The sequence below is a fragment of the Betta splendens genome, chromosome 16 (assembly GCF_900634795.4).
Source record: "Betta splendens chromosome 16, fBetSpl5.4, whole genome shotgun sequence".
Lineage (NCBI taxonomy): Eukaryota > Metazoa > Chordata > Actinopteri > Anabantiformes > Osphronemidae > Betta > Betta splendens.
Window position 1 is genome coordinate 8,133,317 of NC_040896.2, and position 143,222 is coordinate 8,276,538.

Sequence of the window (143,222 nt, forward strand, 5' to 3'; positions counted from 1 at the left end):
TTCCTGTTGACCACGAGCGCCCTGTTCAGCCTGCGCTTTCATGGAGTGCAGTCAGACTGCGTTCAATCTCTCCCACTCAACTTAAATCAGCCAGCGACACGACACGTTGGAGAATGTTCCTTCAGACCCGACACAGAGAAGTTGCTCTGGTGCAGGCGCCAAAAAAGAGCGTGTCCCAGCGTGTCATGTCGCTATTTTAAGAGAACTCATTCACTTTGGCACACGGTAATTGAAAGATGACGGCAGACTGCGTTCCCTGAGAAAATGATAATTCACAAGTGGATTCAATGGGAGGAAGTGTCGAGGAACAAAAGACATTTTCATGACTTCAGTGCGGTGGTGTTGTGGGATCTGAATGCTGTGAAAACTGGCCCAGAGGTCAGGCCTGAAAGCGCTCGGCTCAAGAAAAGCTGCAGAACACCACAGAAAAAACCTGCGGAGGCTCGAAGCCAGACGCAACTTTGAAGCCGTTGTTTCCTTTCAATTAAAAGATTTAAGTGCGAATGAAAGAGGCCATTTAAATCTAGAAGAATCACATGGTTGCCTGCAGCCGTGCGGGGGTCAGTCTGGACTTAAAGGTCCCACCCTCCACCTCACAGCAGCAGGTGATGCATGACAGGAAACGCTGCCAGGGTGGAAATTACAAATTAATATAAAAATAGAAGTCACAGAAACTAAAAATCACAATCACACAAATGCAGGACATGAACTAATTAATAGAACTCTAACTACACATAAAGCAAAGCCAACTAAAAGTCACGGCAGGCTGAACCTAAACAAACGACTAGACAGACAGGTACGGAACACAGGACCAGTTCAACCATCATCATCATCATCATCAGCAGCACCAGTAACGTCCACAAACCAACAAGAACTGAATGAAACCGGGAGCTTAAACACAAGCACCCACAGAAACAAGGGTCCGGGAGCTGACAGGAAGTGACATCACACAACAAATAAGACGGGACACACAACACGAAGGCGGAGGATGGAACTGCAGCCGCCTGTAAACAGAGGAGGTCTCACGGATGCAGGTCCGAGGGCTCAGCTCCAGTCTTTGTGAGGAGAGGAGGCATTGGGGTTTTACAGCATCGGCCTTTTACTCAGCACAGTCCTCGTGGTTCAGAGTTAGAAGACAACGTACTGAGACACGGAGAACGCCATTCATCACCAAAGTGGAGGTAGATGCTCATTTCTGCATTGTAACAGCTAAAACAGGTTCGGTACCAAAGGATTTAACTTCCTTTCCCCTGGAATCAACCATTAATTAGCAATAAACAATGCCTCCTCACTATCTAATTGGCATCACATTTGTCAAGATACAGTTAAAGAGACTGCTTAATTAATTAAACATGAAATAGCACCTTTTGTGAGTGTTTGAGAATACAGATGTAAGTGCGGAGCCCCCCCCCACTCGCCAACACCTTCACTCCACCCTTTAAAACATCCAGCAGCAGATTTGATAAGATTTGTTCTCTTTATCACTTTAATTAGCACCTCCCTCCTGTCCCCTTTGCAAATGAGCGCTAGGTGAGGGGTTCGGGATTTGATGACTTAAAATGCACACAGCTAACAAATTATTCATACCCTGCACAGCTGTCAAGGCAATTTAACTGCTCCTTCCCCATTCTGCCTCCTCTCTCCTGATGCTCACAGTACTTGTTGAGGTGGGAAGGTGGCGAGAGGCCTCACAATTGCCCTGTCAAGCCTGCGCCATCCTTCACCCGTAACAGGGAGGATTTACAGCCGCCCGCAGCTCAAACTTGCGCCTGTCTCACAACTTATGGCCATGTTTATGCAGCTCCGTCGTCACTGTGAGGAAGAAAGGCGCGCGCGGTGTCCACAAACCCACCTAGCTGCTTTAAAGCTGTTTGTGTTTAGAGGTATGAGCACATTTCTATGCACGCTGTACACTTGCACGCTCCACCGTTGCCCATCTGTCACTGTGCAATTATCATCAGCGGAAAGAAGTGCCTGAATGAAGTATCCGCACCTCAGCTCCCATGCAGATTGCTGATCAGGACGAGTCAACTTCTCCTGGATCAGCATCCCATGATTGGAAGATCACATCTCACATCCACAAACACTGACACAGATGCAAGCATGCTTTAGCTAAATCCACTGAATTAAGTTCAATAAGGTTCAAATATTGCAAAGGTTCTATGCGGTTTAAGGACACTTATGAACATCAGAGCCAGAGACTCCACCGGATCCCTCTGCTTGTATGGGACTTTTATTGAAAATATGTCTAAATGCTTATAAAAGCATCTTGGGACAGGATTGTGAAAAAGTCAAAAACTGCCGAATTGTGTGAAAACGCTTATACCTTCAATCCATCACTTTATTTGCTGAGATGCTCTTAGCTCTGGTTGGAAAAACAGCCTCAATATGAATATATTAAACACAATTCAGGCTGATAAGTGGCTCAGCTATGTGAGGCTCCAGTGGCCTGAAAAAAAAAAGCTGTGATGCAACTTTCACTGTTGAGTCTGTTTTGGTCAATGCATAAGTGGAACCATTGTGACGAGTGGCGTCCGCTGAGTGGTGTTGTTCATCGATGAGTTATTGCTTTAAAATGAAAATGGTAAGACAGGTTTAGAAAAGGAAAATGGGTTCAATCAGTGCTTCAACTAACAAGAGGCCACTTCAGCTAAATTCCTGGAAAAAAATGAACAACAGGCTGCAGACTCAATAAATAGAGCCGAGTTTATTCATCCGGCGGTTTTTTATATCCTTCCTGCCACTGCAGAAAAACTGACATGTATTAACGTTTTACCTTTTTGTTGCTTTTCCCAAATTACCCTGACTTTCCTGTAATAAAACGCACCGTCCGATGACGCTTCCTGTGGCTTTAAACGCAGTCGGAGTGACGGGACTGAAGGCTCTGGCACAAACTTCAACAATAACTGGATTCTTTGGAATCTCGCTGGATCCATCTGTCCATTTCACAACATTATGCCTGAGACGCTTGAGTCGTAAACAGAGGTGGAGGGTCTGAGAGCTGCGGAGCCGTGGCCGCGTTGTTGTGTCTGCGCTCGAGCGCTCGACAAAAGCTGTTATGTCTGAGGCAGAGGAGCGATGTCAGCGTCGGGCGGAGGAGGGGGTGCCACGCACAATGTTTGAGTCTGAGGCGAGTCAGTGCACGGCCGCGGGGGTCAAAGGTCAGACTGCATCCACAAACAGGTCCAGGGTTGTTACAGCTACAGAACATGACCATATTATGATCAAACATACTGCATGTGGCTCATCATTAGGATGTGGGAATAATCGGAATAAACCACTTTTTCCATCAGCATAAATATTGAAGATGAAGATGTGGCTGAGTTAATGTGATTAGAGGGATGATTACAGTCCCATGCGACTTGCTTCATGTAGAAAACTGGAAGCCAAAGGGACATTTAAAGCAACTCACTGATTAATCGTATTAATTTCCACACCTCTAACCTTCTGTTTCCGCTTCCTCACGTTTGCAGGTTTGGAAAACACGTTCCTTTTTTCTTGGAAATGCTCAGTGCACGATAGAAAAGTTTGCGTCGGAGCGACTCCATGGAGAACGATGTCATCAGAATAACTTCATTAGCTTCTGCTGCGTTTCCTCTGATTGGCCGCACGGTCCCGAGGGCTCATGGGACGGCGCGAGGAGCCGTGCGTGCGGGGCAGCAACCAACGTCCCTGTTAACGTGGAGTCAGGCCTCAGCGCAGCTGAGGGGAAAGCGTGTGTGGTCCAGAACCAGCAGCAGCTCCGCTACGATCAGGCGCCGAAGCTCCGCGCGCGACGAAGAGACTCTTCTCCAGGAACATCTGGAAAAATACCAGCTTCGAGGAACATTTCCAGCAGCTGTTTCTGTAAGAAGCGAAACCATACCGTCCAACTACGTTTACAAATATAGAGGAAATCATTACCTTCACCTTCACCTAGTGGTGCTTGTGTTGAGCAGTAGGTTCTCTCTTCCTAATGAGCCAAATATTAGCATCACACCACTGTGACGTCTGTCAGTTCAGCTCCTGATGAAAAAGGCCGAGCTGCAGCCTGGACGGTTTGGCCTTTGACTGATGTAACATTCATTTAATGCACTATTCTGCTCCCGGATGCAGCGTGCTGGAGTCTTACGTGTGTGTGCTCAGGTTTAGAGACCGATGTTGGATGACACAGTGTTTGTTCCTATTGATGAGCACGTGTTCCTGCTTCCTTGGAGTTTGTAACGCTGCTCATGGTTTATTTTGCATTTCTACAAAACTGTAGTTGTTGTATTTAACAACTTAATGTTCAGTTCGTCGTCTGCTGCCATTGATATAATTCCAGGTCCTCATCGTGCTGCAAAATAGTCCAGATTTGCTTTTTAACTAATTGGTGAACGCTGTATATTAAGCTGACGAGTGCTGACACCGGCTTAAGTATCACATGTCATGGATTATATAACAGCACAGCAAGAGGGACTGAGCCAAGTCATGAGCTGCTCCTCTCATGGTGAGACACTTCACAGGCTGCCAGAGCTGCAGACCATCGGATGGAAAAGCGAAAAGAGCAACGATGCACCTTCAAAACAGCGCTGGTAAAAACCTGCTGCCTTCAAACCGTCGGTGGAGGTGCGTCGTGCACCGTTGATTGACAGCTTCCACGGCTGCATGAGAGCGTTTGCTCAGCGGCGCGTGTCCATGAACCTTATTTAAATGCGTCCATCCAGATGTGCATCCAGCAACAAAGAGAGACGAGCAACGAACCCACAGCAGCTACAAGTCAAAACAAGTTCCATGAGTTTGATGGGTTGTTTCCAGCAGCTCATATGTGTGTTGTTGAGTTATTATCTGACTCAGTCCCAGTGTAAAGTAGTGAAGGCTTTTCTCTCATGGCACCTCCTCCACCAAACACTTTAAAAATACATATCTGTGAAAGTCAGAGCGTTAAAATTAACTTTATTTGTAAATCTGACCTCAGTCGCGCCACGCAGACCTCGGCTCCACCCAAGCCTCTACATAGACGCTGTTTATTTGCTCTGACATTTCATGCATAAAAACATATCTGCGCTGCCTATTTTTCCCCAAATGCGGCGTAACCGAACCGCGGCGCCATCATCTATACTATGAAGGATTTCTCTGAAACTTATCCTGTGTCGCCTGCTAATTTTTTAAAAATAAGCAACAGCATGAGGAGCCTGGGGTAACGGAGTCGGTGATTCATCAGTCTCCATTCTTGTCGTAATTATGATTTCTATTTTGACATCTGGGGAAGTCTTTGAAGTGTGTTTGATGCCGTGGAGAGCCAGCGAACAGCCTAATGGAGGCCCTCTTGTGCGCTCGCTAGTCTCCTCCACGCAATCACCCGTGATCCCCACCCGCGGCGAAACACCAGCCATCGCACAACCGGAGCCGCCGCCAGGAAACACACGCACTGAAACAAAGCCCGTTGTAACGTTATGGATGCGGACGAGGACTAGCGTTGGAGGAGGAAGCAGTGAGGCAAATACGTCCTGATGAAGCAGAGATAATGAGGTCCTGCTCGTCGTCGGAGCAGGTCGTCATGGGAGCCTGAACGGTTAAGAGAAGGACAAAAGTGACGCTGCTGTGATTTCCCTTCACTCTGAACACACACACTGTTGCACTCTGACTTTTTATTCATGAAAACAAAAACAAAAAAACTAAAGGTAATAAGGAAATGCCAGGCAGGCTGGCACACACCTCACCCGGGTTCACAGCGAGGTCAGGACACCTGCGCTGCTTTACACCCCAGGTCCCTGCAGAGGGCTTCGTTATTACACATGTTCACACCTAACATTTATTTATTTCAGATTTCAGAGGTGCTTCAGATACACTCAGCAGTAGAAGTGAAAATGCAGTAAAGGAGCCCAGGTACAGTCGGTTCGAGAGGAAGAGGCACAACAGAACGTGGATTTCAATTTGTATGGTGAACTTTTGCACAACTTCAAATGTATTTACAATAATAAACAACCAGTCATTCATAAGATGTGATATTTACAGTTATTACAAATAAGAGTGGATGCAGCTAAACGATCCAGTAAGTGGAGCTGATATCTCTTAGCAGTAGTCTTTAAAACAATTTACATAGTTTCTTCTTTTGTTTCCAGAGGAGGAAAAAATACCTCTGGTATCAAAAGAGTCTCGTCAAGTTAATGCCAAGAAATCTGTGGTACAATACAAACAGTTTAATTGTGTAATTAACAATCAATAACCACTTCTAGTTAGAACATTTCTGCTGAAAGGAACCGAGAAACACTTATAAAACAGTCAGTCGTAACAAAATAACTGTTGTTCTCATTGAAATAAAAAAGAAACACTTTTATACAGAATATTTATACAGGAATAGCTTTTTGAATTGGATTGTTAACCAAAGGAAGACACATCGCAGACATCGATTTTCACACAGATTGCATATGTTTTCTCTCTAAGGTGTTCTATAGGTTAGTCGTTTTACCTAAGCTTATTTGCATGATAGTAAAAATTGCATACAACATTAATCGTGAAGCTTGTAGCATGAGTTGCTCGACATACAGCACTTTTTATAGGCAACCTTAAAGCACATTTCTCCATTTAAAACGTTTAAGACACTTTTTGTTTTTACTGCCCATCGAAATCACATTTATAAATAGAAAAAAGGTTGGTGGGATTTTCTTTTTTTTAAAAAGCGCTACGTAACATAAACGGCTTGAAACCAAAACGTTATTACATCAGAAACACTGCATGAATTGCAAATAAATAAATGTCAGACAAGATAAACGTGGTGTAATTCACATTTCTAACTGTGTGGCAATTCAGAAAGTTACAGTGACAAAGGTTTTGCAAAATAATCTAACATCGGCAGTGCCGTATAGTACAAGGCATTTGTTGGCATAGTTTCTTAAGACTGTATTTTTACAGTTACAATATATGTCTGTATATTTTTATATATATATTTATATTTATATATATTTATATTTCCTCCCTAAGAAATAATACGTAAAGACTGAGCTGTTCTCGAAGATGCACCTGGGCCGGGTGATCGCGTTCCAGAGTTTAGAGTGATCCATAATCACATTATGCGCTTTTAAAAACAATAACTAATCTGCCAGCAGGCTCCAGACTTAATACCTCATGATTAAGGCCTTGTCAACCACTTGGTCCTTGATTTCATTTGCTATTTTTTTTAAAAATCCAGTTAAACATTACATACGTAAACACCTATGAAAATCCTAGCAAACTCCAGGGGGACTTTTTTTCTCTTTTTAAATAGTATCAGTAGCTCAAAAAAGATAAAGGAAGTCAGTGTAAAACAACGGACATAGAGTGCAGTCAGCAAATATCCACGGCAACATACTTAGAATCATTTTTTGTGCAGGTTATTTAAACGATGCGTCAGTCTTTACAGTGAATAATACAAGTTTTACAAAATCCAAAAAGTTGTCTGAGTCTGAAGCGGCCTCTCCAGTGTGTGACTCTGACTTCACAGCCTGTCCGTCTGCAGGGGTGTATTAATAAACACTCCTCACACAGTCCAGAGGCTGTACTGATTAAAAACACTATTTGTCTTTATTTGCAGTGCGGTGGTTCTGTGTGGCCAAAGCGTCACATTTAGCACAGTCATCAGTCTGTGTGTGCACAAGGAAACGTGTTTTACAGGGCGAGAGTCCTAGTCCTTGGCCTCGTGCTCCGACTCCGACTGCGTCTCGGCGCCTCTGCCCAGCTGCTCCTCGATCTTGATGGAGAAGATGGTGTTGTTGGTCTGCGTGCTCTCGTCCAGCTCCTTCAGCAGCTCCCCGCTCTCCCTGAAGTCCGTCAGCTCCTCCTCGAAGACCGGGCTGCTGCTGCTGCTGCTGCTGGTGTTGGTGGCGACTATGGCGCTGCTGCAGCTGTTGCTGTTGTTGTTGTTGCCGGGGTCCTTGGGCGCCTTGGCTGGATGGTTGATGTAGAAGCGCTGGTTCTGGAAGAACTTGATGATGGTGAGCTTGGGCAGGTCCAGCTGGGCCGACAGGGTGTGGATGGCCTCCTCGTCGGGGTACAGGCCCACGTCCTGGATGAAGCTCTGCAGGATCCCCAGAGCCTCCAGGGAGATCTTGCCTCCGCCCGTGCGCGACTTGATGCTGCCGCCGCGGCCGCCCTCGTCCTCGGCCTCGGCCGGGGAGGCGGTGGAGGGCTGGCGGGGCGGCAACCGGGGGCCGGTGGTGGGCTGCTGCTGCTGCAAGGGCTGCTGGGACAAAAGGGGCTGTGAGGGGTGCTGGAGGGACAGGGAGGGCTGGTGCTGCTGCGACTGGGCTGTCTGAGCCTGCGGTGGGAGAAAAACGGGCAGAGAAAGGAGACAGGGATGTTATCAGCGAATACTTATCGGCGCCTTAATAGGGCCTTTCATTAAAATCAATTGAGTCGTGAGGAAAAATGGGCCCGCTGTGCAGAGAACAGGCACTTGGTTGAAGGAATGTTCCATGTAATATCGCACTGAATGTAATCAGTTTTGCAGATATGACTTTTTCCCTTTTTTGGTAGTGGGAGATTGTGTCTCTCATTGTGCGGCCGAGGCAACAGAAACACACGAGTGGAGGTCCTCGAATGACACAATCCGAGCTACGCACTGGGAATTCACAGGGAAGACCGGCCTCTCTATTATAGCTTCTGCTGCTTATCAGGCTCTATTGCCTGCCAGTGATAAACAAGCTCCCGGTGCACAATTCATGTTGTGATGGTGTGGCTGATTCGCCGCTATCGATGGCTTTCACTCGGCCGTCAGAGTCCCCTCAGTGTAAACACATGACACATTACTCGTAAAATGTCTCATTGTGTGGTTGGAGAGGTAGCGAGTGGGCAACTCGTGGTCCCCATTGACCCTGCGAAATGGGTGCTCTTTTATTTTCATTTCTGAGTCAGACGCTGCAGAATAGGTGTTTCATAATGAAGTTTGAGCGAGTGTGTTTGCCAGCTGCGTAAATGCACCCAAAGAAGTGATTTTACAGTACCAATACACTGAGCCATGATAGTTCTTGTTGAGCTAATGTGAGCTAATTTGGCTAATGTGTCGTGTTATTGAAGTACCCGCACAAAACAGTTCCAGTCTCTTATGGACAATGTAAAACTGCAATATTAAATCAGAAATAATCCTATTTTATCAGGCTACATCCGTTTGTGCTTGAATGCAAAGTATTTCCCTCATTCCATATCTGCTGCAGAAATTGATTCGTAAAAATTCTATTACCTTATTTAGATTCCGTAAATGGCAACCTTTGTGAAACACCGGCCACGTCTCCAAGTAACCAAATAACTAATCAAGCACTCAGCTGTGTCTCAGACTTTTAATAGAAGTATTATTGTACTTCATTAAGATATTTCAACTGTTAACCGAGACCGTGTGTTATTTTCTATTTATCTGCCAGATGTCTCTCATAAAGCGGCTCTGTTAACTAAGTTCAGGCTAATGATAGCTTTGAAAATGGCTTTCACTGAAGAGTAGGAACTTTTAAGTGCTGCTGTGTTTCTAATTAACAACAGTTAACTCCTAAGTGTTGTTTATTACAAATTCCTAGAAAATTTGTTGAGACGAAATAAAAAGGGGGGAAAAGATGTGTTTCACTTTTTTTGATAAAGCACAAAGAGGTAAATATGCACAAATACCTGGAGTATTTATATATATATATATATATACACTGTATGTATATAAATAGTTTACATAGAGACTCTGCGGCCTGCAATTAATAAATGTTTTAATTCCACATTAAACTGTCTGCATCTTCAGGACGAATCAAAGTGGTGCTCACCTGGTCGGAGGACACGTGCAGCAGGTGCGACGGCCGCTCGTTGTGGTGCTGCTGCCCGGCGCTGCTCTCCTGCTCGTAGATGGCGTCGCGTTCCACCTGGGAGAGGCTCAGGAAGCGGCGGATCATGGACAGGTTCTCCCAGAGCGTCCGATTCTCTGGCGTGGGATCCTCCTTCCAACGCAGCAGCTCACAGAGCCAGCCCTGACAAAGGGATTAGCGGAGGGGGGGGGGGGGGGGGGGGGGGGGGGGGGGACGAAAGAGCGAGTCAGCAACGCGGGGCCTGTGTGTGGGCAGATTCCAGGTACAGGCCAGAGTACACAGCCTGCAGAAGCCTCTCCTTTATTACTACACCGAAGACAAACACAAAATGTGAGAGGTAAAAATGTGTTCCACGACATACAGCCCTAAAGAAACATGCACACAAAGTCAACACGCTGGGGGTTCAGAGCCGCACCAGCGGTTCATGGTGTCTTCACGGTGCCGACGCAAATTAGCCGAGGTCAAGAAACGCAGCGGGAAGGAGCCCGAGGAGGAAGGCGCTCGCGTGTGCAGCGGCCCCTTGGGAGGGAGCGAGCGACTCCCATGTTTGCAACACTCCAGCAGAGGGCCATGAAAGACAGACTGAGCAGGAGCAGGGCTGCAACACAGCACGGCGAGTCCCACACGTCCACATAATGAGCCCATGCACCAGCAACCACGCACGACCTGCACGGAAGCAGAGCTTCCTAATACAGCAGGAAAAAATAGCTTCTAATGCTGAAAAATCATCTTTTGATTTATTATTGATAAAAATTAGCTGAGATTGAAAAAAGTGTCTCATTCTATTTTCAGGTCGCAAAAATGTAACTGTTAATTACTATTATTTTATAGAAAATTGCATATACTGTATAAAATGATTAATCTGGAAAAACACACTATTTTAAGATTAGATTGAATTTTACACGACACGTCATTAGACAAACAGAAGTAAACTGACGGTTGTATGAATCCAAATCATTCGGTTGTATTTGTTCATAGAGCTGAGGGACAAACTCAGACTGTAAAAAAAATGAGGAGTTTACACGAGCGCGGTCACTCAGACGTGACCTAAGACCATGACTGAGTGTGTGTTAGTGAGTGAGTAAGTGTGAAGGGAGCCGACGCCGCAGAGCTGTGTGGGAGCGAGGAGAGCAGCGGTGGGTGGGATGGAGCTGCAGCGAAGCCATAACATGGCTGTGTGGGGACAGCAGAGAGGAGCAGCGAGGTGTGTGTGTGTGTGTGTGTGTGTGTGTGTGTGTGTGTGTGTGTGTGTGTGTGTGTGTGTGTTACAGGGCCACTCGCTCCTGGCAGCCTGACAGCGCGGCGCTGTAATCTCCCGGCCAGTGCGCGGCAGCACCTTTCATTTCCACAGGATTACAGCGCGTTGTTGGTCCGCACGCACACACGCACGCACGCACGCACGCACACACGCACGCACACAGGGCAGAGCCACGCCGCCACGCTGCACGCAGGAGATAACTCAGCAGTTTGGTCGTCCCCTGATCCAACTCCTCCCATAAGCCACATCAAACCCAGGAGGGGTTTTAGGAGGAAGCCGAGAGGGGGAGGACGAGCGAGAGACATGAAGAGAGGGGAGAGAGAGGCGAGTGGGTAGAGGGGCCGTAAAGCCTGCGTGCCCACCTTGTTCCTTTGCCACGTTTATTGTTGCGTTTTTAATTTGCATGCAGAGGGATTTGGACAGTGCTCCAGTTGGGCTGTCTGTGGTTTCAGCTGATTCGGTAGTGAGGGAGCACACACACACACACACACACACACACACACACACACACACACACACACACACACACACACACACACACACACACACACACACACACACACACACACACACACACACACACACACACACACACACACACACACACACACACACACACACACACAAACAACCCACCACACACCATCTTGTCAAAGCCAGAGAAACAGTACCCTGGCCCAACGATGGAGTAATCCAACTCAAACACTCCCCAAACCAGCAGGATTAAACCCAGAGTAGCAGAGCCAATCAAACAAAGGCACGACGTGAACTCCATTTCAATGCCAGGAAGTCCATTTGATGAAATAAAGTACAGAGAGTTTATTAGTTCACAAGTGTGAATGCTCATTTGTGTGTTTTCCTGAGTTTGCTGCCTGCGTGTGATATTTTCCGCTGTTTCTGGGCTGACATTTAGCTCCTGCAGGAGGAGGAATCACAACGGCGGACATTTGCTGGGCGATTCTCCGTGCGCTGCGCGTCTGACGGCAGCGAGGCCGCTCCCGGCCAGCGCCGTGGACAGTGGACAGTCAGCGTTTTCCATGGCAGCTTCAAGGGCTTTGTTTGTGTTTGTCTAATTGCATTGCTTCCACAGAGCAGGCAGAGGCAGAGGGCGAGCGAGCGACGGGGAGAGAGAGGGGCCACGCAGGCAAACTCAGGTTGCTGCAAATGAAGTCGCGTCCAGCTGGTGTTTCCTTCCAACATGTCTGACGTTCATGTTGGGCTTCGCTGTGCTGCGATATTACCCATACTGTTGCAAATCTGTTTTCCCCTCTTTATTGTTTAATGTAATTTGCCGAGCCTCTCCACCGCAGCTGACAAGCACCCACCGCTCTTGATTGGATCATGGAACTTGCTGCCCCTGCCACTAAAGTGTTCCAACACGGTCCAGAAAACAAAAATCTAGGGCTCTTCAACGCGGCGTGCTCGGTGTTTTGTTGAAGATCATTAAGGGCTCTCTATAAATAAATAGAACAGGTAGTTCGGAGCGGGCCCAGTTAGCAGCCGGCTCGGCATAAAGGAGCCACTCACTGCGTTTCACAACAGCTCCTGTTCAGTGAAGACATTTTCCCAGGTTGCAGTTTGAGCATCGCGGCCAGAAAACAAGGCCGGGTTCGTGTCTACGTGGATAATTATGACTTGGAGCGGAGCTGCACTCCTATTAGAAGCAGCACCAGCAGCTACAGGAGGGGTTTTTACATAACGATGCCACTTAGACTGTGTGGCGGGGTCTCACACCTCTTATCAGGCCTCTCTACACGAAGCCGCAGGCGGCCACTTCAAACAGACAAAGTCAGACAAGCCCGGTTCAAGCAAACTGCCCAGCGCCAAACAGCAGCTGGAGCCACTGAGGGCGAGAAGTCAGCGAGCGGTGGAGCTGCATCAGTCCGGACCTTTAATAAGGTCCCACTGAACTAGATGCAGCCAATTAAATGACTGTCTATTAAGTAATGGGACGTTTTATGGTGAAAATGACCAACTGATGCTGAGAATGAAACACAAACCTAACATTTTCCCAACCAGCATTCACCATAAAGCTACAGAGCAGTTTAACCATTCCAGCCCGATTTTATAACCGGCTGCAAACAAAATCTCAGATGAGGATTAACAGCCTGTGAAAGTGAGCTGACAAATTCATCTAAGCTGCCTGTCATGACGGAGTTAGCACCACTAGGATTTGCAGAACTACACAACAAGGACACTGAGCTCTGGACCTGCTCAACTAGAACCGTGTGAAGCGGACGGACCGGTGCTAACTGGATCTCAGTTCAACTCCCAGATGCTTCAAACAGCTTCGTCAAAGCAACAACAGGCACAGGATTATCAGGCCACGTAGACACACACCTGCAACAATATTGCAAAATAATCCGCAACCTCTAGGTCACCATTTCTTAATTATTAATTACTTCTGACTAGCGGAGCCAGCGTTGAGCAGCCAAACAGCCTTTTCTTGCTTTACAGCAGCAGTAGTGCACCACATCTGACCAGAAGCTTGTGCCGCTCTGGGGTCATAAGGTGCCAAATTAAAAGGGTAATAAACTCTTCAGCGGGCCATTGTACGGTCCTGGTATAAATAGCAGCCTGGTGTTCTGATAAAAATATTTTCCCCACAACACAATAGTTGAATTCATGCGCGAGATTCACCCAGCTATGCAATGCGGTACACCGTGTATGTGAGCGCTGCAGTCACAAGCTGCCAATGAGAGCATAGGCCTGCTCTGTGCGGGAACAGCATGGTATTCACCGTCCAACACACCCGCCCCATTCACCGGCAAACTACCGCTGAGAGCACCCCCAAACACGGGAACGCAGAGGCAGGCAGGCAGACAGGCAGGCAGACAGACAGGGAGACAGACAGACAGACAGACAGGGAGACAGACAGGGAGACAGACAGACAGACAGACAGACAGGCAGTGAGACTGACAGACAGGCAGGCAGGCAGGCAGACAGGGAGACAGACAGACAGACAGACAGACAGACAGACAGGCAGACAGACAGACTGACAGGGAGACAGACAGACAGACAGGCAGGCAGACAGACAGACAGACAGGCAGTGAGACTGACAGGCAGACAGACAGACAGGCAGGCAGGCAGGCAGACAGACAGGCAGACAGGGAGACAGGGAGACAGACAGACAGACAGACAGACAGACAGACAGACAGACAGACAGACAGACAGACAGACAGACAGGGAGACAGGGAGACAGACAGGGAGACAGGGAGACAGACAGACAGGCAGTGAGACTGACAGACAGGCAGGCAGGCAGGCAGACAGACAGACAGACAGGCAGACAGACAGACTGACAGGGAGACAGACAGACAGACAGGCAGACAGACAGACAGACAGACAGACAGACAGGCAGTGAGACTGACAGGCAGACAGACAGACAGGCAGGCAGGCAGGCAGGCAGACAGACAGACAGACAGACAGACAGACAGACAGACAGGGAGACAGGGAGACAGGGAGACAGGGAGACAGACAGGGAGACAGGGAGACAGACAGACAGGCAGTGAGACTGACAGACAGGCAGGCAGGCAGGCAGACAGACAGACAGACAGGCAGACAGACAGACTGACAGGGAGACAGACAGACAGACAGGCAGACAGACAGACAGACAGACAGACAGACAGACAGACAGGCAGTGAGACTGACAGGCAGACAGACAGACAGGCAGGCAGGCAGGCAGACAGACAGACAGACAGACAGACAGACAGACAGACAGGCAGGCAGGCAGGCAGGCAGGCAGGCAGGCAGGCAGGCAGGCAGACAGACAGACAGACAGACAGACAGACAGGCCAGTCCAGCCAACACCTTCTCTCTAATCTCATTTGCTTGGTATCAGCCCCATCAGACTGACCTCGGCCACCACAAAAATAAATAATTAAAACCAGCCAACAGATGTCCATCAAATTGAGTTGTTTTCCCGCCGTACGTCAGATTGTTCAGGGACCCAAAATAATACTTCACTTTCAACACTGCGATTATCCTGAGTATCATTTGAACAAACGAGCCGGGATGACGCGCGAGGAAATAGCACAGATGAAGAAAGGATTGTGTCCATTGTTGTGGCTGATGGTTGGAGGACGCGAAGGTGTCAGCGGCAGCCAGACAAACCTCTCCTGTGTCTGAACGCAGCCTGGGACTAAAAGAAATGGGAAGACAATGCGTCATTGTTCCTCGGCCTCCTTGAACCTGGACGAGGTCCAGCACTGGCAGGAACCGCGCGCAGATAAATGCAGCCGATAACGCGCTACGTTCAAACCTGTTTCTCCTCCCGGTCCCAGTCAAACCAGTGGCTGCACGTGCGCGTCCACCCAGCACGCAGAGCGTGCCGTGGTTTTAAATAACTTACGCCATGGTGGACGCCCATCTGCTGACGACGGCTCTCTGGCATATGCGAATCTCCCGCAACAATAAGCAATAATTGACTGCACAATTCTGGGCCAGATTTTTTTGGGGGGTGGGGGGTTAGAGACAGAATAAGTCTTTATATGGAAACAGAAGAGCTCTGTGATTGTACAAATTGTCTTCGGCGTACTGTGCAGAAGACGGGGCAGAGGAAATGGGTTCAGTGGCATTTAATGAGCAGCAATGTTAACAAAAGTTAGACACATGTCGTCATGTTTACATTCGTTCACCTCCTATGTGACGAGGTTTGCATGAGGAATGACTAGCTAACATCCAAATGCGCCTTCGACGGGAAGATGAAAGAGATGCACATTCATTACATGCCCGACGTGAAATCGGGTTTGCTTCTGTTCTGCACTGAGCAGAGTCGGAGGAAGGGTTGAGATGGAAACACTGCGATTTTACAGGCGATATGAACATTTTTTGAGTTGGTGAATTGGGTTGAAGTAGACTCTACAGGTGTATCTAATAAGTCAGTGAATGTACTGTATGCAAGGTGCCGTCTCTACATAGTCTTCTGGATTATACTTTAGCTACTATGAAGTGAATCTTACCTACGACAAGCGAATATAAAGTGTAATAACTGGACATCAGAACAGAGCAAGTTGCAGCATTACACATTTTTAATGATTGCAGAGAGAATAAGAATTTACAGCTAAGGGAAATTAACATTTTTTACATCTAAAAATATCCCACTTTGTTTACACTGTGTCTAAAGGCTGTTCACCATATGGTGATGAAAGAGTTGAATTTATTGTTAAGCTACATTTTTATTTTCCTCTGCATTGCTTTCCTCTCACCGAGCCATCTGATTCCCATTCACACAGTGGTCCTAAGCATCCAGAAGGAGGTAGACTACAAAACGCTCGGATCAAACAGGCGTCTTTTTGAAATGACAGATAGGCCCTAAGGACGCTTGGATTCGCTACCAGAGAAAACCATGATGCAATTCCTAGTTCTCATATGTACAAATCATTGCGCTCCTTTTCTCTTAAGAGAATCTTCTGAGGATTAAAAACTGAGTCATCTAAATCCCTTGAAAGTTGCCTTTAAAAAAATATTTTTTTTATTATTAAATCATATTGATTTGACTCTGATGTCTTGTCAGAGTGGATGCTTTCCAGATTGTGGTTGCCAGATTGTGTCACTATCCTCTTTTGTGAGGATGTCAGTGGCTGAGCTTTAGGAGTGAAATTTGCCAGTCTGCGTCATACATGCCAAATAATTCATCTCTATTCGAGCTGTGACACGGAGAAGTCTTCGCCAAACAGCGAATATTTTCTGAAGAGGGGTCGCGACCTCTGCAGATACAATAACCGAGTCGACAACAATAACAGACTGACGACTAACACGACACATTGTGAAGGCGAGGCATGACTGTGCAGGAAATGGCCCTCTTTGTGTCAGCGCTCGCTCCCAGAAACAATCCCGAACAGTTCTGTGTGGCGCTTCACGTCACAGCTACCGAACCAATAAAGTGTGCAGGGAATTTTCGAGCAACCAAATAGAGGCAGATGGAGCATAAAGAATAACCAAAGGCAAATGACCAGTCCGTCTAAAATGGAGCACATTAAACATCTGTGTGGGTGCAGACTTTCTGAAGCGCTCGGTTTGTTCTGTTTCTTCACACACAATTATACAGAACATACTAACAATACTTTTATCAGAATCTTAATCTGGTGAATCTAGTGAAATATGAGAGAACCTCTAATTTGCATTTTTACAAATTAGATCATAATCTTGTTCAGTATCTGCCAAAACACTTGCAACATGTTTTATCTCATGACAAGGTTAAAATTCACTTTGAAATTCCATAGTAGGCCGAGTGTTGTGTTGTTTGTCGCAGTGAAGTGCTTCGAATTGTTTATGGACACAAAACGGCTGCAAATTGAGTCACGGTTGATTGTACACTACATGTGCCTCTACCAAATATTAGTATTGCAGAAATTGCAGCATAATCTAGTTTAGGTTGGTGGTGGGCTGATATTTGGGTACCAGCACTGAACGTTCAAACACTGTTCCCCCATCGCAAATTTACCTGTTTATAATCGCTTCTGTTCGATACCGCTGAGGCAGATGGAGGATGAATGAATGCACAGTAGACAACAAACAAAGACGCCGTCGCTGTTTATCACGACATTACCCAGAAAGCACCTACATGGAGCCTTATTTCATAAATTATAAGACTTTCATTGAAACTTAATTGAAAGCTGGGGTTTAATTGCTAATATCAAAGCATAATTAAGCTGATAAATCATGACCGATCTTATTGAATTAGGGATTGAAACAGCAGAGAACCTGCAAATTGTCTGTGTCAGCTAAATAAGTGCTCTTAATTGGCCTACAAGTTTGCATCAGATACTAATCAAACTGAACAAGTTTCTCTAGAAATAGCGCTCAGTCTTCACATGCATGAGTTTAGTCTGGACTAGAGAGTTGGAAACTAGAAAGCCACAAAATGAAATGTCTGAAATTGTATTCTCTTTAGATGGCGTCTTTAGGCGCAGGTTATGTGCTATATTGTACAAACAGAACGTGAAGATTATGATGCAGTGATGTGGAAGAATGTGATGTAGTCAGAGATAAGGACAGAGAGATTAGCTTTCGAAAGACGCAGACAGGGAGAGCAAATAATGCTTAGCAAAACCAAGTGTGCACAAGCACCAGCATGAACACTTGGATAGGTCCTAATATCTCCCCATGCAATTCCCCCTCACTCTCACTGACTCACACACACACACACACGCACACGCACGCACGCACGCACGCACGCACACACACACACACACACTTTTTCTCCCTCAGACTGCATCTGCTGGAGCTACTGGCTGTAGTTAAATTGAAATATTTCCCGGCGTGTGTCAGAAGCATGCAGAATGGTAATTATGACAGATCTGATTAGGTGGGCCGAGTCGGGCGGCTCCGGGCTGCAGGTGCGACCTTGTGCATTCCTGCGTGTGTAAATAAAATTAATTACAAGCGTAGGGGGCGCGCAGCGCGTGACATCAGCGCACACAGGGGGGACTCCCACGGGGGGCACCCTAATGGAATATTTTCCCCGAGTCTAATAATACAGTTGGTATTGACTTGAGGTAATTAGGGGGATCATTAAAGCGCTTTTCCCGGCGTATTTGCCTGCCTGATCAGATTAGCGAGAATAGGCCTCAGAACAAGCCCTGTGTGGTCTGTCAGGAGAAGTGGAGACAGTGGAAGATGGGTTAGCCGGCTGTAGGAAAGAGAGAGCGAGCTAAATGCAGTGCCTGCCACTTGGGCAAGGGTGGCTCGCTAACACGCTAGCGCTGTGTAAGGGCTCGTAGAGTCAGGCCCACGGCTGCTCGAGACGACGGGGAGCCTGTAGCCCTAGCAAACAGGCTAACCCTGCTCCTGGTCCTATAATAATGACAAACAGTCAGCCTGGAGTTCTGACGGTTGGGGCACATTCCAGGTTTGGCCTGCAGGGTAGGAGGTAGGCGAGCAGGAAGGAGCGCCTTGTGCAATGGGAGACAGATGGGGTGAGAGGTGGCATGTAAGGCGTAAGTGAGAGAGATGGCAGGAGAGACAGAAAGTGCTCCGGGCATGCTCAGTGAGACCCCGCGCTCCCGCCAGGAGGAGGAGGAGGCTGCAGGGAAACAGGCAGTGCCGAGAAAACAGGCTGGTGGGAATTCCACTGTCCATTAAACAATAAGAGAAAGGCTCGTTTCGGAGGGAGGGGAAGACTTACCATTTGCAAGATAATTCATTCGCTAAATTAATTATTCAGACAGCTGGGTCTCCAGTTCAAGAAATTGTGTCTTTAATAATAGAGGGGATCTGGCTTAGCCTGTTTCCCATGGCAACCTAATAACCAAGCAGGCACAGGAGATAAATAAATAAATCAATTAATAAACAGTCACGGCCCTTTCAGATCCCCGGGGGCTGTGATGTGCTCGCTCTGAAATGCCTAATATGAGGCGGAGGGGTGTGGAGTCCGCAAACAGCAATGAAGATATCCATGCCTGGCCCTGTCACGGCACAGAAAGTTAAACTCAGAGAGGAGGTGCAGCTGAACACATCGCCCCAAGGCACCATCGAACCCCGGAACAGGCCGGGATTACAAAGCATCTGATGACATCGTCCCCGTCTCACCAGGCCCGATTGTCATGTCACCCAATTTGTACACAGCTCCTCATGCAAAACACGACTTCTAAGTGGCTCCTTAGTAACAGACCACGCTCTGAATGGTCTCAGCCTACAGACAGACGCCCAAAAGGTCAGCCATCTGCCCCTCTCGTTAGGCACATACTGGATGGAGCGGCGTGACACAGGCCGCGTGCGTGTTGTTGGTTCGCGGTGGCTGGATGTGTCATGAAGACGTGAGATTAAACCTCAAGACAAAGGTGTTCAAGCCACAAGTCCACGCGTGTGAGGAAACCAGTGCTTTTCCAAACATGAAGGAAGCAGCCAGTTATCCTGTCCTCCTCACATCAGCGTCCCCACCCGCCCCCCTCCACCCTCCCCCCCACCTCTCCAGACCAACGAGGCACTCACTCCCCTCCCCGTCACCACCCCCTACCCCCCCACTCCGGGGACTGCCGTGCCAGGCGGGTGCAGGGTGACAGATGGCATACACCAATCTCCCCACATACACCCCCCCCCACTGCACCAGCTCCCCCCGCTCGGCCCCCCCGGTGGCGCAGCGGCGGACCAGATCAGTGCCATTCTGTCTCATTAGAGCCTGGCTAATTAGCGTAGCCTCTTCCAGGGAGAACGAGCGAGAGAGGGAGAGAAAGGGAGATGGTGAGGGAGAGTGCTGTCGGCGGCAGCGGCTCCGTTCTGTACTCAAATGGTCATTGAGGAGTCGGAGGGCTTTGAGCCCCGTGGTGCGCAGGGCTCCCAGGGTGCTTGTTTTGTGACAGCAGGGACTCTGATTCTGTCTGTTGGACGATTCCTCTCAGGAAGCGTCGCGGATGTTAGGACATAAAGTTGAGTCAGAAGAATGCCCCCGAACGGCTGCGCCCTCAGCAAACCCCCCCCAGCCGAGCGCCAGCCGCCCCCTCCGCCGGGCCGTGGGACGCAGGACCTCCCGGGCAACGTGACTGAAAGCAGAGCACGCTAGCTCGCTACGCGGCTCCGGTAGCGAGCCAGTTAATAACACCGGCGCGGTCTCGGGCCGACCCGGATCGCAGCCCGCGCGTCTGCGGGCTAAGCTCAAACACCGCTTGGCGAATGCACCTACTTCTGGCAGAGCCGTCGCTGGATTCGAACCAGCAGCGTGCACTTGTTTTCTCCAAGTCTGACACCTCCTGGAGCTAAATGGAGATGGAGCATTCTTGGAGAATTCGGTCAGCCTGAATCACGGAGGAGCAGATCGTGAATAATGACTCAGATTTTATCAAAGACTGAACGTAATATGTGCCCTAATAAATCACCATCACTGCACAAAGTTAAAAAGACTGTATGCTCAGACTTGAAAACAATGGCTACCATTAATCTGAGTAATATGGCTTGGGTTAGATTCACTGTTATATGGTTACTACTCTGAATATATGGCAATAAAAGAGTGATTGAAATGCAACACTGAATATATGAGGAAGGGGGGGGGGTGCAGTAAAGGGCTGGCAGGGGCCTGCTGTGGTTACGAGACATAAGAGAGTACAGGATGGCTGCATTCCAGGAACCCAACAGAACACACACGCACACACTCCAACAGACATTTACACACATATACACACACCTGACACACACAAACGCACACTCGTCAGTTTATACACAGTATATACACAGGAGTAAACTCCTGTTTGCTGCCTTCTACCCTTGGTTTCATCACTCGTCTCCTTCTCGGCCGCAAACAAACCAAATATGCTACGCCCAAATGCTAAACACACGAAGAAATGCTACAAGATGCACAAACGCCCACGCACATATGGGATCAATAGCAGCGTATCCAGGTCACCTGATCATGTGCTTGCATAAGCATGCTGGGAAACTGTAAGCCAGGCTGAAGGCACCGAGGCTGAGGCTGACAGAATAGTGCCAGGCTCTGTGATGAGGCCTCTTCCCCCACTCCTTCCCCCCACGATTATTTTCCTGGACCCCACATGGGCACCGCGCCAGCACGGCCCATCCTCCATCCTCATCGCCAACCACATCCATACTGCACTCCCATCTCCGCACCAGCAGTCGCTGCTGGCATGGCGCTCTACCCAAGGCTTGAATGTTCTGCAAAGCTCTCTGAACCTAAGCTTCTGTAACAATGTTAAACCTTTCATTTAAATACACAGATTGCTGTTCTGATTCATCCAAAGCACACAATGCTCACTGATGTCCTCCGATCCGCGCACGGAACAGGATTCCTAGCGAAAATATTGTGGTTTTCATTCAGCAGTGGCGACAATGGTGTTTAGAAGTAAAGAGAAATAAGCAGCTAAGGAGTCTGTGTGAACAGAAGCTGGAGTCTGCTTACACATAAAATTAAAAAAACAGCATCCCTTCACCAATCCTTGTCCACTTAACCATGCAGGAAATTTAGCATTTCTCTTTGTTTTTGACTGGGCAAGTTCAGGAAGACTGATCCAGTAAGTGAGGCAAAACGTCTGCAAAAAAGGCCACGGGATCATCCTTTTTGGGGGAACCTAACTGATAACTCTGAGCCGGTCTCTGGTTTTTAGGGGTTCAAGGGTCCTGAAGGGGAGGAGCAGCCGCTGGCCTGGCGCTGCTGGTAGCTGTGTCAATGCCGGCTGGGTAGTGAGGGGGGAGACCAGCTGCCCAGGGAGCGCCCATTACGAGATGGAGCCAGAGATAAGTGCTCTCCCAGGCCCCCTTTCACAAGCATAATTAGCACACTTCTTATCTGCTGCTCAATTCACATTCACACCCGCCTGCCATGAATGGAACGTGAAAGAGAGGCAGAAATCAGGGGGAACGAGAGAGGTAGAGGGGCAGGACAGAAAGATAGGAGGGAGGTGCAGGAGGCACGGTGGAAACCTGTTCCCAGACAAGCGCGAGTTAATACTGCCGCTGCCTTTCTCTTTCTCCATCCTTCCAAGAAGTCTTTGAACTCCTTAACAAAAACAGTGGTTTGGGCATCAAACTGCAATTTGGTAAAACAAAGCTATCTGAGGGTATAATCATCCTAATCAGCAAGAAAAAAATAAAGCCTTCGCAGATATTTCTAGATTATTCCGCCCTTGGTGATCTATTTCTCCCTCGTTTTCTTCATCAGGCACAATTGTGGAAATCTTCCCAACTCAGCCTCTGACGGGCACGTGAAAACCTTTAATAATGACTCCTCGGCGCTACGGCGAAATTGCTTTTAATAAAGAGTTCAACTGATGGTGTGTGTCTGTTTCCAGCACACACAAGCTCGTATTGTGTGCGTTCCCGGCTCTCTGGGAGGAGATAACAAAGGGCCCCCATCGCTACCGAGCGCAGCAAATATAAACAGGTTTGTTTGGTGTTGAAACAGTGTCGACTGCAAAACGCCAAACCCACAATAAAGAAGACGTGTCATCGGGTATAAATCACCACAGTGATGGGCCGCAGCGAAGTTTATTACTCGCTGCAGAGATTTCTTTAAACTAAATACATGTGCCTTTACTTTTAAATGTTTTAGAGTCTTTTTCATTTTTCTGTGAGTGTGTTCAAACTCATTAAATCATCAGGTCAAAGAATATTATTTACACATTGAGGGATCTTTACCTTTTTTCTTTACACTATATTCTTAAAAATAAAATAAAAACCCAGTTTTTAGGCTTAAATGCGATCAAAGAAAACACCTTCATATACTGGAGCCCATCAGGACGCCGGCGCTGGCCGTGCTGCGTGTGTGTTGAAGTACCTGGCTCTTGGAGGCAGCCACCTTAGCGAACAGAGCCTGGGACACCTTGGCCCTCTTCATCTCCTGCTGAATCTCGTCATAGATGGTGGAGTTGATGTTGAGAATGCAGCTCTCCGTTTTTCCGTTCCACTCGCTTGGCAGAGGTGACGGTTTCACCTATAAAGATGAGTTTGATCATTATTAAAATCATGTGCAAATACTAAAATATTTCAATGTGTTTTACAACAAGAACAAGATTTCACAAAATGGATGTGGACTTGATACTAAATTAAATTTACCATATGTATAAAAGCTCAGTAGATTTTTCAGCTCTGTAGTTATATAAACTACTGTTACTACTGTGTGTGTGTGTGTGTGTGTGTGTGTGTGTGTGTGTGTGTGTGTGTGTGTGTGTGTGTGTGTGTGTGTGTGTGTGTGTGTGTGTGTGTGTGTGTGAGTGTGTGTGTGTGTGTACTGAATGTAGTGCATTGTGGCGGCGGAGGAGTTTTGGAGTCATTCACTCACAGGGGAAATGCCCACAGGGATCCGGGGATTCCAGTCTTCGGGCCTCACGCTGTTGCAGTCTTCCCTCCGGGGCTGCAGTGTCAGGAACACAATTTGTTCAGTGTCACACTGGCTACACACGAACAGTCACCTTACTCACACACGCACGCACACGCACGCACGCACACGCACGCACGCACACACACGCACACACACACTCTCTCACACACTCTGCTCCAAAACACTCAGATGCGTTGTATGAAATGTTATCATTTTTTATGTTAAGCTGGTGATTAAAAAATAAATGCAAGTGAAGTGAAATCAAATCATCTTCATTCAGCGGCTTGTTGCATCTTGACAAAAATCCTTTGACAAGGTAACAAGTACCCTAATAAAAGCATTACCCGAGAACCATTAGCATATGAATCATTCCATACGCGGCCTTTTGAGAGGCTGCGGCGGCGGCGGCAGGGTTGGGTGCAAGTGCACGGCATTCACGTGAACCATAATAACAGCGACTCATCATACAGCCTGAAAACATATATATTCAAGTATTTGTCTAGACGCCGACTCGCTCGCCGGGTTAAAACAATCACATGATGCCGAAGTCTGTGGTGAAACTGGAATTTCAGAGCAGCTCTGGGCCTTTCATCCTCAGTGTAGGTAGGTTATCATGTCGGGCTAATTGTTAAGGCTGGGACGTGCGCTAACTAGCTCAGGGAGGAGTCGAGCAGACCCATCAGCACATGCGAGAGAAACATACCTCTGCATCTGTTTTTATGAGGCCAATAAAAAAGCCTCCTCTGTCTCGGGCTCAATTGCCACCCTGGCTGATTTATGTGCTCAAATTCACACCGCATTGCTCCATAGGAGAGGCTGGCAGATGGCCAAGGCTATGAATGTGTGCGTGTGAGGGCTGCGCAGGAACAGGTCTACGCGATAAATATCAATGAGTTTAAAGTCGAACGGGTGACGTTTGTCAAGGCCGGAGACAACGAACCGATGAGCCAGCGGCGTCACGGGAAAAGAAATCTTCGCTTTGAGCTTCGACACGTGTTTAGGGCACGTTTTGTAGCCGCGTAATAGTTGAACTGTCTCGGTGCTGTCAGATTCTGTAGTCAGGTCGGGTGCAAACGGACACTCTGACACAACCTCTGATTGTACAGACGAGCTGCGAAGCGCTCAAGTTCGGCGCCGCTGCTTCAGAATGGAGCGCTTTCATTTGAGCTGTGCAAAGACACTGACTGCAAGCATGCTGAGCAACTTAGGAGGGGGGGGGGGTCACTCTGTTTGGGAGCTGGGTGGGCCGGCGCTGTCTTTCTTCCCACCTCACCTCAAAAACAGACAAATCTTCACAGAGGTCCGGACAGAGGGGGCCTTTGTCTGCCCCCTCACCTCCCGGACGCAGCTGACCGCACTTCAGATGGGCTTAAGTGGTAGAAAGTTGCCACATGCCTTTCAAAGAGGCTACAAAGTTGTGCTGTAGTTGATTTTGAAAGAAGGACCGACTAAATGATGTTTGATCTTTCACGGCGCTTCACTGAGCCAGCTTTATTTTTGCAATGGGAGGGCTGTTAATGCCGCCTAATGCACAGCAAAAGGTCAAAATTAGCACAAAAAATTATCCATCATTTGTGCACCGTTCTCACCTGTGTGGTGAGGGCGGGGAAGATGCAGAGCTCATTTACATGCAGGGAGAATGTAAAGTATGTTCTGGGGGAAAAGCAGCAGGGTTTATTTACTGCGTGTTGCTGTAGCAGGCGTGTTGCAGCCTGATGCGATCATGGGAAATGTGGGGAGTCTAAGGCAACGCTGTGCTCCAAGCCTGCCGTGAACAAGTGGTTTATTTAAAACAAGAGCCAGCTCCATGAGCCTAAAAGTAACTGAACCCGGTCTGTTTGGAGTGAAAGCTCCCAGTCAGGCCACAACATGGCGTCCAGAGCGTGACCTGGTCGTGAAGGGCCCTCGTACCTGCACGGGGCGGCTGGCTGGAGTGCTGATGAGCGGGGTGGAGCCCATGGCGGAGGCGGCCGTCAGGCTGCGCTCCCGCTCCTCCTGGTAGATGCGGTCGCGCTCGGCCTCCGGCAGCTGCAGGAAGTTCTGCATGGCGCGCAGGTTGACCAGCAGCGACTGGGACGCGGTCTTGGGGTCCTCCTCTTTGCGGAGGATCTCGGAGAGTAAGCCCTGGAAGACAGGCGAGAGGAGAAACACAGGTGGTCAGACGGACAGGACGCCCTCACATCCCATAAACAACATCACTGTGGTCTCAGATCTCTCCCGGTTCCTCTTCCCTCCACTCTCAGCATCAGTCGTGGGAAGTGGTCTCAGAACCTCCTCGCTCTTCTTCCACAGAGCTCCTGTTTAGCAAGTTAAACACATTGTTCTGTTGTGCTGGTTCACAGCACTTCATCAGTGATATTCTTGTGCATGACAAAACTACTTCAGTCAAACTTGCGTGGCCTTTGAACTCGCTCCACTTGCCTGCGTGTAATTGCAGTTGCAGATCTTGGACATATTCTCGGTGCCGCGTGTTGCTGCGGATAAGAGCCGCAGCTCCTCATGTGAAACGTGGAAGTCTTGTGCGGCGGGCAATCAGTGTATCCTCTGTTTGCCTTTCAATAGCGCTCAATTCCATCATTATGAGACGGCAATGACTCCATTATCAGAGACGTGTGATTGGGCCTTTTCATCAGCTCTTGGCCACACACTGAGCAAAATATCGCTCTGCTTCTCTCACTATCAATAGGTGTGATTTCATAATAAAACAAGGTGATGGGGAAAACATGCTCGTGCTTTTATTTTTTATTTATACGCGTTTTGAGAATGACTGCAGCCACAAATATGTGTCTGTCTACCAAAATATATGCAGCGACAGTGCGTGCGTCATGTTTAAATAGGTGTGTGGTATTCAGGCAAGTGTGGACAGACGCTGGCACGAAGTCAGTGACTGGGGCATTTTCACGTGGAGGAGGAAGGTGCACTGGATGCACACGTACGCGAGCGGCGGCGCGGCCGCTTGACGTCTGCATTCCTGTGAGTGCGTGCGTGCTTATCTGCCCTCACCATCGCCCATCGCTGTCTATCGCGCTGGTCAATCAGCCTCCTCTCCCCAAATAGACCTCAGACGTTGGCCGCCGCCTCCTCTCGCTCCCCCCTGCGCCGACCCCCACGTCTTAATAACAGCAAACACGCACGCCTAATAAATAATCCCCAAAGGCGAACCCTCCAACGGCACATCGAGCTAATTCCTCATATCAGGCACAGATAAGACTCTGTTTGTTTGGGAGCTTCACAATCTCCACAAAAACACCAGTGTCTGACTCCATCATATACGCTGAGGCCCAGTTGCTGAACGTTATAATTCTAATAGATCTTTATCACAATGCGCTGCTTCTTTTTCCCCCCACAAACTTCAGAGTGAATGGAGTCATAATGAGGTTTGCTGTCACCTCCTTCCACTCCCCTCTCTAGTACAGACAGTACATCTTAAGACATTATCACTGTCTTTCGCATGTGTGTGTGTGCGCGCATGTGTGTGTGAGGCCTCTGACTACGAAGCGAAACCACATGTTTGTCGGAGAGATAAAGCGTGCCATGGCCGACCCTGGCTCTTTCATTTGGCAGCCTGCCAGCTGTCTTCAAGTACAGCAGAGGTGCCAGATTACCGACGTGTACGATAAATACTGGATGTATGAAACACCAACTAAATCAAACTGCAGGACGCTTCTCATTTCTTGATAAACTGGACCCAGTCAGTGGTTTTATTACTTCCCTGATGTTGACTTCTGAACCGTGAGCAACTGAAAAAAATGCTAAATTGTTTTGCTTTTATTTTGTGTATTCGTGCATGTTTACATTTTTTAGGCGTTTCCAGGACGTTAACATTTTAATGGCATTTCTTTAAGGAACAGTGTGTTCACATTTTATTGCCATGACGATGTCTGCTTCAAACCAGAGGGGAAAATTTGTAATAAACTTTTAAAAATTGGGCTAAAATATTACACTGTAAAATAAAATTTAACTAATTAAGTTTAAAATGATCGAAAAATAAAATAAAATCAGATTACTGATGCTTTTCATAAATATTCAATTTCATCACCAGCATCCATAAAATGCACGTCTACATTTAAGAGGCAATTTTTTTTTTTTAATAAAATTACCAAGAGTAATAAAAGTAAATATCCACTGACCTACATTATCATTGAATTATCATTATCATGTGAATTAATTGTGTTGCATTAAAGTGTTGGACCCGTCCCGTTTCCTCACCTGGGTTCTGTTGAAGGCCACGCGGGCAAACACGGCCTGTGAGATCCCGGCCCGCTTCAGCTCGTCCCTCACCCACTGGTAGATCTCAGAGGACACCTCTGTGTTGGACGCCACCTGCGGCTCCAGGGGCTTGTTGTGGGAGCTGCGGTTCACAGGGGGGTGGTTGAGGTACTGCTGCGACAGGGACTGCTGCGCCAGCAGCCGGTTCACGGCGTACTGCTGGTTGAGGATCTGCGCCATCACGAGCTGCTGGTTGACCAGCTGGGGGCTGATGGGCGTGGACACCAGGCCCGGGTGGTGCAGGCCGGGGAGCTGCGGCTGCCGCCCCCCCGCCTGGCCGCCGTGCGGCGGCGGAGCGTGGGGAAGGGGCGGCACGGGCGAGGAGGGCGTCTGCTCCGCCGTGCTGCCGGGGATGGGCTGCTGCTGCTGCTGGGAGAAGCCCAGGTGGTTGTGGCTGTGATTGGAGCCAGGTGGGGAGAGGTCAGAGAGGCCGTCCATCTCTGCCGGAGGAGCAAGCGGAAAGAAGAAGTCATCATTTGCAGATTTATGCACAGAAAAATAAATGTACATGGTACAAAAAGTTCAGTGTCTTGTAACCGGAGGCCTCAGCCACAGCTGATCTGGCAAAAACTGGCAAAAAGATGGAGATGAAGATAAAAGAGCTTCATTGTGTGTGACCTATGTGTTTTAAAACCCATGCAGTTGAAATTAAATTCAGGACATCCGGGCCTCATCATGTGGAGGAAAAAAAAAAAACCTTGGGCAGACAGTGGAGTGTGTGTGTTTCCAGAACGTAGAGGCAATGCTGACGAATCTGATTCTGCTTTACAACTTTGATTCTAAACGAAGGAGCAGAAGCAGCTAATGTGACATTTTTAGGGAACAGTGGTCTAAATATAAATGCCGGGAGCAATAAATGAGACAGAAGGAGTGCGCTGGTGTGTGCGGCGTGTAACCTGAGCGTCTCCTTCCAACGCGCTAAAAATGACTGAACTTGAAAAATGTGTAATAACTCCATTGTATGTGCCCTCATTTAATGGCGTTTTGGAGATTTTCGCGGCTTCTCCTGCTTTGGGAATCTTTAAGTCTGTAATGGCTGCTGGGGAATATTTTAAGAGGTGTTTAAATTATGTGCTTAGAGGAGGAAAACAATGATTTAACATTCAAAGTACTACCCACAGTGATGGGAATGAGCATTAGGAGCAGAGCAGGCGAATGTTTTTCAGCTTCCACCTCGCCTTAAAGAATCCACATATGCCGAGCGAGTGTGGGGGCAGCGTTTAACAATGCATTCGTACGGCGACGCCAGCACCTTGGACGCACGCGTGCTGCGGCCTCCACAGCTCTCAGAAAGGCATAGTACGCGATTGTGAAAACTGTAAATAGCTGTAAATGGTGGTGGAGAGGGGGTGGGGGTGCAGATGAAAGATTAGGTGCATGGACGTTTTCCAAAAATACCCACAATAATCGTGTGTGTCTCAACTGTCACCAGGCACAAAATGCGAAGCCAAGACGGGTCCATTGAGTGTTTGGAAAACACACGATGTGGGGGAATAAAACACAAGCAAAAAAAATCTTGGTAATAATCACATCTCCTGCCATAATCCCTGGCATTCCCTGCCTCTGATGGTATGGTGCCTATTCACCCCGCGCGCGCGCATGTGTGTGTGTGTGTGTGTGTGTGTGTGTGTTACTCGCACAGACTGCTGCGGGGCATGCTCACAAACACACAAACACACAAGCGCGCGGAGGCATTTCCATGCAAATTGAAAAGAGAAGGGGTGACAGAAGAGCATGGCAGGCCCTGGGAGAAAAAGGCTGCCACAGAAGCGGGAGTCCTCGTGTGGAATCCTGCCACAAAAGAGCCCCGGATTAAACACACAATGGGAATGGGATGTGGGCTGAGGCGAGGGGGGAGTGTGTGTGTGTGTGTGTGTGTGTGTGTGTGTGTGTGTGTGTGTGTGTGTGTGTGTGTGTGTGTGTGTGAGGGGGGGTGAGGCGGGGTGAGGCAGAGGTGCATGCACAGTGACCCAACTCCCGCTCCCGCGTTGGCTTCTCGGCGACGACTTGTGTCGCGGCCTCAGGAGAAGCGGCACCGCGTCGGCTTCAGCTGCCACAACAAAGGAGCGAACCGGGCCCCAGAACGGGGCCCCAGAACCGGGCCCCAGAACCGGGCGCTCCTTCCCCCGACTACAGGCTCAAACCACAGCGCGCTGAAGTCAGAGCGGAGTCATGCGCTGCGTGACACCTGTGCCAGCAGCACAGAGGGAGCGGCGGCGCTCGCCTCCAGGACGCACGGCGGCCGCGCTTCCGAGGCACAGGCACCGTCAGAGGCACAGGTGGGGGACACCTTCTGTGTCGGGGCTTTGGCTGGTGTCACGCCGAGCGGTGGAGTTTGTGTAAAACACAACTCTGATACTATCACTGGGCCAGTGTGTGTATACATGTGTGGTTTCTGGTCTTATCAGGACCTGACGTCCTCAAAACCAGAAAAAAAATGAAAGTGAGCAGTTGAGCAGTTGAGCAGCTCGCGTTGCTTTAAAGTCAAGAGGAAACAGCATTTAGATGAGTTGGACGTGAAGGGATGTTCCAGCCGGGGTGGGACCGGCTCACAGATGAACATTGTCATTTGCGTGAGATAAGGACGATGAAAGAGAGACTCGCTCTAAATTCTAGCAACAAAAGCACATTTTTAATTCCGATGCAACTTTAAATTGTGATATTTGACTTCAGGATTAACATTAACAATGTAATTGAGATTGATCGCAGGCAAACCAGGCATTTAACATTAGGTGCTCATTTGAGGCATTAAGCAAAGAATGTGGCTCCTGACGACCGGTCTGTGCTCACATGTTATGGCAACTCTGAGCCAAACGCTGTTATTCGTCATAAGCCACTGATTAATGGTGAAGTCGCTGGTTTAGGTTAAGTCTCCCAGGCAATAACTGATCTCAATCGCAAGTCGTCTGAAGTTGGAGCTAATGACTGAGAGTGTGTGTTTGTGTGTGTAGCCACGTACCTAGCGCGTTGGCGCGCGGGCTCTCACGGAGGACACACGTCCCTAGGTAGCCCTCCAGCTGTGAGGGCTGGCGCATGCCTGCAGACACACACACACACACACACACACACACACACACACACACACACACACACACACACACACACACACACACACACACACACACACACACACACACACACACACACACACACACACAGGGAAAAACACAGGTTAAAGCACTCCTCTCCCACTCCAGCTAAGCCACAACTGTGAGCAGCGAAGGCCACGCCGGCAGCTGCAGTCGTGCCACTTTTGAGGAACGGCAGTAAAACAATTGTGACAAAGAACGTGTAGGAGTGCGCAAGAGAACGGCACAGCAAATAAATAATGTTCCAAGCGTATGTTGGACTTTAACAGGAGAAGAAGAAAAACATCAGATAAGATGTGATCACAACACGCGATTTGCATGGAGGCTGTGAAAACATTCTGATATAATATCTCATCTGTGGTGGCGGCGAGCAATAGCATCGAAAAAGAAAAAAAGATCGTTCAACAGATTGTTAAAGCTAATATCGCAGCATTACTGCGCCTCACGACAGCGGGGATCTGCTTAATCAACACACAAAAATATATCGGAACCTCATCTCCAGGAAGGTTGCTGCTGGTGTTATATAACCTCATTTCCTGGCGGGTCAAAGGGGATTTTATTTAAGATAATATAAGGCATACGTCGATAAGGAAGTCTAATTGAATTTCAGATGAGGCCTCGCTGAAGTCGCCGCAGCCTTTTGCTGATGGAAAACGACCGCGTGGCGCTCGTGTTCGCTCGCGAACAGGAAGCTAAGGCGTCCAGTGGCCTCGGTTCGCTGGAGGCGTGAGGTTCAGGCCGAGCAGCCGCGGATAAATCAACGGTTACAGCGCGGCGCGCGTGCAGTACACTTGAATGATTAGATAACAAGATAAGAATGGATTCCAGCAGGAAGACAAAGAAACGCTTGGTTCCAGAACATATTGTAATGGTGACTGTTGTGTGAATGTGTGTGTGCACAAGAGACAAAAGTGTGAGCGCCATAGTTTGCGCCCCTCCGTTTTTGCTTACCCATCATATCTTTTGTCTTCTTGAAATGTTTATACCAGCGCCCAAATTCCTGACACTTCGCCGCCGACACATTTGCATAGTAAGTGCTGTTCACAATGGAGGAAATCATACTCTGAAAGAGAGAGATTGATTGAGAGAGAGAGAGAGAGAGAGAGAGAGAGAGAGAGAGAGAGAGAGAGAGAACGAGAGAGAGAGAGAGACTTTAGATTGTGGAAAATGCATACATAATATTAAAGCTTGTGAAACATGCAGTAACGCTGTAGCTTGTCAAAACAAATAAAAGATAAAACCCAGCAGGGGATAAAAAAAAAAAGCCAAATGAGAAATATATATCGGACATGCAGGCGTTGTTGCACCTCGTCCTGTAAAAAGGTGAAGCAAATGAAGTCAACCCAAGATTAATTTGTTCACTTTTATCAAATGCCGTTGAGTTTGTTTGAACGCGCTTTTGTTCAGAGTGGGGGAAATTAGAAGGTCGCCACGATCCTGCGTCTGCGACATCAGGAGCAGGCGGCAGGAAAGTTATTTAGTGGAAAACGCTACGACGGGCGATTATCGAGCATCAGCATCTGTGGCGTCGGGCGATGCGAACAGACAACACGCCTTTATTCCTCGGCTGCTTATTTATACAATCTGTTAGAGACAACAATCTGTTAAAGACAACAACTTGAAGCAGTTCGAGGGTCGCACTGAGCATGTCGCTCCCCGGCGCACGCCTGCTCCCGTCCCCCCTTCACAGCCGACTCCTCGCCCTCTCCGCATGTACTTCAACCGACCGCCTTCGCCAGAGAAAACAAAGAGCCCATAGTTTTTTCTGCTTTCGGTTTCATTAAAATGAATGTTTTAACACCTTGCTGGCCTGCGGGCGAATAGCAGGGCTGGTGCAGGAGATATTGTTTTTGATTGTTATAAATATTCAAACGAGGCAAACCATCTGTTTTCAAATTACAGGTATGCCGTCTTTATCATTTTCTATAAAATATGCGCTCGGAGGAGCCTTCTGGCGCAGCGGCGGTGGAGCTGTGCGGGAAAACGGAGGCTCCATGAAGGTGCAAACGGCGGCGCGACCTCTGACCTCTCTATTAAAGCTCTGAGCAGCCACTCGGCAACGCAGCCGGGCTCACGGGAGGATCTGAAGTGACCTTAACCGGCCTCATGTGACAGCTCCACACAAGACAGAGCTGGAGATCACGGCCACGAACTGCCAGCTGCTGCAAAACTAATAGAATACAACTAAACGGATTCACTGTTGAGGAAGAGTTCACCGGCTACAGCCGCGCCGTCGGCCACGTGACTCGAGCGACGTAAACGCGGCTGTTTGAGTGACGCCAGAGCCACGCAGGCGGCGGCAGCTGGGTGTGAACTAGCGCCAACTGTGCCGCGGTGCATCATGCTGCCGTGATTTAAAACAGGAGGGTGAAATAGTCTGCATTTAGATTTGCAGCGTTTCACAAAGCGGCCCTTTATAAATGCATTGAAAAGCCGTCATTCACGGAGAAGCCTGATCGGGTTCAAGGCGGGGTCAGGAAGTCCGAACGGGCCTTTTAAGGGTGCACACGTCCACATCAGCGGCTGCTGCTCCCAGATTTATGCATCGTATTAAGAAATAACAACGGCAACTTCAACCTTCTATGGTCTTAAAACCATGAACTTCTGTGTTCCTGCAAAAGCCAACACACATCAGAATGAATTGTTCTGTTTTTTATTTAACAGCCCTGGAAAAAAAAGTGAATATTTTCAGATGATAATTAGCGGAGCAGCAAACCACGCATTCCAGGTTTATTCCGACTGCGAGCAACCCTCCAAGACAAACATTTAAGGCCACGGATCCATCTGAAACCGTGTCTTTAAAGCAGAGGATTCCTCGTTTAAGTCAGGAGCGTAATGAACTCCTCTCCTCCAGCTTGCCATGTTTTATTTACAGTATATCTGGGCTGAGGCAGCTCCAGGCAACAAACAAGAGGCCTGCAGAAGATGCTGCGCCTCTCTCTCTTCCCATCTTCCTCCCCATCTCCCCTGCTTCCTCTTTCTCCGCCATCTTCCACACAGATGTTCTAATAAACGCTCCTCATTAATCAGCCCTCTCCCTCAATACATCACTCTACCTCTCACAGGGGGCCCCGCGTGCGCGCGTGAACCAAACAATACACACACACCTATTCTGTGCCGCCGTCTCCCCGCCGCTCTGTCACACACACACGCATCCGCACTAAGTGAAATCAAGCAGATAACCAGAGGCTCTGCTGCCGTTGCGGTGCCAGCGGGGGAGCTGAGCTCGGGCTCGTCAACAGGTAGCGCGGCTGCACGCTCGCGCCTCGCTGCCGAGCGTGCACCGCCGTGCGTGGACCCTTTAAGTGATAGCCATCTGCAGCACAGAGAGCTTATCAGCACGACCAGGAAGTGGCACTGGGCTGCTATCGGTCCCCAACATCTACTCCACTCCCCATCATGGGAGACAGGAAGAGAGAGGGGGGGGGGGGGGGCGAGCGAGGGAGTGTTTGTGTGTAACAGCATCGCGGTGCAGAAGGCAGGTATTGTAGGCGCCCAGCTGCCAGCGTGACACACACACACACACACACACAGAGCTCAACCCCCGCAGACACACACACACAACGCAGCGACACGCACATGGACGCACGCGTGCACTCTCCAACTTAGCCTGATGTCTTGAATCAGCTGGGGGAGAAGCACATCCCATTTGCAACACCGTGCCTCGTCTCTCGCCAACATGGAGCTCAGCTCAATTATGGCACACATCCACCTCAACTGGGATGACCCCCCCCCCCCCCCCCAACCCTGCAACAAACACACACACATACATTCACACACACACACACACACACTGGCAACCAAGCCGTGCCTATGGCAGTGGAGGTGGAAGGCCTGCAAAGATGGCATTTTGATGATCTGCTGCTACGCGACGCAGCAGCTGGTGCATCGGGGGCCGCCCAGCGAGAGCGAGCGGGGGGCGGGCAAGGCGAGGGGCTGGTGGCGGCGGCTGCTGGGGGGGGCTCGTTTGTTGCCATAGTTTCTGTGCACATGAGCAAGGGGGCTGCTGAGCTCGGCGGCAAAGACGCGCCCGCCTGACAGGCAGAATCAGGTGAAGTTGGGCTTTGGAGGCGCTGGCGTGGGGGCGCGTCGGGTTCAGAGTCTCTGCTCGTGTCGTTTGTAGGCCAGACGCAGAGAAGGACTCCCCGCCACAAAAGGAATCAAACCCAATGTTTGACAAGGCCCCTGACAAAAGCAGCATTTCACAGAGTACCCCCCAGCGCCCTCCTCTCCCCTCCCCTCCACACGGCCCTGTTCAGAGGTGGGCTAATTCTCTTTGACGCGCTCGCTGTGGTTCTCTCATCTGTTAACCTCTCTTTCTGGTCTGGGATTACCGCGCAGGATATCAAGGGAGCACTAATCCTAAAAATGTGCCAATCTTGTTCTCTCCTGCGACGCCCCTTCCCCTCCCTCTCCTTTCACTTTCCTCGCTCAGCTCGGCGGCTCGGAGGTCGGGCCGCGTCCTGGCTCCTCGCCTCCCGGTCAGGCCGCACGCGGCCGCGTATCAGAGCGTCAGAGGCCGCGCGTTCAGCGCAACGCAGCAACGCAGCAACGCAGCAGACGCGAAGCCCAGTCCACAGAAACAAACAGTGTGTGGGCGGAGGCCGCACGAAGGCCCACGGAGCAGCAGATGTCACGCGGCAGCCATGTTTGGACGCGGACGTCATCGAGGAGCAGCGCTCATCAATAACTGGATTCGCTTTCAAACACAAATGGACAAATGTGTGAATGTCGTATAAAAGTGGCATTTGGCGGAAATGATTCTGATGCTAAAATGTCTGAAACAATTCCATTTTGACGAGTGTGGATCAAAGTGACTGTAAAGAAGACGCGTGCGTCTGAGACAGGCATTCAGGCGAAGACGCTTCCAGGACCATCTTTCATCCGCAGTGGAAGCTAAAACAGCCTTTAGTTTAATTTGAGACCAGTGTGTGTGTTAGATCCTCCGAGCTGCTGTGTGCTCTCTTCTGAGCCGTCTTCACATATGGACCGTAAACAGGGTGATTACCAGACCGGGCTGGGCTCCGACTTAACGCCACCCAGGGACTCTTTACATCATCAGCACACTGCTCATGCCCGGCTAAACACACAAACACGCGTACGCTCCGAGAGCAGCCGCTCACACGCGCACAGGCGCAAATGAGGGTCTCCAGGTGACCATACGGCGGCCTGGGAGGAGAGCTGGCTGCGGCGGAGGCACCTACGCACCGGCCTGGGTCCAAACACACACACACACACGCACAACGCAAATAACTCTTATGCATAATCGTCCCGGAGGTTCATCTACATTTCACATACTCAACATATTGAAGGAAATGCGGCACACACACACACACACACACACACACACACCCCTGTGAGAGATATACTGTCGTTTCATTCCACTCAGTCCAGAGCTGCCTCTGTGATATACCGACTACACTCCCTGTTAATACAATATCCACACCAGCGTTTTCTATCCAGCCTCGCAGTCGACAAAGGGAACACAACCCGTCACGTAGCATGTGAACGTACATGCTTCACGGCTCGCCGCGATGAAATGTTGAGAATGAGAACAGGAACAATCCAGACTGTTCAGGGCCCGAGCCGAGTTTATCTGACAATAACCGTACATTCAGCAACACCTCTGCTGTGTGACTGCTGGTGTGTTAGAGTGTGTGTGTGTGTGTGTGTGTGTGTGTGTGTGTGTGTGTGTGTGTGTGTGTGTGTGTGTGTGTGTGTGTGTGTGTGGAATAAGACAGATTAATAATAAATCAATTAAACCACAAGCTGTCAATTTTTTTTCAAACTCAGGGCATTTGATAAGTCAAGGATAAAAGACGGTGATGGAGACAGGGGTGTTTGTTTTGTTGTGTGGTATGGTAGCGAGGGGTGGGGTTGGGCTTGTTTCTTTTTTTGTTTTTTAATAAGCAGACTGGGCGTCAGCACCTGTGATAAGGGACATTCTTTAGCCAGAGAGCTCTGATTCATGTCTTTGAGTAACTCCTTGAGGGCGTTTCTTACTGTAGAGTGGCTCCATTGCTCGGGCGGCAGGTCCTCCAGCTTAGGACAACTGTGGAGAGACAGGGAGACATGCAGGGTGCGGTTTGGGGGGGGCAGGGAGAATGAGGATGGGAGGAAAGGGGGAGAGGTGATGGGGAGGGACAGATAGGGGAGCAGAGGGAGAGAGGACAGCATGAGAAACAGCTCAGACGTAGAGAGAATAAAATGAAACCAGCACTTCTGACGGTTTGTTAAAACAAATCATCAAATTGAGCCTGACTTCACTGGATTTTAGCAGAAGAGCTGCTCTGATGAGTAACGTTATCTGTAAATATGTCTTTACATACTGTGTAGTCACTGCAGGCCAACATGTAAAATCCCAAAGGTCACTAAAAAACGGCTCCCAGAGCCTGTCGATTTCTGGCACCTTCGTGATGAATGAATTCAGCAAACTATTGAATATTAAAACCATTGAACCAACTTGGCGCCAGTCAACTGCTCAAATCGTGGCCGCTAAACTCTGGCGGCGAGTGGAACCTCGTCTGCGGCGTTTATCGGTGAATTGGCCAAATCACTGGAACAATCAGACAGACAGAAACGCAGGAGAAAACCAGAGACTACAGAGACGAACACGCACGGGCCCCGCTCGTCTCCTCCTGCTGCAAGCGCCCCTCCAAGACAGACAGATTTCATTTGGCGCATCAAGCAGATGCATCTGGAGATTGCTCTCTCTCTCTCTCTCTCTCTCTCTCTCCCCGCCTGCCTCCCTCCCTCTTTCATATTCTCGCTCTCTCTCCCTTTCTCTCTCTCCTGATTGTTCTGATTAGTTAATTACTTTATACAACACATCTGCTGGATTGATGCATGAATTATACATCAGCTGCATGTGGCGACTATTATTTCGTGTTACTTCTACCTTCCTGGCTTGTTGTGCTCGGCGAAACAATTTAAGGTGTTACCGGCTAGATTTCTGCAGCAGTTGATGGGATGGCGGCAGAGAAAGGAGAGGAAAACAAATACAAAACCTTAACAATATTGAAAACAATATGGCGTGGCATCAAAATAGATTTATATATCAAATATACTGGCTGTGCTAGTAGGTGGAGCGTGAGTTGAGAGCCGCAGGGATTCGGTTCTACCTCACAATACGACATTTACATTCTTGTTGTAAATCAGCGCTTTGCGTGGCACTGCACCCTACAGCTGAAGTCCTTAAACCTGCCTTGAGGGGGGGGGGGGGGGGGGGGGGGGTGTGTGTGTGCAGGAGCGCGGGGCGGAGGAGGATGCGTGCGGCGGCCGAGGCTAACAGCTGCTTGGTGGAAAACACAAAGCCTCGTGCACAATGGATCCTCCAGAACACCTTAAAGCGCTCCAGCAGCGAGGAAGCCCCCGGGGGGTGGGGGGTGAGGAAGAGGAGGGAAGGAGGGGAGAGATGCATAGCAGAGGCTGGCATCCATGCATTCAGGGCGACAGCAGCGGAAACACACACGCTGGACGCGTCCACGTCGGCGTGCGTGACGGGGGAGTGGAGGAGGTGAAGCGAGGAAGAGGAGGAGGAGGAAGCAGAACACCGGGTTCGTGTCCACGCCGGTGCCACTCGCCGCCCGCGTGTATAAATACGACTTCACAGCTCCGTACAGCACGGTGAGCGGCAGACGGCGACGCGACGCACTGAACGAGGCCTTTCGCCTGTCAGACGTTCACACAGTGGAATTCTATGTGCTGCAAATAGCCGCTGCAGCCGGGTTATTCCTGGACCCATTTCAGGTGAACAACCTTGTGTTCGTGCGCTGCCGTCATTTTTAGCCGCGCAGCCTCCAGTCGCCCGCCGCACTCGTTTCCGGTGCTCGGTTCGAATCCTGGCACTTTTATTATCACGTTTTCTGTCAGGAGCGTGTGAGTAATAACGTTATTCTGAGTATCGGCCGTGCAGAGGGCGTCAGCGGACTCGTGTGTGAGAGATTACGCTGCACTTCTGTGGGTGGTTCGCAGGCGGAACAGCGGCGTGCGGACGTCCCCGCTGGTCCTGCGCTAACGCAGCATCAGCAGCAGCAGCAGCAGCAGCAGCATCCGCGTGTGTGGCTCTCACCTGTGCAGCTGGATCTTAAGCGTGACCACGTGGTAGACGTCCTGCAGCATGTCGGCCACGGTGGCGTCCGGTGCGTCTGTCACGTATGACAACGGGACGGGGTTCCACTTCCCCACCTGAATCATGCCTGCGTGAGGCAACAACACACACACACACACACACACACACACCAAAGCACAGGCTTATTTAAAGTATTGAATTAAGCCACACGTATCCACGAGAATCATTTTGGTGCCAGAAACAGAGCAGGAAGTGAGACGTGAGCTGGGATGCGAGCGTGTGTGTGTGTGTGTGTGTGTGTGTGTGTGTGTGTGTGTGTGTGTGTGTGTGAGCAGGGCCAGGTGATGGACGGGCTATAATAAGAGCACGTTAAGAGGCACCTTGAAACAGCCACCCTCGGCCTGCGTGTGCTCAAGTGCAATTAGCAGACCCTTGGCTGCACCTGCCCCTCCCACCCTCTGACTCACTGGATGTACGCGTATATAAATACATACAGCCGAGTGCGTGCGTGTGCATGTAAACATTTTAAGCACAGGCTTAAGACCCGTGTGTGTGTGTGTGGGTGTGTGTGTGGGTGTGTGTGTGTGTGTGTGTGTGTGTGTGTGTGTGCGTGCGTGCGTGCGTGCGTGCGTGCGTGCGTGCGTGCGTGCGTGCGTGCGTGCGTGCGTGCGTGCGTGCGTGTGTGTGTGACCCCTGGGAGACTTGAACATGTCCCGTCTGGGATCAGTGTCAGGATGTGTTGCTGTGGCTTCAGATCTGCTGCTGGTTTGCTATTAAGGTCGCTGTAAAGACGCGTGATGCCAGCGGCGGCGTCACAGAGGATGTAATGAGCAGCGCAGGAGTGGCAGGTGAAGGAAGGAGACCAAGGCAGGATGAGCGGCCGCAGCGGTTACCTTTGGCCTGAGCCGCCGAGCTGTGCGAGTAGCCCAGTGACAGCAGGGCCATCTCGATGAGCTGGTTGAAGAGCATGTCCTTACGCACAAGGACGAACTCGGCGTGCTCCTCTTTGCTGTCGAAGTCCATGGGATTCTCGTAGTGCTCGACCACGCAGAACACGGGCAGCATGTTGCCTGAGGACAGAGACAAGTGAACTGAGAGGGTTTGCATTTCTCTACATGAAAACCTTGACCTTCAGCAGCTCCACTTTGTGTGTGTGTGTGTGTGTGTGTGTGTGTGTGTGTGTGTGTGTGTGTGTGTGTGTGTGTGTGTGTGTGTGTGTGTGTGTGTGTGTGTGTGTGTGTGTGTTTGCAGAGGGCAAGATTAATGTTTAGCGGTGATGATTAAGTTACAGTGAGGTTGAGTGTCAGGGGATTACGAGCGAGGAGCCGCTCCACCGCTGCAGCCGAGCCGAGGTTCTAGACACGGTTTCTAAGTCTCCGCTCAATGTCTCAGGGTTAAAATCAAGAAGTAAGAAAGAGTCCTGGCGTAAAGTGACACGCACAGAGTCACAGACCGAATTGTTTATCTCTCTTTTGTCTCCCGTAATTACCAAAATCCTCCTATTGAGTTTGCCAGAGATGCGTTTTAGGCCGTGTCCTTCCTGGATCCTGGAGGCTTTAGCATGACATAAGGTTTCAGAGATGTTGCAGCACAGACGAGCACGAGCGCTGTGTGTTTAATAAGTAGCATATAAATATATATCTAAAAATCCTTCAGCTGCTCCTTTTGGCACAATCAACTGTTTATTCACTGTCAAGGCGCTGGGATCACATTAGCTTCTCCTTCTGCCTGCCAACCTCCAATCGTCTTCCCATGATGCAGCGCTTCAAATCCCGACCCACCTCTGTGCCCTGAGCGCCGCTGGTGCGTGTCAACAGTGGCTGTGCTGTTCGGTGGAACGAGGAATCCTCGTCCAAGGGTTCAGGAGACCCGCTGTGCAAATACCAGCCCATGCGCCATTTTTACTGAAATAACATCTGTAAAATTTAGCCAGGTTCAGGACGTGGCAGCAGTTTGGCCTTTTCAAGTCTCCGACCTAATGAAAACAACGGCAGGAAGTCAAGAGCGCAGGTACGAGCTTCTGTGTTGTCCCACTTTCTGGCTGCGTCTCCACAGTCACCTGGACAAATATCTGTCCATTTATTGTGAAACCGTCCACGTTCTAATATTTTCCAAATCCCAGGCATTCCAGAAGATGCACACAGCCCTGGCAAAACAATCAATAAGCCGACAGATGCCAGGGAATGTGCTGAAAGAGCTGCTTTCCTCCTCCCCTGATTTTAATAGATAAAGATCTAACAATAAAGACTGCTGTGTAGGTTCATTTGGGGGATCAATACTGGCTTTGTTTCCAGGGAGCCCAGAGAGGGCTGCGGTAAATATTGTTTCGGGCTCGAACACAATGCCCACTGTGGGCCTTGTGCGAAGCCTCCGTGGCCGGCGCCCGCCTCCATAGGCTGCTTCGGCCTCTGCCCAGGAAGCAGCGAGGGACGCTTGGAGGGAGAAGCTGAGAAGGTGAGAAACTGGGCCGGCTCGGCCGCGGTGCAGCGCGCAGATTAAAGGAGAAGCGGGAGAAACGGCCCGTCTGAGGACTGGCAGCCGCATTCCAGGAGTTCCTGAGTCCCTGCAGTCCCAATAAAAGCAAAGCAGCCCAACAAACAGATAAACAGGCAAACACGAGCCTCAGCGGAGGGTGCTGCTACGCTCCGGACCCGCCGGTTCCGACCCACTAAAAGCAGGGAGGCGTAGCGTTCGGATAGCTTCGCGCCTTTGCCTTTTTCACGACGCGACACCGGCCATATTAAAAAGCTAAGTCATCATCTCAGAGTTGTGGCTCCCGTTAAACAGCAGCGAGCGCTGGAAGCGCTGGAACTTCCCCACAATAAAGGAACGCGCGCGGCTGCAGAGAGGAGCACGGACGATGCAGCACGACGGGAGCAGCTCCCACTGCTCCACGGCTACTGTCTGGGAGAAGAAGTTGGAGAGAGTGTGTGTGTGTGTGTGTGTGTGTGTGTGTGTGTGTGTGTGTGTGTGTGTGTGTGTGTGTGTGTGTGTGTGTGTGTGTGCTGGTGCTGGTGCTGATGACTAAAGACGAGAGCCTGCCGGGGGTGGAGGTGGGTGGAAGGTGGTGCATGTGTGTGTGTGGGAGGGGGGCTTTTTAAACTACATGCTTTACACAGTCACATCCACCTCAGTTCAACGAAAAAGCGCCATTATCATTGTATTGTCTATTATTTGCTTAATTAGCATTTTGTTAATTGTATACGTCCCTAATAACATAAAACATTTGAGAAAAGAATAGAAATGCTGAGTAAAAGTCAAAGGCCGGGTTTGTGTCATATTCAACAATGTTCACTCCTTGGATAACGGGCTAACGGGCCCAGAACCCCCAGGCGGCTCCGGTGAAGGCCCTCGGGCCCTGACGGGTCAGGAGAGGCCGGTACCTTTCTTGTGGCAGGTCTTCATCAGGTGTCCGGCCGGCTTGTACGGGATCCCGCTCAGCTTGGCCCCGGTGCTGCCCAGCCGGGCCCGGCCCAGGGGGCTGCCGTTCTGCTCCAGCCGGGGCAGCTTGGCCGGCGGCGCCTTGGCCTCGGCCATGCTGCTGACCAGCTCCGCGCTGTCCTTGGCCAAACACGCCTCGCTGAGATGTTCCATCATTCTCAGCACCTCTGCTCACTATCACCTGGGGAGAGAGGAGCAGACGGAGGCGTGAGCGAGGAGGCGGCGGAACCCGCGCCGGCCCGCTCCGACACGGCGCCGGCCTTTAGCTTCAGTCACGGCTCTCGCGCCGCCTCCCGTTTCCAGCACGTGTTTTATGTATGAGCTGGAGGTTCCCGTGCGAGAGGGGCCAAACGAGCCCCGGTTCTGCTGCAAACACGTCCAAGATTCCGCTCGGATGAACGCGGCGCAGTCAGAGGAACAGGGTTCTGCTCGGCGCACGCACAGCGGGACACGCCGGCAGAACTCTGAGTCACGGCACATTCGTGACGCAGCTCGGAGGCGAAAGGAGGCGAAAGGAGGCGAGAGGCCGCGGCCTCAAACAGTCTGTCTCAGGTGGAAACGTCATAATAGCGTTTCTGCAGGAGCGGCAAAACTGATTGTGTGTAATAAGTTTACAACTTTTGCGTTGACGGGAAAAAAAAAAAAAAAAAAGAAGCTGCTTGAGGAAACTTGAAACAGACAGTTGCTGACTCATGAGCGTAGTCATCAGAAGTTGAAGAGGAGGAGTGAAAGACAAGAAAAGACAAGAGAGGAGCAGATAAAGGAGAGATGAAGGCTCTTTTACCCACAGGTGCTTCTCTGCACACACACAAACAGCGGCAGAGGAGCTGCAGCGACGACACGCGCCTCACGGGGAGAGTTATCGACTTTAAAGATCAGATCCATCCTAATATTAGAAGTGTTCATTTATAAAGCTGCAATGGGAGAGTAATTACAGCCGGTGCCGCATGCTGATTAATGCACGGCGCTGATGAACACGGGCTGGAATGCTGTTATTAAAGAGCGAAAAGGGCAAAATCATCCACCCCCACGCGAAAGATCATGAACTCCACCATTCACAACACGCAACGAGGCAACTAATTCCCCCACAAACAGCGGCCGAGGAATCCAGGACCCGGATACGGTCCGGATCCAGGTCAGGATTTTTAAATGACCTGAAGACACAGAACAGGAGCAATAGTTCAATGGACTGAGGGGTTAAAAGGGGACAAGTTGAGGTAGAAAAAAGAAAGGTTCCAAACCAACCTGAGACGCAGCACTTCGGCACCGAGGAGCATAAAACACCGCCTGGAGGACGCGTCTTCTTCAAGTTTGGCCAGTGTAGAAAAGCTTTGTGCAAAGGAGAGAAGCCCGGAAAAACTCCTGCCTCCCGGTTCCTCTCCGCCGCTCTCTCTGCGTGTACGTCTACGCGTGCATGACAGCAAGTCAACAAACAAATTCTCGCAGGCGGAGGGTGGAAAAAAAGCAGCGGCGTTAAAACGGACGCGTCCTCGCGCTCCGCGTCGCGGAGGCGCTGCGAGCGAACAACAACGCGGCGGCGGCTCCGCGCGAGAGACGAGGTCGAGATGGACCGTGATAGGCGAACATTGGCGAGCGGCTGTGTGCGCGTGCGTGCGTGCGTGCGTGCGTGCGTGGGTCCGCGCAGCCCTAACGTTAGCTCACGCCGTCCAGCTGGAGGAAAAACGCCACAACCGCACGCGTCACAGCCGGCGACATTCGCCGCGTCCTTCGGTCACAAGTGAAGGCGACTTCTGCTTTAGTTCGCGGCGCCGCATCCGAACCGCTTCATCGGCGGCCAGCACCGTCAGCGGCGGCGGCCGGAACCAGCCACGGCACCTCGGACACAGTTGTAATAAGCAGAACCGCCGCCGAGACCTAATAAAGCCTCGCTCGCTCGCGAAGGGACTCGCGCGCGGAAAAAAACCGGCTTAGCGTCGGGTTGAGCTGCATTTGACGGCGCGGCACAGACCGAGTGGCCGAGAGAGAGGAAGAATAATCATCATGATCACAAGCGGCGGGGAGATCCTGCTGCCGCGACGGAGGCGACGAGGAGACGAGAGGCGGACAGTCGGAACAGGTTCGCCAAATAAAACAAGGAGGAGGGGGTCAAAAAGTGCGCCTCACTTTCCGCTGTCTGTCGAGCATAAATGCGCGTTGCTGTGGACGCAGAGCCGCCTGCGATAGTAATAGTAGGAGGTGTCCTGTTGGTGGGGATCGGCGTCCGGACGGAGCTCCTCTTTCTTTCTATCTCCCTCTCTGCCGCTCCCCCCTCGTCCCCTCCTCTCTCCTCTCACTCCGTCTCTCCCTCTCTGTCCCCATTAAATTATTAGTTGTATTGACTCATCACTCCCCCCTCTCCCCTGTCCTCGCTGCTGCTGCCGCCGCCTGTGCTTTCCCTTTCTCCTCCGCGTTGCGAATGGCGTGGAAGATGAAAGGGGGTAGGAAGAATTTAGGTAAAAAAAAAAAGAAAAATAGGAGAAAGAAGGTGGAGGACGCTGCGTGCGTGTGTTGTGGGGTGGAGAGTGTGCGATCGAGACGGACTGGGAGAGAAATAATCCCCCCGTTAGAGGAAAACACATGATTCCTCTGCGTCTCGGGCCAAAAAAGTCCAGGCGGAGACGCAGAAAGTGGACAGAGGGACGAGCCGGGCGCGCGCGCGCGCACGCGCGCACACACAGAGGGGAACGGTGGTGCGATTTCCGGCTGTGCGCGCAGGAATTTTTAATCAGCTTGATTAGAGTGAGGCGGTCCTGCATTTATTACAGGACACACACACCAGATGTCTTAATTTATTGGTTTTTATTACTTTGGTCCAATTCACAGTAAAGGTTTTTTTTTCCATTTTACAAAATATCAATTTGTAAAATGCAGCAGTGACGACTGCAGTATCGGTGGTTCTCTGATTGACAAACATCACATCCAAAAATAAAGAAACCACACAATGAGCTCAGTCACAGAGAAGCTTTCCACTTCTGTAAAAGAAGCTTCCTGCCTGTCAGAATAGGTGCCTGTTTTCTTAGACTACTCCTTCAATGAATCTGCCTTTAATATTATTTGTTGGCTTTATGCATCGGAAATAGGGCTTTTACTTAAAGACAGGTCTCATCTGCTTTGTTAAAAAAACTGATGGCGGGTCTGACTTTTGCATTATTATGATTATTGTGCTATTGTCTCATCAACCTTACCTCAGTAGAAGGTCGTTCTGTATTGTGTCAAGGTGGATTCCACCAAAATATGAGGCAGCTTATCGTTGTTGATGCTGATAACGAACCTCCGAACTCTCAAAAGCAGGTGAAGAAATGAACGGAGGAGCATTTAGAGACACGATCTCTGTGACAACAGGATGCTGGGAGGTTTTTCTTGGTGTGTGTGCTGTCGTTATGGTTTTATAATTACTTCATGTCTGGAACAAACTGGAGCGAAGCAGCAGATGTGGAGACGAGGCATCACGTCTGCTGCTGAGGCCTGATGTGGTGTTTGTGCCTGACCTTAACGTGGCCTAATAATAAATGCGTGGTGTTGACGTTATGAGAAGGCCAGACCCCCCCCCCCCCCCCCCACACACACACACACACACACACACACACACACAGTTGACAATAAATAAACTGATGCTGCGCGTCTGTTGAGGTGTAGATGTATTTAGTCCTCTATTTTTAGGAGCCACAAAGAGTACGGGGGGGGGATTGAGCTCAACGTCATAATGACAGGTGAAATATTTCTCTGCGCACGTCAACATCTGCATCAGCCAGAAAACAAAGAATGAAGCGTGGCTGTCCAGGCTGTAAGAACAAAAACAGGAAACCAACACAAAACAGGAAGTGTGTACCTATCGCGATGAAGGCGCGCGAGGAGCCGCCGTCGAGGTCAGGCGTGTGTGAAACGCGACACCGCGGTTCGCGCCTGCTAATAAATCTTTGCAGGGATCATAAATCCCCCCCGCCTGAAACCATAAATACAGTGATGCCTCGCTGGCGCACACAAAGCCGCTGTTTCATAAACAAGGCTGCACCACAGGCAGAGCTCCTGCCGCGACTGCCGACAGGTCACGGCGGCGAAGACGCGTCCGCGTTCAGAGCGGTCGTCAGGAAGAAAACAGCGGAGGAACTGGAAGGCGTGGAGCAACACATGGAGGAAGGAGCTGCACTGTTACAGCAGCGTGCGGTGGAAGCAGTTCCACCTCTCACTCAACCCCTATGTGAAACCAAATCCACCCACCGTGGGAGGTCAAAAGTTTGTTCACTTCCAAATGCACGCGTGTCCAAAACGGCTGCATTAGGCATTCAGCGCAGAACGGCCGGCGGAGAAGCTTTTAGCGCCGAAACACAATGAGACACTCACCTTTCGGACCCCAGATGGAGCGAAGCCTTGCAATATTAACACCTAGTCAGAAAAGAGGTGTAAGTTTTGAGGGGGCGGCTGCACTTTAAGGGTCCCGTCTCTGTGGCTTTCTGACAGGAAATGGAAGACGCGTTTGCTCGCGCTAGTAGACGCGCTCACGAAGGCGCCGGCCGAGGCTCACGCACAGATTCACCCAGCAGTTCTCATCGTGACCCGTCGGGCTGTGAGCGAGCGGCCGGCGCCGCGCGCGTCCCGGCATCGGGTCGTATTCACAGAGCGGAGCACGGGTCGCGCCTGTGACCTCCAGAGGCGCAGAGGTCAAATCCACGCATCAGTCGCGCTCAACGTTTGTGTAAAGATCATCATCAGAGCGCTGGTTGTTATTGTGAGCTGACCACTGTGCTGCACCCAGACCCCCCTTCAGCATCAACACATGTTGACTCGTTCCTCGCCTCGGTCCCTCCTCCCCCACGGCCAGCGGCGCTCGGAAAAACGGGAGCGGCGGTGGAAGCGCAGCCATTGTCGGCAAATGCTCTTTTCTATTTGGCATGACGCAAGCAGCCGCAGTCATTTCCACTGCGATTGTCGGGCACCGTCAGAGAGCATCGATAACCCCTGCCAGGCCTTGGCAGCGCCAACAGGTGCCGGCGCTGCCAGCGAGGTTGGCACCGGCGTGGCTGTGAAAACCCTGTGACATCCAGAAGGGCACAGATTTGCACTGAATGCACCACTGAATCAACACTGCTGATTATCAATTAACATATACCGTTTTGTATCTCGCAGAAAAGAGGGGAAAATGGGTTCTGAACCACAAAAAGGCTGTTTTAAAACACTAGCCGCGCCGCCGCTGTTCTAATCATGTGCTGAATGCAGATTTAGCTCTGTTCAAGGTGGCTTTTTACAAGCCCGTGTGGCTTTGTGCTGCGCAGATACCGCGCGAGTCGCGTGCACGGCCGGAATTGTTCGGGCGGGATTTTGTGCCCGTTGGCGCCGTTTGTGAGGAAAACGTGAAAAACGAAATGCGGGACGCGACGGGCTGAATGTTCGCACGCAACAAAGGGCGCCTCGCGTGTAAATGTCAGGAGCGGGAGCGTCGCGGCGCCACAGGTGCATCACACGCGTATCAGAGGCATCACATGTGGCCTGCTGCTTTTGAACCACGCGCTCGCGTCTCGGGAGGAGCGCGTCTCACGTCTCTTTATTTACAAAGACACTAATAATCAGCGCACAAAGAGGAAAAGCCAGTGAATGTGTCAGTGTTGGCTCAGCACCGGGAAGCGTCTTCATTTACTGTGTCACTGGCTTTTCTCGCAGCACGTAGGTGTTCTGATGTCTTCATGCTCGCCACTTGTGATGCTTCTAATGGGCATTAATGTGATTATTTGGATTACTAATACAAATTAGTCTGCACATCCAGTCTGAGCACGGCTCACAAAGGAGCACGGGGGGAAGCGCTGTCACCGCTCCCACTTTGAGCCCTTTCTGCGAGTGTCTCCCGCCGTAAAAACACACACACGTAAACATAATGGTATTATTAGAGGCTGCAAAGGATTTATAATCTGTCGGGGAACGTGTCAAAACACGCCGGCATCAGTGTGGGTGCACACAAGATGTCATGTACAGTGGAGGAAAAAATAAAGAGAGAGAGAGAGAGAGAGAGAGAGAGGGTGGCAAAAACCAACAAGCAGCGAAAGCACTTGTCTAAACAGCAGCTCTGAACCGACGCCTCAACGTTCAGCTCAATGGTTTATTATCAATTAATTAAAGCCAACGGCAGAAAAGCCCGTTGACATTTACAGGTCAAATAGCGTAAGTGTGTTATATGTACGGGAAATGTGAGATCACCACAACAATGCTGCTGTCTCCGTTCTGAGAAATCGTCTGTTTGTGACTCTCGATGCTTCACCTTCCTGCCGTCAAATGCGCTCGACTTTCGCTCGGGTTCGTCTCCAGGAGGAGGGAGGGCGTCATCAGCTGTTCCGCTAAACCGCAGCCCCGCGTTTTCTATTAGCCTGTGCAGCAGCCGGCCCCGGCGTCCAATTACCGGAGAAATGAGGCGATTTCTACGCGTCTCGTCCGTCCGCGCTCGGCCGTGGGCGGAGGCGGCGCGGCGCGAACAACGGGGCGTAATGAACTGTGAGTCGGCTCCTAAGCGCTTGATTGTTTTCTAATCGCGTTATGTCGCCAGGAATAGCAGCGGCGTGAGTGGTCTCCACCTCAGGTCTGCTGACAGCAAGGCCCGGCGCCGGCGGCCTCGCGGCCCTCGCACGAGCACCGACACCTTCGTTATTGTTTTTTTTCCTTTCGGTGACGTGTGACGGGGAACCGCAGCGCCGCTAACGCTCCCCCCTCCACCCAAACCCCACAAACACCCCCCGCCCCCCCCTCCCGTGTGTGCACCGTCCCACGCAGACGCACGCCTCCAACGCATGCTCTCGGCACCGAGCGAGGCCTCGGGCCTCAGCGCCGCAGTCAGCTGAGCCGGAGCCGGGTCGGGTCAGCTGAGCCGGAGCCGGGTCGGGTCAGCTGAGCCGGAGCCGGGTCGGGTCAGCTGAGCCGGACCCTTCCTCAGTCCGTCCTCTGCTGCTCCGCTCGGCTTTATCAAATTAGAAAAGCAATTAGTCATAAACAATCACTGGGCATCAAAGAAGGGGTTTTTTAAGAAATGGACTTTTCTCTCGCTGGACCCCGGTCGTCACATGGGCCAATAATTAAAGTCTAATTTCTGCCTCGTGGATCGCCACAAATAAACAATTAATACAGCTGGAAAGAGTGAGTGTTTGTGTTGTGAGAGAGACGCACTGAGCCGAGCCTCGTGGCACAGGACCCGCGGCACCAGCGTCATGTCCTGCCGGGTTTTCCCTCTGAGCGGCACCCGGGCCTCGCGGGGACCGGGTTCCTCAGAGGAAACAAAGGCAGGCGACGCTTTGGCGTCGGGGGGGATGAGGGAACGATGAGGGGAAGAGGGAAAACCACAAGGCTGAGGTGGACGTCGTGAAGAGGTGCAGACTTGTGCTTCTTATCGACGGTGCATATTTTTACTTGCGCATTTAATCCCTCGTCAAAGGAGGCATCACCCATCTAGTGGCGAACAAAACCGCTCCGAAGGCGCGATGTGTGTATCTGTTGAAATTGTTTCATTGGAGTATGTGGGTGGGTATTAACAACCTGATCTTAGCGCTTTCCTCTAAATCGCTCCCTTTTTTTTTTTCGTCGAACAAAGGATTCGGAAAAACCTACACAGATCGGATGAAGACAAGCATCGGCATAAAAGACAATGAGTTTGTTTTTTTTTTTCTCTCGCAAAAAAAAAAAAATGATAAGAAAATAACGCTGAGACCTGTAATAACGCGATTAGAATCGCGTAAACTTAAAGGCGTCCTTAGAATGTGTTTGCCACGGCAGCGTGAAGCGCGATAAACAAGGACAACAACAAGAAAAGTCAAACGCAGAAGGGATGTCATTCTGTTAGAGCGTGAAACCGACATGACGGACTTTGGCGCTTCTCTGTTTTTATCTCCTGAGGAGGACGTGCCAGCTCGTTCAGCGAAGGGACCCGAAGACAATGCGACGCTTTTATCACTAAGCCAAGGAATCTGGATCAACTGTATGCAAAACATATGCCAGAATAAATGCAGTCCAACGCCCCCCCCCCCCAACCCGAGCCGGAGCCCCCTCCTCAGTCTCTGCTTTCATAGGGAACTTCTCAGATAATGACAGAATGAGCTACAACTCCACCAACGTCGCAGTAAGCGTGCACCCAGGGTGGTATGTCTGGATCTGAGGGGGGGGCTGCTTCCTCACATTTTTGAGCCCTGGAATGCAGCAGTCCTATTAACGCGCCGAGGGTTTCTTTTACCAAACTGGTTGCAACATGTCATCAGTGGAGGAAAAAAAAAACGCGAAGAATCATTGTTATCTCTCTCCTCTATTAGCAATCAAAACAGAGCTATTTCATAGGCGGGTGGGACGGGGTGGGGGGGGGGTGGAATCCCCAAAGAGCCACACATTAAAAAACGAGACAGGCCTCTTATTTACTGGCGACAGTCTAATAAATACATTTGTTGGCAGCTAAACAGGTATTTACTCTGCTCCCGACCACAGGTATAATTTCACTGTTTGCTGAGCTGTTATTTTGCTACAGAGATAATTATCAAGGTGGTAAAGAAAGACGATTAATGGTTTTAGCCGAGATATCAGTCTCAGCAGAGTGAGGCGGCCCAGCCCCGAACTCCCAGCAACAAGCAAACCCACTTTTCCTTTTTACAATCTGCAGCTTTTTGCTGCGAGGAGTGAAACTGTAGCTCAGAGCTTTGTCGTTTTTGCGTCCCGATGACTGCCTTCACTTCACAGAAGTGCTCCTGATTTGGCTTTAAAGCCGAGCGGCGACGCCGTCTGCGGCTGAATGCGCGACGCCGACAACAACAAGCATCCCACCCCGTGCTCACCTGCAGACTAATTGGTCTCTCAGGGTCACGGGCGGCTGCCGGCGCCTCCCCTCGCTCTCGCCCGGCGGCCCGAGCGCTCGGCGCCGCCCGCGTCTCGCTGCTCCGGCGCGGCCTCGCCAGCCGCCGATAACGGACGAGCGCCGGCGCCGGGATTTAAAAGACGAGAGGCCTCTGGCTGTTTGTGAACGTCACAAGCCGGCTTCCTGCTCTTACACTACTACAGTACAGTAAACGCTGAGCAGGCGGGTTTCGATGAGCTGTAATGAAAACAAAACTAAGCGACGAGGGGGAAATATCAGAGTACAACAAGGTTGAACCTGTAAAGCAGAAAAGGTAAAAAGGTGCAAACACTTAGGTGTTTTCCCAAGTCTCCTCCTAATTGTAAATCACGGTAGGATTATTGTAAGAACTGTGAACACAATTAAAGGAATTCATTATGCAGTAATAAGCTGTGACAGATGTTTGGGCTTTACTGCAGGGTCTGTGTGACCTGGCAGGGAGACGCCTCTGATTCTTATCATTCCTGCCAAACTAGTTTATGTGGAGAAATCCTGCCAAGCGGCTCCACGCCGCCGCGGAGCCGCGTGTCCGCAGCCGATGATCAGAAAGCGGTGGCGGCGAGTAAAACCGAGAAGTTCTGATTCAACGCTCGCGCGCGGCCGTTGGGGCTTTCATCTCGTCTGAGGACTTTTACAAGAAGTGACACATGGAGAGAGAGACAGGAAAAGGGCTGTGTGTCACTGCTGTCAAAGGTACTGACCAGATAAGCCACAGCACCTTGAGCTGCCACAGATCTGCAGAGATAAAAGGAGCGCCGATCGCGGCGGCGCTGCGACCTGCTTCGTTCCCATGCAGCGGTGCCACGCTTGACCTTGTAATCGCACGTGAGCGGGCGGGCGAGCGAGCGAGAGAGAGAGGCGGGCGCACGACCTGACAGCAGCAGCCAGATAATACACAGGCGGTGACACCGGAGGCTCAGCACGGTGATGTCCCTTTAATTATCTGATCTGATGGAGCTTCTGCGCTCGTGTGCCAACGCGGTCAGCGCGTTTCACGCCGAAGCGACGAGTGAAATATTCATGGCGGCGCTGGTGCAGGGTGACCCGGGCCGACGTACACGAGCCAGCGCGAAGAGCTGTGTGAAATGTCAGCAGCTATTTTGTAAAGGAGCAAAGAGTGAAACCTTTGAAAAACGTGAAAACCACAGAACATCAGTGCCCACGCACGTTTGAGACGCTGTATCTTCTCATAACTGCTGTGTGTGTCTACACACACACACACACACACACACGCGCACACACACGCCTGATTCTACCTGAAATTACTTTATCAGCACTGTGACAAAAGCCACAGCACAGACCAAACAGCATTACTCCACCATTGGTGTATCATCACATCTATCTGACTGAGTCACACCAAGTCTGGCAGAAACAAAGCAATAAATTCAGTTACTGTTTATTTCCCTCAGAAATAATGATTTTAGCTTGGGCTCAGTCAGAGACACAATGTGCTTCATGCTACAGCAATAAAAGTGTTGAAGCAAGTTGACACATAATTAACTAGTAAGTCTGTGGAGATAATAAATGAAGTGGCTCTAATGGCCTAATAAAAAGTAGTAAAAGTTGATGGGCAGTTGGGCTGCAGCGTTTCTAACACACGTCTGCTGCGGTTTGTCAACACGCGCTATAATAAAGACAGAGAAGGCCCCGTTTAATTACGTGTATGAAGGAAAAAGATAAAATTCCTCCTCAACGTCCACAGCTCGAAGGACAAAAACTGCACAACTTTAAATTGTGCAGCCCGAAAAGCGGAGGCTGCTCGAACCATCCGGTCGAGCGGCGGCAGCGGCGGCAGCATCACTTCTCGCTCCGAGCTGCGCGTCGGAGAAGTTCTCAAACGAATTAGACGCGATGGACGCAAACCGTCCCCGCGAATATCACGCGCGCGTCGCTTATTCCCGCAGAAACGGCGCAGGCCCGTTCCCGCACAGGAGAATATTTGACGCAGAAAAAAAAAGTGAAGGGTGACGCTCAGAGTTGGATTTCTGCTTGGTGAAATATTACACCTCAGCAGCCGTTCTGCTCTGTGCGGGCTTTAAGCGATTTCAAAGAGAAGTCTGTGAATTGCTTTTAATTCCTTTAGACGCGAGTAATTCGTTATTACAGTTCCGAGGGGAGGCACCGTATTTTACGAGCCACGCAATAAAAATATGATTTAACACAAACGCAGACGCGCCGAGCAGAGCGGCAGCGCGGCTGAGGAGACGCACTCACACTGTGGGACCGTACCTTTAAAGTCAGCAGTCGCCCGACCTCCTGTTTTCCATCAAAAGTTGAACCACCTCTTGTTACCGCTCCACGGCGAGAGATCCAAAAATAGCGGGTGACGAGGGGGAGGGAGTCGTCTGCTGGAAACCGCGCCGGCGGAGGCTGAAGTTGTGGAGCGCACTCGGCGGATGGAGCGCAGAAATGCGAGCGACTGCGCGCTGCGGGCAGCGGGGGTGAAGTGGAGGAGAGGAGAGTAGCGGCATGTGAGGAGGGCTGCTTTGAGAGGGTGGCAGGTAAACGAACCGCCCCTCCCCGTTTCTGATGCTCAAATCGATGATTTGCCAGCTGTGGCGCAGCTTGTCTCATTGCCCCACTTTGGTTTTTACAGCCGCTCCTCTCCGACGCTCTGCTCTCAGGGGACAGGGGGGAGAGAGAGAGAGAGAGAGAGAGAGGGGGGGAGAAGTCAGTGACAGGAGATCTCTCACACTCATTCATTTTCATATTTACACGCCACATGTTTGCATGTCAAGAGGAAGAAGGGGAAAAGTCCGCTAAATAGGCGACTGCGCGCAGCGGCGCGCGCTCTGCTCCGCACAGAGTCAGAGCGTGTTGTTTGAAAAGCGGAGGGCAACCTGCCAGCCTCGGTCCACGCGCACCTGAGCGGAATATGAAACCATACAGCGCCGTATACATCAGATGCGCTCACCGACATAATAGAGCGGTTAATAAGGCAGATGGGTCGATTTGTTCCACAGCAAAAGTCTGCAAAAATTAAAACGAGGAGAAATAAATCAAGAATAATTAAGTTTGAGCACTGCTTGTTGAAAGAGGGGCTAATTCTGCAGTCTGTTCCCTGGTTCTGTTTGCCGAAAGCTATTTTTTCAATTAATTTCGCCAATTTAAACAAAGCTTTTAGAGGAAAATAATTATTATTCTGACTATTCGCCAGTGAACATTTGAGGCATCGTTACTGAACCAGAATTACTTTTATTTTATTTTATTTTATATAATCAAGCTGTTGCTTTTTCTTGTGCAACTTTGGTTAACTGCGGACGTTTCTCACAAACACAAAAAATCTCTTTATATTTAGAAACAATAAAAAATAAAAATGATATAAAATAAAATAAAATAAAAAACAACACGTTTAAGGAATGGGAATATTTTGTAGGAGATGAGCGGCGTAATTTCTGTTCCCTCCGTTTTCTTGGACATCTCGGAGGACGCAGCCTGGAGCAGAATCAGCCGAGCCTCAGAGGACAGTGACAGATAGCGGAGAATAAAGCTTTTATTTTGATCCCACGGTGTCTACATGTGTTTCTGCTGTTTTAATTGATTTCCTGCAGAAAGGTACAGCATATAGAAATACTTTTTTTTTTTTTGCCAAAGTCCACAATTAGACGAGAAATATATTTTATTTAAAGACAGGTTGGATAAATTCAAATGGTCATGTGTTAATTCTTGTTATTCAGTGACACATTCAAACTAGATTTATATATATCAGGAAAAAAAGGAGAAATGAAATATCTTCATGGCTGAATGATTATTTCTGTCTTGCTCATTCCTTGATGATGTCTGTGTCCATCACACATATGCTACCGTTTGTATTTAAGTCTGTAATGTCAGTGTGTGTGTGTGTGTGTGTGTGTGTGCGCGCGCGCTTTGCATTCACACTTGTATATGCGTTGTGTGCGTTTCTGAACTTTTATGCTCACGTGTTGTGTGCAGCTATGTGTGTGTGTGTGCGTGCACGTGTGAAATGATTGACAGTTTGCATCTGCACACAGGCTAACTGCTCTGCACTAGCAGGTGTGCAGAAGCCCACAGGTAATGCAGCTGTTTGCTTACAATATGACTGTGTTTCTCTTACCGGGTTTAGCATAAATAACACACTGATCCATTTACATTTACACTTAATTTACACATCCCAGTGAAAATAGAATTACTGGGAAGGAGCCTGAAAGAAGGCGACACGAGACAATCAGAGGTGAGAGACGTATAAAAATGAAATAAGCATTCTTAAAATTATTCTAATTGTGTGCAGCGTGAAGAGACTGGACTGGAGTCCTTATCGTAAGCTCATATGTACAAATACTTCTCAGAAAAGTTCATTTGTTGTGGTTTTGGGACTCCACAAAAGTTTCATTATGAAGCATCTGAGAAAAGAGAGAGAGCGCGAGAGAGACGAAAAAAAAAAAATCACACTCACACACATACACAATCTCTGCATATGATTCACACCAGCTCTCTCCTGGGAGGCTGAATAGGAATTGAAAAGTTCCAGTAAAGGCATTCAAATTTGCTTTCTGCATAATTATAAATTCATGCTAAGTTAGGGATGTTTTCATCATTACGGACAACAGCTGGTGATTTCAATGCAGCCTGTGTTTTATCCAGCAATTTATGTTTCTGCCTCCAAAGCCCACATGTGCTGCAGTCGCCACTCTGACCACAAGGGGGGAGCGATGAGTCTGATTTGAAAGAGGAGGAGAGAGGAGGGACGATGACCTTTCCCTCAGACACTTTGGACTTGAACGTGCGACTCGCAAGCAGCATCTCGCACAGAGGAGATTATTAGCGAGGCAGCGACGTGTGAGAGCCGCGGACGGCTCCCAAAACGTGCAAAATGTTAATGTGCGTTTACGTCACTGAAGCGTAAAGAGGGCTCAAACAAACAAACAAAAAAAAAGAAGAGGAGAAAATCGAGAAACCCAGTGTGTGTGAAGTGTAAACAAATCAAAGTAGACCCTGAGCGGAGACGTTTCCATCGTCTGCACTTTTGCTTTCTCTCCCAACAATAAAGAGCACTTGGCAAATTACAAGGGTTATACACCCCAAAATTAATCTTTCCAACCCATAACTAAATAGAGAGACGCTGTTGCCTCTCCATCAAGTGGGTATATTTTAATTACAGGCTATTGACTACTGAAAGTAATTTGTCTCAGAAACATGCCCAAGAGCGAAAAGACAGACGTCTCATCTAATGTGGAATGCTCCACCACTTCTTTCTTGCTCTGGTTTTGTGGTTAGCCTTTGCAACCTTCCACAGAGGCTCTTTTATAATCGCTCACCTTTTAAAGATTAACAAGGATTCCTGAGACAACTCGCACTTGTCTACTGGCTTTATCCGGGGGTGAGGACTGGATTTTCTGTCCTTTTCTTCTCCCTCTGATCACACGAGGAGTAATTGAAACTGGAGTGTGGATTTCTCTCTTTGCCTTTTCCTCCTCGCCGTCGCTTAGCATTTGGAAACAGAAGTGCTCTAAGAGCTCACCTCTCAAATGAAACACTATTAATCCTCATTTGAGCGCTGCCAGGGAGGACAATGGAGATGAGAGCCAATCAGAACAATAAAAGCTGACCCCGAGCGGCGCCTCCGGAGCGCCCACGCCTCCAGCTGTTAATGGGATGTCAGTTAGCCGGGCGAAAGAAAACAGCCCAGGAGTGTAATTACTGTGTGGCGTGAACTCTCCCATCAGCTGTGGCAGCGTTGCCGCACGAGGAGCGCGGCAGCTGCCCAGATGTTGCGGCGCCGGGGAAAGTTAAGTTTCCTGCGAGGTGTTTCTGCAAGCGGCGCTCGCCTGTCACTCACGCGGCGGAGACAAAGCTGCGAACGCGTCTCCCTCAACCTGTTGTTTCTCCGCGCGGCGCTCGCCTCAAACCTTGATCATTACAGCAAACAACCTCCCTGATCAGGAGGCTCAGCGGGAGCCGCGTTCTGAACTCTTTGCTGCTTCTACATGCGTGTCACATGATGTAAATGTTTGTCCCCGGGAGGTGTAATAACATGTGAGAGAATTCTGATCATTGGTATCAGCTCAGCGTGGTCGGCAGCAACACTAGCCTCTCAATTATAAATCATTTTCCGTGCTTGGTTAATTCTGGGGAAGCAATTACTCCCCTAATGTAGTGATTCCTCCTAAGCATAGTTATTTTACTGGTGGGGTTTTTGGGCATTTAGTTGTTTGTCATCTTGTTGTGTTTTGAATATTACGAATGTGACTGCTGAACTTCACCCAGTAGGAGGAGGAGGTGCCATACTGGTCATACTGGCAAACAAACGTGGCTGCATGTTTTACCACTTAGTTAAATAGCCTTAGCTGAAAACAGCCCAGCGGTTCCTACAGCCCCGCCCCCTGTTTCCTTGCCCCGCCCACCACTGATTACCTGCACCAGGTGGGATCTGTTAATTAGCAGACACCATCTCAGCTGGGAGTGGAGGGAGGCCAGACTCAGTGAGTGTGTGTTGTAGCTTTTGACTGGCTGAACTCACCTGACGCAGGCTTGAGTGGGGAATCGCTGGTTCCTCAGCTGGTCCTCATGTACTTAAAGGCCTCAAGTCGTCACTCCTGAAACTCAAAACATTTAGAGGTCACATAACCGAGTTAAGTGGGCTGAAGCTAACTTAGTTACGCTTATCTAACCTAATATCTAGATGATCGTACGAGTTAGGACGTATCTGACTATTACGTTAGATAAACTTAACTCACTTGTGTTTAACTTACAGAACGTCTTCGTGTTCTCTGCAACGTTTCTGTCTGTTGAACTTTATTTGCGACTAATTCTTTTTTCACATTACTGTTACATGAACTAAGCCCGTGAAACACACTTTACAACATACTGTATTTAGATGTTAAATATTTTCATCTGTACTTTAAATGTAACCCTTTATTAAAATAAAGCATCTGAGCATGTTTCCTAACTTCATTAGCTACAGTAGATGCTGGAATTTCCTGATTTCGATACAGCCTCTAATTCATTTCCCATCTGCCACAGGACAAATCAGAAACAGGTGTTAGAAAAGTTAGTAAATAATAAAAAGCTTTCCTCCCGTTTTTATCTGCATGTGACTTTGGGGGTGAGGATGGCTTAAGCCTTGACACCAGAAGGGAAGCATGTTCAGTGTCAGCACGGCTCTTCTCTTGACGTGCATCCGTGTATCTGGAACCCTCAGCCCTGACCTCCAGCTTGTTTGTGTCAGCCGTGACGTCGGCCGCGGCGCCGAGCACCGAGCCGAGGGAGGCGCCGTGAAACCGGGCCTGCGTGTTTGACACGCATGTCAATGCAGCGCCGGCGCCTCACTGAGACACCCTATCTCCCGGAGAGTCTATTAGCTGTGCGTAATTAAACAAATGTGATTAGACTGATCCAAACTCACACAACTGAATCCCCGGTAAGGAGTCGGCCGTGAGAGGCGGCTGCACAGTGAAAGTGGAGTCACGCATGGCTCGGCTTTATTAGCATGGCGAACGTCTGCGTGCTGCACAGTTAACCTGTGAGTAATGTGTGCGGGCAGCGACATTTCAAGTCCACTTCTGAAGTGTGTCAATCACAGTTAAGCACTAACTGTCGAGAGAAAGTGAAGCTGGAGTGCCAGGATAAGGTGATAACTAATAACAGATTGAATGCTGGGAATTTAGAGCGATATGTGGGTGGGATTTAGTTCTGGGTGTCAGTCGTAACCAGGTGGAAAGCAAGAGGGAAATTTTCTAAGTTGTTAAAGATGAATCACTGACAGAGACACGAGAAACCAAAGTAACTCCGCTTGCTAATATTTCAAGGGGATTTTAACCTTGAGTCATTTCAATTCACCATCGACTGTAAACTGTTTCTGTCAGAAAATATGGAGTTTGCGGCTCAGAAGTAGTTCAGCTGAGGAAACGAGTTGCACCTAACTGAGTTAAAGTTTGAACTTCATCTGCCCTCAGCGTCTCCTGAGTTTGATTGTGCACTCGTTAGTCAATCACAGACATTCAGGGCAGCGCTGCTTAAAACAATGGCCTGTCTATGTCTGAGTGGTTCTGATGAGCCACTGCAGGTAATACAGCTCTGATAGATATGTTATGGGTCAATGCCAATTCAAGCTAACGAGGCTCTCTGTAGTTTCTTAAAAAGTTCAGATCCTCTTGAATCCGTCATTGGACGTCCGCATTTCTGCCGTCAAACGTAATGGTTGACGGCGTCTTGTAAAGTTTTGGTACAAACAATGCAGCTCGAACGGCGCATGAAGGTAGGAAACACCCAGGAGAGGTGTGGTAGTAGAGAGGAGACAACCTGGCACCTGGAGGGAGGAAGTGCGGCTGCTGAACAGGTGAAATGGATGAGGCAATAATTACAGTGGAGCTGAAGATTGGCTGGAATGGAGGGACAGGAAGTGGGTGACAAAAAAAAAGCTTGAACGTGATTTGACTTTTACACATTAAGACATTCGGTGTGAAGGACCAGTAAGATGTCAGGAGTGATTTCACTGTCCATCGTTGTGCAGCTTGTCCTGCACTTACACAAACAGAAACACAGTTGATGCTGCTACTGTATTTCTTGCTTGGTTCATTCCCTGGGGCTTAGTCACACAAACCCAAGCCAAGGAAAATAAAAAATGCACAAGGCATCAGTGTCTATCTGCGATCGGAGTTCTCTGGATTATTGCAATAGAAGAAAGATGTAGTTCAGCTTTGTTCAGTGATTATCTGATTTGTGCGAACAATGTTTTTAGATTAAATCTCTATATCTATATTATTATATTTGATCTTTAAGTTAGGACCCGCCCTAGTGATAGGTTCGTTCTAAGTGGAACTGTAGCATGTGGCTGAGATGTAGGATGGATTGGAGGCACCTGGTGATCTCAGTACTGACCACTGGCCGTGGAACACGTAGTGTCAGGTGGTGTAGAAACTAATCTCCCAGAGGCCTTTGTTCCACAATGAGAATATACAGTATGTGTGAGGGAAACCAGATGTTGGCTAATACTTTATCAAAATAGCAACAGATCTTAAAACCAAAAACCGTGGAGGAAAGGACGATGTCTTCTGTTGAATCACACATAATAACGTAGGGCGGGTGGGCATGATGTAACCATGGCAACATCAGTAGGCACCAGAGTACACACCTCGACTGAAGCGCTCTGCAAACACGGCTGAAGTTTAGGCCTCATCGGAGAAGTCAAAACAGGGAAGCGTAGTGTTGACTGAATCAATTAGGATTTATCAAAGTGAGACACTTTACCAGGCGCAGCGATGCTAAACTGCCAAATGAGGCTGTGGAGGACACACATACATGTTTACATTACGCAACTGTGTTTTTATGAGTAAACAACACTCAGGAGCAGAACTGAGGAGTGTGACATTTGGACCCTGTGCACGGCGGACGCACAAGCAGTACAAACACGTGGAATGCAACAGATGTGGGTCGCGTTGGGCCAACACACGCTTGGCTGGAGATAGTTTGAATCAGTAGCATCAGCATCTGTAACAGCGCTGGAGAAGACGATGCTGGACTCTTAAAGGTTTACTGTCAACCGCACTTAAACTATGGTTTATTAGAGCAAAATGTACTATTTAAAGTAAAAATCAAATGTTCATACTTCGACTGCATTTAAATCAACTTTCCAGCTGACATGGAACACAGAGTCTCATAACACGGCTATATCTGTCCTGGAGCCTGTGAATTTTCTACTCGAGCAGCCGTCACATCACCATTAAGAATTGGAATGCCTTTAAGCCTCTTATACATGTTTCCCTTTTAGCCACCATGACTTTCTGAAACCACTGCACCCAGATGAATCTCCACTTCCCGAAGCCTGGCTAAGCTAATTGTATTTTTATTGGCTGCCGCTGCACCAGGGCACGCACAGCAGGTCGGGCGAGACGAGGAGTTCACGGTAACTCTTTGTCGGCGACAAAGCTGGAACGGCACCTGTGCGCGAGTCCAAATTAACCAGCGCAGCTTTAATTGTGAGGAAGGTGAACAATGAAGCAGAGTTCCACCAAATAAAGGCTGAAGCGGAACAAATGCATAGAAATAATAAAATGCAACCATTGGCTCAGTTTGCACGTTAAAAACGACAATGCGTAAGAACATTGGTTCTGTGTTTAACGTGACTGACCCCAGATCAGCGGGGAACATTGGATTTCTGCTGTCATCTCAGAACAATGGGGTTGAATAGGAACGCTTGCGGTGCTCACAGCACTGGGAACAGAGGTCTACTGCATAGGAAGGAAATGTTACACACAGGGATGTACGATGATAAAAATGGAAGACCCAGACCAGGTTGGGTCCACCAGCAACTGCAAACTGGAAACATCCAGCTGCAAAACCAGTAGCAAGGAACAGAGAGGATAAAGGAAACTTGATCCAAACTCAGTGTCGATCTAAACCATCCTGAAAAACCTGTTGACTGGGTTCAATTCAGACGATTTGGCTCTGAACGGATGTTTTTACCGGCTGATGAATACAGTAAACAGTAAACCCTTAACTACAACTTTTATTACAATTTTTACATAAAGTTAAATTTTTGTGGGTAAAGTGACCCACGAGGAATCAGTGCCACCTCAACCGACTTAAGGAGAGCTGCCAAAAAACACCAAAAGTCAGTTGTGTTTGAGTGTTGGTGGAAGTGTCACAGGCTCATCCATCAATTCAGAGACATCTCCATACGCTGCAATGCATCACTTCCTCTCTAACAATCAGTCAAAGTAAAAGCTCTAATCCCGCTCGCGTTCTCGACTTGCCTTTGACAGCAGCTTAGCCGTCCTGCCATCCAGCACAACGCAGCGGGTATGGAGAGCCCTCAGGGGTGAGATATCGTTCCCCCACCCGCACCTCCCCCTTTCACCACCTCCCTGGTTGCCCCCGGTGACAGTGACAGAAGTCTGTAATTGCCACCTCGTCAGACGGCTTCATTAAGATGAGCATTGTCTGCGCGGCTAAACGGTGGCGGATGGGGAAGAGCGGCGCGCGAGCCGAGGAGAGGAAGGAGCCCACAATGCAATTACTGCATCGCTGTGACAGGTGGGGCCTCCAATCCTCTGTGCCGATTCATGCAGGGGAGCCGTGGTGGGCTTGCATCATTTTTCACCCCCCTCCCCTCCCTGTCATTAGTTGGTAATGATTGGATTATTTTGCAGATGAATCGCAGTATATGTCTTGCTCACAAACATTTCCTGGTCATATTAATCAAAACCATCAAGGCAGAGCAGTCAGAGCGAGTTAAAAAAACAACACGTCTAGATTAAAAATTACCGCAATCCTTCATCTGTGTGCCGTTAACCCTTTGATGGGGAGGGGTTGCTGTGCCGTGTGCCATCTTTAATGAATCTCACACATTATGACAGTCGCTATGAATTATGAAAACAAGAATGTTTAGGGTTCACAAGACTTGAAGAGTGCTACTCCTAAAGCCACACACCAACGCTCTTATCACGTCGTGTGCAGCCCAGTATCTCCATTCATACTGGATGCGGTCCACCCTGTGCCAATAACTCGTGCCAGTGACTCACAGCGCAGAGCAAAGACCAGCAGGGAAGGGGTCACGTCACCCGGCGGCCGCCGCTCGGACCGGCTCGTCGATGTTTGCATTGCTGGATGTAAGCTTTTTTTCACTGATGAGCACAAAGAAGTGAGAATAAGGGAAGGTTCTTTTAAGCTGTAACGCCATGGTGTTTTTCAGACTACGAGAAGCCAGACGTTGTCTTTGCATGAATATTCACAAAGAACATAATACTATACAGTATTTCAAGGCTCGCTTGCAGTAAATTTGTTATTATGTTTATTATATTTGAATGGCAGTGATGAGATGCTGCTTACTGAAAAGTAAACTAAGGTAAAAAAAAAAACATTGTCTTTTAACAACTTTTTGTTTTGTGCAGACTAACTTTAACAGGCCAATGTGTGATACTTCATTTTTACTTGGTAGGACTACGAACACACAGTCTTAGGGGAATGAACATAAATGAACTACTTTCTCGCTCCTTTAGTCCACCCCAAGCGAAACACATTCCTTTCATCCATCGAAATTCCACATGATTGAAATTGCCCTCGGTGGAAACATATCATAGCCATCCACGGCTCTTGGACAGCTCCCATTGGGCGGTTCGGCCCATGCCAATGCGTCTGGGTTGGCCGAGGGCCTCCAGGGAGGCCGGGGCTTATGTCTCCATGGGCCAGTAAGCCTAGAGGCCCTATAGCCCTGGGAAATGCAGCAAATCAGGGGTGCACCTTGGCAGCGGTGCCCCTCCTCCCCTTTGCCTAAGGACTGCCATTGCTAAAGGAAGGCTAATGGTGGCCAACTGTGCAGCGAGTGGGTCTGGGGTGTTGGGGAAGCGTGTCTGTAGGTTCATCTGGATTGGCGTCGATAAGGATGTGCGCTCTTCGTCCTCTGCCTATCACCGCCATGCATGGGGTGAGAGCCGAGTGTGACGCGTGGATGTGTGTGCGGCAGTGGCACAATGATGAGGGACTGGCAGACCGTCTCCAGAATGACAACAGTGACTGATGCCACACCAGACATTCCATTCAGAGGAAACGGCGGCGTGGTCAGCACCATGCCAGCTTCCACAGGCCCCAGGACACCAACCCCCTCCTCCAGCCTTTAAGCAAAGACCATGGCAGTGATGGCATGAGCGTCCAACTGAGCAAATGGGAAACAAACAAAAGGGGGAAGATTTGTTTGGTCTTAACTTTTCAGATTTCTGGTTGTGTGATGAAGCAAACGGCTCTACAAGCACAAAAAAGACCTGAACTGTGAAATATTTGCCAACTCTCAAACTCAAATGAAACAATTGAAACGATTATTGACAATATCCCCAACCGTTGAAGTTCGATGGAACACTGTCCCCAAAATAAAGAACCTTTCAAAATGTGTGATTATGTCATGACCCTATTTAGATGTCAACTTGTTGGTTAAACTCAGTCTTGGGTTTTCATTATTGCATGTCTGTGTCTTGAATGAATAGATATTGGTTCACTGTTGAGTAATATTAATGAACGTGTAGTAACAGCATCCAGTAATTACAGATTGCATTCAAGGTTCAAGTTTCTTTTTTGACTTTGACTTGCATTTGTGGTATTGTTAAAATTAGGGAGTGACTGTCAGAGTTGGCTGAACACAGACCTTAAGTACAGGCCTGTACCCAGTAACTCTGGACTTTTGTGTACAATTTAGATTGACTACGTGCTATTCACCACCCAACCCTCCACACCCTTTATTTCCATGTGGCAGTGAGTGAGTAAAGCTCCACTGTACAGCAGTTGTGGCTCCTAGAAACTCCTGAGAACCTACAACACTTGTGGGTTTACACTGCATGTATTTTATTTTGATGGATCAATTGCTGAACTTCCTGTTGGTAATAGAGGCTCTCTGGTGTGGTGACGGTACAACAGAGTGTAAGTGAGCCAAAGGTTTAGGTTCTAAACTTTCAGTGATGAGAGAATTCAGCCAGACCCTTGTTGGCGGCACCAAAGGGCTTAGTTAGACTGAAACCTGCTACGAACTGACAAAAAATTAAATGGGCTACACAATAACACTAATCGCAATAACAATTGTTAAAAAATCCCAATTTACCTGAATAATAACCTGAAAAGCTACACAGATGATGTTACGAGAGACCCTGCACAGACACGCTGTCAGACAAGCCTCCCCGTCTTGTATCTCAGATTATTTCAAAGGTTGGGGGGGCATTCAATCGCCAGAGCTCCTCGTGCTCCACCAGGGCTTAAGTGATGACACAGAATGATTATAGCACAGTTAAATACCTGTCCTAATGAGCCAATTAGCCCTATTGACATCCACGGCTGCCTCCGAGGTGGAGCGAGTACCACGAACATGCTCCTTAATCAGAACCGATAACACCATTTAGCCTACAAACGCTAATCTTGACTCCCGGGCTCTCTCTGGAATTCACTGTGATTTCTCTGTACTTCACGCTTGATTCATTTTCAATTCCGTTCTTCCTGCACAGTTGTAACTTAGCTGTGGTTTTACAACCATTATGACTGGTGAGTTCGGATATGATTTCTCATCACCGGATGTTTCCATGTTTAAAATATTTCTGCCTTTTGTACTTTTTTTAATTCAGCGTTATTTCATGAACATAGATAAGCAGTTTATTTGGTACTATTCAAGATTTTTCGACGACATAAAAGCAAACAGTGGAAAACCTTTTTTTCACTTCATTTCCATTTGGTTGTCTATGAAAAACGAAACTGAAAAGGTGGTGACAAGTGCTTCAAGTAAATTTGGGGCATTTCATTAAAAACATGTGCCACAACAAAGAGACTGAAAGACAAAGTTTTAGCCACGGGCACTTGTTGACTCATAATGGTGTGAATGTTTTGATATTATTCAAGTTACTGTAAAAATTATGCCTCCTCAGCCTTTCGGTACCGTGAGAATATGTCACCGTGTGCAGACGAAACTCTTCTTTTCTCAACAGGTTCTGTTGCTGCTTTCATTTATTTCAAAGTGCGAGAAGATAATCAGTTGACCAGAAGAAAAAAACAGTCCTACACCGCTTTCCAGCTCTTGCAAAGAAGTTTACTTAAAAACATTTAAATGTCAGATTCGAGGAAATGTGCCAGTTTCACAGACAGGATGCGCAGACTGAAGAGTGAACATGGAATAAATGGAACGTCTTCTTCTGTGCGTCTGTGGTTAGAGGGAAGCGAGAGAAGAAGAGCCGAGGTGAAAGGCTGCTGCCTATCTGTTCATCTCCACTTCTCAGTAACATACATCAAGGTCAGTTACACAAACACATGCGTAATGTCCCGTCCCATCACACATGGGCAAGCACACGCTAAACAAAAGCTCTGCAGCGTTTGGATTCCCGGACGCCTGAGACACACACGTGCACGCTTGAATACGCAACCATCTGTCCGACCGCTCCACAAACGTCCACGCACCGACTAATAACACACCTCCATGCACACATACCTACACAAACATGCAAACACATGCCATGACCACAACAAACACGACCTTTAAATCATCCCATGCACTCCCTCGCGTTCTGTCTACCTCACCGTCTGTATGCGTCTCTCTCAGATTCACACTCATCTGTGCTTTTCTCTTGGTTGGAACGAGGCATTAACTTACCCTCGAACCTAAAGTTAAACGTAAGTCGAACTCACAAGCAGATCTAAAACGCTCACCTTTGCTTCATGAGGAAGTTTGTTGTAACTCTAACTAACTGTTACATTGTTTACTCAATCTTCTAAAATATCATCGCATTTGAAAAAAGTTACCTTTCAAAATAAAAAAAATAACAATTAGGACTCAATCGTGTTGATTCACTGGGAATCAAGCAAACTCAATCTGCTTTTCTGTCAGAATTATTCTCCTCACCAGGGCAGGACTCAAAATATCCAAATATCAGATTATCAGTACAAATATTCAATTATTAGATACGTTTTTTAATTTAATGTTCGAGTTTCTGTTCATACACATGAGTGAGACAAAGAGAGCAAGTGGGCGGTGCATCTGTACGCTGGCATTCAGAGCACATAGGTAGATGGTTGTAGGGTGCAGTATGTAAAACACATCGCAGTGAAGTCAGTGAGTGAGCTAAATGTCCGGGTTGTAAAGCAAACGGCTCATGGGAATAATTGTCAGTTGTTAGGTTGCATTGAGACTGACCCAGATCCCTGCTCACTAAAACACGCCCCAAAAACTGCCTTCAATTCCCCAAAATGCTGCTGGTTTCCCAACGTTTTGTGAGGTTTGCAGTTTTTACAAATTAAATTTCCGATTCGAAAAGGTTGCCACTATGCAAATACAGTTTCACTTTTCAAACACTTCTACTGTTTCCAGAAATGTCTTCACGTTCTAAAAGTATGTTCACCACTGTGTTCACTTTCCAAAATCAGTTTCTGTTTCACTTTCCAAAACTCTCTCACAATGTCTGGCTCCCAAACTGGCCCAGCAACACAAATGCAAACCAGCCTGAGCACACAGTATATGTAGAGGTGCTACCTTTTAAAACTCACGTGGAGTCTCTCTGGCCCTGATCAGTTCTGCAGTAAATCTGGTGTCCAGATGGCGAGGAAGAGAGACATCAGGCCGTCGTCTCTAAAGAAGCAGTTCCTCACAACCCCATAGCGGGCGGGAATCTCTTATCCGCCACCGTCCCTGTGGGCCAGGAGAAGTGTCTGCGGGGCCACGTCTGCCTGCGTCTTCGAGTGGCCACAGGGGAGGGCCAATTAGCAGTTCCCATGGAGAGGCGCCGTGGCCTTAATAAGAGACGGAGGGAGAAGGAGAATCAATTAAACCTGCGCTGACCCCTAGAAACAACAATGGGAGGAGCTGTCTCGCAAAACGATTTGGATGGACAATGATCAAGCTTCACCTCTGACAACAGAGGTTGTGTCCTAAAAATTTTCTTTCCACAAAATTTATGGAAAATCACGAGGAAGAAACATATGGAAACGAAAATGTCAAGTCCTTATATCACATTTAACACACACTTTTTTCTGTTAAACAACAATGCCCTACATAAGGAAGTTAATGCACCAGAGAAAGCTTGCAGATACGCATTGCATTGTGGGTACTGTAGCTTCCTCTCATTTATGGTCTGGGAGTCGTCAAAAAAGATGAAGAGCGAAGGAGCAGAGGCAGCTCCGGAGGGAGGACATTTAATGAAAAGTTTGATTATCTGAGTTGCACTTTGTTTTCAGCAATAATTCTTATCCATGTAATTCTGCATACAGTTCTCTTAATTTGACTCTAATTAAACAATACTCTATAAATGGTGCCTACAATGGCCAAATGTTCCCACGTAGCCAGGCTGAGGCTCCCCAGCCATTAAGACTGGTACAAAGTTGGCCTCGTGGGGCCGAACTGGAGCCTGGTTTGAAGGAATGACAGCTGACGACTTCAAAGAGTTAATTAGCTTTTAAATTAGGACAGCGTGTGACGTGGCAGTTGTGCGTTCAGGGAGACACAGACTTGTAAAATAGACTGATGCTCTTTAGTGCCTTTGGTTACTGATATAAGTTTATGGCATGAAAGCGGCTGAACAGTGTATTTTTACTCCTGCTGAGACACTGTGGTCACTTAGTAACACTAATTAATTATTCCTCAAAATGAGATCACATTTATACATTTACAAATGAATGTCTTTATTTGCTTAGAGGTACGTTTTTATACAATTTTATTACTGTGGTAAATGTCTATACTCAGAAATAATAATTAGGTGGTTTTGATAAACCATAACTTTCACAAATGTGACCGCGGCCATACTTTTGTTCAGGCAGGCTTTTACTACAGAAATTCTGTTTGTGCATCTGTCTGCGCACTATAAAACATCAACTTGCTCTGTTCTGTTTACTGCCACTACCACAGAAACAAAAAGCAGCACATTAATAAGAACCAGCATCTTCACCACAATCAAAACCTTCCTTCCTGATATTAGATCAAATATTCTCACCATTTGCTTGAAGCCTTTTTCTTCTTGAATGCAATGTTTTCAATTAGTGCACGATTCCTCAATTTTCAGTTAATGCTAAGGCGTGTGCCAGGCTCTAATTGAAGTGGCCGGGTGGCTGTGTGCACTGATGTGGGGACAATGTGCTAGCGTGGCGCTACTCATTAGCCTGACAGTGCCTTACACCTGGGGTTCATTCAGAGTGTGGGTCAGGGGCCACAGGAATTTGTACGATAATTATTGACAAGCAGATGTTATAAAATCATTTATGATAATGCAATCATAATAGATGGGCTTTGTGTAGCCAGGCAGATGAGTGGAGGGGGAGAAGAAAAGGGGAAATTTACACCAAGCTGCTGGAGGGACAGAATTAAAGCCTATGCAGATGATGTAAAATGTATGGAACAGCTGCATACAGTGCACACGTGTACACGCAAATAGGCGTAAATCCAGTCATTACGAATGGTAAATAACCTGCTGTCATTAGCTTTGTTGATTGTAAATTCAACAAAATTAAAATCGGAAAAATCTCAGACACTCTAAACCCTTTAGGTGTATATATAAACGTGTGCGGAAAGCTGTGATTTCCTGATGTCTGCAGACCGACAACGTCACAGTAAATATGTGTCAAGGTATTTTTGCTGCATGTCTAAGTGCTTTTGATCATAACGCCACCATTTAATTGTAAAAATAACATCTATCTCCAGCGGAAGGAGGCTCCTCACAAATAAAATATTAGCAACCCAAAGAGGTGGTGGTGTTGAGGGGGGGGGCCTAGGTGTCTTTACATATATTGTCATTCGCTATAAGACACCCTATCTGTCTCTCGAAATGTGTCAGGAATTACCGCCAATTCCAAAAACATGCATTAGCCCCCACCTTAGGTGCAATAGTTCTTTTTACAGCGGGCAAATATCGCAGCGAAACATGGCTGTGCGAGGCAGCTAACCTGGCAGCTGGCGGAGAATAACCCTGCACAGGAAGAAAGCAACCATGTTATCATGCACACACATGTGGCCTGGGTAAAGATTAAGCCGTATTCATCCCTGGCTGCTTTGCTCTCTCCTGCCTCAGTCCATCACAAGATATGGCAGCCGTTCAGCCAGGAAGCCAGGAGAGGTGCCATGGATTTCACGGCGTTCCCAAATCAGGCCGTCTGGAGACTCGGGCGAGGTGCTCCGCCGCTGCGCGACTCGCCTCGGCTTTCCCACAGATCATAAGCTCTGTACGGATGCTGGGGGTTTGGAATTTCTGTTGGATGGGAGTGTCGGCGCTAGCAGAAGCTCCCCTCCACCCACCCAAACACGCACGCGCACATGCACACACACACACACACACACACACACACACACACACACACACACACACACACACACACACACACACACACACACACACACACACACACACAGCCTCAATACAATCCCCTGTTGTGTGCATGGAATTGGGAATCATCTGCTGATTCATGCTTCCTGCAGACTATTGTTTGACGGCGTGTTAATATTTTCTGAGTATTTTTTTGGGGCGGTGGATTTACTTTGAATGAAAGACAGCGTGTAAGAAAGAAAATGATCATTTAGCATGGAGAAGTGAGGGATCATTGCATGTCCCTGCTGACAGTTACATTATCACTGAATTGGGCTGGGGGCTCAGAGTGATGTTGGCCTGGACTTGGGAGACAGGCTTACACCCCAAGAGCTACTTAGGGGCCTCTCATTGCTAAGCCGCTAATAATTCCTGCAGATGCCTTAAAAAAGGAGGAACACAAAGGGGAAACAAAGTGATGAATGCAGGGTGTTTGGTAATACGGCAGCCTGTGTTCACAATGGGTCGGCTCTTTTCCAGGTGTGCGAGTGCTGGGGCAGCGAGATGGGTCAAAATTAGTAATACCAGAAACCACGTTCTGCAGCAGTTTGTGGAACAAGGTACTGATGCAAAAATCTAGCTGGAGATTATTTTCAACAATCTGTTGAAAGTTCCTTGGTAACGAAAATGTATTATTAATATAAATTAGGAATAATTAATCATTAACAATAAACAAGTAGGAGCACAGCACAGTTTCATTTCTAACAGGCTGCTCGACTTTCATGAGCTAAAAATAACATGTTACTACGTGCACAGCTTTGGTGTAAAAGTCAGACATTTGGCACATTTGCACCAGCTGTTAGGTGGTGAGATCGTCTTCCCCTTTTGTCAGCTCCTTGTCGAGGGCACCGGTTTGCACTTTGCACCACAGTCACAAGTTGTTAGGAGGAAGAAATCCCATTGATTGGTATGAATTTAGGCCGTGAACTGCGGCGATAAAGTCTCACTGCGTGGTTCGAACTTTTTAATGGAGCCGAAGCAAACAAAAAGCACTCTGCGTCGCCTTGAGAGAGCTCAGGAGTGATGCCAGAGGCAGCAGGTAATCGCGATGGTGTATCCAGGCATAAACGATGAGCTTACCCATCTGAATATTCAAGGTGATGCCCGAGCCGTTTGTGTTGCGCTTCCGACATCCTCGCTTCAGCACACACAGATGAGGGGGGGCCAGGGGGCCGCGGCACTGAATCCAAAGTGGTTTCCCTGTGTCAGTAATTTTTTATTTCGAAAAAGCCACTGGTGCAGTGTATTAGTCATAATTTATGTTTATCATCCCTTGTACCCGACTGACTTCAACAAACCGTTTAACGCTCCAAGCATATGTGCATATGGCTGCTTTAATAGCTATTCTGCATGAAGGAGCACTTTAAAGACTCTAAATCATTTCTTTGGACAAACACTAATGAATTATGTCACCACCAAGTGCAATTGAAAAGTGCAGAGGAGCCAGCGGTAATTATTGGGAGACTTGGAGATTTTAATTATCAAGAGTGGGCTCCTTTAAAGCGTAACTAACAGACAGAGGACAGAGGATGATGGGATGTGTCAGTCAACAGAAGCTCAGGTGGAGGGAATGGAGTCAGAGTCACTTGCCTGTCGGGAGAAAAAGTTGGACCGAACCCCAAAAAATAACAATATCCAAGTTTAGAGGTGACAAGTCCTAATTGAATACTGAGCTTAATATTTCTCAAAGGAAGAGTTAGTAAATCATCAATTAACTGTTTCCTGCATGTGTCAAGGCCTCATCTTCCTCAACAGGCTTCAACACAGGCTGCTAATAAAACAGAAACCTTATGGATTTGCTTTTAAAAACACGTCCACACTGTTAATCCGTTTAATGCATCGTGTGATCCTGTGTGGACGTCATCATTTGTTTTGAGCAGCACCTGATTTTTGCCAAATGTGAGTAATTCTGTGTCTTACATGAACTGGTGTTCACTGAAGTTTTTGACAGCACCCTTTTCACCACAAGCTGCGTATTTTCGCTGAACACGTAAGCAGGGCCATTATGAATGTCCTGAAATTTGATTTATTCCAGCAAAAAATATCCTCATTCCAAATCATTAAAAAATGGCAACAAGCTGTGTTTTTTTTTCTTCACACAAAAAATAGCTAAAATATGCCATGTGAGAAATGTGCAAGGTGGCCGTCTTACAGAAGGTGTAGAGGTGGGATAAATTTAATTACGGCTTCAAATATTCATTTGGCAAATATATCAAGGTTGGAAACACAGGCCCAGAAATGGCAAGGCAGCCTGGCAGGCGCTCACAATAGCGGATGGCAAATGACAGTAATCCATGAAAAGAGACCAGACATTTATAGAATTTATAGAGAAGGACTCGCCATTCCAGATCTCTGATGTTTGTGGGATTTGCTCATTGGCGCGTTGAACGTAGGAAAACATATATAATAATCCCAACCTGTTTTTATTTCCAATGCTTTGGTTGCTACATTTCTAAATTGATTTAGGTTAATTATTGAGCCAGATGTGTGAACACACTTCGCAACAACTTACATTCACCTTTTTATTTAAAGTCAAAATGTTCCTCAGTTTTAAATTTGAAGTTTGTGTTTCTGGTTTTGCTTCTAAGAAGAATATTTGATATTTATTTATTGTTGGGGGGTAATTAAGTCCCTGAATCCCTGAGCCAGTAGTTTTGAGACACGCGACCTATTGTCACTGTGCGTCTTCTGTTCCGCCGGCCTCCGACGGTCACTCGACTGTCGCAGGAGCAGGAAGTGCAACACGTGAGCCTCTCCGCTCTCTGATCTAACGTGTTTGCCGTCTCGCCTCCAGCTGTGCAACCAGTTGTAGCGGCAGCTTCAGCAAGGCACCAGAGACAGGTGAGGGTACACCAGGGCACTTCCTCTTCCTGTGACAGCGACTGAAGGCGGCCTACTTTTCCTCCGTTATCGCGCTTTGCCCCGTGTAGGGTTGATTTAATCAGCAGATAGCGAGGGGGGGGGGGGGGGGGGGGGGTGTAAGCATGGAGACAGCCCGCCTCACCTTCCCAAGCCTGAGCACGGGGCGGCAAGTGGTTCTCCGACAACCGCACAGTTGCAGAAAGCCCCGGTTCTGGTGCCAAACAACCGCTCCGCACCTCCACACCCCCCACCCACGACAAAAAAAATCAAGGATTCAAACCTCACCTCCACCTGCAGGGGGCTTCTTCTCTGGTGGCTCAGCAGGAATCACTCATGAGGAAACATCAGCTGCCGCATGGATCCTGGTTTAGCTGAGCTCTAATAACAGGCGGGTACAAAACAGTTAAGTCAAACATAGGAACTGACACTGACCTATATTGTGAAAGCCACAAAGCTTCACATCAGTTCACAGTTCACATCTTTGCTGCACGCATGCCTCATTGGAAACTCACTAAGATCACACCGTTGCAGATTTCCATGAATAAAAGAGACATTTCCGTATGATTATGTTAAAGGAGGTTGTTTTCTGATGGATGTGGCTAAAAGCCACTGTTAATTCTTAAGACACATTTTACAGGTCCTTCCTGGAAAAAGGTCGTCACACAGGAAGTGTAGCGTTAACAGTAATCTTTCAATAAAAACAAGACAGGAGATATGAGACTCAAATAGACACCACCAGTCATTTCAGCAAACTACCCCTAATGAACAGTCATAAGGAGCTGTAGGTATGACACGTGGAGCCCTGGTTCATCCTAATCCCACAGACTTTCCACTCAAACCCCAAGCTTTTACCAACCCTGGCCAAGCTGTCTGAGCCAAGCCAGGTTCGAACCAACAGGTTTGGGGGAGGCATGTACTAAAGACCACCGTCAGTACGTGCATTAGGAGAGAAACCGCCTCTAGTGTCACTGAGTGCAAGGTTGTTGGGGGCAAACTAGAAGTTAGCATCGCCGTCATTACATTAGAGATCTAATTTGGATTTTTCAATGAGCAGGATAATGTTTACAAATGAATCACTTCAATGCCTCACAGGTGAAGAAGCCATAGACAAACGACCTTTCCACCACTAAGATCCAACCTGAAATTTGATTTAGCCACTTGTTAGCAGCCATCTTTTAAGACAGCTTGTAAAAATAAAATGTTTATGCCTGTGTCATGTGACCTTCTGTTAACCAGAGGCCTTTGATAAAACCTTTAACTTGAGTGCAAGTAACTTATGCATCAACATCACAATAACATAACAACATATAAGTAGCTTCCTGGTGTTTTGTTGCTTAGTTAGAAAGATGAGCTACAGTAACTCCCAGACTGCTCAATAACTTTATATTACTATGTCAGAAAAGCATCCGGCTTTTTACACTAACACTAAAAACTCCAGGAAAGTAGTCAAACTGCTGCTTTATTCAAACCTGCGTCTACCTGTATGTCACCTGTGCAACAGCCGCCATGGCAGCTCACCTCCGCCTCAACGATTAAAGACGAGCAAGAACTGAATAAATCTGTGTGCGCTCAGGAGCCAAATCATCAAAGAGCTTTCCGCCCCGCCGGTGCACAGAGTGGCCCGTGTGGAGGTATGGGAGACGCTGGCACCAGAAGCTGCATGGGTGGAGGTGGCGGCAGCTTCGGTCTAATCAGGGAGGGAAGAAGGGATGGATGGATGTGGGAGGAGGAGGAGGAGGGAGGCAGCGAGGGTTGATAAAGCCTGATCTGTGCCACGGGGCATTTGTGGCTGCTGGGGAGGCAGGGGGACAGGGATAGGGGGAAACGGGTGGGAGGAGGCATTGTCTGCTGTGTCCGCGCGTTTATAGGATTGAGCTCAAGTTTCCTTTGTGTTTCCATTTTGTTGAGGGATTATGTTCTTTGAGAGAGTTGTGCAAGCAGGCAGGCACACAGAGTGGAGGCGGAGAGAGAGAGAGAGCGAGAGAGAGAGAGAGGATGGGTGAGGGCGGAGGGGGGACACGAGGAGGGAGGGAGGTGGGGAGGATGTCTTTGTTCAGAGCGTTGATCGTGAACAAGACAGATAGCAGAGGGTGTGTGTCTGCCTGAGTGTGCGTGTGTGTCAGACAGAGCGAGAGTGAGCAAAGCAAGATGTCAGGACATGTAACCAGCCATGTAACAATTTAAAATCAATTTGCCTCCCAAGAAGGAATTGCTCTGCGAGACATTTTCCCTCCGAGCGTCTGCAGGACTTTCATCCTATCCAAGCAGATATTAATTACATAACCGCTCCTCTTCCTCCTGGCCCACGAAGGCGAAGCTGGCCGCACAGAGCTGCAGGCTGATTGTAGCGTTTGGTGGCGGCTGGTGACACCTGCTTTGTCACCGACCAAGACGGGCCCAGCGGTGACGAAGGCGCCGCCGAGGGAGGACGGGTGAGGCGGAGGTGGGGGCTGCGCCGCGTCTGCTGAATTGTGAGCTGAAGCAACAGTTTCGTGTTGGAAAGCACCTCCGAACGCGAATTCAGAGTCACATCCAGAGCAGTTTGCTCTTGTTAATCGATTGGCGACGGATGCAAGTCTGCTCCTCTCTCGCATCCGTTAAAAAGTCAGACAGAAAAAAGTAACTGGCTGCGCTGAAAGTTGTCCAACTCCTCTTATTCAACGCGACGCACCCTGGTGCCTCTACCTCGTTCCAGGCCCGCTGGGTAACCACGCGCCCATTGTGCTTTCCTCAACTTGTTAAAACACCACATGGTACATTTGCATAGGATAACCAACATATAGCGAATCATTTGCATGCCTGAAAGTGCACTTGAGTAACCGTAATTACACGTGACACCAATTACTCTGTTACTTTGTATTAAATTATAATGGAAAATTCCACTAGAGAATTGGAGCCTAATTGCATCTTAATTTGCATAATTTTGCATATTAAACACATCTCAGATGAATAATAAATTTCAGCAGATTTTTTAATTTATGCACAGATAAGAAAACAAGTTGAAAAATAATTTGTGAGTGGAAAAAAAATGAGGAACTATTACTTAGAGCATTTGTGCTAATTTCTCTCATTACCTCACGCTCAAGTCAAAGATATCTGTACTCTTGATGAACAAGCTCCGCGTTTTGAAACCCAGAGTTGGTCAGCGCTTCAAACGAAAGAAGAAAACGACAAAATAATAGGAACAGAGAAGCGTATTTTCTTTGGAAATGTCTGTACTTATTTTACGTAAAACTTTGTGGCTCTATTTAAAGCTCTCTCCACTGCAGACGTGCCAGAAACATTCTACGATGATAATTCAAATCACTTTCCCTTTTTCCTCTCTCTCTTTTTTTCTGGTCAACACCTGTGCCTGCTATTGTGTGTGGCTCCCTGCCAGCAGACACAAAATCCAATACCTGTAGCCCAGATTAAATTCAAATTTACAAAAACAACATATTTGCAGATTTAACATGGTTTCCCTTCCAGCAGAGATCTGGCCAAGTTATTTTATGTATTTTAAAAACCTGATAATGAAGAAAGAGGAAAAACAAAATCTGCTCTTTTGACTCTCTTATCACGTCACGCGGAACATTTAAAAACTGGGAGGTTGGGAAGTTGGAATCAGAACAAGCTAGTCAGGAAAACGATAAAAATAAATGTGTGTTTATTTACATTTTATCACAACATATCATGTGTTTCACTGCGGTTCTGACTGTCCACTGGGATGCTTTTGTTTTTAGAATAAATTCAGAAAGAAAATTCACATACAGAAAAAATACAAAGACTTTAGGGAAATATTTTTTTTAAAAACCTGGTGCTGCCAAAGATCTGGGGATTATTTATTTACCATATTTAATATGGATGTTAACGTGTCATGGCTGCTTTGAATCTTTTCAGTCTCATCCTATTATCTCTGGACCTCACAGATGTAACTTGAGGCCTCAAATAGGGTCACAACCCTCAGGTTGACAACCACCTCATACGTACAGATGTATAATCATTTTGAGATCGCCTGGTGCTTTCAGCATCCTTTAAAGCTGCGTGTCCATCCAGGAACTCCATTTCAGATCCTGTGTATAATTGATGACTCTGACTCATTAATAAACCAGACTCCATGTTGGGCCACGGCTCCGCCGGTGACACGCCTGCCTCTCGACGTCTTCATTCCCGTCGGAGCTCGGCTGTGGACAACAGTGCCGTTCAGCGGCTCCACGGAGGAAGCATCGCAGCTCCGCACGCGCCACACAGGCCCGTGGCACTCGGCCCTTTACTCACCAACCGAACGGCTTCAGAGCCGCCTTAAATTCCTGTCAGGCCTGAGTACAGTCTGTCAACTGCTTTCTTACCTTGTCCCTAAAGCCTCGACTTTCTACGTCTCTACGTTACGTACAGCAATTAAAAGAGCGCACGTGTGTGTGATTTCCGTGTATTAGTGCACCGTGACGTAGAGCTGCCTGGCCGCTAGCTCGCGTGCGTGTTGGTCATCGGTTCTTTTACTTATTGACTTCAAAGTGTTCTCACGTGGACAACGTTTTTGTTGTTAGCATGTTTACTGGTTGCGCTGGACTTACTGGACACTCGTCTCCTTCCTCTTCCTCTTCCTCCTCCTCCTCCTCATAGCTCCGTACCGCCTCACAGGCAGCGGCCTGGCCGCTAACTCGACGTCTATCCGTGGATTCTCCCACAATTAGCCCCCATCCTGCGTGGACTCGTTAATATTCAGCTCCACTCGACTCGCAGATGTTAAAAGCATTCTCAGCTGACACACGTAATTACTGTGATACATCCCGGAAAGGTTTCTGTGTCTGAGCGCAATTTCAAATAACCACGCGCTGCGCTGCTAATTATTAATAAATAAAATTACTCGGGAGAACTTCAGGTGGGCGGAGCCGACACGTGCGCGTGAGCGCGAAGGGCTGATGTGTAAACACCGACAGCAGCGGGGACTAAATTATGTTCTGGTCTGATGATTAGATTTCACATTTTGGGCATTTTAAAGTTGTGTGTGCGTGTGTGGGTGGTTGCGTGTGTGCAAGCAATATTTTTCTGTGTTTGTTAATAATTCTTGCACGAGCAAAGACTAAAGTTTCTTCATGAGTTTCCTACACTCTCTCTTCTTCCCTGTCACGCGCAGACGCGCACACAGAAAGCAATTACAGCCATAAATGGATATGTAGCGCCCTCTACTGGACACTGTGAGTAAACCACCTTTACCTTTATGTGCTTCCAGTAAATTCTTAAACTCCCTCCGAGCATTTGTCATTTCAAACGTTCGTATATTTATGCAGCAGGTGAATGTAACAGCACACGAGGCCAGCTGATTTAAATTCCTCACTTTTGTATATTATATATTTCTTATATTTTTGTATCTTAGAGCTCACACAAATGAAGCAAATAAACTAATTCTGGACCCTAGATCAATAAATTTTCCTTTGTTTTGTTTTACATGAAACTAATTCATTATTGGTGAGTAAGCAGTGGACAACAGTGCATTACAATGTCAGCACGACAGAACATTTCCTACATTTTTAAAAATCCGCAGAGCGGGAGGCTCACCTCACACAACGAGCACACACGTCTGACTGCTTGTCAAACACAGAATCCTGTTGCTTCACACAGTTTATTTGACTTCTGAAGAGCTGCTGAGGAAAATAATTTCACTTGCGGAGCATGGAACAGTCAAAGCCTCTTTCCTCGTTCGGCAGTTAATCCAGTTAGTGTCTGGGCTCGTGGTGCGGCCTTTCAACAGCACCCTAGTTGGCCACGTTCGCCTCCGTTGTTTCAGGTCTTACAGTCGGCTCTGAGAAAGCCTGTTTTGCCCATCACTGGCAATCCGACAGTTTGGCAGGATAAGGAAAAGGTTTTCTAGAACCCTGTCCTCGTTACTTTCAAGGTGAGTCAAACTTAGTTTGAATGTCAGTGTTTGCCTTTATTTTGAGGACTTCCTGGAGACGAGTGTTTGGATACTGACATTAAAGTAGATCCGCTGATACTGAAGGACAATGAAAACTAAGTGAAACTTTGTAAATGTCATCTTAAAAGTTTGTCACATCACCGAGTTAATGTAACAGCCTTTAGGATTATAAATGCTGGCAAAGTAGGACCCAAATGTATTGGTATTCTGCTGTTGGTGAGAAAATCCAAGAGGCAGCAGGAAAGGCCATTCTCCATAACGTCCATGAAGGAGCGTATGTTCTGCTTCACGGTTGTCAGCAGTGCAGTGTACAATTCAGCAGCTCGAAGTATTTCACCAATCAACAGGCGATCCCAGCACAGGTTCTTTACTTTTTATTTTTTTACCTAGTGGAAATAGGTGGGTAGCGCTGCTGCTAACGAGAGTTCCTCCAGGAAATTCTCCACCCATTAAACCAACTTAAACGCAGCTTGTTTCCGAGCCCGTGGCCAGAAATCTGTCACTCGTCTGAATCATGGCAGGATTCATGAATGCTGCGTGTCATCCCATTCTGCTAAAACGTACTGCAATATTATTAATGCTGACAACATATCTGACAAACAGAGAGGATTCTGTCATTAGCGGCCGGTAATTCATGCATAATGAAATACGCCGAGGATTATTCTAATTTTCCTGCATAGTAATATGCAGTCTGTGGAAGTTTGCGTGGGGGGGTTTGGTTCCAGTGGAGCATCTCACAGTTATAATGAGATTAAATGAGTGCGGTTAGCTTAGCACATGTCAATATGCTCATGGATATGGTGAAAGCACATTAAACAATTTGCCATGCCTGTGCATCACTCAGTTTAATGGAAATTAACAAGAAAACAAAAGCAAGTGGTGAATATATAAAAAGCTAATGTTTTTTTATTAGTTATTTTTCTGTTTTGTGTGATCTGACATGAATCAGTCGAGGCTGTGTGCCAACCAGTTTCATTAATCTGGTTGGCAAAGCAGATTGCAAACAAGCCCTGGTACCTCTGAGTGTCTGTACGTCTGCATGTGTCTCAGCCCCGTTAATTGATTGTGCTCTCGCTGTTGGACTCTCATTGTGAGGTTCATTAATCGAATTACAAGATAAAGCTAAGCAGAGTAGAAATCAGTAGCAAGCTGTTTCTGCACACTACAAAAACCTTTCTCTGGTTTCACAACACTGATGCTGTGCTCACTGTGAAACGTGAAATCAGCTGTGAGGACAGTAATGTGTAGCCACATTACTGAGCGGAGTGGACCCTGGAGTGGACAGGCTGCAATGAAGGAGGACATCCAGCAAAGGAAGGACCATGAAAACTTAAGTCATGCTTTAATAGATGTGAGAATTTGCAAATCAGTTGAAGTTTGGTGTCTTTGTGCTTTATTCACGCTTTATGGTTATCACTGGGAAAACCTCACATCAGCAAGACTGCAACGTATATTTTACTCCTACGTTGATAATAAAGTGTTTTCATAAATTCTTTCTATTGAAGATAAAACATTAAACTGAAGCTTTTACATATTTTTAGATACATGTAGTGAGTGGGAATAGAAAATACATTTCCAGTATTAAATTGCTTTTATTTCCTTTAGTGTGTTACGGAAATCTTCCACGCAAACTTCTCCGGATGGTTGTTTCATTGACGCCAGCTTCCAGGCCTCCTCAAATGTCTCCTCAGAGAGACTGACACCTACATTCCTAAAGATTTCTGCAATCTGTAATGAGGAGGTTGACAATGTCAGCAATAAAAACCTATTTCTATAAAACATGGTAATAACTAACATCGCCAAATGTTTTGTCTGTGACTTCATTACATTTGGAAAAACAAGTCTGCCCTTAACAACTGCTATGGAAAAGAACTAAGCCTGAATGAAATCAGATCATGGTGAAAAGTCTTTCCAGGGCCAGAAACACAGATGTAAAACTTTTAAATAAAGAGAAACCATGAAGATCAAATTGTCATGCATTTATGGAACAAAGAAAATTAAACATGAATCACTATTCATACTGTACCGTAACGCCTGTAGAAAGGACCGTACCTCGTTCTTGGTGCGCGAACAGAAGAAGTCTTCCTCGTGAACCCCTCTGAGGGCATGAATTGATGGATGTAATAGATTTGCAGCTGTGGATGTATCGCCATAATTAGTAGTGTCACTGACTCTCTTGATGCGTGGAGCTGGAAGGTCGAAGCGCACAGACGGGATCCCATATGTGCGAATGTCTATGACAATAGAACCCAGATGAGGAGTAGGATTTTTTCAGAAATAGGAGTCATAAAATATAAAGGTGTTAAACCAGCTACCTTGTCAATTATTATCATGTCGCATGTGTAGCATTGTGTGCGAATGAGTCCACTTTCCTGATTATGTACCTTCTGACTCACCTGATGTGTGTGGACCAGCACTAACAGGCCCAATAAGGGAGGAGGAGGTGATGAAGTGATCTGCTACTGCCCTGGGTCGTCTCAGGGTCCTCAGGGTCTTCAGTGAGCTGCCTGGCTCCACAGGCTCCAGGTCCTCAGTCTTGATCAAGGCCTTTGAGGCAGGGAGATATGCGGATTCTGGCGTCCCCTCTGTGTTGGCTGGAGCTGTGCTCTCCTGACACTCTACAGAAACAGGAAAACAGGCACAAACAAAAACTAAGCTGAGCCTCCTGTAAAATATTATCTAAAATAACTTATACTGTAATATCTTAACTGAGTCACTTATTTGTCCTAACTGGCTCACAAAACAGTACACGGCATAGCCTTGTTGATCAGATTAAACACTGTCTGACCATTCAGAATAATCCGTTGCTCTCGACTGCTGATTGGCATCTTGTCCTTCCAGTTTAGGAAGTTGGCAAACTCAAGGAAATTGATGAATCCATCCTTGTCTGCATCACAGTAGTCCATTAAGTCATTAAGGACGGAGTCGCTAACATCCAGCTGGAACTGACGGCACACCTCCTGCAGGTCGTCTTTGTCAATCATCCCCTTACCTTTCTAGAGAATAACACATATAATGTGGATGAAGGGGCTAAACAACTACAGTTCACTGACAAAACATCCTATATTAGTTAGTACCACTGTGACTTTCTTGCTACAATAAATACAAATGTTCACCAATTCAGACAGACAACAAAAAAACAACAAACTATGAGTGATATTTATAAAGGATGCGTCTTCATTTGGTGGAGATGGTGGAGAGCACTGATTAACATGACATGTTTCTGTTCAAATCAGCAAATTAATTGAGAGGTCAAAGGTCAAAGCATTTATCCAACATTTAAGAACACTTTATGGTGGTGATCCTCAGTGCATGGATGTATTATATAATTTACTGCATTTTCTTTGAGTTGATGTCCTACTGTACCTTGTCATAATGTCGGAACGCCTTCAACAAGGAAGGGAAGCTGTGGAAGTTGACCTTTTTGAGATGGTGTTGCACTGCGCTGATCAGGCTGCGCTGTCTGTCCTGACCTCTAGCATAGAGCCCTGGCTCTGCAGAGTGGATTATATCTCCAGCACCTGAAGAACAAGCAAACAAAGTATATTTTGCAGTCCTAAACAAAAAAATATATGTCTCAGGAAAGGTATTTTGTATATAATTGATACCATATTTGTCTGGTGGCAGCAGTATTCCAAACGTGTGGCCTGGTGGAAGATTCAAGGTATTTCCTCTCCTGAAAAGACAGGTTTATGAGCGAATTAATAAACATTGCTTAGTAAAGTATAGCTAGGAGTCACTGAACTGATCTGAAGAAACTGACACTTTGCTGGTTTGTGGTGAAGTTGCTTCTCTGTTCCCCGATCTTTTCCAAACAGTCTTGGGATTATAAAACCTGAGCGAAAGGGTTCAGGCACATTTTAATTACCTTACAGTAAATACACACAAAGCAACAAAATGCTTTTATTACTTACTTCTGCGTCTCCCCCAGCCAGCGGAGACTTCTACAAAGAGTGCGGCCATCATTGAAATGAGGTGTGAGGATCCCAAACCTACTGTCTTTACTGCAGCGACTCCAGTCGTACTTCCTATCAATCTGCTCACCTAGAATAAAGCTAAATGAATTACTGTACAGACACAGTATCACATTAAGTGGGCAAAACTTGATTTATTAGTTGTTAACAGTAAATATTCTCTATATAATAGATTTGTACTCTCCTTACCAACAAAATAAGTATTGCGGCTTAAAGATTTATGTCCCTCCTGAGCTTCTCTTTCTACTTCCTCTGCTGTTTTTGACGGGTTAATAATTTCACGCACATCCCCCCCTGGAAAAAAGGTCAGTTATATATGTCCTCTTAAATTACAATAATAAAATGGATGTTTACTTATTAATGCCAAAAAACGAGGACAAATATTTACAGTAGAAAGGAAAATGTTTAATCTGTCACTTTACATATACAGTACATACCTTTAAGAGTTTTTACGCCAAATGTAGTTGTGCCATTATACCAGCGGGGAAGTCCACTTTGCTGATCGTGTGACCTGCCCAGTGGTGCTCTTTGACTGGACAAGTACACTGCTTCCTTGAGCTCTTGCAGTCTGTGCTGAAATACAGTCTTTGGGGGAGGATTTAGCAAACTGCTGCCCTGTTGGGATCAGTAAAAAGACGTTTGAAACTGATGGGACCAAGTCACTTTTGTCCTCTAAGACGAGCACAGTGTTCTGGAGTATTACTGTAGCTCCTTCACTTTCCAAACAAAAAGGTCTCGTGTTCAGGTTTGATACTCACAGTGAGGGATGATTTGGTGCTGATGCCATGAACCAGTGTGCTGGCAACATCTGGATCATTTGCCTTCCCATGATGCACTCTGATGGTTCCTGGATCTGGTTGACTGCTGCCATGAAATTTTCTAACAGCTGGTGGACTGAGGGGCTGAAGGTCATTCAATCAATATTAGCTATAGGATCTACAGTGTGTCTATACAGTAAGTGATAACTGCCGATTAGGACATTGATACTTGATAATCCAATGAGACAAATATGGATGTGGTCAATATATATGAAATCATTTAGATTTTGCTTAGCTTATTTGTGTTAGTACTACTTACCCCTTCCACTTCCTGTAAGCAGGTCTGAACCCTGTCTCCAACAGGTATTAGTTTCCCAGCCTTGTGTTCAACGGAAAAATTTAGCAATTATTTTGAAGCAGACCAAGAAAGTGGGTATCCTTTAAAACAAATGAGTATTTATCCTGAACGCCCTGTGTGTATTAAGCTTAGAGCTAAAAGCTAACTAAACTAACTAACTAACTAGCCTAACTGGCCTCAGTGGCGACTTACCCTCGGTCTGCTTGGACGTCTGGGAACCGCTATATTTTGTTCATAATTTGCTTGGTGAGTGGTTTGTCCGTTAGTAATACTCATCTTCAATGCTAAGCCTTACGATCATCATTCGTCTTAACCTCCTCGGGAAAGTTTTAATCTAGTCTCTTACTGGAGTAAACTCTCTGGTCAGTCAACAAGACACTGCGCCTGTTTGACTTGTGTTGCCTAGCAACACGAATCGAAACGAACAGTGAATTTTTTTTTAATATTAGAGTACTACGCTAAAATAATGTAAAGAGTAAAATATCTAATACAATATTAATTTAAAAAATAATATTGTATTTATTTTTGTTTAGGTTTCTATATTTTTAATATTATGTAAATCCTTTTTTTCCTTTTTCGGTTTTGACTCTTTTTTGCGTTGGCTTGTAGTTTTTTGGAAAGACGCAAATAATTGCCGGTAAATTGGAGTTAAATCCAGAATTGTGATTGGTTCTTGCGCAGCTACGTGGTGAATTGTCAATTCCAGTCATACGATCTGTCATCATCCTTCGTACAATGCGAAAAGGGAAGTTGAGAGAAGTGGGAGAAGGACGTTGCGAAGCTTCATGAGATCTAATGCTGGTTGGGCACTCGACACACTGTGAACGGACGCTGAAGTTACACAAATATTGTCCTGGAAATATCATCCACATTACCAACCTCCGTTTATTTGGTTAGGTGAGTAGCTAATGTTAGCGTTAGCTTGCCAGCTAATGGCTATCCGGGATCCTCCCGATGTGGCCACGGCTAAACTGTGTTAGCCAGTATCTAACGTTATTATCAGGCTAACGTTTGCTAGCCCTAGTCGACAGAAGGGCCAAGCTAGTTAGCATAGCATGTGGACGTTGTGGGGAAAACTCGTCGTGTTTATATCATTGTCACTGGCTCACGTTTAGTTTATCACACATCTGCTATAATATTTAGTTCTTGTATTAAGGCGATAGTGCAGCAGTTTAACGCCTTGCTCCTGACGCCAGCTCGCTGTCAATAGCTGTACACACCCAATCCTGAATCATCTGTGATTTGACATTCTCAACCGTGATATCAACGTCAGATTTTACGAGTATGAGCTAGATGTATGATACTAACCATAGTAACACTAACGTTAGAGAGGGGCCGACTAATGTGTTATTACAGCGTCAGATTTGTTTTGGGACTAGACATTTCGTACTTGCTGCTAGCAAGCTAGCTAGTTTGCTAGCGATGTTGTTAATGCTCGCCAGTAAAAGTCGTTAGTGTGTCACGTTAATTCGAGCCACTGAACGACAGCATAACGCCAGCTGCTTGTTTTGGTGCGCTGTGTGTAGCATGGGGAGTCCGGAAAAGGGGACGGCGATCATTTTAGGGCTGATTAATCTCTTTGCTTGATGAGAACGGTCCAAACTATAAGTGTAATCAACGTGGTTAACGCGGTTTACGCTGTTATTCATATTTGTAACCTAGGCTGAGAGCATTTTTTCACGTATGTGCCCAGACACGTATAACTGTGTGACCGCTTTTCGTTGGTTCACATTTAACACCAGTTGGCGAGGTTCTGTCGTCCCTGGAAGTTGCTCCCCGTTTACTTTTTCAGTGACTCACCTTGTGATTTGGGAAGTGGTGTAGATCAGTGAGGTGCATGGCGTGTATTAAAGTAACTGACAGTGTTTTGTTGTCAAACCTGTGCAGGCTTTTCCCATGTGATTAGTAGCTGTTAAAGAAGTTGCTACAGTTTTGTTTGTCATGGCTGTAATGTGTAAGTTGTAATTACAAAGCGTACACGATTTATGACAATTGTACGTTTTATGAGAAAGTTAAATTTTGAAAAGCCTAAAAAGTATATTATCTAACAACATATAAAACCTTTGAAATGCCATAATAACATCTATCTTTGTTTGACTCCTGTTCAGGTGTTTTCAGTTTTCCACAGTCCACCAGCATCCAGCGAAGGGACCGGTCAGTGTGACATGGCAAGTAGAGGTGGAGCTACAAGACCCAATGGGCCAAACGCAGGCAACAAGATCTGCCAGTTCAAACTCGTGCTTTTAGGAGAGTCGGCTGTGGGGAAGTCAAGTCTCGTACTTCGGTTCGTAAAAGGACAGTTTCATGAATTTCAAGAGAGCACAATTGGAGGTATGTGTTTTCTAAAAAAATTACGTAAGCAATAGGTAGAAAACATGGTGCACAAAGAGCACAGTGACCAAGACAAGCACAGAACTGTAAGAACAACTGGTTCAATTCCCAAGTCTTTGCTTCTGTGTCATGGTACATTCTGCATCATGCACAAGGTTAAAACATTCAGGAGCTGTCTGCATAATCGTACAAGTGCTGCACAATGGCAAGGCTGTAAAGTGCAATGTACTGCTTGTTGAATCAAATTCCATTAGTTTGTCATACAGTAGCTACTTTTCTTAAAGATCATTCAACAATGCTCAATACAGATCACAGACAGAATCCCCATTCAAATACACCAATCATAAACCAACAGAAAATGTCTGGAGTCATTCACAACTGCAGGCAGAGATGCAGAAGTTCAGTCAGTAGAGAGTGATGATGCAGGTTTGATCTCCACAGCAGAATAAATGTAGTTGAGTGAATTTGTCCTGGTCAGAGTGAGTGTGTAAGTGTTTACCAGAATCTTCAATTTGTTTTTAAAATTATCAAGACTCTCTTTATCAAACGTGGAAATGTGCTCAAGCCTGTCTACAGCTTTGAAACACATTCTGATCTTGCCTTGTGTCCTCACAGCTGCCTTCCTGACTCAGACAGTATGTTTGGATGACACAACAGTCAAATTTGAGATCTGGGACACAGCCGGGCAGGAGCGCTACCACAGCCTGGCTCCCATGTACTACAGAGGTGCCCAGGCAGCCATCGTGGTGTATGATATAACAAATGAGGTGAGTTAGAAAGATTTGCTGTGGTTTGTAGTTATCGCTTGCTCTGCTCTCATCATGAAAAGTATTTTTATGAGGCTTCGATCTTAATCTGTCTTAGTAGCAATGAAAACAAAACCTTACCTTGGTAACCTGACAGATTATGAGATGAGTCATTGCTCAACCACACAGTGTTACCAACATAATACATTGTGCAGATCATTCAGGGAAGTGTGTGTGTGTGTGTGTGTGTGTGTGTGTGTGTGTGTGTGTGTGTGTGTGTGTGTGTGTGTGTGTGTGTGTGTGTGTGTGTGTGTGTGTGTGTGTGTGTGTGTGTGTGTGTGTGTGTGTGCGCGTGCACACTTTTGTCTGTCTGTCGGTTCTTTTGTCTTGATACACACCTGGCAACATATGCACAAACTCCAGACCACGCACGATCTGTTGTTCCGCTGATTGGACCTGTGAATACTTTTGCACATTTAAACTTGGCTTCCAATAAGAAGAACACAGAACAGTCGACGATGAGGTCATGAACAAATAAAGAAGTCCCCTTTTTCAGACAGTTCAAAGAATCTGTCTGCAGAACTTCTCTATCACAGTATGGCACAAGTCTGCCTCTCGAAATATTCATTTTAATGAGATGCTTCTTGTAATCAGAAATACTATGAGCAAAGGCATGTCGTAGAGGAGCAACTGTTGTCCGTCACATGGTTTTATTGTTATTTTGACGAACTGAGTCACCCCTCACTTTCCTGTTTTGTTTGCCAGGAGTCGTTTGTACGAGCAAAGAACTGGGTGAAAGAGCTTCAGAGACAAGCCAGTCCAAATATTGTAATAGCCCTGGCTGGGAACAAGGCTGATCTCGCAAACAAGAGAGCACTGGACTTCCAGGTTTGCATTTTTCAAATCCTTATTAATGAACAAGTTCATGTGCCTGAAACTAAAGAAATCATTAGCCCAAGCTAATATAAAACATTCACGGACTGATTGTTATTTGTAAAACTGGTTTTAGAACATTCTAATTTGCTTCCTCCACACACTGTTTGTCCTTGTGAGCTGTGAAGTCATTTCTAACTAATGATCTCCTGATGTTGGATTGTTTTTCATAGGATGCCCAGTCTTATGCAGATGATAACAGTTTGCTTTTCATGGAAACATCTGCAAAGACGTCTATGAACGTAAATGAGATTTTTATGGCCATTGGTAAGTGTCTCTTATATCAGTCATCTTTTTTTTAACATTATGTACATGTAAACATGAATAGTGTCACCGTCCCTCGTGGTACTTCAGATATTCCAACTAGTAGCGGTCAAGTTTACGCTGTGTCTGTATAAACACTGACGACCTTCAAGCAGCGGTAGAGGAATGTGGTGGTACAAGGAAGCCCTCAGGTGTAAATGTGTTACTGTAGGAAGGTGAAGCAGAACATACAGGAAAAAATAATTCAAAAAGTTTGTTTAATTTTATAATACACAGTTTCAGTAAAACTTGTGTCCTGCGTTCAAGTAAATGTTATTATTTTCCCATGGATTTATTGTGTTCAGGGAACCAAGTCTTTCTTTTCATGCCAATCTATAATAAGAAAGCTGCCAAAGGTCACTAGTGGCCGAAGGACAGAACCGACTGCTAGGAGATTAGTTTCATTGGTCCACTCTGTTATCTTCAACCCATAAAGCAGTGACCTCATTCAGGTGGAACCTTTTTACATGGCATTTGCATCCATGTGATCATCCCTTGCTAATAAATTACTCCAAAGAAAAAAGCCCATTGTAACTCGTGAATAATTAGTCAGAATGAATCTGCAGTTTTATTAGTAGCCACCAAACTTGTAAAGCTAGTCAGTATCACCACTGTATCTAGAGTTTAGCAGAAAGCTGGTGATTGTACTTTAACTGCACATGTACAGTTAAATGAGATAATGCATCACTCAGCAGTTATTACACACGGTTGTTATAATTCTGCAACAAGGGCTCGAGACAGGTGAACATGTAACTTTCAAAATGAACGGACTGTCTGCACAGTGCTTGTCCACCAGAGGTCGCTGGTGGCTGAGGCGTCGTTCACACGGCTGCAGTGCTGTGGATAGAATGGGACCAGGGTGTGTTGATGGTGTCAACATGTAATCTATTAACTTATTAATATGACTCAACGCGACTTCACCTTGTTGCTCTGTCACTGCAGCAAAGAAGCTACCCAAGAGCGATCAAGCCCCCGGAACCACCAGCGGCAGGAACCGAGGAGTGGACCTAACAGAGACAGCCCAGCCCACCAGCCGCTCCTGCTGCAGTAACTAATCCAGCTCTTCCTGCTCATCTTCTAAACTGAACAACGTTTGAATCGGGCTCCTCGGCTCTCAGACATTACACCTGATCCACTCCCCTGGAATAGCTGAAAGACTCTGTATAGCTGCATTTCTAATACCTTTTTGTTGATGTTTTTTTTTTTTTTTTTTACTTTTTTTTAAAGACGTGTATATCAGTATAATGGATGCATGTATCACTACAACGCCTACAACACACATTTTTTATTTCTCTCTCTGTTGGAAGACCAACCCTGTTTTAAGAAAGCTGATCGAGCAGGTAACCGGTAAATGTAAAAATGAGTGTGAGTTTCCAGAAGTGATTTGCTGATGAGAAGGCGTAAACTCATGGGGTTTTCACAGGGTCTAATGGACATACATGATGCCTCTTCTGTGTTGTGTGTGAGGTCACAATCAAAAGAAAACCAAATTGTTCTCTTCCTGACGCGTCTGGCTTTCAGACAGTTTGTTGTGTTCAGAGAGTGCCAGGAATGGACCCCCCCCCCCATCTGCTACTCAAGAGGACTTCAACTGAGGCTCCTAATGGAAAAGCACCAATAATAAATTTAGTCCTGTCCTGTTGGAAAAGTCACACAAATAATCTTCTGAGAGTAAAGAAGAGAAATGGCCGTGTCAGGCTTCCCGTTATGTGCAACTAATGTCATATTTCTAAAAAGCAAACATGTGAGTCAGACCTGCAGATTGCTTTGGTCTGTCATGTTGCCGTACATCATACTAAGCAACAGAGTGTTCGCGAGATGGGAAACATGGAGTCTGGGAAAGTGCATTCTGACGCAGCTTCACGCAGGAAATAAAATCCAGCAGGTTCTTTGAGACTGCGAACATGCAACAGTTTTTCTTTTGCTCGGTTTCTGTTCAGTCCGGTACCTGAACTGCGTCAATTTGGATTTCAATGACGGGGGTGGTGCTTCGAGTAGAATTCAGATGGCACAAAAAGAAATTTGGACTTCCCATTGTCACAAGTTTGTGGAAAAATATACTCTACTGTTGTTCTAGAGTGCAATGTTGTCGTCTTCCTCCTTTAGTACCACTCGTGAGCTCACCGGGAAATTTATCTAGACGTTCTAAACAATTGTATAGTTCAATATAGGTCTACTTTTTTCTTTCTGTTAATTTTCATCTCGGACCTCGTCTCAATCTGGTCTGATGTTAAGCAGTGGTGATCTTTTTAGGTATACGTAGTGTTAATGACTAAATCCCTCTCTGGTGTCTTGTTACTTTTTTTTCAGAAATGATCCATGGTCATGTTTGAAAGGAACTTTTACTGCATTGCACAGTGTTGATCATGTTTTAATTAACGATGACTGCCCTACGATTTTATACGATGGACTGTATTGGACTTGCTAACCTCTGGATATAACAGGTAGCATAAATAACCTAACTGGTGGTCTCTCTCTTACAGCTCAATGAATTTTAATGATGTAAAACAGCATTACTAGTGATGGGCTGATCGGTTTTGAGTGTCTGAATACAACTTAATAAATCAAGTAAAGAGGTCTCCTGTAGCCTTTATGCGCACAATACGTTGGTGGCATGAAAAGATGTAAAATAATAATTAATTTAATTTCATAACTGAAGTTTAATGTACATAATGTGGTCATGGTGTTGATAGCAACCAGCAGCAGCAGAGTCTCCTGGGTTCTGGTTCCACATGTTTCGCTCCTCATGGCCGTGTTCCATCCACATGTTTCTCACTCACCAGACGAGTCCTCTGAACTCCTGACCAGTCCAATCACACATTTGGCCGGGACCCATCTCTGCAGAAATGGCCTCCTGCTCTTGACAGTGATAGCTCATTAACAGCCAGTTCATCCGGCAGCACCCACACACTGCTGGAGGCAGCAGAAAATAAAGGAGCTGCTCCACACATGGATCAATAACTGATTAACCCTCAGTCTGTAAGTGCTCTCTTATAGTTTTGACGATGTCCATCAACCAGGCAGTTGGCATTAAGTGGTCACTCAGCCAGATTACACAGCGTTCTGTCATCCATCTCTCCACAGAGTCATAGAGGTTGGTTTTCAGTGCCATCCTTTGTGGTGTTCTGCTCCCTGGTGACACAGGGCAGCTTGTTTCATGCACTCAAAGGGCATCATCATACAGTACTGCAAGCTTTGTGTTGCCAGGAAAGCGTCAGACGCTGGCCCTGGTGGACAGGGATCTTGCGAGGCTCTTTCCTGGGGGAACTGCACATGGTTGTTGTCTCTAGAGCTCCATTACGCCACATTTCCAAGTCTAAATGAACACAGACAGCTTGTGATTGCAGCGTCTGAACCGCTGTCAATCCGGCCTCGTTCAAATGCTTAAACAGGTTCTGGAAACTGTAACTCTGCCAGTCAAGGAATGTGGTTCATGCGAAACGAGCAGCCTTTCCCACAATGGTTGGATTATTTTGAGCCAGTCTTGTGCTGTGTTTACTGTGGGTCATGGATCGTCTATCTGTGGTGTCTTTCTAAGGCTTGTGCTCCATGCAGTCTGAATGCAGCCCGTGCAGGCAGATGTGTGTAACGTACTGTATGGTGATGTATGGTGTTACACCTGGCTGGATCACGGCCACAGCTGAAGGTCTGCATGCAGCCAGCAGGTCCATGACTCCAAACTGCCAGTGTTTCATATCCATCCCAGCGACCTCCCGCAGCATGTGGCGACCAGTCATCGCATTTGCATGACTGATAAAAATTCCTTCCACGACACTGGGTAGTAAATCTGTTTGGCCTTATGTTTCAGCCAACATGAGTTACATCTCTAACGCAGATGCTGCTCATACTGTATTTACCTCAGCTCACCTGGTCGAACGCTGCGTGAAGCCGGCCTGTTGGTCAAATTGCAGGTTTCGCCAGACGTAATCTTCTCCTCCATCACGGTGTCAGAGCTGGACAGGTTCTCAGCCAGCGAACAAACACTTAGTTTGAAGAAAGCCCCACTTCTTTTCATCACACATTTACAAATGAGCGCCTCAAAAGTGCCTTCAACAGACGGCCTGATGGATAGATAGGTTTTGGATGGACACATATTACCCACTCCTCTCAGTCTGTGCCAGCACATAATTCCAAATGTAAAGCGACAACGGCAGGGTCCGTCTCTGCTCGTCTGAAGCGATCAGTCTCTTAAACTGGATTCTGCTGTTTGGCAACCTTTTTCAGTTTCCCTGGCAACGAGATCAGTTTCTGAGCGATGCGGGATGTGACCGTTTGCACCTTGCTCAAGTAGAGAATAAAGCAGCATCAGACCTGTTCGTGGGTGTTGTGACATTTGGATTTTAAGCTTTTACACAAGCCGCATTAGCGTTTTCCTTTATGAATGATGAAAAGTGATGATGAAAAGTTTTGACACGCTGAAGGCTTCATAACTCAAACTGGGCTCAGTCTGATTGTGTTAGTATTCAGGAAGCTCCGTCACAGCTGGGAGACATGCTGAGTATTTCACTTTCAAATCTGGCCCTTCACACTCAAGTGGATGTGGAAAATCCTCTTTTCATGAGAATCCAGATTTGAGAAACATAACTGACATAAAGTCATATATATGTATATAAACTTATCTCAACAGTTCACTAAAGAGTTCTAAACTTAAAATTGGATCTGAAATGAAATTGAAAATGCTTAAATAAATCGTAATCAGACGGTAGCGGGTCTTTTGTCCACTTTCTGTGCAGTTCACCTTGGTGCCATGTGGGGGCAGCAGTGCATCGCACCACTCCACCCAACGTTTGCTATATGTTTACTCACTCATCTCTTCACATCTGTGTCAGATGTTAATCTGCTGAACTGATGCTGAGGCTTTAAATATCAAATGATTAAAGTTGCCCTAGTCCTGTGTATAATTACAGCACAATCTGCAATTACGTTAGTTGATGTCCACGTTTGCAGAGAAACCTGACAATGAGCTTTCCTGCAGCCTTGTCACTGGTGCTGCCTGGAGTCTAGCACAGCCTCGTTCAGCACCGGAGGCCTTTGTTCTTTAGTAGAGGTCTGTCTAGTATGAGTCAATATTTTCATTACAGCAGTCATTATAAAGAATGGGCCCTTTTTCTTGTCAATTAACAGAAATGCCAGTGGACAGGTGACGTTAAATTGCCTGACTGCCTGCTCCTGACGTGTGGAGGTAAAAACACAGGGTGAGACCTTCTGAAAGTCACGGCCGCTGCTCGCTGTGATCTCGGCGGCTGGCGAATGCATCACCTGTCCGGGCTGTCACCGGTAACCCTGGGATGTCTCCACGGTGACAGCCTCATTACAATGATAGCCCCGCAGGCTGCAGATATTTCCGTTATGTTTTGGGTGATGTTATGATGTGCAGCGTTGCAGTCACGACCGGCGGAGACACAACTCCTGAAGCCGCGGCTGAGGCAGTTCACCCACGTTGGGCTCCTGCATCGCGCTGATGGAGAGGAGGCAGAGTAAAGGAAATGGTGCCCGCAGTGACAAACCACAGCAGCCACTGCTCATGAGCAGTTTGGATAATGCTGATTTACTGGACCCACTTTTCATTGCAAACAGGACAGAGATCAATATTGCAGTTAAAATGAAACGGGCAAAAGAAAAAACCCTTTAAACAGAAGAAAACTCAGAGAGCTGGAGTTTTTTAATTGCTTCATTCAAACCAATCAACGTGGGAAAACTTAGTAGTTTTTAGTTGCTTAGAATTTCTACCTGAGGTGCTAATGAACACTTTCATCAAGTTCCATAACTCGATGACTCAACATACATGGAGCATCAGTGTCTCTAGAAGGAAGAAAAGCCTTAAGTCTGAGAGCTTTACTGCAGCTCTCTGCTGAGAGAACGAACTGAAATAAGCTCAATAAGCCTGAGCAGGAGATAAAATCACTCTCTAAGCTGAGCTTTTTCACTCTGCAGGGCTCCAGGAAGGTTATATTAAGAGATTGTGATCTTCCATCTGCCACTGCCACCTTGCATAGTATCAGCAGATCTTTCATCCTGTATCTCCCGCTCCTTTACAGATATTTTCATTCCGTCTGATTTAAATTAAATGTGTTAATGTCTTTTACCAGGGCGCTTATTTGATTCCTTGATGTGAAATGAAGCAGTGGAAGTATTTATATTGTCACACAGGCTGATATATGAGCCCGTCGTTGTCAGGGAAAGGCTCCTTTTACTGGCTCCCTGTCCTTGAAATTTATAGCACCTCTCAAATGTGTTCACACACGAGCGGTCCTGGTCGGACGGTCCGACACACGCGCCGCGTTATTCGCCAGGGTCAGAGTGTCCGTCTCACTTGACTGACATCTGTTTGAGCCAATAATTAATGGCTCAATAATTAATGTGCCTGTCGAGGTTAGGTCAGTCTGTAACGCATGCTAATGACAGGTCTCTAAACAACCTCTGCAGCTCACACCGTTCTCTGCCTGATGGACTCATAACTGCAAACACCGAGGTCCTATCAAACTTTTTATGTCTAAGTTTAGAGACTCAACACATTCATTCTTTTTTAAACCACAATCTGTTCTTGATCTTTGACAAGTCAATCCAGCAAAAGGAAAATTATTGAAGATAAAGCATTTATTTGTGACGTTCAATTCAAAATATCTTCAGCCCAACAACATGATGACCAGTAAAATACATTTAAAATCAAGTGACAATACATGACGATGCATTTTATGTCTTATGTATTTTTAAGACCTATTGCACTCGGTTACAGTCACCGTGGCTGAGAGGACGTTTCACTCTGTTCCCTCCAGGAGCAGCAGCTGCTGTGGGATTAGCACCTGCAACTCATGGTAGTCAGAAAAGCAAAGATCTCCTCTCAGGTGTCGCTTCGAAGATGTTTGGGGTTTGTCACTTTGGCATCTGACTCAGCGGTTGTAATGTCTGACCCGATGGAAAGCCTCTCTCAGATTAATAATTTGAATTAGTTGATGAAAACATATAACTAGATAGATTAATAGGTTTGTCCCGTTTCCTGTTTCTTCTGTGTTCTGGCTGTTAGCTTGGCTATTGTTGGCCAATCTTTTCCATTCATCTCAAATCACCTTCAACCTTCAACTGACACTTTACCCACTAAACACTCACTTGCTTTTCATGTAATTCCTCCACTATTCCTGTTTTGACAGACCTAGTTTTACAGTGTATTTTATTGTGAAAAGCTTCTTTTTTCTTAAGGACACCAGGGATCGTTCCAGATGACTGAGGGTGTTTCCCTAATGTCAGTCCTGTAAACTTTCCATTTAACTGTGGCTCCACTCTGGCCGTCGGCCACGACTCACTGTAAGACGTCCTTGTGACTTCGTCCCACCTCTGCGGCTTTAACAGAATCTATTTTTGTGGAGTGAATTCTGAGCATCAGAGCCAGCTTTTGGAGCAGCTGAAGTGTGTGTGTGTGTGTGTGTGTGTGTGTGTGTGTGTGTGTGTGTGTGTGTGTGTGTGTGTGTGTGTGTGTGTGTGTGTGTGTGTCAGCTGCTTAGTGTGAATAACCAGAGAAGACCATTTTTTGCATATTCATGAATATGTAAATATGCAGCATTACCAGCCAAATGTGGTAATGTTGTGCTTTTTTTGCTTCCGCTGATGAATCGCGGTAGGATTTCCTCTGAAAACATTAATGATGAATGCTCTGACACTGCTTTCATGGACCGGATCGCGGCGCCCTTTGTGTGGCTGCCCTCGTACCAGCCTGTTTACATCATGAAGGACTGATCAGCGTCTCTGCACCACATCTGCTGCACTGCTTCATGTTACTGTAAGTGATGTTGTTGCACATCTATGGGACGTAGGTGGATGTGGACAGATGTGCTCAGAACCGTCTTCTGGGAACGTTCTGAGAGCGACCGCTGAACGAACCTTTCGCTGACTCCTCTGCAAACCTCCCTGAAACGCAGCGAACGCTAAAACTAGGCCGACTTGAATGCAGCTTTTCTGCCAAATTCACAAGTGGGGACCGAGTTTCAGAAGGATCGCTGCCTGGGAGTACTTGTGTAAACTCAACATCCCATACCAAGTTAAACTAGTAAAAACCTTAATGGACTGGAATGTTAATTGTGACATTTATCAGGGTGTTGGATCAAGGCTTTTACCCGGTTCTGCCTGATCCTGCCAGACGTCCCGAGGGCTCGCGTCAAGTATCTGTTACAACACCCGCCCGAGTGCCGTGGCCTCGAGGGGCCTCTCATCTCGAATGGAAACAAGTCAATGTAACAAATGAAATGCCATGAACGCATTTTCTTGCACCAGGAGAAGCGGATGATGGTGAACCTGACGGAGCTCCTCGGAGAACACACGGGTTCGATGTGCCTGCACTCGAACCGTCGGATCATTATAACGCAACTGCAGATGAAATCAGCCCTTGATGATTTCATTTCACATTAAAGCTCAGAGCGCTCACTTCCGTGACTGACCTTGTTTAACAGTTCAGCTCCTCCTGCGTTTTGGGTGCGTGTCATAAATCCTCTAGACAGATGTTCCCAGTGGTTGAACAGCAGATGCCTCCACGTTGTCGACTGTTGCTGTGTCTTGTACCTTTCAGACCCTGCGCTGTGTTGTCGCGTTGGTGGAACAGTGGCTTCTCGTTTTCTGCTCACAATGAGCCGACGGTGTGACGCTTTTATTCTGACGCGCTCTCTAAATCACTTTGTGAGCAAATGTCATCTGTAACTTGGAACGGATCAGATGAGCTGAAAATGTCACATCGTTACGGCTCCAGAAGCAGCTCGCTGGGAATTAATCCGTCTTAAGTCTTGGGATCATAATGAACTGTGTCTTTGCTTACAGCATCATCAGGCTTAATGATGATGACATGCAGGTTTCCCCATTAAAAATCAATAAAATTAGATTCTTTTTTTTTCTGCACCAGTTCAAGTTTCCCACATCATTAAATATAAATCTGCTGGAATAAGACCAGTAATTTGTGTTTCCTCTGTGATCTACGGTGGGAGAATCGTTTTTAGTTACTAATAATGTCACATGTACATTAACAAAACTGCAGCTCTGGCTTCGTAATCCCCGTGTTGCTATTTTTAACGTGACGTATTGAGTCACTGCACCTTCACATACGTGTCACACCAACACGTCAGCCTTGGACCCCAGGCCTGCAGCTGCGTCACACTGTGTCTTCTGGGTTTTGGTAGCATTTTTTTAAAAGGACACTTTTGTTTGTGGCAGATGTAATTAGAATTCGCCTCGAGGTTTTCCTGGTGACGTCTCAGTAGCTCCATTCTTTCGTCCTCAGTCCAACTGGACACTTTTACCAGCAGAACAAACATCTTGAAGTCCAAATGTGTCCAAGGCTAAGCTCTCACGCTAACATTGTGTCATTATCGTGTTTATCCCAATATGTTTCTCTGTGGTTGATTCGACGTCAGTGTTGATGTGCCAACCACAGCCGAACACTGAGACCTTCTTCCCCGTCGCATTCAGGCTAATTCTGCATTCGCCTTCTCGCTCGGCTGAACTTCCAGCTGTCCGTCGTTTCCTCCCACCGCCTGCTGACACAGCGTTTTCCTGCTGATCGCTGTCCTGAACTGCAGATCGAGGCTTACAGATGTTTGTGATCATTGCTTCTGTGAGATTAAATGGAAGTGAGACTGTGGCTGCAGATTCAACTCGCTGAGGAGCGGCCTGGACCTCCGGCGCTTTGCTGCTCTGGGTTTGGAGCGCGTGGACGCTCCACCAGCTGTCACACGCCAGAGAGCGAGGGTCTCGATACGTCGATACGTCGGGGATGGATGAGTCTGCAGTGAGTTCATGTAAAGGTTCACACTGAACATCTGAGTATAATACGCAGCGCATGAGTTATGTTGTGGTGAACTGGGCTTCGTCCAAACCTCATTGATAGTATTTCCTGGATGGACGACGGCCATCATGGATTTATGATGTGCCTGCGTGAAGTTTGTCTCTTTCCAACACCTGATGCTTGAACTGCAAATTAAAAACAAGTTCTGTACAGTCGACTATATCGTGCTCAGAGCTGAGCAGCAGCTTCAATCCTTCCACAGCTGATGCAGACTGGAACACACAGACCATTAACAAATTAGGAGCTTTTTTATTTGAAATTGTTCACCTTTTACACACTGACACTTAATATACACAAGCCTTTGTGGTCCCTCTGGCCCGAGATGTGATCAGTGAAATAATGTGCTGGATATTGACTGGGATGGCTTAGGGTGGAAAGCTCACACACACACACACACACACACACACACACACACACACACACACACACACACACACACACACACACACACACACACACACACACACACACACACACACACACACACACACACACACACAGGAACACATAATGCGAGGACGAGTACAAACACACATTACAGGACGTACTCTCACCACCGAACACGATCTACTCATCTAATGTCGACATCAACAGAGGGGCTTAAAGTGCATACAGGAACAGAGGAGGGCCTTGCTCTGATAACCAGTAACAGCCTTTTAAATTACGAGCAACACTAGTCCTCCACTCTTTACCAAAAGCACATCCCTAATGCATTTCAGCTCGAACGGTGCCTTGCATCGTGAAGTAATGAGACTGCATAGTTCACAGGTTAGTCTTTTACATTATTGCGGTACAATGTACTGTAGGTCCAAACACGGGGTCCGGGTATGAGCCACGAGCTGCTGGATGGCACAGAAACACGTAGAGCCCACGTCGCCGTGGGGTCGGAGAAACGAGTCCGTCACAACGGAGCAAGCGCTTCGCTGCAGGCGGTTTGAACGCAAGGTGATCCGCACGGGGACAGAGAAGAGGTACGATCGCGGTGTGATGACGGTTCCAGATGCATAGAAGGAGACGCTGACTGGACTTCTTGGCCTGGCGTGGATGATCGTAATGGGACTGAGTGTCAGTAGGGGGCGAAGAGGACTGGCGGGTGGGAGGTCCTGACAGGCCCGGGGGCCGGGCGGAGCAGGCCGGTGGGCAGGGTCTGTGTGGGGAACAGGCCCGCGGCCGGGGCGGCGGCCGTCGCGTGGCTGCTGCGGTGCGTGAAAGAGCTGCTGATGGCGGCGGCGGCGGCGGCTACCGCCGCCAGGTGAGCAGGTATGATCTGTGTGGCGAGAGGCTGACACTGGCGCTCCTTCCCCAGGGCCAGCTTCATCTGCTGGAACAGAGCACAGTCACTACCATGGGGTCCCCACAGCACACACACGCTCAGCTACGAAGAATCAGCTAGTTAATGTACGTAGTTCATAACATGATCCACTGAAAGCACCTAAAAGTAAAGAGCATCCTTTAATTAGAGAGCATTAGTGGAGTTCATGAACCTGTGTCATTTATTAGAAAGTTATGAACAAAGTCATGATTCAGTCAAAAGTGCTTCTTTGCTCTGCTTTGTTTAATTAAGTGTTGTTTGATAAACTTGTAATAAAGAAACCAACTGTAAATATGAAAACTGTCTCGATGTCAACATGAGTCTCTGTCCTGCTCGGTTTAGACTTTACACGGACATGAAAGCTGAATAATTGCCTTCGAATTGAGTCTGCTGTGGTTTTTTTTCTTTTGCAGTGGGGAAATAAATGAAAGAACGGCTCAAAGAAGGAATTGACAGTGACAGACAAACAGCCTCCAGCTACGGCCTAATAGGGTGAGAAGGTCGGCGGAGTTATCTGGCTTAATCTTCTGTATCTGTAATGGAAAAGCTGGCGTCTGCGAGCGCCGGCGTGGCAGCTGTTGTCACGGGTTATCAATCAACGACTCAGGAATCGTAACCCTATGGGAAGCATTCTTTACTCTCCGCTCATCAAAGGAGCTCCTCTCCGTTAACTCAGTCAATGATGGGTTTCAGGAAAAGCCATTTCCCCCACGCTGGCAGCGCGGGCGCCGCGGCAGCAAACCGTGGGCGTGATGACGACGGAGCGGCAGAAGATGCGGCTTCGCTTGTTTCAACACATTTGGATCCGTGAGCAGTTTAGCAGAATTTGGGCCATTTATTCATTTTTTGAATAGAATTCGGCTCAGGCGAGATAATCAAATCAATAAAATCAGGTTTCAAACGAAATGCTGCGTTTTGATAAAAGCCAGCGATTGAAGTTGTCACCTATTGATTCATTGATCGTGTTCTATCACAGGCGACAGAACCTGCAGCACGTTTGTCCATTTAGAGCTTTAGACCAGACAAACGTCTGTGGACAGAAGCAGGCGGTCAGCTCACGCCTGGGTCAGTGCTGCCTGTTTGAGGCCGTTTCGCCCTGCGTTTGGATGCGTGCGGGCACACACTCACCGGCTGCTTGCTCGGGCCCTTCTGCGGTTTGCTGTACGGGCTGTACTTGGGCTTGGCCGGTTTACCTGCTGCTCGGTCTTTGTGGCGCCGACTGCTGATGTGCTGGAAAAGACACAGGCGTGAGTGAAACCCTGAAACCAACCTGCAGCGTTTCACGCGTCCACGCCAGCGTTTCTAATAGTCGCCGACAGGTCTGACGCTTCGCCGCCAGTCAGTCAGTGTTGCTCTCGAAAATAGGACTGGTTGTTTTCAGACTCATTTATATACATGACCAGTTTGAGCAGATGAATGGACTCATCGTAATAAGCCTCCAAACCCAGTTTATGACAGTCTGCCTGAGATACTGACTTCCTCCAGAGATGGGCTGCGATGCTTCAGCGGAGCCGCTCACCTCAGCCTCAGGCTTCATGCCATTTCACAGCAGATAACTTATCACTGGCTGAGGTGGGAACCTGACCAACATGGAAGGAGGCACAGGACTAAAAATACACCGTGTACTAAAGATTTCATTGCGACCAGAGCCACCCGTGGTGAAAATGGCTGCAGTTATAGCTCTGCAAGGTGCACTTCAGAGAAATAACATGTTATGTTCCCATGTTAAATACGATGCCGTGTGGAGAATGAACAATGGGAAACGATATCAAAGGTCCAATGATGTTAAAGGACCGTAAGCTACTAATGGACCTGAATAAACAAGTGCAAGAATTTCAAAAGACAAATGCTCTTTGTGACCTGGAGCAAACAAATAAACCCGCGTGAGGGCGTGTTCGCAGCACAGGCAGCTTTCTGGCTGCGTCTGTGTTTCAGTCCCTGCGGTGGATAGAACGCTCACACTTTTCTTCTAGTTTCAAGCTGCAACACAAATTTGTCACGCTGGATACTTTTCAAAGAGGATCGCCGCTGTTCAGAAGTGCTCAGCAAAAGTCCCCGCGTGAAGGCTTCATACAAAGCCCGTCTATTTTTATTGAGCTGCTGCGACGTCGGCTCAAGCAAAAAGCCAGTTTCTTACATTCGAATCTCCTCAACGATGGGCGCAGATTAAAGACGCCGCCGCGCCTCCGCTGCAGCAGCCGACCTGTTGTGACGCTCTCCCTCTCACCTGTTTCAGCTGAGTCTCTGAGTTGACGTGCACGTCACACGTCTCGCAGTAGAACGTTTTGTTCTGCAGCCCCGTGGACGACTTGCAGCACGCTGCCAGTTTGCTTTTGACTCCGGGCCGGGGGAAGGACTTGATGGAGCCCACGCCGCTCCTGGCCTCGAGCATCGTCTTGTGTTTCGTACCTGCGAGATCAGAACGGCGCGGTCAGTGTTGAAGCCGCTGCGACCCGCGGACGCCGGCCGAGGCAGAGATGAGGAGAGCGGAGGAGAGCTCCGCTCAGAGGTGACGTCCGTGTCCTCCACTGCATCGGAGGCGCGCACGGGTCGGCTTACCTTGGCCACGTCCAGTCCCAGTGCAGCGGCGTCTCATTAAATGTGCACCAGGAAGCAGTGACCCGTCCTGACGCACCAGCGCCGCTGACTGTGCTTTAACTGGCCCATTGAGTAGTAAAGTCTGCAGCTCGGCCCCTGTTGTCGTTCGGCACCTGCGATTTCACACCGCGCGGCTTCTCTATAGACGAGTTGAGCGATATGAACTTAATTAGACTGAAAAAAGACGGATGATTAATGCGGCTTCTCCTGAGGGAGGATAAAAACGCGGTGAAATAAGCACTGGGCAGAACGCTAATGCGCTTCGGCTGCAATTCATCACACCTGCTGAATTCCGACTGTATTAATGACGCCACGTAGCAGAGATCAAGGTCAGATATCGGTGGACGCTGCATCTGCAGAAGCGGAGCCGAGGTGCAGAACGAAGCTAGGACGGGTCCCACGGCAGAGGAGGCGTCCACGGCCGTGGGAGCTCCAGCGCCCCCCCCCCCCCCCCACCAAACTAGCCCGATCAATCCGACTTCACACCACTTCCTTTCACCGAGCGGCGACAGCATCCGTAACATTGAATTTGTTCGTGTAAAGTCAATATAACAAGTGTTCTGTGGTTTTTAAAATAATGATTTCCCTGTTTGTTTGGTCCTGTGTGGTTGTTTGCGTCGCCCCCCCGTTGATGGACCCCACTCGATTGTGAGGACTTTCAATGGAATTGCAATTTAAAAGAAATAGTCGGTAAATGCAGAGCGGCGTCTGAAGACGAGCGGCTTCGCGTGTTTTGTGTCTGTGGGTAAATGCGACCGAGAGCCAGAATATAATTTTCTGTTTTTAAGAGCAAGGATGTTCCATAATAACAAAGATCAAAGTTGGACGCTGGGTTTCTGTGGAAACTATGTGTTCACTTCATTTGACGCTTTTTAAATTTTGAACAGTGCTCTTGGCTGATTGTGTGGAAACTCAGCAACCTTCTACACAAAAGGCCTCAGCGGTTAAAACCTTGTCCACGCCGACGCTGCAACAATGACGCCGGGAAACATTCAAGCGCCGCTCTTTCGTCCTAATTCTTCTCCCGTGCAAACAACAAACTCCGGTGTTCACGCGCGGTCGCGCGCCTCTCACAGCGGTGAGCGCCTCTCACCGCGGTCGCGCGCCTCTCACCGCTGTGAGCGCCTCTCACCGCTGTCGCGCGCCTCTCACCGCGGTCGCGCGCCTCTCACCGCGGTCGCGCGCCTCTCACCGCCGCTGTGCGCCTCTCACCGCGGTCGCGCGCCTCTCACCGCGGTCGCGCGCCTCTCACCGCCGCTGTGCGCCTCTCACCGCGGTCGCGCGCCTCTCACCGCGGTCGCGCGCCTCTCACCGCTGTGAGCGCCTCTCACCGCGGTCGCGCGCCTCTCACCGCTGTGAGCGCCTCTCACCGCTGTTGTGCGCCTCCAGCTGTGACGCAGAGTTGACCGCCACTTTGCAGAGCGAGCAGTAGAGCAGACGTCGCGCCTTCTCCTCCTCCGTCTCCGCGTCCGTCTCCGCCTCGGGCTCGGCCTCGGGGTCCGGGTCGGGTTCCGGCGGGGGGCCGGGCTTCGGCGGCCGCTCGTCGCCTCCGGCGGCTGAGGTAGTGGACGCGGCGTGGGGGGCCGCGGTCGGCGGCGAGGCCGCGGACGCGCGTGCGGGTGCGGCCGTGGAGGCCGCGGGGGGCGGCGGCCGGAGCGCGGGGGGCGGCGGGGGAGGCGCGGCCCCGGCGGCGCCGCCTGCAACGAGTCAAAGGGCTTCTTAGACATGTGTTTATGGCGTTTCTCCTCTGGACACTGACTGAACCACCGGTGACTAACAGTCCAGACGTCTGCACACATTCTGTTAAACAACATCATCTCCAGACAGCTCGTTTCCTAAATTAGACAGAGTGGGGATGATGTAGCACCAAGTCACACATTGTTTTGCTATCAAAAGCCTGATAAATGATTTGGTACTTAAGCTATTAAATGCTAAATCTCCATTAGCCTCTAAGTGGATCAGACATCTGTCACAAAGCAGATGCTGCTTCCACAACCCGCGTCTATTAAGACGGAAACGGCTACAAGCTCTTTTATACTTGGCGTGCGTGGACGGAGGCGGCAGAAACGCGTCTCCAAAGCTCCGCGCGCAGCAGCACGTGCGCGCGCAGCACGCGGACGAGGCTGAGCGTAACTCAGCTCCGCGGCAGTAAACGCGTCACACCGGTCGATTTACAAGGATTCATGGCCACGCAGGGAAATTTGTGCTGGTGCATAGAAAGATTTCTGGTCCCAACCAATTCTTCATCGTTCTCGGCTTTTCAATCTGTAAATAAGACTTTTATAGACGTGAAGATGTAGTGGGTGAGATTTTAGTGCCCCCCTACACACACACACACACACACACACACACACACACACACACACACACACACACACACACACACACACTACTGTTCTGTAGAGTCTATATTTAGAAATGTGGTTTTTAAACATCAACATTTGTTGCATCTCAGTAATTCTTGAAACCAACTCAGCAGACATTTGAGTGTGTGTGTGTGTGTGTGTGTGTGTGTGTGTGTGTGTGTGTGTGTGTGTGTGTGTGTGTGTACGGAATGCAGCCAACATGATTATGGGACAGGAACAGGAAACGATGTCCTTATGAGCTCCAACTCTCATGATTTTCTCTTGGAGATAAAGAGCCTTGATTCACAGTTACGTTTAAAAACTGTTACACAAACAGGGGATGAATTATTGAATAGCACATATCAAACCGCCGCATTCTGTTACTGGAATGAAAAGCTCTGCGAAACACAGCATCAGCCGTCGCGAAGTGAGATCGCATTAACATGATCCACCAGCGCTTCCGAAGAACAGTCTGATGTTTTAGCAAAGAAAGCAGCGGATCAATATTTGACTTGTAGAACAACAAGCAGCGTCTGCGTATAGAACTGACGACTGAGAACCGCCGCCACATTTACCAGAATGAGATTCAGCCTCGACGGCGGCGGCGGCGCCTGATCGATGCTGATGCCTCCGAATGCGCTGTACTCCAGTGTCACAGAATGAAGAGCAGGCAGCCAGGAGAGCAAATCAATAGTGAATTATGCCGTGCTATTTTTGTGAGCCATTTTATATGGTCCTTATTTATCCCAGTGGAGGCGTTAGCGGGCGCTGCCTCGGAACCGCATGAAGTTACATTGTCACAGCTTTGTCTCACCTTAAAAATACATCAGAGGAGAAAGCAGCACAATGTTCCTGTTGTGACCTGATGGAGTCTTCCACAGTCCCAAGCACACGCTTTAAGCGCATGTAAAGGTGCATGTTGTGGGGTGTTGTCGTCGTTTTTCTGTCTGTGGGTCCGATTCATTAACCTTTCAAACGGGCCTGGGGCACATTTATACTGGTGAAGCTCTGCTCTCACAGACGACTGGCTCCAACTGTATAATTCACACTTTCCTGCAACTCCATGCATGTTGTGAATGCAGAAGCCAAGTAATGGACAGGAACAGGAGTCGATGCTTGTACAGTACAGTCCGTTCTGCAGGTGAAGCCACATCCCACTTTACTCTGGGAGTGAACCCAGTCAAACGCACCTTTGCACCTTTGCACCGTCACCAGAGCTGAGTTTATCGTCTGCTTTCATTCAGAGTCATTCAGACTCGGGTCCCGTTTTGTCTTTTTGCTTCTCACTGCTGCGCCTCATCCAGCTGGACCCTGGACCGTCATGAAAAGAGGCACAGCTGGCACCCATTTGTCGGAAAGTCACAAAAACAGCAATCACGCAAAAAAAGTACAAAAAGCATCAAATTCCCTGGAATCGTCTCGGAGGAGGAATTGGGCAATTTGCTGCTGCTCTATTAATGGAACCAGAGGACTTTGCTTTAAATGTAACAGCTGAACTTCAGCTCATGACTTAATGTTAGGACACTTAGTGGAATGCATTAAATGATGACCTGACATGTTGAGACCACATCAGCGGCTGTGATCAACACAAGCATTTCCATTCTGCTGCTCCCAACAGGATCCGTCCATCAGGAAGTGGCCTTAAGCAGGAGCCCCCATTGATTACTGATAGAGCAGAGGACTGAGTGGAGCATCTGTGTCTAATTCACCTCTACCTGTAGCATGAAAAGCTCATTATCCACTTAATACCAGGAGCCAAGGATTTATTTAACTCTGTGGAGGAAACGGGGCCCCCGTTATTAGTTGTATCGAATTTATCCTCTTTTTGGGAAAATCTCTGCTCATTATTATGAAGTCGCTTCCTCCAAACTCTGCTGTTCTTTTTCCAAGATCACAGTAATTTCTGTTTTTAAACATTTTATTAAGCGTTATTCTTGTTGATATCGTGACGTTTAAGCCGAGGTGATGGAGCCTGAGTGAAGCCAGCGAGCGGAGCCATTACCACCAGGACAATAAATATTGTGAACTATTTATGGTGGGACTGACCCTGTCGCTCCTGATGAATAATGTTTACGCCACGACCGCAGCAGCAGCAGCCTCTCTGCTCCTTGCAATTAGCCGCCGCCCACTCCCGCTCTGCTGCGGCGTGCCAGGCATCAAAACAACCTGAAATCACAGCCATTAACTGGCTCGCTCTCCAAGCGCTGCCATCACACCTGCTTCTCTGGGCAGCTCTTCAGCGGCGCCGGCGCCGGACCGACTGTGGTGGAGGTCGGCGTTGCTGCCAGCGCTCTGTCTGCGAGGCCTCACTCTGCTGCTTCTGCTCGTATCGCTGCTCATCAGGGAGCTGGAATCATCCCACCTCCAAAGAGGGAACCAGAGATGCTCCAGTCTTCTTCAGGGGTTATTTGGTCGCTACCGGGTTGTCTTTGCTGCACCTCACAGACTGTGTTTGTTTGGCCCAGTCTCATTCTTGTCATTTATTTATGACCAGCTGGGAAAATAATCGGAATCGCTTTTGCTCCACAGACGACTTCAGCACAAGCAACGTCCTGCGCATTAACCAGAAACCATTTGCACAATCTTATTATAAAAAAATAGACATTTTAAGTAGTGTGTGTGTTTTTCTGGTCTGTGAAGATCAACTTCACTTTTAATCTTAGTGAAATGTTTGGAGCTGAGAACCAATATTAGCATTAGCTTCCAAACAAGGAAAGCTTCATCTTCCACTAAGTATTTTATATTCTACTAAGAATGTTCGCTTCAGGTTTTTCATTTCAATGACGCTAATAAAGCAGAAAAACTCAAATACATGACACTCTATGCTCTGGTGCCCGGTGCTGCAGCCTCTTCAGTTTGGTTCCTACCAAACTGTATCCTGCATACCTTTTTAAAGCGGTTTAAACTGAAGGCTTTTATTCTGAAGTGACTATTACTTCCCTGACCTCAACCTGCCATGACCATGTAACCATACAAAAGGTTTAGTCACACTGTAACCTGGTTATGTAGATACTCAGCTGCATCATCCTGAAGCCTTCCACTCATGTTCAGTCATTACCATGCAATAAAACAGTGTTGTTCCAGTTGTGGTGGAAATTGTGTGACACCAGAATTGTGATGTAGATACAGTACGTGCTAATAACTGAGGAGGGAGAAATGTTCAGTCTTCATCTGTCTGCTCGTTACTGAGCTCGCTTGGTGAAGCCGCCCCATGTCAAGCCATGCATGTATTTGCCCTTGTGTTGGGGTGAACCCATACACCACGGTGTCATTAAAGAGCCATTTGCTGTTGGAAGGGCAGATGATTAAAGTGTACTTCAGATGGCCTACAACGCATTGCACTCTGGGAAGCCTCCGGTAATCCATATCCCAAGTCACTGCGACCTAACTGGCTCTGCAAGGCCCAGTTAAGAACTCAATCCCCTCTCATTAATGGAGGTAATGACTGTGATCAATCTAAAGTTGGTATGGGCGAGCCAGACCTGACAGCAGAGAGTAGGAGGAGGGAGAGAGAGATTGAGGCCAGGTAGAAGAAAAGGGAGGATTAGGAAATAGAAGAAAGACGAGTTAAATGAAGGCGAAGCTGGAAGAGGAGGTGGACTCAAGCAGGCAAGGCTGAGAAGGGAGAGGAGGAAGGGAGGGGACGCAGGAAGGTGAGAGGACAGATAGCATTAAAAGAAAGTAATCGAGTATGTGACACAATTAAAGAGAGAAATCGAGAGTCTGGGAGTGGAAACGGGAACAAAGACGAAGAGAATGGAGAGGAAAGGAGCTGTGGACAGGAGCTGCGACCCTCGAAGACAGGACACCACCTCGTTTCCTTTCCTCCGGTCGTACCTGGGCCTCCCGCCGTCCCCTGAGGTTTGCTGTGACGTGCTCTGGAATCCATCCACTCCACTCAGGCTCAGACAATCACAGCTCCTCACAGGACTGATTACCGTTCTCAATGAAGCTAGATTAGGCTCTTTAATTAAAATGATTGTGCCTTATTATACGCTGTCACAACTTAAAGGACACAAATCCCTCATGGCTCTTGAGTTCTGTCAAATTTCATTCAGCGCCTGTGATTTTTGTTTTTTTGTTCCTCCTCTCTTGTCACTTTTCAAAGTGAGTAAATGAGACGAGTCGTGGTTGAATATTCTGAGAATAAAAAATTGATCAGGTGAATAATATACAGCCACAAATAAGTGTGCAGCGGCGCTTGCAACCTGATTTTTTCTGACATTTTCTCAGATATTGGACTCGTTGACTTGAATTCCCGCTGATTTATATCTTCCCAGTTTCATCTGAAGGCAAATGATCCGCGTCTAATTTCCGCCGCCGACATATCTGCATGTGAAATGAGAACATTTGCGGCGCGGCGCAGGTACGGAGCCAATCTCCCAGATTCGCTGCCCGCGTGGACGTGTGTCCGTGAGGGCTTTTTCCAACCCAGCGCCCATGTGTGCACACGCAGGCACAGAAGCAGCGGTTGGGGTGAGGGCGGGTGAGGAGCCCGTGGGGGGGTGGGGGGGCTGCCTCCCTGCAGCTTGCTCTATTGTACAGCTGCTGTCAGTGCTGGCATGGCTCCCCTGACAATCTGCTCTTTAATAGCTAATATCAGGGTACATTTCCTCAGGCACTGGACTGGAACTGAGAGATGGCGGCCGGTGCTGTGGGCATTTTCCCCCTCTCTTCGCCTTTTTCCTGCTCCCCGTCTCCCGGGCGCTGTGGTGTGAGGACGCACAGATGTGCGAGCGCGGCTGCTGACTCATCCGGCCGCCGCGCGATTCCACGCGTCCACCGCGGCTTCATTGCTCCTCAACCGCGCACTCATGTTCTTTGCACGTCGACTTAAACTGCTCTGAGCAAAATGAACTTGTGAAACCTGAATAAATAGCTTCACTCCACATCGAATTCATTACAATACATCGTGTGAACGTGCTCCTGCAAATCAAGCTCGATCTTCGCTTGCATCCTAATCGTGTGAATTCAGACCTTTTCAGAACTTATGACCATTAGTTCTACTGACTCAAAGTGATTTTAAATGATCAGCAGCATAAATTTACTCCCCAGGGTTCACTTGACTTATTAAATCAAGGGGGAACTGATTTTAGATGCCAGAGTGTGTTTCCAGGTCCTGAGGGAAATGTGGTATAAAAGGAAGAGAAATGAGTGGAATAAATAGGACAGTGGTTCTGGTTCTGCTGCATCAATCTTCATATATTTTAAAATCATCCACGGTGAGTTTGACATTGTCATTAGGCTTTAGAGGAAACGCAGTTAGTGTGTAGTCAAACTCCCCATCACCCCCCGGCCCTCACATTTCAGCTGTGAGACGAACTATTACAGAAAGACGCGTCGGAGTCAGAAACAAGATGTGAAGCAGGACCGCAGGAAGTGCTTTTACAGGAGCAAAGGCAGCGGATGCTGTAAATGTTTTACAGTGTACACAATACACAACAAAGCCCCAGCAGTAAATGATGCCACCAGGTGGATTTATGGCGCCTGAATAATCAACCATGTTTGGCTGTTTACGTCACGGCCACTTTCTGCTTGGGAATAAACTGATTCCTGAGTAAAATGAGCCTTTTAGAGCGAATCCAACCCAGTGAAGGCTCCTCTACAAAGGCCAGCGAGGCTCCACCTCCCCGCTGCTCGCACCCCCCACGACCACAGCTTTTCCCTGAGCTCGGCTTTTCATTAGCATGGGTTTGGTGCCACTGATATACCGTTACTACACTTCAGCCGTGCAGATAATGCAGCATTTATTCGGCTCAACAATTAATTCTCCTGACACCTAAGCACATTAATATTCATCACCCAGTGCCGCCCCTGCACACGGGAGATGCAATGGTGAGATCCTGCTTTCTCTCAGGGCGCTCCATGAATAATATCCTCTGGCCCCTGTGTGACTGCCTGGTGTTTAGGGTCTTTAAGGTCTCTATCTGTATAAAGGCTCGGGCCTGGACTCTAGTGATGGTTACTCACAGGCGCAGTGAACAGCTAGCATACGGACACACACCTTATAGATAGAATGCCTTTATTAGTCCCACAGCGAGGAAATTCCCACCAGCAGCCATGGGAATAGGCTAATAGATCGGTTTTCCGGGGGTGTGGAGGCCTAGAACCTCTAATCGGATGCACTTTAAAGCCTCAATTTTCTATAATTTCCCATTTAAGCATCTTTTCAGGTTGGTAAACCTTCTTAGCTAAATTCAGCCTGACATCTTTGGAAACTCTGAGACCTTGAATATAAACTTCTAGGGCTTCACTTGGTTGACGATTGGCTGAACAGTTGAGTTCGTTCAGAGCGATCAGACGCATGCGACGCGTGCGACTTGTCAGCGCGTTCTCTGACTGCTCTGATTCATTCATTCTGTGGCTTCGAGCAGACTCCTAATCCTCCCCAAACTTACTCTGACTTACCTTTTCACTGGCTCTAATTATTATGGCTTTCTGTACATGATGGCTGGAAAAGTGCACCGCTAATAAAAGCATTAGAGAGCTTTGCTACATTTAAAAAGGGATTTTGAGTCAGTTCTTCCTTTTTCTGATTTAAATCTCTGTCACAGATAAAATATTATGGACTGTCTGAGGCATCAGGATGCAGATGTGATATGTGGTGCTGCTCTGTGCATATAACAGCATGAGTTGAATTATATTATGTGGTATTTTCAGTCAAGCCTGTCTTAAAACAACACTCACACTCTCCCTCGATTAGTTTAGGAGGTAAATATTGTGAAGTTTGCACTTGCTTTGAAAAACTTATTAATCAAATGGCTTCAGGTCATGATGTCATCATTTAAACAGTCTTTAATTATACAAATATTAATCATACAACTGAATATTAATTAAATCAAGCTGTTCTACATTTATAAATATGTTTTTATTTCATAACTAATTATTTCTTTTGGCCATTGTTTGTTTCACTAAGGTCGAGCACTAAGGTCTGAATGCAGACTCGGCCAATCACACAACTGGTTCTGCTCCGTTTGTTGTGACTGATTAAACAGTTTGTGATGACAAGTGCAATAATAAAATAAACCATAATTGGGGAAAATGATCGTGTGAAACAAATACAGACTTTTGAGCGTGAGCTTGTGGAAAGTGAAAGCCACTGGAATGAAAGCAACAAAAGACCTCCAATAAACTGTTATTGTGAAAAGAAGCAGAAAATAATACATCATGGTGATGAACTGGCTTTTAAATGTCTATTACTTCGCAATCTTTTGTTTCTGAAGACGAAAATGAAAATCAAGCCTGAATAAAAACACTCTGAGCAGCGTTTAGTTTCTCCCTAAACATTCTTTTGTTTATATTCATTAGAGTTACACTGGAAATAAGAATGTTTTGCAATTGATCTTGCTCGTTAATTTCCGAGTCTTGGATGTCTACAGTTCCCACAGCTCCTGAACACCCCACAGTTTATGGCCTTAGACGATGAGTGCAGAAGAATAATTGGGGAACACAGTGTTGTAAAATCACAATTTAGAGCCCAGGTGCAGTACGAGAACAGGACCCAGGTCCGAGCTTCAGATTCTGTACTTTACACAGATCCAGAACCAGCTCCAGGAGACACGGCAGCCTGCAAGATGGCAGCCAGACTTTGTATTACATCACTTTACCAAATCCCCCTTACGGTAAATGTCGACGAAGTGCAGCGTGGATTAGCTCAGGGGAAGCTTCTGTGCAAATTGCTCCACTTAACCGTTTGACATTTGTGTAGCAGCTTAGTAACTCAGTGGGATGCGAGACAGGCCCCTGCCAGGCGTAAAGCTCTTAATACGACATAAAGACTAACACATGACCCGTGTTTGGTAACGTAAATACATAAAGTACTTCATAATACCACATTGTGCCTCTAATCTAAAAAAACCCTGAAGAGCATTGTTAATATTCATGAGCGAACGCGTGAGGACTCAAGCTGCTGCATCTCACGCGTTAAATGGCAGCTTCCTCACCTCGAGCGCCCGCGAGGTGCGAGGAGGTCGGACTCGGCAGAGAGGCCCAGCTCCACGTCGGGCTCCAGAAATGTGCTCCTCATTTAAATGTGGAACCTTGGAAGGAGCCGGTGGAGGTGAAATGGATCCCAGAGCGGGTCGGCTCAATGTGTTTCCTTTTAAAGTGCGTCTATTGTTACGGTTAACGGGGAGGACTCCCAGCGGCCAACTCCATGACATAATAACAGGCAGCTTAAAGCACATTACAGCGGAGGAGCAGACGTCATCCTCCTCGGAGGCAACGTGGACGTCTGCTGATAAAATCATTTACAATCTGCACTTGGTTTCTGTCATCGCTGGAAGATTCACTTAGTGTTTGTTTACTTTTTCACATGTTTCTTTCCGCAGACATCTGGCTCAGATGACGGATCCGAGCGGCCTCTTGGCTGCAGCGCGGTGAATATACGTATGGTTTCACACCGTAATTACGCCGGATCATTTCAAGCGGTCGGCGCTCAGGTTCGATAAGTGAGCGCACGCGTTTGGATGGAAGACGTCGCCATGTTTCAGGTGAACACTGTGCAGCAACAGCTTCCACACGGGGCCGATCGATGCACGAGGAGCGAGGATTGTCGCATTATCGCTTCTGTTCGACTGTTGGACACGAACTCGGCGGATTCTGAAGTTTTACTGGCACTCAGACTGAAAACAGTCCTGCAACAGTGAGACGGTGCAAACTCACTCGTGAGACGGTGAAATATAAACCAGACAGAGCGGCTTAATGTGTTTGGAAGCGATTCAGACGCCGAAACATGATTATAACACAGATGCAGTTATAAAAATAACATGAGAGTTGATTTAACAACCCTGGACACTTATTGCAGTATCAGTCATTTATTATACGGGAAAGATCGCGACCTCAGTATAAACTACACTGAGGGCCTCCGGTGGAGACACTGACTCAGTCTCGTTCTGTAGGAATCACTTGGAGCAAGAACCTTCTCTCTTTTCAACACGTGCCTTTCAATAATGGTAAAATGTGAGTGTGGCTGAGAGGAGCATTAAATGACTTATCACATACAGAAGACACTTCACCCTGTGGGTCACTGGGCCTGCTGGTTGTTTGGTTGCTCCATAACTGACGCCTTCCTGGCTTTAACACTTGCTTTATGCTGCACACCAAAGGTTTTTACCTCCTCCAAACCTGATGCTGTCGCTCCTGTGATTCCAGCAACGCAATCAAGCTGAATCTCGCAGCAGAATAACAGCAGCTCTGCATGCATTCGCTTCGCTCTGACCCAGTTGACTCAGCCACGCTCACCACTGTGTGCAGCCAGACGGGCCCTCTGGCTTCTACTGGACTCACACTATGGACCCTACCACTGGTGGAGCGCCACTGATCCACGGCCTCCTGCAGGTTCTGATCCAGATTCTGCTTCATCGGAGACTCGGGCGGCGCCACGTCAGAGCGCAGCTGGCCGCCGTGTTTACCCCGACTGAAGCGTGTGCTGTGACTCCAGGCTGCTGCAGCATGACGGCTGCATACCAGACCGCTTTGTCAGAGCTCTGCAGACACTCAGCGCATTGGAGCCACGCTAACGTTCAGCTGCAGATAAGCTGGAGAAGCTGAGAAGCTGCATATAACGTCGCTGCCTGATTTGTCACCAGACCTCATGCAGTTGTTTCACGCTCTGTGACCCACTGCATTCCCCCTGATCATCTAGTATGAATTAACTACAGTACTGCAGTTCATATGAATACTATTAAAATGAAGGTGAAGCGTTTATCGTAGAGGTCGTGACGGAGCCTCATGGCCGACCAGCACAGCATTTGGCATCAGTGTGACTTTTGTTGGACCTTTGGACAGAACAGCCCTGTTTCCTCGCTGGAGCTGTCTGTTTTCACACTGTGTCATTCTTTCCCTTGTCTGACACTGCTCTCTTTAAATAAGTAATGTATGCACAGGCGTATCCAACTATCTGCAAACCGGCCAGCGCGTGGTTGATATGATCATCACTGGGCGCATCCAGCTCCCAAATTGATGACATGCTGCGTGCAGCAGACGCAACAGCCCAAAAAGTGGGAGTCTGTGGGTGCGGCACTGATTCCGATCAGATGAGCGGCGGCGGCCGCGTGTCGGAGGGAAACACAAACCTTTCCTGTCGGTGCCGTCGGGGATCTGCGAGGTGCTGAGGCCCTTGGCGACGTCCTGGTTGGCGGTTTCCCTGGTGACCGCTGAGCCTTTGAGCTTACTCTTTGGAGTGTCCAGAGCTTTTAGCTTCTTGGCGTGTTTGGTCCCCTTGTAGTGGGCCAAGGCCTGGCTCTGTGAGGAGAACAAATAACAAGCTCGATTTAACGCTGGAGAAGCTGCCGAGCGCCGAGCCAGGCTGGAATGAAGGATAGAACTCAAAGAGCACAGTCGGAGTCAATGAAGCAGGATAAACATAATTAGCAGAGGACGCTTGATACTGTGTCTTGTACTGCATCATAAAAGTGTTAATATTTAATTTTGCTGCTGCCAGTTAAAAAAAAATCCCTCTTATTTTGAAATGATTAATGCACCAGGTCATTGTTCCTGCACTAATTTAAGCACTCTGGCTGTAATGAAGAAACTACTTCTACTACTTCAGAAGCTGTTTGCTATCCTTTCACATGTACTCTGTGTAGTTCTGTTAATGTTAAAGTTAAGGTTTTGGGCCAAATCAGCTCAGCGTTTCGGACGTCGTTCCTGGTTCCTGCGAGTGAGGAGCTGTCATGGTTTTACACTGGCTGCTCAGGTTATAAAGAGGCATAATGAAATAAGCATTACATCTCAATATGGAGCTCATTTCATCCCAGTATTAATAATAATACCTGAATCGGATGATTAGGAGGCGGCTCTGACCCGTGATGCTTAATTCATGCAGCGTGGCTCTGGTTCAAAGTCGCCTCACGTAACCGCTCCAAGATTCACCTTCAACACATTCATGGCGGCGCAGAGGAGCGGGACATATGCAGAGACTTTGAGCTGTCCTTGTTTACCTCTGCAGACCTCCCGGCACAGCCCGCTGTGGCACGAAGGGAGGCATCAGGAGGGATGTAATTGCCTCTTGGAATAAATAAGTGCATCCACCACACTTCCCCTGAAGACGCGTGTGAGCGTCTTTATTTACAGGCCACAGCGGGGGGCTCCACTAAAGACTGCTGGGACACGGAGGCCGCTCTATGTCAGCGTGGAGGCAAAACAACCATCACGCATCCTTTTGTTCCTTTCCAATAATTAGAGCCTTTTATTCTACAATCACACACTAAGGCTCTTGTGGCAATTTGTTTACAATCTATATTACTTGAACTGATCTAATTTACTTACAGTATTGATTGTGGACCTAATTATGATGTTAATAATGTAAAGACGTGTTAATAAAAGCAGAGGAGTTTCATTATGAGCGAAATAAACATTAGTAAATCAATATGGGTGTGAAAGTGATAAACTGGTGCATTTCTTTCAGAACTCACACGTTGTTCTGACACAATCTGTTTATATTTATCGGCCTCCAGGTGAAAGAGGCATAAGTTATTTTTCGACACTAGACGGGTGATAAAGACGGATGTTTGACGGGACTACGGCAATAATTCATATTTCATTAGAGCAATGAAGTGGAAGAATTGCCTCGACCACGAGTCTGACACACGCCTGATTAAAACCAGGAAGGAAATCATTTGTTTCCCGTCCAGTTGCTCTGAGGAGCATGGTTGTCGGTGGCTGGATTTAAAGACGCAGACGCTCATGAACAAGGAGCTTTGGAAACTTTTCTGTTCAGTTTGCAGGTGAGATCAGTGAAATCCGCTTATCTCATTTTGAGAAAGAAGCCAGAATTATCACCCATCAAAGCAGCAAACAGGTGAAGACGTTCTTTTCTGGCTTTAAATTACATGGGAACAAATGACTAGATTATAACTGATGGATACTTGGACTCTAGGCATTGTACAATCCTCACTTACTGCTTATTTCACTTCTGGTCAGATGCTAAGCTGCGTTTCAAAGCCATGTACTTGTACAAACCTACAGTAATATAAAGTTAAATCTAATCTTATCTAGATCTCAACCCGGCGGCGCGGGTGCATGTGAGCAATTTGTAGAGCTGGATCCCAAACATCTTCCTATTCGTGGAAAAGTAATGATAATTTAATTTCCACAAATGTCTGAAGGAACCGCATGTCACATATTGAAAGAGAAACTCCAAATGTTCGCTTTAAATGATTTATTTTTTTACAAATGTGGAAAGTCCCTGAAAAGCCCTGAAAAATCATGTTTGAAAATCAAATTACAACATCGCGCTCGTGGGGAGGAGGAAAGTTTAGATACCAACATGGAGGCGAGGGGGGAGTCTGGGGACACGATGTTCTGGTCTCTAATTCAATTTAAATAAGACTATGACCACTTTCTTCCATAAACAGAGTCAGTCAGAGCAGAAGCGGAGCTCGACACAGCACGCAGCGCTGCAGCTGTTTGTTTTCTGCTGCTCAGACGGCTCCCACAAGCCGTCCAACAAGCCTTAATTAATTTATTATCCAAATAAAATCACCTCCCCAGTCCAACATTGATGTAACGGAGGGCAAACACGCTTAAATCTCAGTCTCCGCTGGAGTCGTCTCCCTCTTGTGTGTGTTTATGCACCACTCTTAGGCAGCCTCATCATTGGAGGAGCTGCACACACGCACGGAGGCCTGAGGCCCGAGGCTCAGCGGAGATTCAGGTGCAACGCCGAGCATCCTGGAAGCAGCCGCACCTCAATAGGAATCCTGCTACGTCTGGTGCGAACGACGCCTAAAGCGGAGTCACACATGTTTAACAGCTTCCTGCAGCTTCTTGTGGAGTAACTTTTTATTTTTGTACAATAATTCCTCATGAATCGTGTGCGTGTGTTTAGCTGTTGAGCACAGATTCTGTGTTGGTTTTGTCGTCAACATCACCTCCTCCGCACGCTCACATCAGCAATTTCTCCCTCATTGACTCCCGACCACAACTCTTTAACTATGCGGTGATAATTAAAAACAGACTCCGCGTCTGTGATATCGCGTCTCCTCTCACTCACATCATGAATTGCCCCATGATTCAGTCAAACATCACACCGTGTTCTGCAGAGGTGAACTTTGCACACTGCGACTCACACCCAGGTTAGAAGGGAATAAATGAAGTGACAACAGCAGCGACGACTCCTCCAACATGAAGAGGCAGCTGTCAGAGCTCCTCTGTGTGGGACCCTGTGAGGACCTGGCAACCCCTCCACCCTGTGAGGACCTGGCAACCCCTCCACCCTGTGAGGATCAGCGGTTCAGGAGAAAAGGTGGTGGAAATGACAACAAGGTGCTCGGCTAAACAGGAATGAAGCTGCAGTAACTACAGTGGAACTAATTACAGGCTTAAATCATCCAAAGCGTCTAATAAAGCAGACGCTCGTCGCCCGGTTCACAGACGAGCCACAGGTCCCGCTTCCCTTCTTCTCTGCGGCCCAAACGACAGCTTCACATTATGATAATCTGCCCCCGGAGCAGATTAAGGTATTAAGAGCCTCTCCTGCTGCAGCTGAGGTCTAAATGAAGGAGAATAGCAGCACCCTGTGTGCATTTCCATCAGCTCGGCCTCAGCTGATTGACAGGTAGACACAGCCTCTGTCTCGCTAATGAAATATTAAAGGGATCTGATGGACGGTAAATATATGCTCCCATTTCCATGTGTGCTGTGTGATCGCCTCGTCCTGAGTAATCAGCGCATTCAGCGCAGGGAATGGATTGATTACTGTTTTAATGGCAGTGCGGTGGCGCCGCTATTTAGGGTTGCCACTGATTTAACAACACGCGGCTCCGGCAGTGATTTCCTCTTTACATTTTCTGATTACTTTGAAAGTGATATGGAAATTAGAAGGGAGGAAAAACAAAACCTCGCTTGTCCATTAGACTCAGTGAGTGAGTGATGCAGTTCATCACATTGTTTTGTGAGTGAAGTCAGCTTCTATTCAAACACTGGCCACTTTATTATGTGTCTGTACAGTGAACTCAATCAATCAGCTGCTTCTTACACATTAATACGCTGGTACACAGGTTATTTATACTCTGCATGTCTTTGCACTTATTGAAGACTTTGCTCGGAGCGTGTGTCCATTTGTTTTGTGTAAATGATGCATGAGTCCTCATCGTTCCCATTTTATTTGAGGGTGAAAAGTCCAGAACTTTATTAGCTTCTATTAACCTCATCTCACTCTGAGGCCCAGGGAGCCGCAGCCTGTGTGATGTCAGTATTAAAAACCTTCACCTGAAAGTTTGGATTTACAGCGACGTTAAACTTCTTTGTTGATGATATAAATAACAGCGGGCTTCATTAAGACTCACACACACACTGTCACCTGCAGCCATTCTGTCCCACTGAATCTGCTCTCAGCGTCTCTCTCACACTTTAATAGAGACAGAGCTGCATTTGCAGTCCCGGTGACTGTATCGCTGCCTCCAACGGGCTCTGCTCACTGTCAGACCAAGGCTGCTGGCTGTCGTCAGCGCTCTCCTCGGCCCTGGACGCGTCCCTTTAACCCCAGCGTTTCTGAAGGAGCCTCATCTGTGGGTTATGGTTTGGTTCATGTTTCACTGTGAAGAGCGGGTGCGACTGTCAGACCTGATGCTCTGGTGTCGTGTTCCCACAGTGGGTCCACCTCCACACGGCTCTAAACCCTCAGTAACTGCTCCTCTCTCACACACTGTAGATGTTTGGTTTCTCACTTCTCTCTGGCAACTCAAACCTCGCAGTGGCAGCGAACAATGTGTGATTCCTGCTAACCTTTTGTGTGATTCACAGCTCTTGGCTCGACTCAAATCTTCCTGTGACTCACCTGTTTTAGGTTTTTGTCCTGTCACTAAAAAAGGAAGAAAATAACTACTAGCGACGCATAAATATATTTTGCTGGTGAGCTGCTGACAAATCGTTAGAACTCTGTTACTAGTATAAACTATCATTGAGTACAAATCATGAACCACTAAATTTAGCACCACTTTTAACAGGAAGCAAAGTCGGTGCTGAATGGACCTTTAGCAAATGAAACCAACAGGTTGTAGTTGCTGCAGCAGATGAGAGACTAAGAAAAACGACATTAGCTTTAAGTATTTCAAGTATTTGCTCATCAGGTGGATTAAATAAGCAGCATCTGCACAGGCAGCAGCAGACGCCGGCTCTGACCTGCTGCCACTGTGGCTAAATGCACTTCTGCACATGTTGTGCTGTTTTGTACACAGATCTATGGTCACGGGTGACACGGTGTCATCCAGCGCTCGGATGCTGCTCTTCCTGTTTGCTTCCTCCGTGCATCGCTGGCGAGGCCATTTGTGACTTCTGACTCCCTTCCTCTTGAAAGGAGAACGCGCTCACCTGTGAGTTGAACCTCAGCTGGCAGACACTGCAGGAGACGTGCTTCCTTTTGGCAGTGGGTGGGAGGCCGAGGGTGTGATGGAGGACAGCTTTCTGCACCGGGTCCATCTGGAGGATGGAGAGAGGCTAATTAAACCAGTGCTAAAGCCGACCTGTAAATCATGCTCCTCTCCCTCATCGCTCGCTGGGCTTTAAAGTGAAAACAGGCTGCCTGGAGCTTTCTGGAGAGCCAGACATCCGTCTATCCCTTCGGCCGCAGACATCAATATACGGTATATAATGTCGAGAATGAATTAACCCTTTGTTTATCTGACAGATACAGCAGAAACCGTTTAATCATTTAATGCATGTTCATGTAATGGCCACAGGCATAATTCCAACACGGACACCACCGGTGGCGTGTTATCTTTTATTGTAGCATCAGCCGTTCTCTAGAAACTTAACACTAATTCTAATGTAGCTGGTTAATAGCGCTCACAGAACGTAATAGAAATGAGCTGTGCAGCTGTGAAAGTGTTTGACATCTTTTCTGCCCCGTTCTCGCCCCCTCCCCCCGGTTGTCATCACTTTGAGGTAACTGAACGCCTTAACGTGAACGTCTTCAGTCCTGTCATCCTCCATAACTTTGTGCTTGAGTCAGAGATTCTTGTGCTACACAGTATATGAGCCAAGATCAGTGCAGTCATGCGACGCCATTGCCCAGAGTTCATATTTTGTAAATTGCGCTGTTTAAGACATTGATGTATGTTGGACTAACACTGCTCACTGCAGACAAGTCGTAACCAGCTGCACGGCACCGTTCAGAACCTCACCTCGGGCTCCAACTTCCACTTCAGCATCAACTTCTGACCTCACAGTCGTCCATTGCTGCAACATCTGGTTGCGCTCTTTGTTCTGCAGAACGCCTCTTGATGCACTGAATGGAGCCCGTCCTCGGCACACGTTGACTTGGTTATGGCATAAACGGCTCAGGTAAATCAGGAGCTAATTCAGTTCTGACTCCTCCGTGACCCGCGAGAGCGAAGCAACACGCACAAACATGAGCCGAACGGAAAACTGCTGCGTCTGAATGCACTTCTGCTGCACGGGAACACGTGGGATCGAGGTCTAGTGATGCGACCACGCACGGGAAGTCGAATCCTCTTCTGATGAAGCAACCGATCACAGACTTTTCTCAGCCTGATACGTCTCTCTCCTTCCAAAATGAGCAAATTCTTGGAAGGAGAGAAAGGGAGAAAGACACCTCCAGTGCTGGTTTTTGACCTTAAAGAAATCTCCAACCAGACAACGAGAATTGAAGATCCATTATTAATTAATATTTGTATGTAACTCTAGACAATAACCCCAGCTAAGACCTCTTCCTTTATTTATTTATGATGGAGGAGCTCCAGGTCCTTATTCGCCAGGGGCTGCTGCAGCTCCCTCCCACCCTGCCTCCCACCCTGCCTCCCTCCCTCCCACCCTGCCTCCCTCCCTCCCACCCTGCCTCCCACCCTGCTTCCACCCTGCCTCCCTGCCTCCCACCCTGCACCCACCCTGCTCCCACCCTGCCTCCCTGCCTCCCATCCTGCCTCCCTCTCTCCCATCCTGCCTCCCTGCCTCCCACCCTGCCTCCCACCCTGCCTCCCATTCTCCCTCCCACCCTGCCTCCCATCCTCCCTCCCATCCTCCCTCCCACCCTGCTCCCACCCTGCCTCCCTCCCTCCCACCCTGCCTCCCACCCTGCCTTCCATTCTCCCTCCCACCCTGCTCCCACCCTGCCTCCCATCCTCCCTCCCACCCTGCCTCCCACCCTCCCACCCTGCCTCTCACAGCCGTGGAGCTGTTGTTCTCTGTACTCTACTACTGTATATCTGCTCTCTGGCATCTGCTGAAGGGCCACGACATGGAATCAGCCTCATTGTTCTTTACAGAGAGCCCAGAACACGCATAAACAAAAGGCAAAGCAGCGGTGGGGCGTTTCCGCGCCGGCGCTCTACTGCACGCTGCCGTGAGGGAACCAACAAACACATCTGCCTCCCTGACAAAAAGAGACTCTGCAGGCGCCGCTTGGCTGGGGAGGGTGGAAAGGTGCCGGCCGGCGCTGTGTGGGAGGATTAATCCACCTTGACAATCATGCTGCAGAGGCCGGTCACAATGATGTTACACTGATGCTTTCTGTGAAGGCTCTTTGGCCAAAACACAGCTCTGTTCTGTGGAGTCTCAGGAGCATGACCGTGCAGAAGAAGAATGGATTTCACGAAAAAGTAAAAAAAGGATGTAGCACTAAACATCTAAACCAGAAACAGTAAACATCTAGAAATGTATGTCATTTATTCTCCTTTATGCGTTCATCAGAGGCTTTACTGAAGGTATTATGGCTTTGGCCAAGCACTGAGCATGAAACGACTTCAAAAGGAGCGAAACAGGAAGGCAACTAATCAGGTGCAGGTGACAGAGATGTCTGGAACGCAACGACAGCCTAGCAACAAAGACAATGTGACACAGCGGCTGAGATCCGCTGTGTATTTACACTGCGACTCAATGAGCAGCAGCTGGGCAAGCAGGTGATGGGGTCAGGTAATCTCTGGAGGAGGCAGAGTCATCGAGGGGCTACGAGGGGCCAGGAGGCGCAAAACAAAGAAGATGAAAGAGGATGTTCAGGACAGAAACCCGGTCCAAATGGAAGCGACACGCATCCCTCGGGGGTTCACTGGCACAAAATGACCTCACTCAGAGGGACAACACTCACTGAGGCCGGGACAGACTTCGTTAAGGCCCAGTGGAAAGAAGCTGGAACTGATTGTATAAACAGTGGTCCTTTGAGAGGGCTACAAGCAGGATGTGTTGAGAAAACATGACAAGGTTTGAGATGGAAACGGACCCGAGTTCAGACCTGGAGCCAACAAGTCCGGCCTTAAAACTGATGCTCAATAATTTGTGTAAGCTTTCCCTCGTTGCTCCTCGGTGGCAGCTATAAACCTTTAACTCAGACAACTGCAGGTCTGACGGAGCACAATTAAACCATTAGACGGATTCAGGGGGAAAGACAGGTTTCATCTGCGGTGGAGTGAAGCTGTGACGTGCTCAGACTGAAGGAAAGAATTAGAGCCAGACATAGTGCTGATTTATGGTATTGTATTGTAATAGGCTGCTGCAGGTACACAAGGGTACGAGCTCCTAAGACGCCTCCGACTGCCTGCTGCAGCATCGGCTGCCTGAAATGAGCTTTTCTGGGGTGGATGTGTGATTGCTCCCCAGTAAAGTGACAAGTTCTCAATTTCCTGAGCCAACATTAATGCACTTTGGTTTTCTAGTCAAAAATCACAACAGAGTAATATGACGTGACCCAGCAGAGCAGAGCCGAGAACGCAGGCGACAGGTTGCACGGAGCTGCAGTCAGACGTAAATGGAGCCTTCACACCCGCCTTAAACCTAAAGGCTAATTTCCTCAGACTGATGTTTATTGGTGGTTGGCAGCTTTTAAGTGCTCTGCGTCTGGACGGGGGTGAGCTCCACCTTCTGTCGCTGTTCCTTTCTGGTCTGCACCTGCTTTTTTCTGGGAAACTGAATTTTCACCAGCTGATTCTTCATACCACTTCCTTGTTTCCAACTGACAGCGTCCGACTTTGGCCAAATCAGTGCAGATGACGCTAGGCGTTAATTGCTCATCTCGTTGTTCCAGTTTCATGGTCTTCAGCGTTTCGAGCATCGTCTCCCTCTGGTTTAGGGTTGTTTCTAGAATGACAGGAGACCTGGTGCCCACGGTGGTCAGGTGTCAGGCCGCGTGGCGACGGCTCAACACCGCGCTGCTTCCTGTCTGCTGGACGTGTAATTACATGGGGTGCATCAGTCCCTGTTGTGCACACAGTGAATAGCTTGCTGTGTCTGAGTCTAAGAGTGAAAGTATAACAGACATGTAGTGGATGCGTCGCACTCAGGGAGCATTTGCTTTTCAGTTAGAGTAACTTATCCACAGGCGCAGAGAAACCAGACCAGCACACGCGTGAGAAGCGCCAGCAGGCTCCAGAGGTGCAGTGTCCTGGAGAACGCTCCTACAAACGATGTCTGAAGAACAAGCATGCAGCAAGAGAGGAGTAACGCGGATCAGGGAGCGCCCGAAGGCTCCCACGCGCTTCATATGAGGCCGAGAACCAAATAATTCCCCGCCCTGCATGGCGTTAGCAGAGCGCTGACGCTCCTCCACTGGAGGGAAGCAACAGGTTACGCAACCCTGCACCTCTGGACCCACGTCTCACCCAAGCTTCTGGAAAGGGGAGGGAATGACACATGGAACTGGAAAGGGGCTCTGGCAGGTGAAGCACAGGAGCGGAGGCCAGGCCCACAGCGACCTGCTGGGAGCGCTGACGGCACTAAAAACATCTGGGCCACGGGCGGATGAATGACGCGCACTGGGCTCCAAACATGTTATTTCTGCGTCGCTTTGGTGCAGATGCTGAGGAATAAATCCGTAGATATGAGACCACAAGAAATGGCTCAATCCCGCAAAACGATGGTTTGTGTGCGTCTTCATGGAAACGTCACTGTAAATACGAGGATTGAAAATCCTGACTGAAATTATTCCACTGTGCTATTCTTGGCAGCGTGGCTAATTTTCCCACAATCCAGTGCAGGAATTCCAGCAGCTTTTGCATCTCTCCGAGTGTCTTTGTAAGAAATACCCCATCGCGAAGCCTTTAATTCCCTTCCCGCATCAGAACATGTTCAGGCCTCGTCTGCAGAGAGCAGCTGCGGTGCCAGGGACACGTTATTCCCCGAGCTCCATCAGCCACCCACCGAGCCGCACGGCGCCGCCCGGCAGCCGAGACGTCACCGGAGTGACGCACGCGCAAGCAGGAACCACGCACGCGCAAACAGGCAGCGCAAAGACTCAGACACGCGGGCACACATGGACACAAACGGACACAAACGCCCGCACGAACAAACGCACGCACAAACGCACGCACGCACAAACACACACACGCATGCACTCACGAACACACACACACTTTCACACAAACGCACGCACGCACAAACGCACGCACAAACGCACGCACAAACGCACGCACGCACGCACTCACGAACACACACACACTTTCACACAAACGCACACACACACTTTCACACACACACTTTCACACAAACACACACATGCACACGAAGGACAAAACTGCAGCGGCCGCCTCACGCTGCACCAAATCCAGTGTCATCTTTCAAATCACTTCCTACGGCACTAATATGCAATTTCTCTCCTCAGCTGAATGAGTTCCCACACCAACACCTGTCAATCATGCTGACGAGCTGTCGCCGGAGGCTGAGGTAACTGGAAAGCCACTGCAGGCGATCAGAGACCAGATGGCGAACGCAACCTTCCTACAATTAAACAGAAATATGTTTGTGGCGCTCTTTGAAAAGTTCCCGTTCACGTAAACACGCTCGACGTCAGCGGCGAAGCCATTCAGGTGAAACGCAGCCTTTAGGATCCATTAGTGCGGTTCAGCTCCTTTATTATTATTAAGTCCAGCTCTATTTTTAGCTTCTTATTGTTCATTCCACTGTTTATTTCCAGCTTGTCTGTTTCTCCCTCATTATTTGATGCCATTGCTCTGTAACTAAGCACTGGGGGACGTCTGTGCTGTGTTTAAGCCCCACATCTTCAGGTATTAGCTGTGACATCCTTGTAGATTTTGCGCGGCTCCATTTCGGAGGTGAAGCAAATGGTTTTCTCCTCCTCCTTGTTCTCGGCCTCTCGTGTCTGCTTTCATTCCTTTGTCCGTCTGTGACTCCCTCCGTCTGCGTCAGGGGAGACATCAGCAGCGAGTCGACAGCGGGAGACTGAGCAGGTCGTCTGCAGGATACCATCTGACAGCCCACAGAAGGCCTGTCCGTCTCAGAGTGCAGCGCGCGACGCGGCACGGCCGGATAATGTGACAGGACGAGACAGTGATGAGGCGAGACGGCCGAGGAGCCGGAGTCTGACTGTTTGCGGCAGGCGAGCGATAAAAGGGACAAAAACACACCGTGAGTCCTGCCTGTGACGGCCGCAGAGCTCCTCGCGCTCTGTGATTCGCTGTCAAACAAACAAGTTGTATCTAAAGCACACAACAAAGCATCTGATAATCAATTATGTGACATTTGGCTTTAATTCGGCTGTCTGGGCTCCCTCTGAGGAGATTACGGCGGCTTTGAAGCAGCAATAAGTCACGTTTTTACTGCCCTGCAGCAAAAAATATGTGCGGGAGTTTGACGGAGCGAAACCGATAAGTTGCCGATTAGCTCATCGCTGCTTTCTGGCACTGAGACGAGTCAGGTTGGTTGATCCCAATACATAATCCTGATATTTACTCTTTCACTCTCATATATATACATGTATATATGTGGACACGCCACCAACGCTGGACACGATGAACATAATCACACACTTTGGTGCTGTGTGAAAGCAGGACGGTGCATGTAAATATATGCAGCATGCATGATTTATTCTGTGCAACCAGTCAATCTGCTCTCGACGCACCTGCTGGAAGCTCATACACTGGGGGAAACATGCACATTTTGTAGCCCAGGGTTCAGACATTTTTCACTATCTCATTTTAAAGGTGGTTTGGGGATATTTTATTCTCAGAGTGACTCAGACAGTGGTGAGCCTTAGTTCAGGTTCACGGGAGCCTTGGCTGCTGTCGTCATGGAAGACGAGGCACAAATCAGCAGCTCTAACGTCCTCATTTTGAACTTGATGACTGGAGGACACCTGTCACCTGTACAGACATTATGATTTGGGTTTAAACAGGTTCTGTAGGACCAGTTTTACAGCACAGCCCCTAAAATCCTGCTCTCCCTCTTGTTCGGCTGCGTTTGACGTTTTCATCAAAGGGGAGATTTTCTGACATCATTCTTTATCTTCAGCTCTAATGATAGAACCATGAAGGTTTGATGCTGATCAAAGCCACAGAATTGCTTCAACAATGAGTCACCTCTCATTGGATGTGGGGAAAGTAAATGTCCCTAAAATCTATTTAACACGTACAATGTTTACCATGTTTAAAATATATGTATGACTGAGGCATGTCCTGTTTATACTGGGGGTTCTGAACGTCATCTCTAATGCAAAGCTTTTAAAATATACACTCCTATCTGTCAAAACAGATGTATAGATAATGGATGGAGTGACGGGTCAGCGAGGGCTCGACTGCTGAGGTCCTAAACGCTCCATTCACAGCCTCACTTACTATTAACTAAAGTGGGATGAATGAGCTGTCAGATGTAATCCTCCCCCCTATGTGTCTCCCAATTACCTCCGCTGCCTGACCCACTCGCTTAGTTCATCATCAGCCGCCGTCGTGGAATGTTGCCGCCTGGGAAGGACTTGGAATTAGAAAGTCAAATCCGAGGGGTGGGGTGGTTTATTGGCTTTATAATGAGCGAGAACCAGGTGTTCATAAAATACAGATCGTTATGACACAGAAGGGGAGCGAGTGACTGAAATATTAAATGAACTCAGGTTTGTTTTTGCTTTGAAAAATGTAAATACTTTTTGTTTTTTTTCCATCTGCAAGTTAATGAAAAAGTTTAAGATCTCAATCTGTTGAATGTAACCGCTCTCACACTCCCTGCACATTATTTGGAAAGGTTCAAACATCATAACAGCATAGTTTTATTGCAATATTTAAATAATTTAACAGACGAGGGATTTTCCCTTCAGACTTGCACACGTGTTCTTGTGCCTCCTATAATTCTAACGTGCGGCCGCTGATGCACCACACCAAAATATTTATTGGGGATTTATCCTCTAATGTGCAATTACTGTATGTCCAGTAATGAGTGTGTAGCACGACTGTAGCAGACGCATATCTATCCATTACATGCTGAGCTCCTTTGCGTCAACAGTTCATTACTTTTTAAGAAAATCTAATTAAGCATGATTCACTTCCATCCTCCACAGATTTTTCTTCTTCTCACTGTGGATATGTTTTCCTCCTATGGAGCATCAACCTTCCTCCCACTCCAGACACCGCATCTCGTCCGTCCTCTCTTTCAGCCTCTCTCTCACTCTGTCTCCAACCCTGACCCCTTTTCTCAGCACTCTCGTCCTTCCCTCTTCGGGCCCATCTGCGCTCGTCTCTCACGGTCGGCGTTTTTTCACCGGCTCTAAACGCTCCCTTCGCATTCTGCCGCCGACCCCTCTCACACCACCGCCACGCGTGAGGATGAAGCGCTGAACTGGTAGCGCTCCCTCGGGCGCTCTGTTCCCCTGTCCAGCGGAGATGAGAGATAAAAATCTAACTCCTGTAAAACCACTTTGCACCAGCGCATCAAACTGTTTTCACCGCCATCACTGTTACAACTGGCAGCTATTCCACCGTGTCCATTATTTCAATTATCCATCTTATTTTGATGTTGAGCATAGAAAAGCAAAGACCTTTTCAGATTTGAAATGACCAAACAAAGACCTTTTCAGATTTGAAATGACCAAACATTAAACCTGCAGCACTGAAAGGTTTCTACTTCCTAGAACAGATACTGTAGCAGAACCGACTTTTTAATGTAGGAATTGATTCCCAAAGTGTTTTTATAACATGCGGTGGGGAACATTTTCAGGCATCCATTTCCGCTCCACTTGGCTTTGACTGACAGATTGCGCATCCCAGTTGGACCTTGTCATTTAGCTAAACGTGCTGCATATTCACGGCGCCCCCCAGCCACGTGGCCAGTACAGTCTGAGCAACCTTGGCCAAGATCAAATGCATCTGATAGTTGAAAAGTAAAATTCTTGATCCAAAATTGATCCATTTATCCCACTCCTCAGAACTGATGGCGTCTTCTCCTTCCAGGTGCCAGCTGCTGACTGCTACACTCAGCTTATTAGAGAAATGAATACACCTGTGTCATCTGTAAATGTGCAAACTTAGGATTGATGACGCCGCGAACAGCCGACCGGAGTGTATGAAATGTTTAATTGAGAAGCTGTTTACACTTGGTATTAATCACTGAGACTGTAGCAGAACAGATAAAGAAAAGTGCATTATCTACAGGAACAGCACAGCGGTAACAGTTTAGCACTGAAGCTGTCAGCAAAACAACACTGAAAAACCTTTATGGAGACAAATTAGAGTCATTATGGACAAGGAATATTTTATTTTTGAGAGTGATTAAAATGTATGTATTTAGCTTGGAGCATGTAGCTTAATAAGCTTTAGAAGTGCGATGTCAGGACAGTCGAAGTCTTTTTGCATATAAATCACCACCCATCGGTGCAGCGGAGCTCAAGCGGATTGGGTTCGATCGTGTTTTTTGCTAAATTCCCTCACAGGCTAATTTCTAATCCATCATTCTATCAAAGTGCTTCAGCCACACGCGCAGGATGGAGGGGGCGTCTCACTCATGACAGAATTCAATAAAAACTAAGATTAAACGATTTATCTTCTCATAATATTCCACCATGAATATCAAACAAGGCTGGTGCCATGGTAATGAGAGAGGAGCCCGAGGAGCACGGCCATCTATTGGATTTCCAAAATCAATGCCCTTGGATAGAAAAATGCATGAGCCACCTGCAAACAGTGAATTTTAACAATGCAACGCGTGCCTTGAGCTCCCTGTGATGCTCAGCTCTGGCCCTGCGGCACCTCAGGCTTCACGTCCGGCCTCGCTGAACTTGGACTTCTTTGGATTCACTTAAGGCAGCGAGTGTTGGCTGAGTAAGTGTGCCCTTCATCAACTCTCATTTATTCAGTTTAACATATTTAGGCATATGATAAAGCCTTGCATGCTCTTACTTGATCTCGAGCTGCATTTGGGACCTCGCTGGCCGGATGCCTTTTGCATTTTCTCCATATTTTCTCCCATGAAAGGCAGGAAATCAAACTTTCAGGTCAATTTCTTCAACTCCGAGGTTGCTGCTGTCATCTAATGGGGGCTTTGCGGCATGAATGACTTACTGCCGACCCCTGCTTGAGTTCTTCACGCCGGGGACACGTTCATATAAGCTCACAATGAGAAAAACGCTGCTCATGGGGAAACGCCATATGAGAGCACTTTACAAACAGAGAAGCACCACTGCAGAGAGCACGGGCGTGTCCGCGTAGCGCTGGCACGCGGCCGCTTGGGCCCCAGGCCGCCTCATCAAACCCATGATTTAGTCCTGGGAGTCCGTGGTGCTCATAAATCCTCAGGTCAAGCTGGCCGCGCTGTTGAATTCTCCCCCTGCGACGGGTGTGTTTCATCATGGGAACGATGGTGTTGCAGGTGTAAACTGCTCGCACTCACACTCCAGCTGGTTCAGCTTGGACAGTGAAACAACGTGCAGCATGAGGCTATCGTACTTTAAAAGCTTTTATTATTCCCTACTCATTACTTACACATGTCTACATACCAGCACCTCAAAGGTCCTAATGTCCTGAGGCCTGGCTGAGTTAGTTCTCTGTTATATCTGTCTCAAATGACATTTCATCATCATAGTTATTTTTATATTATGAGGTCTCTGTGTGTAGTTTAAAGTCATTACATCACTTTCTAGTTCTTGTTTATCCTGTGGAACCATTGATTTCTGTTTTTGGGGCCTCTAAGTAAAGAATCACAAATAATCTTGTTTTTACTTTATTAAATTTAACCTGTTTAAAAGAAAAAAATACACTTTTTCATGATGATGATACAAACATGAAAAAATCAAGTGCTCTGCTTTGTGTAGCGCTGTGGGAGGTGTAAACATGCGCCTTCTTCCACCGTGATGTGTGAAAGTCAGCTTGGGCTTAATGTGTTATTATGCATTTTACTTGAAGCAAAGCAGTAAAGTGTGACAGGACAGATCACGCAGCATCATCCAATAACTAAAGAATCGGTGTCGTTTTCCCACAGTTGTTTGCCACATGTCATCAAGATGCATTGTCACTTTCTGCAACCACAGTCGCACAAGCCTAAAACACAGCCTGTTGTTTTCGAGTGCTACATACCTCCTGAATTCTCAATGTGACTAGTATTCCCAGTTTTAGGATAACCAGATGGGCAGTTAAAGCTAACATATTTTTGTTATCGCCTCAAAGAACCGCAACCACATGGCAACACCGTCAACTAAGCAAAAACAGATTGCTCCAGTCTTCCATTTCCCTCTCACATCCAAGCCTTCAGTGTGCGCACTGATCCATAGAGAGGAAAAAATTATGTGCAACTGTCCTTTGATTCGAGCCTCTGGTTTGCTCTAATATCACACTTTGGCTCACATCTCGCACAATTAAGTCACCGGGAGGAGCTTTGAGGGGTCAACGCCTGAACTCACAGCGTTACAGTGCAGCTCAGGTGCGTGAGACACGGAGGAGACGCGGCACTAGAGCATCGGCTGGACTTCTCCTGAGGAGCTGGCACCGAGAAACTCCATAAAAAATGCTCTTGAGCTCCCACTATTATCTCCACATTCCACCAGAGAGCGGTGCGCTGGCAGCCGTCCAGAGCGAGTGAAATATTATCGTGGGAGAGCACATCGAGACGAGCTCCGCCAACATAAAGCTTCCACTCGGTTCGGGGGTTAAAAAGCCCCAGAGCACGAGCTAAATGATAAGGGCCGCTGTGCTGCACATTAGACAGATACTCAGTCCAGCAGGTGTGACTCGCTGGAGGGAAGGAGGCTGGCGCCGCGGTGGTCCCAGCTTTGATCATTCCTCATCATTGTGCGAGTCCGCACTCTTCCCCCAGGAATACGATTTATTGAGTCCATTAGATGTTTATGGGACACGTGTAAATCAAATGGAGTCTGCAAACCAGGCTCAGCTTTGTTCTTTTCATTGTGTCATCACGCGAGGTTTTCAGCAATGGTGTCATTCGAAAAGAACAACAGCGACGGATGGAGTGGGAGGAGCTGGAAGAGGAGGAGAACTGAGACGGGTTTCACATTTAATGAAGCTAAAACACATTTACACCAAATGAGGTAAGTTACTACTTTGGTAGATATAAAAAAAATTAAAAGTTAATTAAAAGTGCAATAACACTGAGACTTAATCTAAGTAAATGTATTACAGTGTCTTTGAACAGCTGAATTTAATGGCTGTGCATCATCGACTGCTTTTAAAATGCGGAGAATCAGCAGCAGGTTTCGTCTCCAGACGTCGCCTCATAATCGGCGGATTTGCTGTTTATTGTGACTTCACTCTTTCGACTCAACGACGTCCTGATCAGCCGCCACATGTCTGAAGGAGCCATAATTTGGTTCGCTTCTAAAGTGATGATTTCTGTGAGCTGATTCATAACAGCTTGTACGGATGTAATTGTATCTCTGTTCCTGTGATGGAAGACGATGTCTCTGCTCCCAGTGCTAACTCCAAAGCTGCAGAGGTCGTCAGAAATAGCATTTAACTCCTGCATCTGAGACGTTACTCAGTGATCGAGCTTTAACTGTCAATCAGCTAAACTATGCAACGAATAAATGAGACTTGCTTTTCTTCTGCCAACACAAAAGCCCCCTCTGACTTTTCCGCCTGCATCATGTGCTTTGTCAAAGAGCACATTTCCATTAGCGCCGCTGATGCTAACATTGACTTAGCCGGGTTGGTACACATTGAAATGGACTGTGATGCCGTGGAGTGTGCAGACTGAGGCTCGTGTGTCACTGCTGCTGCAGGACTACAAAGCAATTTCCCAGCGTGCAGATCCGCACGCACAATCGATAAATCACACTCCTGATTACTCTGCAGGGGGAAATGGAGTTTGTATTGTTTCTCCAAGACAAATGTAGGCTTCAGGCAAGATGGATCTTATTTTCAGAGTCAAAGAAAGACAACTGAAACGCACGCACACACATACACACGTATGTACACACATACAAACACGTACCCACGCACACACACACACACACACACACATGCATGCAAGGGCGCACACACACACACACGAATACACACACGCACGCATGCATGTACACACACACGCACACACATACACACACACACACACACACACATGCACACATGTACAAACACACACACAGGCACGCACAAACACACAAACACATATACACACACACACACACACACGTACACACACACACACACACACACACCCACACACACACACACACACACACACACACACACACACACACACCGCCGTCTTCACTCAGTTAAACTAAAAACTACTTTCACCCCCTCTTCGCTTCACACTTTCATTACGCTCCCAAACTCACCCGTTCCTGTTGAGCTCTTCCTGCTTTTCCCCCACTTTTCATTCCTAGTTTGGTCCATTTCTTTCAAAGTGGAAATTTCAATAACTCTTTCACGATTGAATCAATTGAAAGTTGCAGCGCAATCTCAAAAGTTCCTCACTGTGTGTTTCTTCTCCTGGTTCCTTCACAGGAAACCCATCGTCAGCACAGACCTGAGGCTCCACGACCTCAGATAAAACAGGTTGGCGTTTGCTTCAGATGAAGCTGCTCATTCACTGCTTGCTCTTTTCACTGACATATACAACACTGCTCATTCTTGACACTCATTTTGCTGCTCTACGTGAAGCCTGGCGTCAGCATGTAACAAACCAAACACTCAATTTCTCCTGATTATAGGAAAACACAGAAGGAATGTTAGCGTGAGCAAAGCCAGACATTCAATCAGCATGAGGCGCATTTTGATTTATTCCATCTAGATGTGTTAATGACATATCTATTAGCAGGTGCTGACAAACCTTTTGGCCCCGGCTTTGATTCTACGCTTCCAGGACAGATGAAGTCATTGCTACATATCATCACACTCATATCTGCATTTAAACTCCCAGCAGCCATTGAACTTCACATTTTGCTTAACCAAGATCAATTTGTTGCCTCAAACGTGTTGATTATATAAATTATGATCAGCATTTGTTTCTTTGTATAAAGAAGCTGAGCCGTTCAACACCTGGGACTAATAACACGCCTCCGCCCGCTCTCGGCTGCATCACCTTGTTTGTCTCAAAGCTCCGTTTGAACTGGAGCCTCCTGAAAAGCCGTTTCTCCCCCGTGTTCGCTCCCAAAATCTGTTTTTAATGTCTCGAAGCGTTGTTTTCTTGTATTAAGGGGATCCACCGGAGGCGAGAGGCAGGACAAACATCCTCCCGTTGCCTCCAGCTGTGGACGTGCTGACAGTGTCACTCAGCCCAGAACCAGAGCCGGCTTCAGCTCCACTTCACGCAGGTGTGGACAGACTGTGTCCGGTTTCCTGGCTCTTCTTCTGCACATAGAAAATGTCTGAGGGCCGCGTTCCTGCTGCAGTGGAGGAGCATTAATGGAAGAACTGTCATCATCGTCATCTATAGGATCACTGGGCATTTTTTGAATAAGGATATAAGTTTATAGAGCCCCGGAGGCACATAAGCAATTCTGACCTCATCTGAGCACACACAAGCGAACGCTTTCAGCGGGAGTGCAGATGGAAACTAGCTTCAGCTTGATCTGTAAATCACAAAATCAGCTGCACTCAGTCGAACAGCTGTTTGGTTTCTATGCACAATTATAAACAGAGCTCTGCAGCTTTTAATAACCTGCCTGAGTGAAGCCATCTTGCCTGCACGCGGAGGCGGAAAGCACTTTTAGTCAAAGTTATGAACATGATTTGCTTCATTATCTTATAGATCCGATCTCAGACTTTGCATCTTTTGACTTTACCTCCATCAAATTAGAGGAAAACATGTCTTTCCTTGCAGGTCCTGTGCCTGTGCTTTAATGCTGAATGTTCCCCCTGTGGCCCTGATTCTTCAAATCTTCCAGAACTGTTCACCTGATTTGTAAAGCATATGTTCCCACCAACAGTGACATTCTAAGTAACTACACTGCAGATCAGACCTGCAAACAGGCTGGCGTGAGCTCTGTAATAAAGCTTTTGCCGGCGTCGGAGAGGTTCAAGGGCGGAAGCGACGGACGAAACAGACAGAGGCTTGAAGGAGCGACAGTCCTGTGAGCGTCTGCACCACAGAGCTGGAGGTGATTACTCTGTGTTAATCTAGTATCAGCTTTCCACCATTTGGAGGCTTCCCAGCGTCTTGCTCATTATCTGCAGACAAGTCTGTTAAGTAGCGATTAACAGGCTGAGGAGGAGACGCAGCCGTCCTGAACTTTCTCATGGAATCCGTCCCACGGGTTCTCGGTCCGTTCTCTCCCGTCCACGCTTTATTTTTCCTTCGCGTGCGTGTTTGTTCTCACTCTTACACAGCTGTTCTCCATTCCTCACGCTCGCTCTGCAACGCGGCCCAAAGCGAGTCATCGCTCTGAGTCAGAATGAGACACAACAACAACTTCAAGGCTTTTATCTGCTGTGGTTTCCCTTTTTTTCGGCGTCATCATATATTTTTGATGACCCGGCCGATTCGAGCCACGTGAGGCCTCGTATTTCCTCATAATTACTTTCTACTTTTAAAAAGAGAAAATCGATGGATCCATACGCGTGTGCAGAGGAGTCATGGCACAGTAAGTGCACACCGGGTGAGTGCTCCATTTAAAAAGAAGCGCTTCGCTGGTTGCAAATCCAATAAGGTCTATGTAGCCATATGCTCCCTTTGCATTCCAGGAAACGCTTTACTCCATTTATTGACGCTGAAAAAAATGGGCATTCAGCGAGACTGTTTATAATGTAACGACATATAGACGCTAAATAATCTCCCCTGAAATATTACCACTTGCAAATTGTGTATTCAGCTACAGAAGAAGCTCATAGGGACAAGTAATAATTGTCTGCGGCTGATGTTTGGGTCACTGATCCTTAATGATGAAGGAAAACAAGCAGCACAAGGCTGTTCATCTACATCTGCATCAAAACTCAGTTCAGACCATGAATCTTCACCTGTTCACAGCCAGTTAGAAGTTCTTGACTGAAAGTTTTATATTATTTAATATTGTCTGTTTCCGTTTAGTAGAAGAAATGAAGTTTCTCTGTCTCTGTTTTGGAAATGATTGGTGAGTTACGCTGACGTCACGGCTGCAGAAAATGCATCGCTGCCGATCATTTGCAGCCACATTCCTGCAGACGTCGCGTTTCCTGCAGAGGATGTGGCGACCGAGCGGCCATTACTGCACAGAGCACACAGGACGGCTGCAGCCACGCAGGTGTGATGCCAACTGATGTGATCTCATCTGATGTTGATGTTTCTCTATTTGATTTGAAAACGAGAAACAGATGTGAATGTTAACTAGAGGATGTGCTGCCAGATTCCTCAAACAGAAAGAACTGCTCGCAGTTTATGAGTTCTGATCTTAGGGCCTAAAGACCGAGCTGTCGATAAATCACCAAACTATTTAGATGGTGAGCGCGCAGGAATCACACATTTTCCGTGACTGCTAATCTGTTTTTGCATTTCTAAAGGAGAAATTATACGCTGTGACTAGAATAGAAATACACAGAATCCAGAAGAGATCGACTTGTTTCCATTTTGTACCCGCTGAATAAATGTTTGCATAACGAAAACAGCCAATTCTCTCCAGCAGATACATGTACTCATCTGAAGTGGAGTGTCAGCACCATTAAATGTATTCCCTACACTTTCAAACCCCTGCATTTAGGCTTTAAAAGCATCTACTTTATCAGATGTTTTGGGTAACGGAGAGAGAGAGAGAGAGAGAGAGAGAGAGAGAGAGAGAGAGAGAGAGAGAGAGAGAGAGAGAGAGAGAGCATTTTGTAAAACGACAGATGTGTGAATTTGATTAAACAAACCCGGGGGCGGTCCGGCACCCGCCAATCAAAGAGAAGCTGCTTATTGGAGCGTCGGGTCGGGTTAAAACCAGAATGCTACAGATGCAGGGATCACATCAACAGACTCACAACGACCTCAGTCAGGGTTCAACACAGCGAGATGAGGAGCACACTGACCGTGTTAAATCCTGGGAAGAGGCTGACGGCCGAGGCCGCGTCCAGTGGAAACGGGAGGAACTGCTTCATGGCCAGCGACGTCTGGACGGAGGGCAGCGCGGGACGCACCAGGGCGGGCATGAGGCCGTTGTGACACGCGTTACCTGCAGGAGGCAGAGAGAGGAGGCGACGGGTGAGGCCTGAATGAAGCAGCATCAGAGAGAGCGCGCGTGTGTTTAGTCTGCATCACCAGCAGCCTCTGAGAAACAGCCTATTTGTGGAAGTCATTTATTTGGTTCTGTAGCACCTGCAGCTCGGAGGCAGCCAGAGCACACATTCCTCACTTCACTCGCAGTGATTCCAGCGCGAGCTGATTTGATTTAAAGCAACGCCAGGAGTAAAAACCTTTTTGGCAGTTGGCAGAGCAGGTTGTAATTCTTCTGATAGCTCGGAAATCCCCAAGATCTCCACTTTGGGTGGTTGCTTTGACCGTGGAACCATGGACCATGAATCTTAAAATGATTCACCTTAAAGGCAGGTTCCGACCATTTAGGTCGTTCGTGCTTATTTTCCATCGCCGTCTGATGCTGGCGGTGGGTTAATCTCCACTCAAGGTTGGCGTCCGTGGATTTTCTGACCTTTCCAAAAGCGCCACGGCTAAATTAAAATCTGCCTGATATGAGACGGTGCTCCTTCGCTTCATGCTCCTCCAGTTGTCGATCCCCTGCACAAATCAGCCTTTAGCAGAATAATCGGTGCTGGTGCCACGATCAGACGCCGGGACGCGACCGCGGAGGTTCCCTTTGGTGACGGGGCCGATAAAACACAGCTGACAGCAGCACCTACAGCACGGCTCCTGTTCAGCCTCCACTGAGTCAGAATGAGGCAACAGCTGGCAGACGACAGGTCGTGTCTCATTTTCACTTCATGTCCTAAAAACCTGTTGAATGCTGGTTATCACCCTCCAACCTGACGCCCGGCTGCTGCTAACTGAGGCTCGCTGCTGCAGGCTCTGAATCCTCACAGCCAGGTCGACGTCAGAGAACAAGCTGTACGTTCAGATGTGATGCAGCCACGATGTTTATCTCTCGCAAACAGACGTCCCGTTCGGAAAATGCCACCGCGCACTTGATGTATTGTGGCGCGAACGCAGCGGCGTGTGTCTTATGAGATGAATGAATGGGCCACACGTCTCCAGGCAAAACAAAAGTAAATACTTGGTTTTTATTGTGGTGTGAGTGCGCTTCACAATCCACCAATTGGAAACAGCACAGAGCTGATTTCATCATCGCGCCATCGAGGCCAAAGAACGCAGCGAAAACTGTCACAGCCCCACAAAACATCAGAAATTAAAGAAGCCATTTTGCAAAGCTGTAATGAGAACCAGAAGGATGATTTTCATTTTTTATTGCTGCACATTTAGCGCGTGGAAGCCGAGCCAGCGCGGCTCTGAAGCTTTGGCAGACACTGAGTGCAACTGCTGCCTTGAGACAAATAAAAATCAGGTTTGCCACGTTTCGCTCCCCAGGCTGCAGTCGGGTCTAAAGTCACGGAGGCGGGAGGAGACGGGCCGCCCCCCGTCCTCTCCTGTGGCCGGGCGCTGCCATGCGTTGGAGGAGGACACGTCCCAGCCCCGACTTCGAAAAGCGCGTCGCTGCAGAGCTCATCCAACGCGCGTCGCAGCAGGCGTGACGTCAGCCTCCTCACGCTCTGTCCACAGTCGGACAGCTTCACACGGGTGATGATTGACGGGAGACGGAATCTGACGGATCCGCTCATTCGGGAACGTCATTAGTTCTGATCGCGCCTTCGCTTCGTAGTGAGAGAGGTATCACTCCTGGCTGTTCACACAAAAAAGGAGCTGAGGGCTTTTGTTAATGGTTGTGGAATGGTTTAGTGATCGGGTCGCGCAGCGGAGCTAGTGGATCTAAACGCCGTCTGCACCTGGTGTCGGCTCATCCGTGAGCTGCGGTGACGTTCCAGCCTGGAACAAACACGCAGCGGAGTGACATTTAAAGAATGTGTGAACACTGTGTTCTCGTGACTTCACACCTCCTCTCAAACCCTCCTCTCGTTAAATGGAGGGAATGTACAACCATTCACATTATTCATTTAGAAACAACCAGCGAGCGCAGATCGGGCCCGTTGGGGGTCCAGGGTTCTGCCCGGGGCCCGACCCGCTCCTCCTCCGGAACCACCGACGCTCTGATCTGTATTTAGAATCCGGCCAACGTGTCCAAACGCAGGAGCACATTCCGATCTGTGTGATTATCCGTCAACGAAACAAAAGCCTGAGCGGGAGCGCTGACCTTTGACCTCGACCCCTGACGCGAGGACCGATGACTGTCAGAAACCGGCGGGCGCGATTCTGGCGTTGTTTGAAGCGCCTTGGACTTGAGTGCGAGCATTTGAATTCTGCAGACGGCGTCCACTCTGCCTCCGGGCACGGAGCAGGGCCCGGGTGGGCTGAAAACGGGCCCGACGCTGTCATCAACTTTTCATGGAGAGCCGCTCAGAAGAGCGGCTCCACGCTGGAAGGTCAGCGGGTGACGGTCATTAAAATAACCGGCCGAGGAGCGCGAGACCAGCCTGAGTCAGCCAGAACCACCAGAACGGGCCCGGAGAAGCATGTCTGGGCTTTAACGCGAGTATTTACTGAAATAATAAAAACCTGAACGCGTGTGATGATTGTCATGAAGCAGCTCATGCAGGTCTCATGCAGCCGCTGACACCGTGTGACGGCTCATGGATGAACGTGCGGCTGTGAAAGGTTTGTTTTTGTCAAAATCAAGCCGAGCCTTTTATTTTCGGCTTCATAGGAAACTGCAAATCTGCTGCATAGTAATTACACAGAGGAGCCAATAAAACTGGACCTCAGAGCTTCACTAATCCAAGTCTTCTATTAGCCCTCGGTTCTGCTCTTTGTGGGTTTTCTTCCTACTGCTTTTTACACGTCCAACTGTAAATGTGCATGAATGTGAAGTTTCTACATCACAATGTACAAAAATCTAGCTCTGAAGACTGTTTAAATTCATTTTGTGACACTTAGGGACAAATGCATTTCAACCTAATTATAAATAGTCAAATTAAGCAGTCGGATGCAGCTTTTTTTGCTGTAACGACCTAAAGCCAAGTCGAGATCTGACGTGTGGAACCATTTGAAGAAGATCAGAATAGATGAGCTTTTTTAAACACTGCCTTTTGTTTCCTCATTCCCTTTGAGGCCGTGTTTAATGATGCAGCACACGCTGAGAGATGTTGGGAGCCGCTCATTGGAAAGGATGCTTTCACTGCCTGTGCTCGTGGCCGGTGTCAGACTCCCAGCGTCCTCCGCATTGCCCTTCCCTGAGAGATTCACCTGTTTGGACTCAGGCGCTTTGACTCCTGCAGCAATATGTCAGGAGAGGGGGGGAGGGAGGGGAGGAAGGGGTAAAAGCGATGTCTGGAGGATGCAGACTGGCATTAATAATTAATCACCTTATGCCGCCCTCCTCCACCTTCCACCTCCTCTCAGTGGCCTGAACCCGGCTGCTCCTCTTCAGCTCCGCCCGGAGCAGCTGAGACTCCTTTAAGCCATTTCCTTCGGCAAATATAAACCCAATTACCGCGTTAATCTGAATTCCATTGGAAGCAATTGAAATGCGTATGATGTTCCGACGTGATTAACGCCCTTCGTGTTTTCATTGAGTTCACTGATTGTATTCGATGACCCTTAACATGCTCCGAGATCACCCCCTCCCTCCGAGCGATTAAAACGGGCGAAGTGAGCAGAAACGGCGGATCTGAAACAGCCGTTCACTTCTGATTTTCTCATTAACCTTTGCCGATGAGCGCCGCATCGCGGGCTAATTCCCATAAACCTCGGCGGCGCGTGGCGCCCGGCGTGCGTCCGTGGACTCTTTGTGCGGCCCGGCGCCGTCGCGAGCGCGGCCCACTAATAAACACAGCTGTCTGCAGCCGCTCCAGCAGCCACTTCCCTCCCACCCTGTAATCTGAGGTTAACCAGAAAAGCATTTACGCGCTACTAAGCGCCGACCGCAAAGACAAACACGCCAAACACTTCTCCTCCAGGCCGTGGGAGAAGAGCAACACTGACGCTGTGATCGCAGCGCTCGCACTCGTTTCCCGCCGGCTGCCGCCTCTCTCTGCTTTTGTTTTGTGGACCGGGGTTTCTCCTGCGGATGAGGTCGCATCAGTCTCCTGAACCGTCACCTGAGACGAATGGCTCCAGCAGGAAACAGGTTCCAGCTTAGGAGAAGCCGCTGAACTAACAGCGCTGTTACTCTTGGGCTCGACGGCGCCCTCTTTCTCGCTGGGTCGCATTCATTCAGGATGGAGCGCACGCGAACACACGTGGACGCGTATCAGCTCGTTCACACTTCAGCCCAGGACCTCCCGGAGCTGCTCGTCTCCTGAGCTTCGCTTCGTCCCACCAGACCGGCGCCGCCTTCACGTCCCAGCAGCTCCACACCTGAGCGACAGCCGCTGTCGCGGCGCTGACAGCTTCTTCATTCCCGGCTTCCTCTCCCTCTCTTCTCGCCCCCTCCCTCCTCTTTGTGAGGCATAATACGAGAAAATCCTTCACACTCTCACAAGCCACGGTCTGTAACTTCAGATCGCTTTAATCCCCGGGATAAAAAAAATGAGTTCTCCATTTAACAAATCACCCCCTCGGAACTCTGGATCCCTGTGTAATTATTCCTGCGATGTGACTGTAAGCCAGCCGTGAGAAGGGCACTTGACGAGAAGCCGCTGGTGCATTAAGTCGTCTTAAGCCTCCTCCAGTCTCCTCCAGAAGAACTAATAGCAGGGCCTGCGTTGGATTCCTCTAAATATCCTACACAGAATATCAAGTGGCTCCGGCCTGTTCGGATCCCCACGAACAGGCAGCTGCCGGACACACAGCCACCACAGACGTGGGAAACGTGGCTCTGGGTCCAGCGGAGCGGAACGCGGCCACGGGGCCACGCGGTCACCTGGTGAACAGGTCCCCTGTCAGCGCTCTGGTTCTGGTGCGGCCGGGGTCCGGGAGCAGCAGGCGGGCTGAGGACGGGGACGGGGGGAAGGTGCCCTCCACCACCACACACCGGCTGCAGGCGTGGGACTTCATGCACTTTCCCTGTGACGGGAACCAGAACCGGCACACGCGCACGCTGAGGAGAAACCCCATGCATGTAAAGAAGACTCACCGAAGAACATGCTGCTCTCCATAGCTCGTCAGGCTCGGGGGGCTGCTGCGGGTCCTCTCTGGTGCCCTGCCGGCGTGTGTGCGTCCATGCGCGGCAGCCTGGGCATGTCTGGCACCGTCCTCAGGGGCGTGTGCGTCCGTGCATGCGTCTCGATCCGGCGGCGGCGGCCGGTGTGCGCCGCGCTCTGCTCTGCTCTGCTCTGCTCTGCTCTGCTCTCGGCTGCTGAGCGTCTGTGGACCTCGGAATCCGCCTCTCTCTCTCCTCCTTCTGCTCCTTCCCTGCCTCTCTCGTCCACTCCCTTCCTCTTTAGCTCTTCCCTCCCTCCCTCCCTCCTCCTGCTCTGCCTCCCTCCTCCTCCCCCTCCTCTCTGGCCCCTCCGCACGCCGGATCCCTTTGCTTGTTTCGGTTCTGTCTCCGAGGTGTCTATCTGCATTTTCCAGCAACAGCCTCTCCTCCACAAACGCATCTCACGCGCTCCCTCGCTCTCTCTCTCTGTCTCCATAGGTGTCTCATCTTGCTTTTGTGTGTCAACCAAGCCACCCTCTCTCACTCACTCTGCGCTCTCCCCGCTGTCTCTCCCTTATTTGATCCTATTCCCCTTTGCCTGCCTCGTTCTCATGCTCGCGCCGTCCTTTATATCTGACTCTTCCCTCACTCTCTCTCTTGTTTCATGCTTCCTTTTCTCTGTCTCTCTCTCTGTTTCTACCAGTGAATATGTCTTTGCAGCTCTTGTCCTCCTGCTGTCTTGCTCCTCGTGCTCTCGCTATCTTTTAAACTTTTCTCCTTTTCAAAACAAGATCGGGATCTTGGGCGAAATCAGGATAGGTCACAAATGAGGCTCTAGTAAGTGAAAACGACTAATTCTGTAAATCTTTTGAAAGGATTTTAAAGCAGCAACAATCAGTCATTTTATAATAACAAATTTCCTTGGACCTTGTGGGATTTTCATTGTGGCATATTGGTCCCACAGCTTTTTTTGTTTTGTGTTCACAGACTGACGCCAAATTATTGTCCAATGAGATTCAAAGTCATTCCACCTAAATGACCATGCAGGTCACTGCGCCCTGTCCTCACATGCACATGCAGTGAAAAACCTCAGCCACTCACAGCTGCCAGTCAATGTGGTGAAGGACAGCTGGCGTCGCAGATTCACCCGGAGCTCAGACAAAAGGTTAAAGACTCGACTTTACACCAATATCCTCTGAAGTAAGGCAGCAAGCGCTCAGAAACAAACTTTTTACAGGGCTCGTGTTGTGGCTCATCGTTCATGAAAACATGTCCACCACATGTAACGCAGCCTGACATGATGCAGTTCTGAGCATGGCCAGTGGAGGGCAGCAGCAAGCCTCCGATGCATTCAGTCCGTCGCAAACATACGAAAAGAAGCCGAAGTGACGCAGAAATGTTACGCGGCCTATCAAATGCTAACATGATGAG

At 47.9% G+C, this 143,222-nt stretch overlaps 4 protein-coding genes across 12 annotated transcripts; 1 reads left to right on the top strand and 3 right to left on the bottom strand.

Moving 5' to 3' along the window:
* Positions 1-5,594: 5,594 nt before the first annotated feature.
* Positions 5,595-54,126, bottom strand: LOC114842702 (DNA-binding protein SATB1). Of its 3 annotated transcripts, none has more exons than XM_055503186.1 (13): positions 53,742-54,126; positions 42,607-42,845; positions 40,117-40,293; positions 39,224-39,350; positions 37,156-37,204; positions 32,104-32,215; positions 31,023-31,100; positions 28,004-28,503; positions 25,706-25,918; positions 23,756-23,827; positions 23,252-23,407; positions 9,735-9,935; positions 5,595-8,254 (listed from the first exon to the last, which is right to left on the bottom strand). In XM_055503186.1, exons 2-13 carry the CDS (start codon positions 42,818-42,820, stop codon positions 7,622-7,624), a joined length of 2,532 nt encoding a protein of 843 aa, XP_055359161.1. In that variant the 5' UTR covers positions 42,821-42,845; positions 53,742-54,126; the 3' UTR covers positions 5,595-7,621. The 3 variants fall into 3 exon arrangements, with proteins under 3 accessions (XP_055359161.1, XP_028984324.1, XP_028984323.1); XM_029128491.3 differs by having other exon boundaries at positions 37,081-37,204; XM_029128490.3 differs by lacking the exon at positions 53,742-54,126 and adding an exon at positions 43,910-46,196 and having other exon boundaries at positions 37,081-37,204.
* A 26,256-nt stretch (positions 54,127-80,382) lies between these two features.
* On the bottom strand, positions 80,383-84,540 carry efhb (EF-hand domain family, member B). Of its 6 annotated transcripts, none has more exons than XM_055503303.1 (14): positions 84,317-84,540; positions 84,086-84,145; positions 83,767-83,910; positions 83,446-83,623; positions 83,198-83,302; positions 82,949-83,078; positions 82,780-82,869; positions 82,643-82,710; positions 82,401-82,555; positions 81,823-82,030; positions 81,431-81,652; positions 81,207-81,268; positions 81,087-81,132; positions 80,609-80,762 (listed from the first exon to the last, which is right to left on the bottom strand). In XM_055503303.1, exons 1-14 carry the CDS (start codon positions 84,398-84,400, stop codon positions 80,746-80,748), a joined length of 1,569 nt encoding a protein of 522 aa, XP_055359278.1. In that variant the 5' UTR covers positions 84,401-84,540; the 3' UTR covers positions 80,609-80,745. The 6 variants fall into 6 exon arrangements, with proteins under 6 accessions (XP_028985620.1, XP_028985622.1, XP_028985621.1 ...); XM_055503302.1 differs by having other exon boundaries at positions 81,419-81,652; XM_029129787.3 differs by having other exon boundaries at positions 80,383-80,762; positions 81,087-81,268; positions 81,419-81,652.
* A 272-nt stretch (positions 84,541-84,812) lies between these two features.
* rab5ab (RAB5A, member RAS oncogene family, b) lies at positions 84,813-91,015 on the top strand. Its single transcript, XM_029129791.3, has 6 exons — positions 84,813-85,021; positions 86,233-86,455; positions 87,071-87,222; positions 87,967-88,089; positions 88,308-88,401; positions 89,380-91,015. The coding sequence occupies exons 2-6, from the start codon at positions 86,290-86,292 to the stop codon at positions 89,490-89,492; spliced, it is 648 nt and encodes a 215-aa protein (XP_028985624.1). The 5' UTR covers positions 84,813-85,021; positions 86,233-86,289; the 3' UTR covers positions 89,493-91,015.
* A 7,474-nt stretch (positions 91,016-98,489) lies between these two features.
* Positions 98,490-142,001, bottom strand: znf385d (zinc finger protein 385D). Of its 2 annotated transcripts, none has more exons than XM_041067751.2 (8): positions 141,786-142,001; positions 136,618-136,760; positions 119,831-119,938; positions 114,592-114,760; positions 103,541-103,867; positions 101,800-101,981; positions 100,701-100,802; positions 98,490-99,581 (listed from the first exon to the last, which is right to left on the bottom strand). In XM_041067751.2, the coding sequence occupies exons 1-8, from the start codon at positions 141,805-141,807 to the stop codon at positions 99,327-99,329; spliced, it is 1,308 nt and encodes a 435-aa protein (XP_040923685.1). In that variant the 5' UTR covers positions 141,808-142,001; the 3' UTR covers positions 98,490-99,326. The 2 variants fall into 2 exon arrangements, with proteins under 2 accessions (XP_040923685.1, XP_028984691.1); XM_029128858.3 differs by having other exon boundaries at positions 98,490-99,578; positions 141,786-142,000.
* Between the last annotated feature and the right edge of the window lie 1,221 nt (positions 142,002-143,222).

What these genes read in the sequence shown, in the direction of transcription:
- efhb (XM_029129787.3), bottom strand. Translation starts at nt 84,400, where the DNA reads ATGAGTATTACTAACGGACAAACCACTCACCAAGCAAATTATGAACAA. An exon ending in GCTGCCACCAGACAAATATG is followed by an intron (nt 82,556 to 82,642) that starts GTATCAATTATA and finishes CTTGTTCTTCAG; the next exon opens with GTGCTGGAGATATAATCCAC. An exon ending in GTTCGCGCACCAAGAACGAG is followed by an intron (nt 80,763 to 81,086) that starts GTACGGTCCTTT and finishes TCCTCATTACAG; the next exon opens with ATTGCAGAAATCTTTAGGAA.
- znf385d (XM_041067751.2), bottom strand. Translation starts at nt 141,807, where the DNA reads ATGGAGAGCAGCATGTTCTTCG. An exon ending in TCTTCCCAGGATTTAACACG is followed by an intron (nt 119,939 to 136,617) that starts GTCAGTGTGCTC and finishes TCCATCCTCCAG; the next exon opens with ATGGACCCGGTGCAGAAAGC. An exon ending in AGCTGAGGTTCAACTCACAG is followed by an intron (nt 114,761 to 119,830) that starts GTGAGCGCGTTC and finishes TTCTCCTCACAG; the next exon opens with AGCCAGGCCTTGGCCCACTA.
- rab5ab (XM_029129791.3), top strand. Translation starts at nt 86,290, where the DNA reads ATGGCAAGTAGAGGTGGAGCTACAAGACCCAATGGGCCAAACGCAGGC. An exon ending in AGAGAGCACTGGACTTCCAG is followed by an intron (nt 88,090 to 88,307) that starts GTTTGCATTTTT and finishes TGTTTTTCATAG; the next exon opens with GATGCCCAGTCTTATGCAGA. An exon ending in TGAGATTTTTATGGCCATTG is followed by an intron (nt 88,402 to 89,379) that starts GTAAGTGTCTCT and finishes CTGTCACTGCAG; the next exon opens with CAAAGAAGCTACCCAAGAGC.
- LOC114842702 (XM_029128491.3), bottom strand. Translation starts at nt 42,820, where the DNA reads ATGATGGAACATCTCAGCGAGGCGTGTTTGGCCAAGGACAGCGCGGAG. An exon ending in GAAGACAAAAGATATGATGG is followed by an intron (nt 31,101 to 32,103) that starts GTAAGCAAAAAC and finishes GTGTGTCTGCAG; the next exon opens with GCATGCGCCAGCCCTCACAG. An exon ending in TGCACGTGTCCTCCGACCAG is followed by an intron (nt 8,255 to 9,734) that starts GTGAGCACCACT and finishes CTCCCACCGCAG; the next exon opens with GCTCAGACAGCCCAGTCGCA.